The 144179-nt window shown below is 39.1% G+C and overlaps 1 protein-coding gene across 1 annotated transcript; it reads left to right on the top strand.

Annotated features, from left to right (window-relative positions):
• The first annotated feature begins 38711 nt into the window (after positions 1 to 38711).
• LOC139725582 (gonadotropin-releasing hormone II receptor-like) lies at positions 38712 to 128715 on the top strand. The gene is made up of 3 exons (XM_071636673.1): positions 38712 to 39320; positions 99114 to 99315; positions 128207 to 128715. The coding sequence occupies exons 1-3, from the start codon at positions 38712 to 38714 to the stop codon at positions 128713 to 128715; spliced, it is 1320 nt and encodes a 439-aa protein (XP_071492774.1).
• Positions 128716 to 144179: the final 15464 nt, after the last annotated feature.

Here is a 144179-nt window from a genome sequence, read left to right as displayed (position 1 = left end):
ATTGACAATAAAACAATGCTTGAGGTTAATCATAAAACGGTACCTATAATGTATATGTATGTATGTTGTATCATAATGAAAGAAAGAGAAAGTCGAAAGCATACTGCTAGACACTGTCAAAGCCCAGCGTATGCAGTACTCGCAACTACTATAATCAGGCATGGAGTACGTTCGCAGACGTTGGTTTCAGGAGAAATGAAGCTTAAAGACAGTGCTTTTTACTCTAAGAATAGCTTCTCTTTGAGAGTATCAGCGGAAATCAATGAGTAAATCTCACGGAGATCCTTACGACGATTTCTTAGAAACCAGAAAGGACTAACAGGCCGTCCTAATGAGTCAGATTTGCGAGTCACACTCACTCCATCACACACCACTGACCAAACAAGCAAGCTCTCCTTTGAGCGTGGTATAAAGTAAACCCGCCTCAATAAGTGATCCCAACGAGCGAGTACCAGTCTCCACTAGACATAGCGGGCAGCATTGCTATTCGATGAGCAACGACTGACGCAGGTGCTGAAGGAACTGAAGAAAATACACACGCACAAACACACACACAAAAAAAACCCCACAAATACAAACACAAGCAAGTTCACACAAACACACACAAGTGTGTTTAACCGCAAGCTATCAGTTCGGTAATGGCCAGATGGCAGACAATATCGGATCGATCAATGGCGTCTACTGAGTACACGAGAACAAATGTCAATAGATATTAAAAAGGGAAAAAGAAACAACAACAACAACAAAATGCGTACCTGTAGAAATAAGATATCTGTATGGAATATAATAATGATGGGTAATAGATTCATGGTTAATTTTTACTAATGTAATGAATGAATAAAGATAATGCTGACAATATAGAAGGTATCGGCAAAACTAAAAGAAAACTAATGATTATATAGATATCGATAAGAAGTGAATGACACAGCAGAGTGGCAGTAATGGTTTTTGTTGACAGATAGAGAGAGGGTTTGGGAGTTAAAGTTTTTCAAATCACCTTTTTACAGCTTGAGCTATTTAAGGAGGTTGGCTGCTTCGGAAAGGGTGATTGTGAAAATGTTACTTCCCGAAAAATCATTACCGGGAAAAATTGCGTTACCTCGACAGTCTCTACCTTTCTTGATGCTTAGTTGGTAAGTTTGGTATGACTGAGAAAGTGATAATCGGCAAAAAAGGCTGCAGTTGTTTGTGGGAAGGGGAGGGGGAATGGTGACTCTTGATTTCACGACGGGTTGAAGTGGATCGTTTCCTTTTTTGCTATTCGCTTTCGACTATAAATTTCTTAGCAGGTGACAGAGGTGGGCAAACAGGAAAAGTGACAAACAAAATGAGGTAGAAATATAAGATAATCAAGCATTCAGCAGGTAAGTTTAAGTTTCAATAAAAACATATTTTGCATACCATTTAGAGAATTACTGCGCCCTTGCATTGCCATTAAAACAAATCATATACAATGATTATTTCATACCTTTAACACTGGCAACGAAAGCTGATTGATTGATTGATTGATTAATTAATTGATTGATTAATTGATGAATGGGTTGATTGATTAACTCATTCATTGATTCATTCATTCATTGATGAATGGATTGAATGAATGAATGAATGAATGAATGATTGTTTGATTGATTGATTGATTGATGGATGGATGGCTGGATAGATTAATGACTTTATTTTATTTCTGCATTTCATTTTCAGATATTAGTGACACAAAGTCAATAAAACAAAATTTAAGTACTGATTGAATCTTACAGTTGAAACAAATAAAAGATTAACTTAAATGTACGACCTACAAAGTGACGACAAGCAGCTGCTATTTTATGAATTTATAAACTTAAGAATTACACGTGCCTGCCGTTCAAAACATCTTTAAACTCTGTAGATATAAAGTGTGATTTAAAGCAGTCCAACCCCGTAAGACTTTTCCGTCCGTGTTTTTCCTGATTGGAGCATCAATTTTCCCGGATTCAATAGCACAAATGAAAGGGTAGCGTCCTCTATGGCATATTTCCGTTACAGAAATGAGACCAACCAAACCGATACAGTATGAACGTTTCTGTTTTTGTTTTTGATAATAATTGAGCGCTTGCTGGTCGTGAGTCGTCAATTTTTGGCGCAAGTGTGGATTCGAATTAAGTATTGACTAGGAGGATATACGAGATTGAATTTCGTGAGTAACTTCATTAGGTCATAAAGAGATTCTCCTCGGGGGCGAAAGATCGTTTCGACCTGACACCCTTTTAACGCGTGACTTCCTCTCCCTGCGGCCCGCTTTCTGTAGTCACGTTCAATTGTTCATGTAGTTGCCAGGTTCTCTATCATTATGTCCATATACGCACTCTAAAGTAATTTATAATTTTCACACATTATTCAATTTCAAAAAGCTATCAGTTTACCTGAGGTAAAACATACCATTGTGCTGCAAATGTTGACGATATTATCATTCATATATCCACTATAGGGGCCCACTGATGTTTAGTTTTAGTCGCAAATCATATATCGTAGAAATATCTATATATTTTAGAAACTTGTTCATAATCACCATGACAATTGTAATATAAATTGATAAAAATTGCAAATACTATGTGATGAAGTGCCTCTTTTTGTTTGGTACTTATTTACATAAATACGCTTAATAAACATGCGAGCTCTGCACGTTGTACCCATGAGAAACATTCACAAAACAGAGTTTTTGTTAGGTTAGTGTTTAATAGCATGAGGAGTCGTTTCTTTCAAATACCCTTAATCTTGAATTCCTCCGGGGTATCAATGATAGCCCTGGTATGGTGAACGTTCCAAAAGAAAAAGAAAAAGGGGGCAAATTACGCCCTCTCCTCCATTTGCTCCTCACCCTCAGAGAAAGATGAAGGAAACCGGAGCGCCATTCAATACCGGAACTGAAAACCGATCCGGATGCTTTAGAATCAGAGGGAAAGGCGGTAAAAGTGTAATTGCCCCGTTGGATGATTGAAAACAAGACTGAAAGTGAAACGTACTGGATTGACTGACGATGAAATTTGCCCCTTTGGAGTGCGAGAAACGTGACCGCAGGTAGGCGAAGACCCATGGCTTACTACGTCACCACGGACTGAAAAAAAACACCAACCCGAAACAAATCCAAAATGTCAAATTCTTTAACATCTATATAGGCGTGAATGAGTAATTCTGAATGGTAGTTATTTAGAATTAAGCATGTTGTGTGAATCCTTGAATCCTTCCTTTAAAAAGATTCAATTAATAGGGCAGAAAAATGTCAATCAGCTGAAATTCGATGGGTGTTCTAAGTATTCTTTAATCATCTTTAATGTAATCCCCAAGTTTTTTATTCGAATCATGCAAAAGCTGCACTGAAGTACTGTGAGAAAAGAACATTATGGAATTATCTTAGCACGTCCCCCCCCCCCAAAAAAAAAAAAACACTGAAAGAAAAGTACTTGAGGTATTTCAGAACTCATTATTCAAAACTAATCATTGGGAGTGTCAACATTCTATAGTTTGCCCAAGTGATCTTTGACCATATAATAAAGGGGATTACTTTCCGATTAGTTAATCAGTAACCGGACCACTCCACGTTCGTCCCCAACACTGCAGAGTGGCCCTTTTATTTGGTAAAGAAAAAATTATGGTATCGAATGGATGGAGGGGCAGGTGAAAATCCTAGCTTAAAGGCATAATTTACCACTTGCAGAAGAAACCAAAACCAGGCATTAGTGCTTTAAGATAGTTCTAAAATGTGAGTTAGGTATAGAAACAACCACTGTAAAAATTTGAATCCGTATAATTGATGTTTAAGTATTGTTAAATACACAAAATGTGAACAATAGTTATAATTAAAATGTTTCCAGACTAAACCGTACTACAGTTACGGTTTAATGAGATAATTTAGTGTATCATATGACAATGCTGTTGCGACATAAATTATCAATGCGAGAATTATGTGAGATATATTGGCCCAAGCAAAACTAAGCAAACAAAGACGAGAAATAATGTCAGGTATATGCCCCAAAATATAAATTTCTATTCTGAAATTTCTAAGATAGTGGTATATAATAGTATAATGAAATGAAGCTGGTGTCTTTAGTGTGGCTCGTTTGGCATGGATTTCAAGGAATAGAACATGGGCATGGCTGGACATCCTGAAGAGATGACGTCTCTCTCGGGTGTAATAATTAGAGTCACTTAGCAGCATTGTCAATTGTTTCTGCAAATAGCGATATTGTGACACCTTGACCTAAATAAAGAATTTGGAAAAGCGTATTTGAATGTCCCTCACAAATACGTCTATTCTCCCCTTGTACTACTAAGAAGGCAAACAAGCGTAGTTTTCACCCATCTGTACTTTGAAACAATATTGCTGATTACAATGTGCTACTATATTACCTGCATTGCATTCAACAGTCATGTACTCTTATACCTGCGCATATAGATTTTGGTTGGTGTATTATCTACATGTCATTGAGTAATCCACGTTTTACAAGCTCTGCTTTTCTGGGGATCACTCTTTTCCACCATCACACATATATTTCCTTTCATGTCGACTTTGTAAAGTATGCATTGTTCATTGTACAAATATATCTGTGATATGTTCTTTCAGATTCATTTTGTACCAGATGTATTTTTTTTTTCTTTTCATGAAACAATATGATTTGTGAAATGTACGGTTTGTATATATGTTTTACCGGTCTATTGGGTCGAAATGAATTGAACTGAATTTTAAATAATTGAAGTCAAACTAATATCAGTAAATGCACACCCGCATGCTATTCCCTGATCAGGTTGACTGAAACAAATAAAAAGTAACCAAACAAATGGTTAATGATAGGAGCACGATCAAAGTCAGATATGAAATTAGAACAATGATACCTGTGTCAAACACTTCCCCAAGTGATACTGTCCTACAAGCTTATAACGTTGTCGGATCAACGAGCCCTCAACATAACGAATCTTCGGAATAACGAACCTTCGGAATAAGCTACTGTATACTGAAGCCAAACATCTATACCCTTCAATATTAATTTGTTTCGTTGCAACTAGTAATTATGGTTATCTGAAGAAAAAAGTAGGCCTACTTTGTTATCTACCAAAAACATGATTAGTTTGAGTATCTTGTTCTTCAGTCCGATTTTAATAAAACTTTCACCATTGCGTCCGTCATGCGCTATTAAGGTTAACAGGATTATGGTGCGAACAATTTTGAGACATGAACCAATAAGACCGACATACATCAATCACGTTATGTTCCTATAGGTATTTCGTTTAAAGTCTAGAACGTTACTTCTGAAAGAAAGTTGAATAGCATTTCGTAGAATCCGGTATATAAAAGATCATCACAAAGTTTTGTACGATTGAAATTGCACAGTGTTTCTCATATGAAAACTTTCAGTAGCAGTCTATTTTGTTATTTGTTTTCGTTGAAGTTAGGGAATCCATAGATTATATTAGGGAGTTGAGTGAATGTTGTTCTCAACAAAAGGAAGGAAGAGACGTTTCCCTTTTCCCGCCTAACATTTTTGTTTGCTTGCTTCTATCGCGGTACTTCCAACTCTCATAGTGTCTTATCAGTGGTACGTGTGGCGATTCTCGACAAACTTTCCCTGCAAAATGTCAGCTTTTCGATTTTGATACGGCGTGCGGCGATGCCGTTCAAATCAGCTCCCGATTGGGGGTCTTTCACGGCGACGGGAAGTTCAAAAGTGCCTTGCGCTTTTGCATTTAAGGATGCCGAAAATCCGCCGCGTATAAAAGCACATGGTATGTGCTGCCGCAATATGAGCTAGTGTACGGTGATTCGTGAAAAAAAAACCCCGACGCTTATTCGTGTCCAGGGAGAGGTGATTTATATCGTCAGCTGATTAAAGTGGCGTAGTGGATGCCTCTGACAAGAAGTCACGAGTGAACATGATGCCGAACAGAGGCACATCACTTACATTTGATACATCATTAATGGTTCCGTTACAAGCCTTGACGGTTTTTTCCCACTTCTTCTGAATAGATATTTTCCGTTAAGTTTGAAGGTTGTATGCATGTTGTTTCCGTCTCAAAGGCTAAGCAAAAGTAAAGCAAGGCATTTAAAAATTTGTATTTCTTGTTATTTTGATCGTCAAATGATTCAAACAGATGGAATAAAAAGCACATTCCGATGAATGTTTATATAAATTTATATATATATTCTTTACTGTAGCTTCGTATAAAATGGCCCGAAACGACAATGTCTGCCTCCATTAGTAGAATATAGTTCGTAAAATCGTTTCTGTAATTTTCATGACGTTTGTTTAATATGCGTGTGTGAGTTTTTAGGTAGTTGATGACAAATTTCTTTCGATATTTTCTCCTTCCTCCCGAAGAAGAGAGATTAAACTTCTCTCTTATTTTTTTTCAACCTTCACGTAAAAGGCGACATTTACCGCCATGAAAGTGATAAATTGGCCTTAAAGAGCCGCCAGTGCCACGTCCTCAAGGCCAATTCATTTTCTGATGTAGAATCAATAATGAATCCTTCAGAATACCGGACATCAGGCACCCTTTGGGAGCGAAGAGAAGTCCGTGTTGAAGTATAGGAGAGAACCAGATGAAGTAGGATTATATTTTGTCACCAAACAGTCATCTATCTACAAGCCTTCCCCCTTTCTATCTGCGCGTTATTTTCTTTTTTATTAAGAATATGGGTGATACTCGGTGATCAAACTGGAACGTGGGGGTAAAATCAGGTCAATTGGAAAAATGAAACCTCTGCATTCACGCATCACATAAGAGCCTCTGCCTAACACTATACTCAGTAGAAGAAGTGAGCAAGAATGAGAGAAAAGTGAAAAACTATCGTTTTACTGTACTGATTCATAGTTTATATCTTCTATCTGAGAAATCCCGAAGAAGTAACCACAAACGTATGGGGGGGGGGGGGTAAAGGGGGGGGGGATTGGATGGGGAATGGCAGGGAACAGCATGTGACAGGGGAAGAAGCCACTAGGGAGACAGGTCATATTTTCCATTGGAAAAAAAAATCATTATGACGTCATAATGAAATCATGGCCCGCTGGGATAAATCCGATGCCTCTTGTCAATCCGATTGTCTATCGGATTATACGCAATAGACAAGTAATTTACAAAGGAAAAGTAAGATGAACTCATTTTCTTGCCCTCGTGATATGCAAATCAACCCGTTAAATATGCATAATTGAATCATACATGATCATGTGATTATTTAAGTATACTGCATCGCGATTTCATTTCAGTTGTATGTGATTTGTTGCGCAGCTTGAAACATTGCTCTCCGTTAGACGAGCAGTCTTTCACGGGTCGATATTGCACGCGCACACAAAATAATGTTCGTCGGTGTTAAAGTGGACCTGGAAAAAAGCTGCGCGCAACGGACATTTTCTTCAACCGAATGGAAACGGAAATGAAGTATTGTCCTGGATTCTCCACTCAAAACTGGCCGGCTGTCTTGTTTGTTGAGGCGGATGCGACTTGATTTACCGCAAACAAGAAGCAAGATCCACATGTGGCATTGGTAAACGAACGCTGCGTCCAAAATATTTCATTTCCCTCCTTGTGGTGAAGGAAACATGTATTCCCATCTAGACCTTTTTTGTTTGTCTGTATGTATGTTTGTATGTAGGGCATATGTATGTATGTTTGTTTGTTTGTTTGTTTGTTTGTTTTGGTATCTCTGTCATCTCACGTGCAGTCAGGAGAAAATTTCTTGATGAAAGCAACGACGGAAGATGTCAAGATATGACGGACTAGGAGAGGTTATACATTTTTATTCATTTTTTATAGTTGTCCACTGGGACGCGACGCACGTTTTATGAGACATCCCTGGATGATAGTGACCTCGACTATCATTGCAGTACACGCTTTGAAATTCGACGGAGATTTCTCAAGGTACCGTATGTCCTTTTGGGAGGTGTCTATTGTGCGCGGGATTGGTAATCCGGGCCAAGGCAATATATGTATGTAAGATTTTGATATGCCGCATGTCTCTCACGAGGTTTTATTACTAATTAAACCCGGTGTGAGATGCTACACATCACACCACGGCGGACATTTACACATGACCCCGTACCGACTGAAACACACACACATACACACACACACACACACACACACACACACACATATATATATATATATATATATAATATATTTATATGTTTTATATATGAAATATGAATATTTATTACATTTCATATTTAATTCATAATCATTAATCGTATATATCATATAAATATACAACACAAGCACACAAACAGACAAATACCTGGATGTATCTATACAAGCTACATATTTACACAGATTAAAGATGAAGAAAATGAAGAAGAGAAAGAGAGAACGAAAAAAAAACTATAGAAAGAAAGAGAGACAGACAGACAGATAGAGCAAGAGAGGGAGGGCGAGAGGAAGGTGGAGGAGGGAGAGAGAGGGGGAGGAAGAGAGCAAGATGGAAGGAGAGGGAAAGAGGATGGACTGGCGAAGCGATGGAGATAAAATTGCCAGCAAAACGAAACTGCGAAATTAACAAACCCTGGCTCTAAAATGTCCAGTAGCACTGTGTGTCGCCCTCAATCACATCTTATATCCCTCATAAAGAATCTTATCGGCATCTTTGAGAACCAAAGGACGAATAGAACGCTCGGTTGCCCGACATATCCTGCCGTTATCTGCCGGCATCTTGATCGTAATATCTCCGCATGTAATGCCGATATTCAACAATTGTTGGGCCCGGTGTCGGAAACGAATAAACCAGCGGCCTGGGTCGCCATTTCAATACATTCCTCCATGGGCTTTCTTTTGTGTTCGCACAGACCCCGAACGCGAATTGATATAGAATACATGTTGGACATGGAGCGCAAGCATGAGCAATAACTCCTGTTGTTGTTGTTGTTGCTGCTGCTGCTTGTAGCATGGGGTACAGCTACATGATATTAGTTTTACGTTGATATACTGCAGAAGCAGAACGCTTTTAGGCTCATAATACAATCGCTTACACCTCAATTCATATCATCTTGTCCGTGTTTTCCTTTAATGATGTTTGATGAACCTCAATAAAAGCGATGATGATGATTACCCATAATTAGTCTAGCAAAGCGAAATTTAGATGGCTTAAACTTTTAGGAGATTATTCGCGCCACATAAACCAAGGAAAGCAAGTCAGTCTTAAAGGATTTAAAGGTAATTAATAAGGAAAAGCAGATCACAAAACCACGATAAAAGACAAAACAAAACAGTTCAGAAGAGATGGCAGTGAAGCTGTGTTCACCTACTACACAAGTAAATGGAGGAGACGAGCTCAATAAAATCCGCGTAACGTAGCGTATGAGGTTAATAACTGTTCTACGCAGACTCTATAGGGAAAGCACATCAGATGTCCATCAGGCTGTTATTACCCTTGGCACGCACACTCCAGAGAGAGAGAAACAAAAATACACAAATAAAATAATTTGCTCAGTGCGAAGCTGGAATGGCTGTCATGGTGTGCCCTGTCCCCGGTTATGAAGCCCACTTCGAAGAATAAAAAATGGATTCACTATCAAGAAAGAAAGAAAGAAAAAAAACTAATAACAGTACGTCTTGAGCTAATGAAAAAAAAATGCTGAACAATTATGGGTATTACAACTATATGACAGTGACCTTTAAAGAAAAAGCCTCTCTAAATTCCTTGTACCTTTACGACTATTACATCAAAATCGATCTTTCAGTACGTTATTGCCCACTTTATTATATCAAACCAATAAAGGAATTAGAAGCACGTCTTGTGGATTTTCTGTAATGCTAGCAATGACCTTTCCTAGCACTATTTAGTAATAGTGAGTAACCATTCCTATTTGAAGACGAATCCAACCTCTTTCGTTCAATCTTGCATGAATATGACAAGAGAAAATGTTTCTTTTACTCCTTTTCTTTGAATTCGTTTTGTTTTGTTTGAAGTTTGTCTTTTTCTATTAACATTGAGCAGTTGATGTAACAACCCTATCCGCTACTAGTATTTTGTTCTATACCCTGCACTTACACGGCGCTGTGTTTATAGTGCCAGCTGAGTGCCTTTACCTGTACCATAAAGTAATGTATTATTATTAATATTATTGTCATTGTCGTTCTTTATCATCATCATTGATCCTTAATCATTATCATTATCATTATCATTATTGTTATTATTATCATTATTATCATTATCATTATCATCATCATCATCATCATTATCATTGACATCATCATCATCATCATCGTCATCATCATCATTATCATCATTACCATTGTTATCAGCAACATCATTATAATCTTTATTTCTCCTGTAATTATCCTCTCTATTATTTTCATTCTTATTTCTATAAAGGCATTCCTATACTTCTGTCCCCGCAGGCTTTCTCCTGGGCAGCAAATCATTGCCAAGATTCCACAACAACCAAATTCTCTCTTCGGAATTAATTGCTGCCAAGTTCCTCATCGCCCCCTTTGCAACGTCGAGCAGATTTCTGTTCATAATTCACATCGTGCTTACTAACCTGTCACAGACAGTTGTATATTGAGCCGTTTTGTGTTTTAATCTTTGGAACTATACCACATGTCCTGATAGCTAAGATGATTTACAAAGCCCGTGGCGTTTTATTGCTACATGGTCAGGTCAAATCTTTCACGCTTTTTAATAGCAGACAAATGGCCCTAAATGATATGTAGAAACGTGGTTCCCAAATTCAAGGAATCATTTTGTAAATGTTTTCGTAAGAACTACTATTAACATGCGTTTTCAAGTGTTTAAACATTTAAACCAGTGGTAACTGTGGTTACTGAAACTACTGTACCGTATATTGAAGGGGGTGGGGTGTATGTCACAATCAAAATCGCTTCGGGTAAAACCACCTCATGCAGAATAACCACGAAGCGTTAATACTCCGTTGACAAGCAACCTCCGTGCATAATTATGTTAGGCGGAAATCGTCTCATTTGTACGCCAATGCGGACACGATTTACCTATTCCGAGACTATATGCCACTACGCTTCGAATGTTTCCAAACTCGAAAGCTAGCACAAAGAAGCAGAGTTTTGTTTTCTACGTCGAAGTTGGCAAGCATCCATCTTATAATGCGGAGTCGCTTTCACAACTGCGCTGGCTATCTAATACAGATTGGCTCTGTAGGCGTGGAGTTTTTCTACGGAAGAATGATGAAACGGCAGCGTTAAAAATCCTTCAATTACATTGTTTCTTTCAGGTCTGCTTATCTATTAACACTTACACTGTTACTAATATTTCATAGTGCATGTTACGTACCATGTGAGCACATGAGAGGTAATCTATGATACAAAAAGTCAGCAGGAATACAGGTATCAAGAATAGTATGAGAGCTGTATAATAAAATTTTACATAAGTTGATTGAGCATTCCGGTCAACATTAAGTCAACATTAGGGTCTGGGGAGGCGGAGAGGGTGTCTAATGAAGTAATATAATTTTCGTATCATTATAAGCAAGCAATCCCTTCCCATTTAAGAGGGAAAAAATTATGTAGCTCCTTCGAGAAATCAAAGAAATGATAGGACAGGACAAAGAATATGTACAGTTGAAAGAAAATAATGGCATAATTATGGGCTACTGAGAGAGATCGCTGAAAAGCGCTGTAATTGCGATGATTGCAAAATGACTTAACATCGCAGTCCGTCACTAGACTCAGCAATCCATCATCTTCCATCTCCATTTTCCCATTTGGTGTGCCCAGTCCCACGTGAAGCCATGCAGTCATGTGCTTTGTATCTGCAGAGTTTGATTGCAAAACGGCTTAAGCGCTATTATCAAACATCTTAAAGTGAATTCATTATCAGAAAGTGCAGATAAAATCCTTTCCAGTACAATCTCATCTGTTATATAACAAGGAATATTGGTTAAGTTATGATTAAATACATCCCCCATCTTCCAGTCATTTCCTTTGTTGTATTAAGGCAGCCTTAATCTCAAGTATCTAAAATTCACAAGAATGTAGTTAAAGCGTTTTGCCATCAAACTCTTCCTATAGTTGAGACATCTTATGAATGTCACAAAGCATTCCACACGACATTTTACATTATTAAGCTGACGTTAATAGTTAGAAGGTAGGCCTATAAGAATGATTACACAGTACCCGCTGCAAAGTACAAGGATGATAATCAGCATGGCGGTCTAGTGGATAAGACGCCTGCCCGGTGATCAGGAGGTCATAGGTTCGAGTCCTGCTAGAGTATGTACGCCCATTATTTCTTTTGTCATGGCTACTACTATAAACACTGATTAATTTAGTGCTTATTCACGTCGATGTAGGGAAATTTGGCAATCAGTTGCAATGAAAGCAACTCGATGGAAAAATTTCACGAATTGAAACAAATATCTTTCTTGCAATTTGGCAGATTTTACTATAGTCCTATACACTGAAGCCAACTTCCAAACTTGGCGTGGAAATGCACTCTAAAGTGCATGTCTATGCATAATACAGATGTAGTGTGTTATTCTGATTGTTGGACAATCAGGTGGTTTTCTTTTTATGCTTTTTGGTTTCTTTTAGGCCTACTCTGCAAGCGTCATGCTCTGTCGAGTAAGATTTCGCGTTGAATATTGATGCCGTTGCGATACACATAACTTTTCTAATCCAGCAGGGACTTTGTCAGAGGGTTGTTCTCTTCTTTATATAAAGCCAATTGCTTTGAATTTGATCAAATGGTATGAATGAGAGAGATTCCGTCGCATAGCTCTGGACTCATCGGTTGCGGCGCGACGCAACACTACACCCCCACTCGAGTCCCCTGCCATCCGACAAGCCACTCTGCGCCCTCGTACGCGGGGTATACGTGTTTGTCTTGTCAGGCTCGTTGAGAGGCATATCGTGCCCCATTAACCGCGCCCTTTCCACCCGCTCCTATCGTCGAGGGTGGTGGAAAAAGGATTGTTAGCGGGTCTCCAACCTGCTCATCGACTTTGCTCAGGTACCGTTTGGAGTTTGGAATGTTTGCTCCCTCCCTCGCTGAAGTTGAGGAAGCGACAAGGAACATTGACTCTGGAAGTGCACTGAAGTACTGCTGCACAGCCTTCGTTTTACGTAGTCCCTCCATCTAACAGCTTCCCTCATTCATTAAGCGTCTCTTTTCTTCTGGGAGAATGCAAACCTAGTCACCCCAACCTTCCGCACGAGATATCGTCACTATCGAAAAGACGAAATTCCACCAAGGAAATGCTCACCTTGTTTATTAAGTAAATGATAAGTACTGAAATTCGTGACAAAATACCGATTTATGAAAAGATTTCTCAACGAAAACTCAAGCAACACTCTCCGCTAAGAACCGTAAAAGTACAAAATGTCAATTAACACAATGGAGAAAAAAAATAATGTAAAGTTTTGTCTAAAAATCAGCAACGGCAATCGCAGCATGAAAGTAGGAAAGAGTAGGAGATGCAGATAAACAGACAGAAAGACAGAGGACAGATAGACAAAGAGGCAGACACACACACACACATACATACATGCATACATACATACATAGAGAGGATGTAAAGAGGGAGCGATGGGAGAGGGTTTCTTTTTTTCCCCCTTCTTAGATAGTAGATTCTGGTAAAATGAAGCCATACATCTGACCATAAAAAGAAAACATATGACAAAAATTGGAGAAGAAGAAAGTGTACTGAAATGTCATGGAAGAGATATACCAAAGCATCGTTCACATCGTCTAAATAACCGTAAATACTCGTCAGATGCTTCGAAGCGTAAACCGTAGTTTGTTGGAGTGGTAAAGACTGATTGTGGTTCAGGCGGTGACATCCTTCATTCCCATGATTAGAGGCCTAACATGACTTCCGTTCCTTCTCCTCGATGCTCCGTCTTTTTCCGCCAGCACCCTCCCGCAAGCTGCAGGTGATGAACCACTGACTTGAACTTTTCCGCCACCACTCGACAGAAACCGAATATGAAGGTCGAATGGTCCCTCGGGACACCCTCGTCCACTTTACAGCCGTCTTCTCTCCCGGGACTTTACGCAGTGCGGCGGGTCCTCGAAATGTCGTTGGGTGTGACGTTCTAGAACAATGGCCCAAACTTTGACGGCACTTTATTCGCGGCCTATAATTCGTTTGCAGGCTGCTGCTATATCTATGTAAACCAAATCTGCGCAATATGATGAGATGAGATGAATTTCCGGTGTCTCGCTGAAATCCCATCCTGCCGTCATTTTCTTTTTGTAAAGATTAGTTGGGAAAACCCCTTTCAATGTTCGATTTTAATTCTCATGAGAGCGGCCTGTCAGTCTGCACCTCCTTAAAAGATTAACTACTTGAAAACAAAATTAGGTCAAAGTGAAAGTTAAAGCGAGTAAGGCAGCAAACAGGCAAAGGGGAGATAAGGTCCCACGCACACTGGACTCTTGTAATAATCTTTTCTGCCAACCCATTCCTGATAAAACAAGCTCGGCTCTCAGATCAGTCAGTTATTCATCAAATGATATCACTCACTGGCCTTTATATGAGCAATCATTTTATGTTATTATTGTAGTGTTTGTATTTATTCTATTCATTTTTAGCTATTGACTCTTGCCACTGTGACAGTGGTCCTTGCACTACTAGTATTGGCCACTTTTTTTTCTGGAAGAAAACGGTCTATACGATGTATCTTGAAATGGAACGATTCTACAAGGTAAAAGTTGCAGAAAGTGTTCTAAGTCCTGGCCCTGGGTTGAATGATTTTGTCAAAGAATGATGGTAGTTTAAAAATGTGAACCTAAAACTACAAGCGGTCTATTATTGGTGTTCATCCAGACATCAAATTCAATACCACTACCACCTTAGCAGCAATGGTTGTCTTCAGGAATACCCTAAACGTACATGGAGATTTAAAGGTCGGGGGTGTTTCATCAACGTTTGTCAACGCTGACAATTTCAGCAAAATCCTTGGTTTTGATTGGCTGAGATGTTCTGGTCACTGACTGTTACTATGGTGATTAAAGTTGTCAGCGCTGACAAACGTTGATGAAACACCCCCTGATGTCGGGAATTCGGACTCTCACACACTTCACGAGCCACACTTCACCGTCTTAGCTAGTGTTTGTAATTTTTCCCATCTCATATGTTCACGTATTTCTCAGTGACATCACTTCTGCTCTATAGGGTTACGAAAATTCGTAGAAAATCCAGTGCCCGATGAGTACTCGCGAATTGATGGGTATAAAATGTATGGTGGTTATTAAGCAAAGTATAGCGAGCGGCCGTAGCTTGGATTGAAATTCCGCTAAAGTGCTGCCCGAAACTGGGACAAACATGCACGATTCCCCGTCGGTATTCCGTTTCTGTCAGCCCTCTCTAGTTCGCAGAGGTTCGGGGACCGACCAAAAATGCCCCTCTGGATACACATTGCGTTCAATATTACCTCCTACCAGCAACTAACATTGACAGACTTGTCTCGTTTTGATTTTTTTTTATTTTGTTGTCAATCGTAACAGCATCAGTTTCTTTCCTGTCAGATTTGGTCCCTGTTTTGATTTGATTAGGCGTTATAATGGCATGTCTTTGTTCTTTGTTATTACATCACATCGTCAGTTGAATAAGTTTACAATATGGTTATAAAAGCAAATGGTGGGCTTACCAACATCTACATTTTCTGATTTGATTTGATTTGACTTGCTGTGGCTTAAACTGGCGAGACTTTCGTCCGTCGGATAAGTTTACAATATGGTTATAACGCAAATGGTGAGCTTACCAACATCTACATTTTCTGATTTGATTTGGCTTGATGTGGCTTAAATAGGCGAGACTTTCATACAATCAAGACGTGGTCGGCGTTACGTAACTATGTAAACTAAAACAATACTGTACTTTAGTATTGCCAAAAATAATGATATCACTATAACAGGCGACTCTTATGAAACTGTTTGTAATATGTTGCTCAACAGTACTGAATTGAGTTTTACTCATAATTTTTGAAAACAGGTTGTGATTGGAAGCAATTTTTCACGGATGTGCTTGCAAATATGAACTTTTCAGACTTGACCGAAAGATCGGTCTGTATCTTGTCGTCGGGAATCTGTTCCGAGGAGACTACGTCTGGCTTCACGGAATCGCCTCCTATCATTACCTATTCAGACCGAAGGCTGTCCTCCATCGAAATACTCGCAGTAACTAGGTTAGATCGCAGAAATGTGTATCCATATCGCAACATCGCAGTTCGCTAGCTGTACGTTGCCATTTAAAATGTACGTACAATACATAAGCCGTGCTCTAATTGGTGGAGGGACAATTCCCGTTGGACGTACATTGAATGTGATTGGCTGATGGATTTATCTGTTGAAGAGCTGTTACGACGCCGTATCGAGAGGCAGGTAATTTTGTCTTTTTTCCAAGAAGATTTCACCCAAATCTTTGATACTTTAAACGCGCATTGTAGTCATGAGATGTTGATTTTACTCTATAAGTTCAAATTTGCCTATCTAGCACTGTGAATTTAGATGCAATTGAGAAGGTTGAGATACATCACCCAATTCTCCATAGCGACAGTGGTTAAGAGTCTCCCTTCAGTGACATATGACTGACTTCCCTCTGTCTACGGAGAAGAGCCGTGTAAGTAAAAAAAAAAAATGATAAAAAAAACCTCTTCCGGACAGACGGATTTTTCTGTCTATTCCGTGATGCGCCTTGAACAAGGCTAATACCAATAAAGAGGTCCGCAGCAAGTTATCGCTCTCAGATCAAGACATGGCTTCCCAATCATGGTCTTTTGCAACATTGTTGTGATGGTTTGGGTGCGATCTGCCAGGAATGGAGCAGAACATTTTGATTGTCATGATGTGGTGATTGGGTCGAGTCGTGACAAATTGGGGGCTTGTCCGGGAGAATGAACAGACAAGCCGTTTTCTTTCGCATGTTCCATGCGGATTGTGGTGAGGATTCTCACGTTTGGTTGTACACGTGTGCTGTAAATACCCAGTGTATAGCGTCGGTGGCTCATGTCGTATCGGGCCTAGTATTGCTTGCATGTAGGTTCTGTTAGGCCTCATGCGTTTTGGTGAGGACTCTCACGTTTGGCTGTACACGTTTGCTTTTAGTATGTAGACAAGTGTATAGCGTCGATGACAGGCTCATGTATTGGGCCTGCATTGTTTGCATGTTGGTTTTGACAGGCCACATGCGTTTTGGTGAAGATTTTCACGTTTGGTTGTGCACATTTATTGTGTATAACATTTATGCTGCGTAGGCTTTGGCAGTCATTGACTGTGTTTGTAGTTTTTAGACTACATTTTGTGTGAAGACCTAGTGCAGATTTTGGTGAGGATCTCACGTTTTGTTGTGCACGTTGTGTATAACATTTATGTTGCATAGGTTTGTGGCAGTCATTGACTGTGTTTGTAGTTGTATAGGCTACATTTTGTGTGAAGGCCTAGTGCAGATTTTGGTGAGGATTCTCACGTTTTGAACGTTTGTCGTTTTTTGCATGAAGGTCTTTTGTAGACCGATTTGGGTGAGGATTCTCACGTTCAGTTGTGTGCGTATATAGTGCATAGCGTGGGTATTGCGCATTTTGCTTGCACGTGTTTTGTAGTCGCAGACGGTCGGTCTAGCGAGTCGTGTGTAGGGCTAGTGCAGTTTGTGAGTGTACGTATGCTGGATGTGTATGTGTGGGGGCTTACGTACACATTGGCTACGGGTCACGCCGAATTTTCTGGAAGGTTAGCCTCGGTTAAAGGCTTTGATATATTTTCCTTGGTAAGGCTAATCTTTTGCACAATCGTGCTATGTGGTCGTTTGTAGTGAGTGTGTATACTCATTCTATGTCTTTAGATCACATGTTAATGTGATGCAGTGGTGTTCTGATTGTATGCCTGATTCGAAGGCTTAGGGATTTTGATGTTTTCTGCTTATCGTAGAAAATTTTTGCCTGTTCTGCGCGTGTGACCGGATTCATGCGTACATGTGTACTCATATGCAGTGCATTTTTTTTTTGTTAAGGCTTTGTAGCTTTGTGAGGATTTGTGACTTCTTGCAAGTTTTGATTTTGATATTCCCACAATGGCTGATGTCGTGCAGAGCTTTGTTGATGAACCCACTCAGGAAGGTTTTAACAACCTGAGGAAGGCAGAACTGGTGGAAGTTGCTCGAATTTTAGAAATCCCGATCAAAACATCGGATCGAAAAGCAGAAATCAAGGACACAATTTCGGAGTTTTTTTTTTACCAATACTGGTATTTGGCCTGCCTCTTTGTCAGAGGATGAAGCAGGGACAGATGATGGTGAAATTATCACACCTTTGGTAACCCCTGCAGAAAGTGAACTGAAGAAAATTGAGATCCAGCTTCGGATGAAGCAGCTTGAAGTCGAAGCAAAGAAAATAGAACTCGAAATCTAGTTAATCGATGCAAAATCGAATGAACCTTCTTCCGGCAGTTCAGCAAAGTCATCAAAATTTGATGCATTAAGGCAATCTCAGTTGGTGCCGAAATTTCGTGAAGACCGGGTAGAAGAGTTTTTCCAGCACTTTGAAAAAGTGGCTGTGAGTTTAGAATGGCCCAAGGAAGTGTGGCCGACATTGATACAGAGCTCGCTGGTAGGGAAGGCCCAAGAGGTCTATGCGTCTCTCACTATCCAAGAATGTTCTGACTATGAGAATTTGAAGAGTTCCGTGTTAAGGGCGTACGAGTTGGTGCCGGAAGCCCACAGGCAATTGTTTCGGAATTATAGGAGAAGGGATGATCAGACATTTGTTAATTTTGTGCAACACAAGCAGACCCATTTTGAACACTGGTTAAGGTCGTCTGGTGTTGATGATTTCCACAAACTGAAAGAGTTGGTATTGTTAGAGGAGGTGAAGAGGTGTGTTCAGCCAGATCAGCGGCAGTACCTGGAGGAAAGGGAAGTGAATGGTGCTAGGAGAGCTGCTGTCCTCCTTGATGAGTATGTGCTTACCCACAAGGGTACTTTCAAACTTTCTTCAAGCAAGAAAGGAGGCCAGGGTGTGCAAAGAAAAGGAGCTGTTGCTCCGAGCATTCCCAAGCCCGATCTTGATCAAAAGCCGAACAAGGCTTGCTTCTATTGCAAGAAGGAAGGACATGTGATGTCAGTTTGCTGGAAGTTGAAGAAGAAGCGAGAAAAAGAGGGGATTAGCAACCCCAAAGCATTGCCAGATGCTTTAGCTATCACTCGCACAGAGCATCTGCCATCGTTTGAACGGGTGGCAGAGAATTACAAACCTTTCATATCTTCAGGGTATGTTAGTTTGACGCCTGATAGTGAGCAGGTTCAGGTTCACATTTTGAGAGATACAGGAGCATCACAGAGTCTCCTGTGTGCAAATACATTGCCATTTTCAGTAGAATCTTCTGTGAATTCAGAAGTGTTTGTGAGGGGAGTTGAAGGTGGGAGTGTCCGAGTGCCTCTTCATAATATCGAATTGAAGAGCGATCTTGTCAGTGGCTCAGTTGTAGTAGGTATTTTGCCTACATTGCCAGTCGAAGGTGTCACCTTATTGCTCGGCAATGATATCGCTGGAGAGAAGGTTTTGCCTCACTTTCTCCCAAGTAAGACACCCGTGGTTGATGAAGCCACAGAGAAATTGGCTCAGGATATGCCTGATGTGTTTCCCTCATGTGCTGTTACCAGGTCAATGGCTCGTGAACTGGAGAAAGAGGAGCAAGAGGATATCTTGGCTGATACTTTGTTCTCTAGACTTGAAGAGTCTAGCAGCGGTGATGATGCACATATGGACCATGGTCAAATGCCGAGATTTCTCGTCAGAGTCTGGTTGAACTGCAGGGCAAAGACCCTGAAATAGTGCGTCTTGCACAGTCACTTGTAATTGAGGATGAGGAAGTGAATGAAACTGTGAAGTTTTACAAGAGGGATGGTATCTTGATGAGGAGGTGGCGCCCTCCTGATGCCACAAGTGATGATGATTTTCGAGATGTTGTAGTAGTGGTACCAAAGATGTACCGGAAGGAGATCATATCTCTTGCCCATGAGCACCATTGGCAGGTCATTTGGGGATCAACAAAACCCAAGAGAAGGTGCTTCGATATTTCTTCTGGCCAGGTTTGCGACATGACGTCGCAGAGTTTTGAGAGTCTTGCCATGTGTGTCAGGTAGTTGGCGAGCCAAACCAGAAGATTCCCCCTGCCCCTTTAAGGCCCATTCCGGCCTTCGAAGAACCATTTAGTCGGGTCATTGTGGATTGTGTCGGTCCTCTTCCAAGGACAAAGTCGGGTAATCAGTATTTGCTGACGATGGTGTGTGCATCTACCCGCTTCCCCGAGGCAATTCCATTACGGACGATTACTGCCAAGAATGTCAGTAAAGCTCTTGTGAAGTTCTTCACAATGGTAGGACTTCCAAAGTGTGTGCAGTCAGACCAAGGGTCTAATTTCACATCAAAAATCTTCCAACAGGTGATGAGTGAGTTAGGTGTAGAATGTAAGAACTCAAGTGCTTACCATCCACAGAGCGAGGGAGCTCTTGAACGCTTTCACCGAACCTTGAAGAATATGATGCGTGTTTACTGCCGTGAGCACGAGAAAGAGTGGGATGAGGGTATTCCTCTCCTCTTGTTTGCAATTCGAGAATCGGTCCATGAATCTCTTGGATTCAGTCCTTTCGAGCTGGTCTTTGGGCACTCAGTTCGTGGTCCCTTGAAGATCTTGCAAGAAAAGATCTTGGTTGAGCCGGAGTCCAACCTATTGGACTATGTGTGTCACTTCAAGGATAGACTTTCTTGTACTCGTGAATTAGCTGCAGGTCATCTGTAGGCAGCTCAGTCTAACATGAAGAGACTGTTTGATCGGAAGGTGAAAGAAAGGCATTTCGAGCCTGGTTCTAAGGTTCTTATGTTGCTCCCTCTTCAAGGAGATGCCTTGAAGGCTAGATATGCAGGACCATATGTGGTTGAGAAAAGGATGAGTGATGTCAATTACGTCATCCTGACACCTGATAGGAGGAAGAGGAGAAGACTCTGTCATGTCAACATGCTAAAGGAGTATGTTGAAAATGTAGAAGAGGCTAAAGAAAAGCCTGTTGCCACAGTTGGAATCGGTTGTGAAGTGGATGGTGAAGACAGTGAGAGTGATGATGTGGAAATTCCGCAGTTGATGTTGAAGAATTCTGAGGTGTTAGCAAATCTATCTGACACATTATCTCATCTTCCAGGAGTAGAGAGAGCTCAGGTGATGGATGTAGTCCATGAGTATGAACACCTCTTCAGTGATGTACCAGGTCGTACTAGTGTGGTGGTGCATGATATTGATGTGGGGGACTCCTCCCCTGTCAAGCAACACCCATCCATTGAAAATGGATGTTCTGAGGAAGGAAGTTCAATACACGCTTGAACATGACCTTATTGAGCCCAGTAGGAGTGGATGGAGTTCTCCCTGTGTGTTGGTTCCAAAGCAGGATGGTTCTTTGCGTTTCTGTACGGATTACAGGTTGCTCAATTCGAAAACAAAGTCAGACTCGTACCCTTTGCCCCGCATCGATGATTGTATTGATCGCGTAGGGAATGCCAAATACGTCAGTAAGTTTGACCTTCTGAAGGCGTACTGGCAGGTTCCCCTCAGTGAAAGAGCGAAAGAACTCTCTGCATTCGTGACTCCTGACGGATTCTTCCAATACAAAGTGATGCCGTTCGGGATGAAGAACGCGCCCGCTACATTCCAGAGACTCATCAACACCGTCACGTCTGGCTTGGTGGGATGCGAGGCGTATCTCGACGACATCATAGTGTACAGCCATACATGGGAGGACCACCTTCTGAGAGTCAGAGCACTGTTTGACCGCTTGACCAGTGCAAACCTTACGGTGAACTTGAGGAAAAGTGAGTTTGCCAGAGCCAGAAAGTCAGAAAGTCGTGTTTCTGGGTCACGTTGTGGGACATGGTTCCGTCAAGCCTGTTGAAACAAAGGTGGAGACGATCCTGAACTTTCCCCGCCCACAGAGTAAGCGAGAGCTGAGACGATTTTGGGGCATGACTGGCTATTATCGGAAGTTCTGCCATAATTTCGCTGATGCTGCAACACCGCTCACCAACATGTTGCGGAAAGACTCGCAGATCGACTGGTCAGATGACTGTCAAGTTGCTTTCAACCGGCTGAAGGCAATGCTAGCGAGTTCTCCGGTTCTTGCAGCGCCAAACTTCGACAAGCAGTTCATTCTTATGGTGGACGCGAGTGACACAGGAGGAGAAGCCCTGATGCAGAAGGACGACAACGGAGTTGACCATCCCGTCGCGTACATGTCCAGAAAATTCAACAAACATCAGCGACGGTACTCCACTGTCGAGAAGGAGACGTTAGCGCTCGTCATGGCTCTTCATCATTTTGACGTGTATTTGAACACTACAAAGTATCCAGTGCTGGTGTACACAGACCACAATCCGCTTGTGTTCCTGTCGCGAATGAGGAACAAAAATGGACGCCTAACCAGATGGGCGCTAGTGCTACAGGAGTACAACCTTGTGATACAGCACGTACGCGGAAAAGACAATGTCATTGCAGACGCTTTGTCCCCTGGATAAGATAGAAGTACGCGTATTTCCACGGATAGGACAAAAGGACACAGATGTGCTTAATGTCCAGAGATAACAGACTGGTGATGACTTGGAAGCACGAACAATACCAGACAAAAGAAATGTGTTTCCATGTTATTGTAAGAGAAGGATATTTCTCATGTGAAAGAAAAAGTGTTCTTGTTTTGAAATGATGACACAAACATTGTGTACACTGTTTTAATTTGTATCCATAATTTGTTCTTGTCTGCATGGAAAAAGCGGCATGTTTTCCAAATTGCCATGATTTTTGCACCAAAACAAGGCAAAATCATTTCCAGTGATATAGCATGAGTTTTGCTATGTTTTATGCTTTATGTGCTGAAGAAAAGGTTTTTCAGTAATACAGCATATTTTGATACAGTGTATAAGGTAGACATTGTATTAATTGGAACTTCAAATTAAGTTGCATTGCTGTTTTCAGAAAGCACACACAAACACAAAAAAAGCTGTTGTTGCATCTCTTCAAATGCTTAATTTGCAAGAGTTTGGAATATTTATGGTATCACAGAGTTGACCAATTATACATGTTTTCCATCGCATAGATTGGGTGAAATTATAAGTATTATACTTTTAATGTTTGATGATTGTGCAAGGTTCATGAGACCATACAGGTATACAGTCATAACCAGGTTATATTCATGTGATATCTTGTTTCAGAAACAGGGAGTATAGCAGGTGTTCACAATTGCATTGTTTTGCTGTACTCTAGTGTACTTATTTTACATGCATTTGTCTTGATGAACAAGGCTTTACAGTAACTTGAGCAGAAATGTCAAGAAATTAGAAATGAACAGATGTTTGTCAGACCAAACAGTTGAGCTGAACACATTGTTATATCAGCTTTTTAACAAAGTTGAGATTGCTACGAATTCACCATGTGAAAATTGGTTACTAAGTAAGTGAATGGAAGATCACTCCTATTATTGGTGACATACACAACAGCAACAAAATGGTGTATGAAGTTCATTATTCAAACTGCATGATTATGTGTATGCAGGTTATTCAGTGATATGTGTAGCGGTTTTTTTTTTTTCAAGCATATGCACATCAAGCTAAGAGAGAAGTTTGATATGTCCATACTTATGGTATATTGTTTCATGATACAAGTACAGTGTATTTTGTTCTGAACCAGCAGCATTTCTTATGACTTCGACTAGGTGTTGAAATGTTTGGCCATTTCATACTCATAAGCATTTCAGGAAAGCTTAAGAGAATACATGCTTCATGATTTGTGACCAAGCAGAAAAAAAAGAAAAGAAAAGAAGGAATGTTGTGGTTGTAAAGTTTTGCGCGTATACGCACATGCTTGTTCCGAGCAGGTAGTGGGTCTATATTTAGACAGTTAGCCTACGCTCAAGAAAGGTTTTGATAAGGCTCACAAGTCTGAGCTTGTTTATGTGAAGAATCCACTCTAGTGTGTGAACACACAACTGTGCATTTTGATGTATTGTGTTTCGGAATATGTTTGTAACGACTGTTTGCAGTTTGACTGGAAAGTTCTTCCATAACTTCCCGTCTTAAGGGGGGAGATGTGATGCGCCTTGAACAAGGCTAATACCAATAAAGAGGTCCGCAGCAAGTTATCGCTCTCAGATCAAGATATGGCTTCCCAATCGTGGTCTTTTGCAACATTGTTGGGATGGTTTGGGTGCGATCTGCCAGGAATGGAGCGGAACATTTTGATTGTCATGATGGTGTGGTGATTGGGTTGAGTCGTGACAATTCTCAGACTAACTTTCAACTGGTCGGGAAATCCCCCTTTAGTGCAAGGAATAAAATGTAGGGGGCGTGAGAAACTATAAGTGCTGACAGCTATAGGAACGATCGAAGGTTTTTGTCGCCGCTCGTGTAGTATTGAGATGATTTCCCTGTTGAGACTTGAGCGGAATTGCCATCAAACCTGTCCATCACTTTTACATGACGCACGAGCGGAAAACATTGCTAGCAAGCACTCCCCAAAAGCGTTATGTACGTCAACTGACGTACAGAAACATACAACGCACACACACACACACACACACACGCACACACAGACACACTCACACACACCACTTTTTAATATTCTTTATTTGAATTTCATTCTATATAACAGGCTCATTTTCACAATGAAAGCAATGTGAACAAAAATAAGGAGCTGTATTCTTCTCACCTGTGCTGCTGAATCACATTCCTTTTTTTAAATGTATTATGATATATATATATATATATATATATATATATATATATATTTCTAAATTATTCCATGCATACAATACTGTTATAAAATTCTGCATAAATCTCAAGAAAGCTATCTTGATCAACTTAATCAGGCCAATCAATATCTGTTTCATTACACAGACACTTGTGCTGTTGAATCACATTTTTTTTTGTGAACGTACTTTTATGCAAATTATTTCTTAGTTATGTATATGTAAATTTCTCCATTTAATCTTAGAAAGAGCTAGCTATCCTGATCAACTTGACGAAATTAATCAATATCTCCTTCATTACATAAACCGCTCACTTCAGAATACAGCATTTCACCAAAATTTGCAGTTATAACGAAATTCATTTTTTTAACCTATCACCCTAGTCTCCATATCGGATTTTGTTAAATATACAAAGAGAATAATCTCATGTTCGTATTCTAAAAACAAACCTTATTCCTTATTCATACACACACTTAACACACACACGCACACGGACACACACGCAAACATGCACACACATTCACAAATCTATTCTACACGAACACGTCCATTATCTGTCCTCTCTGTTTTCTCTCTCTCTTCCACTCTACCTCAGTCTCTCTTGATATAATGATATGATCTACCCTTCTTTATTCTATTCTTCTCTTTCTTTTCTCTCCTAATTCCCCTTCTCTCTTTCCTCACCAAATTTCTTTATTTTCTTCCACCTCCGTAATTTTATGTCTGTCTGTCTGTCTGTCTGTCTGTCTGTCCGTCTCTTCCTCCCTATCTTTAAGATATTTCTTATTTCCTTTTACCTCCGGCTGTCTGGGTCTTTACCTTTCTTTTTCCCCTATCTCTTTCGGCAAGGAGAATCAAACCCTTATAATAGAACGGGCGTTACTCGAAGTGGGTCAGCTTCTTGTTGCCCTTCGAGGAGCGATAATTCGCTTCATCTTTGCGCTCCAGCAATAATTCTTCCCTCTCGCACGAGTTGACGCCCCATGGCATGAAAAAAAAAAAAGAAATGTGCCGTCTTTACCCAGGATTGGGGAAGCAAGTGTTGGAGAAGCAGCTCCAGAGGATAATCAACCGCATTTCAGGTTTCGGAAAGGACACATGATCACAGAAAAAAAAAGGAAGAAGAATGTGTTCGCCAATCTTCACGCATACTTGAACCCAGACGTATAGTTAGGCAAAAATCATTGCTCCATGCTAGTTTAAAAGACACGACACCCCTTACCCCATCCTCCACCCTCCCCCCCCCCCCCCCCCCTCAAAAAAAAAAGAAGAAGTTTCGATAAGATTACGATGCAACGTGCGGGGAGTATACAACTAGCATCCTGGCCATGAACATTTCTAATGTCTCCTGTCCGCTACAGCCTGTGGCTACCCATTACTTCATACACTCGTCTTCATGTAAAACAATAAAAACTTCGTTCTTGTATTTTTCTTAGTTTGATTCACGTTAGGACATAATTATTGTACTCTTTCCAGGTTCTCTTTTCCTGCTAGTGATTTGAACACACCGAAGCCCTCTGTATATCAGCCAACAAAGAGATATAACGGAAGTAATTCTAGTTGAATTAAAAAAAAAAAGATCACAGCCACTCCTGAAATAAGTTCGTTCTAGTGTGACACACAACTGATTGGGATAACGAACGGGACTCTAGGAGCCGGATTTTCACTTTCATAATGATTTTTCGGACCGTTACTTGAATCGTATCTCCAGGAATAGGGAAGTTGATTGGGAGATTTTCTGTATGACAGCATCACGGCAACAAGAAAAAGACGAAAAAGGTCGGAAGATTTTGTTTATGATAATAATCACCGCAACGCTGGAGATAAGTCTAAACACCAGTGTAATCAGTGAAAGAATAAAAGAAATAGACCACAAAGTAAAAGGAAAACAAGAAAGAAGAATAACACTATTTCTATGGCAGTGATGTTTATGCATGGTTGACATGTTACCAGTTGATTTTGATGTCTATAGGTATACTGGCTTTTGTGTATCCATTGTGAGGTCTGCTGTAAGCATGGAAAGACTGGTTGCTGACTGCTCGACAAGTCAAACTTGAATGAGCCATTATGCTGAGAAGTCCATTACTGCAGGGTTGCTGATGGCTTTCCATCAAATAACATGTGATCCCTCTGAAATTATTTACGATATACGAGAGTCATACTTCAACGGTATAACCAAGGAGGTTCGAGAAATGGAGTCACAACAGTCTTATTCGCTTTGATCCCATGCTCGAAGCCGCCACTCAAAAATATTTGAAGTATGTGTCAAACTGGATCTGCCGCTCAGATGTGAAGACAATTGACTCGTGTCTCATTGAATAATCACCAGCCACTTTCCAAGGAAGATATGTCTTTGTGATGGTAATTACTTTTCGCTATGCCTACTTACAAACGATGGGCGGTAGACAATGGTAAAGGCACGGGGATGCGCGAAATAGCGTTAAAACTGAATCTTCAGATCGCTCAGAAAGATGGCGGCTTCAAGCATCGAACATCAAAGGCACAAATGCACCTGTGGAATTCTTTTGTCCATCCATAGAAAACTGACAGCTGATTGAATAATTATAGTCAGTTGTAACTCCATCTCTCGAACCTCCTTGGTATAACGCCATTCTTGTCAGCCTTATCCTCCTGTCGATGTTATTCTTCTTTGAGCAAGGTAGCTGTACATACCTCTCGCTAGCCACTTGTGGTGCTAATCATCTTAGTGCGACTACGTAAAGATAAATTGTCTCCCCCGGGCACGTAGAACGGCTGGGTTGGTATAACTGATACCCACTTATGGCCATATTTTTGGCTTCATAATCAAGTGAGTTCAAGCCCGTGATTGCATTTCATTACGACACTGCCCTGGCATAGCTGCGGACTGCCCCCTTTATTTCCATAACTATGCTGTCCCTCTTGAATATGAGCCTATTCACTTGTGGGATTTATTGATGATGACGGTCTAGATAATCTTGTAAAGGAATTAATCATAAATCTAAGGAATACCCTTAAACTGTAAACTTTTTTCAATAGCTACATCGTAACTAAAAATGCGCATTATATCTGCGCACAGTCTACATGGATGAATTGGATTGTGCTTAAACACTGGTAAATGAAGTTATAAAACAATGCATGCGCCTACATGTTTATTATCTATAACATATTGGAGAGAGAATGGCGAAAAGGAAACGTCTTTTTTTTTCGTAAAAGTAAAGTTGACTCGTTTTTTCCAACCCCTCAAAAAAGAAAGAAAATAAGTAATTAGTAAAATACAGCTATAGTTATCTATTTCTTATCATTACTTAAAGATTTGAACTAGTCCTACTGCAGTTTGTCTGAAGCGATAATGGTTAAAGTAGGACGAATCTTCCGTTGTTGAACGCCTTATCAAAGTGAGCTAAGAGATGATCACAACTGGCTGCAGTCCTGGATTGATTTTCACCGTATTTCATTGAAAGCTATATTACCTTTAGCTACGCGAAAAGTGATTTTCTTTTTCTTAAATTTTTGAGACATAATATTTCTTGCCTTTTCTTCACAACGGATGGAAACACTTATCTTAGTATAGTTGCATCTCAAATGAATCATTTTACGTCTTATATGACAAAGTGAGATGTGTGTCGAGTATTATCCCAGCTTAACTTTGCTATGTTGATTAAGTCTGCGGTCCTCTTGAAACATGCTTAGCAGGCACTTTAAGGAGGGGGAAAGACACTTGGTTTTGATTAAAGGACACTTCAAGGAGCACCGCCAGCCCTCGCATTCTCTCTCTGTCCAGTAAAGCCTGCAATTAAGCCGAGTTAATCAAGTTCTTTCTCTTTCGGCAGGCTTTGTTCGCGATTTATTTTACCAATCTGGGTTGCACGTATACGGCCCCTGGGGTACCTTCCTCTCGTAAATCACGAAGTGATATTACCTTAACGCTAGCCGTGAAAGTTGGACAGATTTACATTTATGTAGCTATGTGTACGTGTGAATATTTAGGAATCTTGGTTCGTCGAATTATAGCGTTAATTCAAAATGAATGCTGAATGTTTGTGCAGAGTTAAGCTCATATATTTTCGCGACTACGTCACTTTCCGGAGACGGCGATGTGGACGGGCATCCATCCACCCACCTGTGGCATTCAGAATGATTCTCTCGGACAATGTGAACAATCGACGCAAAGAGCAGGTAGTGGAAGGGCAATGCAGGGGTGTTGCCTTCCTCTCACCCCCCCCCCCCCTCTCTCTCTCTCTTGATCGTTGCCATGGGTTATGCACGCGCAAAGTAGATAAACACAAAAACACATATTATTATAATTATATATACATATACATATACATCAACGATCATCCTGTTATGGAGGGTTTTGTAAGGTTTTAATTCTGTTGTTAGAGTTCGATCTGTTTTAGTCACTTTATATCTATACTTCTGTCTGCCCATACGTGGTTACATTTTCGTACTTTATTGACATTGGTTTTGACGGAAAAGCATTTAATTACAAGCTCTATTTTTTTTTTTTTAGTTTCCCCTCCATTTTCACCATTGCGCAGTAAAGAGCATATATACGTTTATTTATTTCTTCCTCGACTCATGGTGTTTGTATGATATTTCCACCTATTGAGAATATGTATTTTGATTTTTTTTTTCTCGTGATATGTTTGCACATTAACACTATCTGTTGAAACGAAACGAAACGACAAAAAACAACAGGTCCTACTAACAACAGTTAGGAAGTGAGGAACGTGACTCGCCGGACAATGTTGCTATGAGTTCATTATAAGAGTGTTAATTCGGCAAAGCTTCGCAAAACACCATACTCTCCGGCGCGAGAAGAAGGTGTGTCGGGTATGCTCTGCACATATAATTCGTCCACGCATCGCTTGTACAGTATAGGACCATGCTACCGTCACATATTCGCGCCACTCCGTTTCAGCCCAGCTTCCACCGCACTCGATTGACTGCAAGCTGATATCTCTCTCAAAAACAACACTTACTATACCATCAACAACACTTATCATACCATCTGGATGAACACGAAGACGCAACAAAAACATTTCCCTATAAGACCTGATTGATGTAATTCAATTGTTGTATTAGTAGTGTCTGTTCGATTGGATAACGGTTTTTCTTATGATAAGGAAGGATAGATTTAAAGAAATAAACGAAGAAAATCTACATTATATTACTTCCTTTTTTTCTTTTATTTCGAATGATGTGTATCCTGATCAGATCAGAAAATTTCCACTGGACAGAGTGTTATTATGATAGCGTTCCATCTTCCATTATCTCTACGTTTAAACATTATACTGAATTACCATTATTACAATACTGTGAGGAAAAACATGAATTTATTCTAATAATTTACCCCACAAAAACGATATATATTTTTCAATTTTACTATCTGTTGTTTTCTTCTTTCCACTTTTTTTCCATTGTTATCTGCCTTGCGTGCAAAAATTATGAGGTGTTAGTTATTTGGTTTGTGTGTGTTGTTGTTGTTGCTGTTGTTTTGCAACAGCAACAAAAAAGCTTTTATCTTATTTCATTCGGTGTCATCACACTTTTCTCTCAGGCTTCATTTCATTTCCGTTTTTCTTCCGCTCAGACCAAGTTTGGTTGATTGCAATTGTTTAGAAACATTTTTTATTGGTATAATCATTGGTGAAGTATTTATGCTCTTTACGTAAATAAGTTTGAATTTAAAGTCACACACACATATGAACAAATGCATGAATTCCCTCCAATTTTCTTCGCTCTGTTAGTATTTAGAGCTTCTCAGAAGCACAGCAAAATGTCACATGCTCGAAACGTGGCGAGTTAAACGACATCAATTTGGTAAAAACAGCCTGAAGTTGTACTTGGCGCCTGACTCAAATATTGACGGAGCGAAATTGCAGAAACCTCCTTCGTATTTATATTTGCAGGGGTACATGACTGTGCATCTCTAAGGATTGCATCGATGGAATTAAAAGAAAAAAATATGTGGGATTCTAAACCTTTTTCCGCAAAAAGTGGGATGTTGTTTATCCCTGCTAGGCATTTGTGTTTTGTCCGGTTCTGGATTGTCTGTTTTAAGCTTGTCTAAATAAACACTTTTAACCAATACCACAGAACTTACCCCTTACATTAACTGGAAATTTAGAAGAAGACTTATTACGGAGCCAATTCTGTAAGCATACAAGTACTACGGAAGAAAAGACAATAGTTCAATGCAGAAGACAGAAGAGCCTAATGAGTATAAATTGGCAATTCTAAGAAAAAAGATATGAAAGCGTTCAAAAAGAATGAAAAAGGATGGACGAATACAGTACCACCACCCCTCTAATCAGAAAGACTATAGGTTAGGAAGACACGTCAGACTACCGCAATAATGTTGCTATTTGAGAAAAGTAGTACACAACACAGTCACGTGTATGGATTATAATCTGTTAGTAATTCCTACAAACAAGTGATACGGAACTGGATAAAGTCTGTCAATTTTGTTGTTGTTGTTGTTTGCCAATATGTTCTTTCTCGTGTTGTGAATGTTATCTTTTGTTCTGTTGTTGTGTTGTTTTCTATGCTGTAAACTGATATACGGACTCACTGAAAAACAGACGTGAGGCGGATGGTGCTTTTAAAATGTATTGAAATATTTAATAAAACAAACAAACAAACAAGTTTGTAGAGCCTCTAGAAAGTTCTGAAGACACAAACAGAATTACGAGCAAGAAGGGATTGTCTTCGACGGTTGTATGATTTAAGAATGCTTCATGAATGAATTTATACATAAATATATTCCTCTTTGATATCTTTGACGTAATGATGTTTCTGTGAATATCCTCAAACAGCATAGCCGTATGAACTTTTATCATAATAACTATTGTTATAATTATTATCATCATCTGAATAAACATTGTTTTCATCATCACTATAAAGAATCTTTTGAAAATACGTCCTCAAAAACAAAAACATAACATACTTATCTATGAGTACTATATAGGCCTAGATTTGGCAAATTGTAAACTAGTGTCTAAAAGACATAAATAGGAAAAAGCCAGCTTTTTAAAAAGGGTTCTTAACACATTTGACAGGTCAGCGAGAGTGAAACATTCTCGCTCTTAAACTCACTTCTTCGGCATGATTGCAAATGCTGAGTAGTGACATTTAGTGCCCGGCTTCATGCATGTGATTAAGCGCAACGTACCACAGATGTATATATAACTTTATATCCGTCTTTTGGAGGAAAAAAAACACACATTTCCGATACGACTTTGCGCTGAGATAATCTGTGCACTCCCACGAGAACAAAACTAGGCCACCAAAATCTTGGAAACAAGAATAGGTCACTAGTCTCCCTTTTCTTCATCTGTGCGCAATCGTCTTTTTCGTTTTCTGTTCTTCGTCCGAGGTGTCATAGCCCCCTTCTCCTTCCCAATTACGCAAGAGGCGATTAGACTAAATTATCATAAGTCTCCCAATGACCGTAAAGGAAATTTCAATAGAAAGGAAAAAACAAAAACAAAAACAAACAAACAAACAAACAAACAAAATAAACAAACTTGAAAAAGTGTCATGTCTAAAATTGTGTGCATGCGCAGAGTTCGTTTATTCATCTTAAAGCCTTCAATCAAATTAGAATAAATCAGCTATATACCTAATAAATAAAACTAGACTTCGACAATAAAAATGTCAAAGTATAAATTCTAAGAGCGCAAGATTACTTATGATGCCCTTTCCACCGCCCCGCCCCCCCCCCCCCCCCCCCCCCCCCGCCGGTTGGCGGTCGAACTTGACAGACAATCGTATCTCGTGTAAAGATGTCTGCGCTCAGAAGCTGCTGTCAGACCTGCAGACGCTTAGGGATCAATGGAGTCTTAAGCTGGTCCGTGCTTAGAATGAGCATATATCAGGCCAATATCCGCTCCATCTGTGGAAGAGCATTAAAAACCTCGTGTGTAACGTGCATCGATGCACTTCGCCATGGCCGATGGTTATCGATATGTAGGGCAAAAAAAAATGGAAAGTGAAACTAGATTCTTTTCAGCTTCAATGCACGGGCAGAGTGGAATGTGGCAGACATTAGAAATCCATTTGTTTGTTTGTTTGTATGTCTGTCTGCCTGTCTGTCTGTTTTTTGTTTATTTGTTTGCAGCTGTCTTTCTGTCTGCTTACTATTTTCTTCATTAGATATCCCTAATTAGCGTAGATGGCTCAAGCTCCGTGTAGTGGCGCTCCTTACGAGATATTTACACTGTTATGGCTTCAGTATACCAGGTGTGGGGATGTACTGACCTATATATTGAAGGCAAGGAGCTTGTGTTTGAAGCTCCCTGATTGGAGGCCAGCAATCACCGTAGGGGCTGCTAATTGTAGAGGTGATTAACGGGCACCTCGACGGTGGCTTCCCTTCAGTACCTAACTTCAATATTGTGAAGGAAAATTGGATTGCGTGATGCGTTATCATCAGAAACAACTGAATGCGTTTTTGTGCAGCATAGACACAGTCTAAAAGAGATAAGGACTGCATTCTTCTTTATACAATCTATGCAAATCTATAATTCATACATTCTCATCTTGTGTTCGGCAGTGTGTAGACCGTTCGATAAATCGTAATATCTTAGAAATATGAAATTATTACAAATCATGGGCGTTACATTGCTTGAATTGTTTTTAACATATGAAATTATGAAAACTCGCATAATTATTTATATCGACGCTACTTTAAGACAGATAACTCCAGACATCTTCAAATCTTTTACCCAACACTCATTTTGCAATACAATTACATTTTGATAAAGGGCAAATTTTCGACTATATTGGGCATTCCTGACATTTATAAGTTCCCATGGATATATACTTCATGAATACTTCTGGTAATGCCATTCTTCTGTATTACAATACGAAAATAGTTAAAGATGATAGAAATGTTACGTCCATTGATTCAGCATGACATATATACAATAAAGATAGATAGATAGATAGATAAATAGATAGACAGTAAGATAGATAGATAGATAGTAGATAGATAGGAAGATAGATAGATAGATAGATAGGTAGGTAGGTTTATAGGTAGGTAGGTAGATAGATAGATAGATAGATAGATAGGTAGATAGATGGATAGATAGATAGGTAAGTATATAGATAGAAAGATAGATAGATAGATAGATAGGTCGATATAATCTCAAAACATAGATGTTGATGTCACAGCCATGACACACGCCCAAAAAGGAAGGCGCATTCGTGTCCTCCTATGATTGTATCCTTGTCCTTTTCTGTCGTTTAATTGAACGTGACTTCTATACCTCCTTTTACGTGTTTTAGGAGGCCATGACCGTGACTCTTGCAAAGTCATAAATAAGGAGCGAAATTTAACACAGCAGGAAGGGAGAGCAAGAAGAAGAGGAGAAGGAGGAGGAGGAGGAAGAAGAAGAGGAAGAAGAGGAAGTAGAAGGGAAACACGTAGGAGGAGGAGAGGGGGAGGTGAATGATCTCTGTCAAACTTCAGTGGTTCTCTTTGTCACGTGTTTGTCTTCACTTGAGTATGGATGGATGGAATAGATTTCCAGCTTTCAGCCTTTGTATCCGGTATTTTCCAGTCGAGAATGATATCTTTTTTTCCTTTTCTCTTTTTTTTTTTTGAGGAGGAATTGATATACGACATTTGCGACGAATTGCAAGTCACTGAGAGCACATCGGTCGCGACTGAGAAAGTACAGGTGATGTCAAGATAGTACACATGATTACTTTTACGCCATATGTCGCGTTTTCTGATATCTACGTAAAAAAAAGAAAATTAAGTCGTCTTTCGTCTTCTCCACAGCCCCTCCCGTCCCCCTCCTCCTCCCCCTCTCCGCGTCAAACAATCATCATGAAACCAAACAGAAATTTCATCTTCTGCTGTTTAGATGTTGAGCTACTGCAGGGGGCGAAGTGTTTGCTTCTGCGATTGTATTTAGAGAGCAACTCCCATTGCCTGTTTGGTAAAGCTCAGCTAAGACTGCATGCGCCCACAGAATCTAAACTTCTCTCCCTTTTTTTTCTTGCACTCTGGTAACATTTTTTTCTAGGGCAATTGATGTGAAGAATTACTCGCCCGATTCGATGGAGCTCAAATCAAATGATACAGAATTTGTGCTGTAATTTGACCGATCTTGTTACCCTATCTGTTCCGTTCGGAAATGTATTACTCCTTGTTAGTCTTTGCTTCCCTCGGGTTTTTTTTTCCTATCTCAGTATAGTGTCGCCAGATATTGGCAGTACAATTAAGTTCAAACAAGCTTCAAATGGCTTGACTGATGTCACGAAGACACTATCGGATGAAGCAGTAAACCAGCTTCTCTCGAGTTTCGTTTCGCGTATTCGACCGTCCGTTGCGCCAGTGCTTGACAATCGCTCTCTTTAGTTTATGTCGCAATTTAAGAGCCATGTTTTCGCAGTTGCGCCGGTCAATATTTAACCATTACTCTCCCACAGACGTCAAATTATACAGAGTCTTGTTATTGGATTCTTAACCTTTATTCACCTTTTATGATATTAAACATTTATCAAATTTCTTTTCGTTGTTATCGATTTGATAATTTTGGGTATTAATTTCTTTATGACACAAAATCTCAATTTGTTATATTCTTCTCTTTTTTTTTACTGATATCAATTTTATTTTCTCTCGAAATGCTTCAAGATTTTTCGATCTGTCTCGTTTCAATGATAATACTCAGTGCAGATTGGTGGTAGCTATCTTAAACCCTAACAAGGTTTTGATGATTAGTTTAATAGTAACTTGGATGCAGTGCCATCGTTCCTTCACATTACGAAAGGCGCCAAACGCAAAAAGCATACTTCTTCTCTCTCCCTTTCTCTACCTCTCTGTCTGTCTGTCTGTCTGTCTGTCTGTCTCTCTCTTTCTCTCTTGCTCTTCACGAGCATAGTACTCTGGTTCAAGACAGATGGGTAGTGGAGGGAAATAATCTTGATTTCTTGTATGTGTTTATTTATTTATTATTATTATTATTTTTTAGCAAGACGCTACTTGGGGATTTAAGTTCGGTGCTGGCGCTGGTGTTATCCCCCAAAGAATTGCCTGAAGTCGAGCTCCAGCACCGATTAATGCAACCAATACCGATCACAATTATCGACCCCCCAACACAATAGTGTTATCTTCACACCAGCGCCAAGTGCAGAAAATGATAGACGAAAACGAGTTATTGCGCTTAGTTCCAGTCAAATGTGGAGAAAAAAAAATACAGTCATAAATACTTTGTATTCGAAAATTGGTGTGGGAAAATAATCACAATACCGAAATTTACTTCACATCTCCAAAAGACAACGATCCTAATTTTGCTCCCAGACGAATATTCATGTGGCCAAAGTCTACAGTGCTCGTGTACTTTCCACTCGTGACGAATATGTTGTGATTTGGGACAACGTCTATCCTTGAATGACAATTTGATAAGTCTCAGGGACTAGTGTTAGCCAACAAGGAAAAAAACACTTAAATCGCCAACAATAACAGTAGAGCTCGGGTCAACAGACGACATTCAACACCAGGCCCAACACTAGCTTTGATCAGATCCACGTCTTCATTTTGAGGTCAATCTGCTAACACCCACTGATTTCAAGTTCGGTATTATCAATAGTGCTATAGTGTTGAGAGAGCACTAACACCAGCATCAGCACAGAACTTGGAATCACCCACTATGATATGTCTTTAATACTTCATGAATTAAATTTCTTGATAAATCATGCTTGATAAACTAGAAATGCCAAGGAATTTTTGCTTCATCTAAAATATCTACTTTTCTTTTCATTAAATCTCTTTAATGATTATTCATTCAGTTATAATCTCATTCTATAGTTCCCCTCTGACACATCATTTTGATTCGAGATGTGGAGATGAAAAGGATAGTATGTAAGCAACGGATAGCGATGGATATATTCAAATCAAGATATCCTGGGTAGTGTAGGTATGTGTGTGGATGGGTATTTGTGTCAGGTCGTTTTGTTTGCGTGATTATGAATGATGTATTCTTCTGAGTGTTTGGCTGCTTGACTAAAAAGAAAAATCTAAGTTTGCCTCTGTTTGTTCTATTCTGTGTGTATTTTTGTCTATCTTTGCAGAATGCATGCGAGCAACGAATGTTAAAAATGATAGGCAAACTATTCCTTGGATGTGTTTTTATCACTCTTTGCATAATAAGACAGTAATCTAAATTTGAATGATATGCTACAGATGAAAATTGCTAATCGGTATTCTGTCAAAGTTCTGTTTTATTACATAGCCTATCTCGATTATTCATGTTGTCCCTTCGTCAATAAATGTAGAGGTTTTTTGAGCCCTTTGTGAGCCCACACACCAACCTATAACAAGCCCAAGTTGTTTCACAGACAGAGATTCAAATCTTTCCGAAAATACTCTCGGAAAATACCATAGACAAATTGACTCCGGTGAGACTAAGTTGCATGCCCGGCACAGAAGGAAAATTAATGCAAAAGGATCACGTGACTGTTTATCTGGACATCCCTATTAACCTTTAGACAAGGCACGCGTGCTGTCGCTGCGATTAGCCAGCGCAGCAATGTATGGGTTTATAAACGCTATGACCTTTGTTACAGCATGTTGTGATAATTGATGAATATGAAAGTACGTCATAATAATATATAATCACCTGATTGGAAGGAAAAACATAACAAGTACCCCACGCTATCATAAATATGAGAAATGACTTTTAATTCGTTGTCCACGGTTACCAGTAATGATGCTTATTAATTGTGTAAGAGTTAACATTTCCAAGAGACAGTGATGTTATGGTGGACAGAAAATTACTATAATGATGAAACATATAAGACATTAATTCTCATATTTCCAAACTGACGGATCTTTGCCGAACATTTCATGCACTACCTGCTTTGCTGTTTAAGGTCAGCTGTATGACATGACAGCGTTTTTCTTTCTCAAATGCCCGGGTGCCCTTTGCAAAACGACAAAAGACCAAATAAAACGAAAACAACGAAATTGTTTGCTATTTTTTTTAACTTGTTGCTGCGTGTTTGAAGTGGACTGCGTGTATTTAAACTATGGAAAATGACCATGGATTTTGTTGAAAGTGAAACGAAGCCTCATGGATTTTTAATTTTGTTCTTGTGAATCATGTATGCAAGCTGACATATATTCAGAAAATCGTCTTCCTATTGGCGATCGGCATGTTGTAGAAATTGGTTGCGCAGCGGACGAACCGTTGCAACGTTGCAACGTTGCAACGCGTTGTCACTCAACACAAAACTAAATGGATATGAATCAACAAAACGTTCTCTCGTAAGATATGTTTTAAGGTATATCATGCACTATAAGTTAATCCATTGCAAATGCTGTAACTGGATATGCATGTAACCAGTTTTCTTCGATAAAGATGTGACTCAATATCGCGCACCGAAATGCAGATAAAATAGTATGTCTCTTTATCTTCTGTATCAAGCGAAAGAGCGGGATGAAATAACATTCTAATCATCAACATGTATATGCGAGTACGTTGACTCAAGGAGTTCACAAGATTGAGGTTGCAGAGAGGTTGGGACCATAATGTACGCGAATGTGGCCTCAATTATAGAAATTACGAATACAAAATTGAGTCGCATCATCACCCACTACGTTAGTTGCTGATCTCTCTTGGCCATGAAGACTGAGCGACTTCACTTCCAAGGAAGCGCCGAGTAATGCAGTGGTGCTTTACAAAAAAAAAAAGAAAAAGAAAAAGTGAGGATCGTGAGTGGGGGGAGCACGTGACCACCGCGAACGTCACATTTTGCGGGGCTTTTATAACGCGACGACCAATGGTGGCTTCCAGCACAGTTGTCCGAGCGAGTCGAGCTCGATGTTCGTGATGCGATTGCGACCAACATAGCGAAAGTTATCAAACGGATATAAAGTCTCGTCGGACGCACGCATATAAATGCCAACGCACACGGAGCAGCGAATGATCCAGAGTTTCGTTCTTTCTAGTGATTGCAGTAAGTTAGAAACTAAGGCGTTAGCGACATAAGGAAAACAAATAAAATATGATGCGAGCGACATTGGTGAGCTCTGCTGTGAGTGACTCCACTCTCCTCCATGAGGACTATGGAACTCGGCTAAATGACACCGTTTCCGAAGGGCTTTCAACTCCTACCACTGCCGCAATGAACTTCACTGTGGTGGAATTCTACATCCTGTCGACCTTCCCCTCGTCGACCGCGCTCCCGAAGACGCCCACATTCGAATTGGCCTATCTCATACGAATCATCACCCTCTCGACCATCCTCGCGTTGTCCGTGCCTCTCAACTTCATCGTCCTCTGGACAGTATGGCGACAGCGGCGACGAAAGTCTCGCGTCAACCTACTCGTGCTGCATTTGACTGTCGCCGACCTCCTCATCACCTTCGTGAACATTTCCACCGACGTGATCTGGTTCTGCACGGTGGCCTGGCTGGCGGGGAATACGATGTGCAAGTTGATCATGTTTACGCAAACCTTCGCCATGTACGCCTCCTCCTTCGTTCTCATCGTCATCAGCATCGACCGCTACGCGGCCATCGTTCACCCGCTAAGCGTTCGCGAGGCGGACCGGAGATGTAAAATCATGCTCAGGGTAGCGTGGACCTCGGCAGCTGTGTGCAGTATTCCTCAGGTAATTGTCGCATATCTGTTTTCAGAAAACATCTTTCATTAATCCTGGTAGTTGTATGATGCGATGTTATGTATATACCTTTAATTTCATCTCAATTCTTAATTTTGTATCCGTATCAGCAAAGGAAACCCCCCATAACAAAACAAAAAAGTTTGCAAGAATGGATATCAGATCCGTATATTCTTTTCCCGTGGTCTAGCTGGAACACTTGCTTTTGTTACTATATTTTTTAACAGTGCATGAGTTTTAATAGTTACTTGTTTTAAGGCTGCTGAAGCCCAGTTGGTATAGTATGGATAATGGTATCAGCTATCACATATTGACACATGATGAACTCTTTAATGTGCTCACTATGTGAATCACTAAATATAGCAATCATGTATGTTGGTTTAGATAGCCTTCCCTTTTTCGTGTGATATCAAGAAATGGGCAACCACCACATATTTGGGGAAACCCCATGAATGTCACATCATTTAACAAAAATATCACAGTACTATGAAAAACTGAACATAAATGTTGCAATATTAGTTATTTGTGATGATCAAATTACAAACATCAACTACAATATTCTTCTTCTACTCTTGATTAAAACAATCTGAATACACACTAGAAACTTAATGATTGTCTATACATAGCCATAATACAGATCAATTACACCAACGTCGTATTTTTGTTCGTTACTAATGTTGTGTGAAAAGATAATGCGTTGCTGAGATGTATACACAGGTATACTATTAGGTAACAAGGAACAATTTTCAGCTCTCCCTCTCTCTCCCTCTCCTCTATCCATCCATCCATCCATCCATCTATCTATCTATCTATCTATATCCATCTATCTATCTACCTATCTACCTGTCTGTATCTATCTATCAATCTATCTATCTCTCTATCTATCTGTCTATCTATCTATCAATCTATCTATCTGTCTTTATCTATCTATCTATCTATCTATTTATTTATCTATCTATCTATCTATCTATCCATCCATCTATCTATCTATCTATAACCTGCATCTATCTATCTGTCAATCTATCTGTCAATCTATCTATCTATCTATCTATCTATCTATCTATCTGTCTATCTATCTATCTATCTGTCTATCTATCTATCTATCTATCTATCTATCTATCTATAACCTGCCTCTATCTATCTATCTATTTGTCTGCCTGTCTATCTTTCATGTACTTGAGTCGGACATCATTATCAAACATCAAATATCAAAGATGCAACAGTTACTAATGTTGTGTGAAAAGATAATGCGTTGCTGAGATGTATACACAGGTATACTATTAGGTAACAAGGAACAATTTTCAGCTCTCCCTCTCTCTCCCTCTCCTCTATCCATCCATCCATCCATCCATCTATCTATCTATCTATCTATATCCATCTATCTATCTACCTATCTACCTGTCTGTATCTATCTATCAATCTATCTATCTCTCTATCTATCTGTCTATCTATCTATCAATCTATCTATCTGTCTTTATCTATCTATCTATCTATCTATTTATTTATCTATCTATCTATCTATCTATCCATCCATCTATCTATCTATCTATAACCTGCATCTATCTATCTGTCAATCTATCTGTCAATCTATCTATCTATCTATCTATCTGTCTATCTATCTATCTATCTGTCTATCTATCTATCTATCTATCTATCTATCTATAACCTGCCTCTATCTATCTATCTATTTGTCTGCCTGTCTATCTTTCATGTACTTGAGTCGGACATCATTATCAAACATCAAATATCAAAGATGCAACAGCAACTTAACATGAATTGCAGCTTCCTGCTTGGTGTCCTATTCAAAATGCAAGAACTACATGAAAAACAAACCAATTACCAACGAACGTATTCATTAAAGGAGACCCCCCCCCCCCCCATCAGATGATTGTCAGACTTTTCCGTTTAAACATTTATAAATTTGTTACTAGGTACAGAGTTTCGTATTCTACAGTGATTGATATGACGAATAAAAATGTTTTCAAAATTCATAACAAATCACAGTGAACGAGGATGATGACATGTCGTTTACGTAAGAATGTATGATTGGGCGCTCAGGGAAGCAAAACAAAGGAAGAAATCATGCACACATTCTACACTGGTAGACTTGTTGAGAAAGTGGTATTGTTCGTTATGAAAACGCATTGCTAGATGACTGAAATGTGTGAGCCTCCTATGTCATCATCCTTGGTCAGTGTAGTATGTTGGGTCTTTTTTCAGAGTATTGGTTTTTCAGCTCAAGGAGCACAGTAAATTCCACGAATATGTATATGGCACTATGGATTTATGTACTATTACCTTATAATAAATTTTATCAATTGTGCGTAATGCTCCTTCAATTACTATCATGCCAATGACAACGTATAGTGTTTTTTTCTATTCATTTCACTTGAGGTGTAGAAAAACAAGCATTTCACACATATTGAACGCGTATATCCATACATAAAATCATACACGCACACACGCATACACAAACTCACACCAATCAGTTAAAGCGCTGTTCAAAGTAATTTTTAATACCTAGCGATGCCTAGTTCATCGCTTTGAATAAAGCAACCAAAAATCTTCAAAATGGAATAAATGAAAGAATGCTTTTATTTGTCACATCAAGCCTCTCCAAAATCTTGTCATGCTTGTCATGCCATCATATTGCTTTTTTTCCTTTTACTACTATAAAGCGCCATCAGTTGTGCATAGTTTTTAAACCTGCGCAGATTTGTTCTTGAAAGAAAAACAACAACAACACCACCTACTTTACACAAATTATAATTTGGACTTCTTTTACGACGTCATAGTGACTTAGGATAAACACGTCACATTATGATTACAACTACCAAACAAGTAAAGAACACATAAAAATGACATCAATGAATTTGAACAAAATTATCAAGAAAGTTGCTTTGCGTTGTAAAGCGCAGACAAAAAATCAGATAGATTAAAACAAATGCTTGTAATGTTGCAATGACTCCCAACTCCAATCTGAGAAAATGTTGACTGTACAAGCTCTCTAGGCTAGGATTACAAGGACAAGCAGCGCAGCTTCCAATCGGTACGCATTTACAACATCATTAAAGGGGGCTTGAGGAAGTATGGGGCCCCCTAATTCCGAGCTCGCGGCGGCAGTTCGTCAGTTGCGAGGATCTCAAGTATTCGGCAAAGCACGTACTGGTCCCGCCGCAGAGAACGCCAGACTTCCTGTACAGGTTGAATGTCAGCATCCCCCCCCCCCCCCCGTGTTACGCTTTCTTACTGAATTATGGCTAGTGTTGAAGAAGAATGCCAAGTGTCCCAGCCATGCTACTCCTCAAGGGGGAACCAGCTCTTTTTCCACGCTGGAGAAAAGTATTGCTGAAAAGGTTGTTTTTTATCTTAATATTTCGTTTTGTTTTTATTTTTGTTTTCAATAGAGAGCATCGGGAGATACAATCAATACCTCCATGTGTGGGCGCACCCGCATTCCCGCATCTTTTTCTTTCGCGTGTCCTATTCTGCGGGCAGGGAGGTGGACCACCTCCCTGCTGCCGGTAAGATCAAAGGGAAAAAGCAAGGTTTCGTTCTGCTGATGAAAAATTCAAATTCAATTCCACATAAACATTCCACATTAACTTTATGATAATGGTAACAATGATTTTTTTTTTTTTTACACGGTGGTGTCAAAAAAAATGTGAGAGATCGGTGCAAAATAAAAAAAGAAAATGACTTTTAAGAATACTGAACAACCTAAAACTGAATCTGAAACAAGCCTAAAAACAGCATGATTGCTAGTATCCGGCTTTATTTTTTTCTTACGAGAATCAAGATTCATGAAAAGAGACCCTCTAGTTGTTTCATTAAAATGATGCCACCTTCTTCTTCACATCATCATTTTCTTACCTGGTTATGGCAGACACTTCTAGGTATTTGTGTTACCTGGACAGTCAGTGATTTCGTTATAATCGAGGAGCACCATGCGATTGACACCGGTCGCATCCCCGGGAGATGAACTGCGTCTCAGATCTCAGCTCCGCTATTACTTTGAGATTTGATTTCCGTCGTTCTATGTCAATAGTTGATCGGCGCAAGACCTTACGCGTTCTGAAAACGCCATCTGTCACTGAATCTGCCTGTTTTTTCCCCCATGTTTCCCCTTGGAACGAAAATAAAAATTATTAAAATGACGTGTTTTTACCCGTGTTTTTTTTAACCACACGACCTCTCGGGGAATACACGCATTTTAATAAATGTAGAAAATCAGACAATGCTACGATCAACAAAATCAAATTTTAACATCCGCTTGACCCCAATGGCGCGTTGCCAAGGTGACCGTGATCTTTGTAAGTAATAATTACTTGATAACAATGAATATGACACACCACAGCGAATGGACACAGTCATACGGAAAAAGTTGCCGAATATCATTTTCCTGCTGTCGATACTGTCGATTTTTTCTGTCCATAAATTGTCAAAATGTTACACAATCTCTCTCATCCCTATAAATGGGTAAAAAGGTGAAAAAGTTTCAAAAAGTCTAAAATATGCCATTCTTGAAAATCTGCTGTTAAAGTTTTGTTGCAGTCGAGATTATGACAAGTTATGCAATCAAACGCAAATAGACAATTCAATACGCTGTATCGAATGTTTCAGAAAAAAAAAAACGTGCTCTAGAAATGTGGGCAGAATGTACTTATGATATCAGACTGTTGATTTTTTATGTGATACTTTATCTCTTTTTTTTTAATCGCAATGATTCCTGAATGTTCTCATTTCTGGTCAGATGTAAATGCGTTCAATGTTCTAAACCTCTCAGCGACAGATACACCATGAAAATTCCTTTGCACGTCTTTAAGTCTGGTTCGTCATCCTTCTTGGCCGAGCCTCGCGCATTCATACCAGGGTCGATAACAAATTTCCATCCAAGCCTTATTCCTCACTCTTCATACCTCAGTGGTGTTCATCGCCTCCTCCTCCTCCTCCTTCTTCTCCTCTTCCTCCTCCTCCTCCAAAGCCGTCTCGCATAACTCACGGGCGAGAGGAAGTGGAAAGTAAATGGGAAGGGGGTGTGGAGGGAAAGAATTGATGCAGGTTGCGAGAAATGATGCTATTAGGAGAAAGACGAGGAATCCGTAAGGCATTAGTAATGAGCGTAGAAAATGGCGGATTACGTATGCTGGATATGACACGTGTTGTTGTTTTTGCTGATGTTGCTTTTCGTGGAGGGGCGAGGTGCGTCAGGCAGCAGGGGGAATGGATTAGGTCCGCTGTGCAAAGTCCACAAGAGCCTAATCGTATACAACGGGCAAGTTGGAATAATTTGATCAAGTGACCCCGATGTTTGGCCAGCCGAACATTTCACTTTGAGCGCCTCAGCGAATTACAATTTCCCAACTAGACAAGGTGACCGTCAGAATTCAAGCATTCATTAACGAAAGAACTCCGAACAGATCGATGTAGTCGTTTTTTTTTTTTGTGCCAATTTATACCAGCCTTACAAAGCGTGTGTTTTACCTGACTGTAATAGCCCAACTGAAGAGGCGCTTTCCATCAGCAATTTTTCGCGCGAGCGCGTCTCTCCGCTGTGTTGCAGTCAGTTTTCTTTCGCAGACGACTGGAATCAGATGGTCTATCGTAAGGATTCAGTTTCCTTTGACCGAGATTATCAGGAGAATGAAGAGAATGCAATGTCGCTTTCGAAAGTGGATGGCGAATGTGAAAAATAGATGGGTGTTGCTTGTGGCAATAGCCTTAAAGTTCGTGTGTCACTTTTGCAACCCTAAAAATCCGATCCTTGTCATAAGCTTCTACATTTTAGAGGTAGATAATCATTCTCTCTTTTTCTTTATTAGCCTTGCAGTTAAGATGCATTTTTTTTTTCTGTCTGAGCAGCTGTGAAACATTTGATTAGCCTATTTTGGAACTCTCTTCGGCAGGGCTATCTGAATTAAGCTACTGTTTGCTTTTGAACAATATATACACAAAAAAACAGCCCTTTCCTCAAAATATTTAAACTGGGAACTTTTTTTAATGACGGAAGGGAAAACAATACTATCGAGATTTTTAGGAATTCATTCGGACCCCGGAAAAAATTCCAATCGTTGTTCACAGTAAAAACGGGGAGGGTATTATCCCGAGTGAGTGGGGTTAACTCTCTTTTAACTCTTGATGTATGACTCAGTACTTCATACACAATGTTGGGAGACATTATTCTTCAACCTTCTTTTGTTTTTTCCCTTGAAGTTTGCAAAAGGAGAGTATGACTTTTCGGGTCATCGACCTTGCTTCTGTTTAAAGGCAGTAGTGACGATTTCCTTAAGATAAATAAGTCCTAATGTCTAAATTCATATCAAAATAGAATGTGCCTTGGAGCAAATTTAGATTGGACAAAGAGACGGAACTTTTTAAGATATACATGTATTTTGAGTAAAGTGAAAAAAAAGGAATATTCTGAATACTGGCTGCGCCAGTCTGCTCCCCCCCCCCCCCCCCACACACACACACCCACACACTTTGTATGAACCCTTGCAGTGAGGTGAAAATTGAATCTTTCAGTCATTATGACACAATTCATCTCAAATACAGACATGTGATCACACTAATTTCCCCGCTGTATATAGAGTGTCAGAGGGTGCTGAAGTTTCGTGCTTCTCAGATGAGTTATAACATTTACACATCTACTGAAGATCGAAACAGTTGAATTAAGGGACATTAACCCAGATGCAGAGAAGAGCCCAATAGAGAGCAAGATTGCTAAGACAAAGCGGGGTCTTGGAATTGCTTGTTGCCCTGTCAAAATATCGACAACTACATTGTGTGACTTGCGTCTGTATAATGATCATATTTGATATTATATAATTATACAGGACCTGAAAGGAATAATAAAAGTCGCATTAGAAGCTTTTTATTCGTTCGTTTGTTAAGGTCAGATTCCGGAAAGAATCTAAGCTATCCCATATACATAACTCATGTACTGTTCATATGTCGCCAAAGCAAATGATGTAAAAAAAAAAATAACGAATATGTTGAAATGCTACTTTTCGTCAAAAGGAACATTAAACTTGAGGGTCCATTTCAAGTGCATTAAATCACCCCTGCATTATGCGTGGATTTAAATCAGAACGCCAGGGCTAAAGGAATTATCCGATTAACCTACATACAACTTCGGCACACTAATAAACGACGCTCTGTTCATAATAATGCCAAAGTATCAAAGCTATACTTTTTGGTCATTGCTTCTTTTAGCTTGATCTGCAGCGTTTTCAGGAGCACTTTCATTTAACCCATGGGTGGAAAACAATGAAAATCAACTTGAGTTCTCAAAAAGGGGTCTGGAAAAATGGGGGAGGGGAACTATGATGATTAAGATTATGCTTCGTAACTTCAATGCTTCAATGCAAAAGGAGCAACGCTGCCAGATAGCACCTAAAACTCCAATGCCTTCAGTGAAATCCATTACGAATGCGTCTATTCGTGGATTTTGAAATGCAGCGCCTCACACATACACATGAATACACACACACACACACACACACACACACACACACACACACACACACACGTCAACAACAAATATATTATGTATACATGCATTTGTACGTAAATTAGTTGTAGTTACTATAGCGTCAGTCCATTTGTAGTGCTTCTATGATAAATCAATCTAAAATACAGGGTATTAAATATTCCGATGAAATAAGAATACTAGTAAAACGTAAGAAAACATTCATAATTACGATACTGATATACTGCAAGGTTTATTTTATACTTATCCTATCAACATAACCTGAATACCATTAACCTTGAAAATGGACTTGCATGTAAAAATAATCAGCAAAAGTCTGACTAATGAGAACTAACGATTTAATGCGTAATGATAAGCTTCGTGGGCCAACTGTTAGTATTACACACTTCTAATGACACCCATCCGCCCACACACACAAACACACACACACACACACACACACACACACACACACACACACACTTTTAAGTTTACGCATGAAAAAAAAAACCCAACCACTCTTCTTATTGAAGATCGCCGTGCTGTACTTGTAATGAAAACTTTAGAGGAGGGTCCGGTCTGTGCTCTACACTTGCTTCTACGCACTTTTATTGATGGGAGAAGGAGCTTATTAGAAACGATGTATCAACCTCCAATGAGATATCTCTAACGTCGCCGTTATTGTAGAACACATTTGTCTCACAACTGACTTAATAAAATCACCGATCGATCAAAAACTCAGGCTTTCGAAATCTTCTGTGAGTAGGAAATCCAACATCCTTCCTCGCTTGTGCAACTGAGATCTGTCTCGAAATAATTGTCTCATATAGGAGACATAGTCCAGCTATATTCATTCCCTCCTATTGCTCAACATAACTGTCGCCCCAAAAGTCTAAACAACTTCCCTTTTAATATGTTGGACGATATGGAACACCTGATTTGGCTATTTTTTCGAAAAGCTTTAGAAATCCTTCAATTAGGAGTTGTCTGTCATAATCACCCAAAGTCTGAAACAAAATATATGTTCAAATTTCATCTTTTCTCTGGGAATCTTTCACATATCATTGCAAAAACAAATACTTGGTGGAGATATTTTGTTATCATATCTGACTTTCATGATATAACACATCATGTTCGGTATTTCATGCAGGTCACGATATAGTTCAAGATGTCTAAATGGTGATAGTTGAAATCTGTCACGCCAAGTCGTGTATTTTTCATCGTCTACCTTTTTTTTTTTTACTTCCCAACCAAATACCCTTACGTACCTGGGCCCCATGTGATAGCAAGTCTTGCGAGGATTGCAACTTTCCATAGCAACAGCCAATCAGAACGCTGGATACTTGTCCACACCATGACATTTGCCATTTCAGCAAGAGTGCTATCAAACATCTCTTTATGAAATCAGTGGAAATGAGGGCCTTATCCCATTTGTAGTCATGTGCTTAAACACCTTTTATAGATAGCTTCTCTCTAAAAACGTTTCTTTGCCTTTATAATTTGCCCATTTCATTTAAACTCTCCTTGGAAGGGTCATGAAAGGTACATCAACTTAGACATTTGTCATCACTGATAAATGTTTATCTATCTATATAATTATTTATCTTTACATGTATCAAAGGAGATTGACACCCAAATATATTTATGTGGAATGAGTGATCGGCAGCAACAAGCAGAAGAGCATATCAGTGAAAGTTTGAGGGAAATTGGACAATCCGTGTAAAAAGTTATGCATTCTCAAAGTTTTGTGCCACCATCGCTGGATGAGAAAGCTACAACGATTTATGACGTCACGAATTGACAACGACGTAAAGAAAATATGCAAAGTTTCATTATTTTTGAAAATTATATAATCCCTCAATTTGTTACCCACATAACATGGTGATATTATCCCCCATATTTTCCGAAAAAAGTAATTCCAGTGTTCTTTCATCATGCTAGAAAAGGGAAACTATATTGCATTTTCTTGATATTTTTTGTATCGTTGTGTAAATGTGACGTCACAAAATGTAATAGTCTTCTCATCAAGCAATGGCTGCACCAAAACTTGAAAAGTTCTTAACTTTTCAACGGATTGGCCTATCTTCGTGAAACTTCGCTGATGTGTTTTACTAATATTGTTGTATATCTAAACTAAACGTTTCATGAAGTAAATGGTTAATATAACCATTTGTCAATCAGTGCAATGAAGACAAATCTTTGATAGGTCAACCAAATATCTATCCGGGCTAAACTGGTTCAGTTAGCTCGTGTATTTCAAATTGTTTCTTGACATCTATTCTTTTGGGGCCATGTAGGAGTATCCAAATTATATGTGCTCACTGAAAAAAAAAAAGAATACTAACACATGAACAAAACGTTTCGGAGAGGGTAATACTCACCTGCGAAAATCTTAAACCGAAATTCCAACTAGATATGTCGCTTCGTATGAAAACAGATAAATCGAAAATGTAGATCAGTGATTTTTTTTTTTTTTTTTGGGGGGGGGGGGGGAATAGACACACACGAAAACAGTTCTGAACTGTTAAAAGTTTGGAGGGCAAGACGAATTGGCAACTCTATATGACTAAAAAGTTGACGAGCTCTCCTTTCCATTTGTACACGAAAAATCAATAATTTTTATTTTCTCAAAAAGAAAATTTTCAGATTATATATTCTCGGTATATAACAAGAGTAATACGTTTTACACGTCCTCTACCGCTGATAAGTTCTGTATGTGCAAAAATATTTGAGAAAATGAAAACTAAAATTGTGTGTGCAAAACAATCGGAAAGCTGCCCAACACCTTATTCAGACAGAGTTGACAACTTGTCTCACTCTCTAAACTTAATCATTTTTAAAATTTTTGTTTGCGTGTGTGTGTGTGTGTGTGTGTGTGTGTGTGTGTCTGATTTTTCCTCAAATATCCATTTATCTACTTCTCTGGCTTTCTGTTTTCATACAAAAGCACCATAATATCAGAATGTACTTTCCTTTCTAACATAGAAGCCTTGATTTTCCTGTCATTCCGTTCGCATGAGGTTATTGTCGACATAGACTTCTTTTGTCCTTTTAAGTCCGATGTTTACAAGACATTGAATTTTCACTCGATCAAACCTCCGCCTAAAATGGACATTCTCGAAGAGAAGCTATCTTCTATTTTTTTTTCCCGTGGACCCCTTGAGCTAGGTGCTATGGCAGGATGAAAACACGTTACTGGTCCACGTAAATGTTGCGTTTAATGTCAATTGGCTGAATTGCTTTATACGCGATGTGTTGTCGTTTCGGAGTTCCCAAGTCACCCAGAGTTCGCCGGAGCTTATTTGGCTGTCATGTCACGGTGGGGGACAGTCATTGATTATTGTAAATCTGACCCTGAAGTGTCAATTTTGCGGACTTTTAGTCTTTTGGGCAGGTTTTAAGCAGACTGCAGTACAACGCTCCACTTGATAGTTTGCGTACGATGTAGAGTCTATGGTCACGAGATCGTCGTCTTATCTTTTAGTTGAATTGGGATTGATTCGATCACGGGTACTTCTAAATTGCAGCGCATGACGTTTTTGAGCGATTGCTTCATGATTTTCATATTACTGTAATAATGTGCGCCAAATGTCTATTTAAATCTATAAGCAAGTAATAACTTTTAGGCACAGGTGCATCAGTAAATCGATATTTTTTTTTCTTGCACTCCATCTTCGTATAGACTTCCAACAAAATGAACCAACTTCCGTGAACCTTCTACCTTTTCCAGAGTAATGCAGTTAATCTAGAAATAATCGTTTGGCTGATGTTACAGCTACAATTTGATCACATTAACTTCGAAGCGACGCCAGACGTTCCAGTCATTACGCAAGCCTTCCCCGCGATGTAGATGAGAACACACTGTATTCATTCGTCTACCCGTTCCTTTGAACCCTGGCTTGACGGGTGTCGCGCACTGCCGAACTAATACCCGCAAAATTAAGGTTAAGTCGAGATGAAGGATGCGAGGATTTTTAACCCTTCTTTTCCACTAGAAAAAGTCTCTATGGATGACGCCAAGTGTAAGAGACAGTACTGAATTAGTCTGGCTGAACCCATGTCGTTCTCGATCAGCATTGCTACAGATTATAATCTATCAAGTCTTCGAGGACAGACAACTTGCAGAGATAGAGAGTACAGTGTCCCTCGGCGTGCAGTACATTGAAACATTACATGAGCGTAATCACATGCCAGCCCCCCCCCCCCCCCCACCCCCACATCCACCCGACGTGAAGACGAACGAATCAGGATACAGGAGACGAACATCTTTGCCTGTTAATACGTGTGTATGTGTGTGTTACTTGTTTGTATGTGCGTATGTGTGTGCGCGTGCGTTTGTGTGTGCGTTTATGCATGTATGTGTGTGTGTGTGTATGTGTGTGTTTATGTGCGTTTCCCTTTTTAATCTAGTCGGCATACACTGAAATACGTAAAAAAAATCAACACGCCAAGCCTGACATTCTTCGAATGATATATCGTTTAGAAATCATGTTTAAGTTGATGATTTCGCTACATATTTCAAGCACATCCTGACGAACCTGTCCGTTCTGAATTAACCATTGCCAATATCGATTTATCGCAACAACAACAACAACAACAACAACAACAACAACAACAACAACAACAGTTTGATTGCCCAGGTCGATTGAAAACGTGTTAGCCATGTGTGGAGTGACACCACCACCTCCCCCCCCCCCCCCACACACACACACACTTTGTATACGTGTCCACCATCAATTGTCATCGTTTTGTGAAAAGTACTCTAGCATGAAATACAGACAGTCCCCTCGATGTACTGCCAAAAACAAAATGGAACTATTTAAGTCATGACTGTGACAGTCGGATCCCCAGCTGGCACTGAAAATCTAATTGCAACTACAACCGTTCCGACTCATCAGCCGCTAAAGCTAGCGTGCAATATTAACCGTGTATATCTTAAACAGTTGGAAAGAAATAAAAAATATATATACTTAAGATCACTCAATGCACTTAAAGTTACATTCACGTCGCCATGCTACATACATCAAAATGTAACGCACCCTTACATTTCCGGTTATTAAAATGTTCGATTCCCGTACGGGATAGCAATGTAATGAAAGAAAAAAGAAAGACAATACGCACACACATTCACGTCAGCGGTATTACAACTTAAAAATTCTAACAAACAGGAAGAGTATCGGTAACAAGACAGAAAAAAAATAGTACTTGATATTATCCATCCTGTTTAGTAGGATGAATTAACTGGTTTTGATCGGTCATTGATTCATGGAATCCATTCTTGATAGGTTTGACGGGACAGATATCACGGTTTTTAACTATATAGAGAGGAAGAAAAAACTGATAAACTAATCAGACCTTGACGGCACGCACTGATAGTAACTGCAATAAAGGATCAAATATAGCATTCTCTAATAATACGTAGTAGTCTCCCTTCTCATAACTAATCTGTAATGACACATTAATACTTTAGGGGATTATGGAGTCTATAATGGACAGGAAGAATACATTACAAATAGTCATCGGCGATTTAAGTTAACCCTTTCCCTCGTACTTTTACTGAAGCACAAATTAAACTTTCCCTGCGCGCGAAATGACTTTGTCACGGAACATTGGCACCGAAAAAAACAACAATCAGATGTATACCTTTCAACCAAGTCGATTCGATATGATGGACGAACGATTGCAAACTACGAAGGATGGTCATCGGGAGGAAAGGGGGTGGGGTTAACACGTTTACGTTTCAGCTCATGCTCTAGGGTGTTTCCGGCACATCGTGTTTACAGAAATTTTTAAAACCGTTCTGAAATGTCAGAGATGAGAAATGTCTGTCAGAAAACTTTCATTTGCATCAACATCAGATATGTACGTATGTGTGTGTTTTTAAGTCTGCTGTTAAAGGAAGTTGCCATTGCAGCTTTTTTCTGTGTGATTTGTCAGGATTCCACACCATTTAGATTTCGAATTCACCAAGAACTACTCTGAGTTTAACATGATTCCATGTGCTAATTGTAGCATTGTGTTTTTCGTATTCTTTCTGTTTTACCGCAATGCAGTCTGGGATGGCAGCCAAGATTACCGATAATAGCATGTGATAGCAGTGATTAAAAGAAAAAAAAAATTAGCAAGACAAGAAATAGCTAAAATTGACAACTGCCAAATATAGCTTAATCACTTGAATTTAATAGCCCCTCCCTCCAAAAAGGAGAAATTTGCCCTGAGAACGGACTGAATTCTATCTTGCAACCCTGGTCGCAGCATCTGCTGAAATGCGTGCGGATTATGAAACACTGAGCCGCGAGTTATTCCGCTCCTCCCCCTTTCTGAGTCAGAAAATATATTTAAAAAATCTACACACTCACAAATTTTTGGTGGCGCAGTCGGGCCACAAAAAAAGAGAAAAAATAGCTTCTCTTAAAAAGCCCGATATCTATTTTTCGTGGCCCCGGGCCAACGGGTCACAGAGAATATCGAGCCCTACAATGATATATTTGTATTCGGTTTTCGATTTTGATTCTATTCCTTGGCATACACGGAAAACACAACTTAACACTACATCAGAGTGTTCAGTCAGTTCAATCACCTCTCTGCGCCCCTAGTGGTTACCTTAAAATGAGATGTGGTCACCCAATGTGCGATGGCATTTCGGTTTTCTTTGAACAGAAATAAAGAGAAAAGGAAGAAAAAATAAATGGCGCCACGCCAGCACTGATTTGACACCACGTTGTATTAGTCCTGGGAGTTTAAAGGACAAGTTCACCTTCATAGACATGTGGGTTGAGTGAATGCAGCAATATTAGTAGAACACCTCAGTTAGAGTCTGAGTAAAATCGGATAATCCGTTCGAAAGTTATGAATTTTTGAAGTTTCTGCTCAGTCACGGCTGGACGAAAAGACTACTGTAGCTTGTGATGTCACATGAGTACAACGATATAAAGAAAGAATAAAGAAAATTCAACATATTTCCATTTTTCTCGCGTAACAAAAGAACACTCCACATCTCTCTTTCAGAAGGCATTAGCATTAGCAGTAGCAAGTCGAAGAAATGTGCATTTTATTCAAAAAAATAAAGTTTTGTGAAATTCTCTTTTTATTTTCCTTATATAGTTGTACGCATGTGACGTCATACACTGTAGTAGTCTTCTCTTCCAGCAGTGACTGCGCAGATACTTAAAATATTCGTAACTTTTGAACGGATTGTCCAATTTTCCTCAAACTTTCACTGATGTGTTCTAATATTGCTGCATTCTATCAATCCTTATGTATATGAAGGTGGACTTGTCCTTTAACGAAGCTAACTGAGGCGCACGGAAGACTCTGCTCGCCCTTTAAAAGTGGAGAGTGACAGCTAGGAGTGGGTCGCTCAGCAGCGGGAGACTTCCCTAAGTGGCTCAGAGAAGACTGGGGCTAGTCTTTCCACCCATTCTGTCTTCTGCCAGTGTCTAATTCCTCCAGTTTCTTCATCCTCGTGTCCGCCTAATTGAAGCTGTTATAACGGTATACACCTTCGGGCATAATGCAATTTTCCGCGCCACTCAACAAGGAGGATATTCCAACACTAGCCAAGTCGAATAATGAGACATTGAATACAGCTCCTGCGTGTTAAGTTAACTGATGAATATAATGTGTGTATAATTAATGTGTATATGTGTATGTGATGAATATCTATGTGTGTGCGAGTGTGAGTATGTGCCCTATGTTTGTGCATGGAAGTTAATACACAGCAGGGGCACAGGCCATGACAGTGCACGGAAGGTAGTTTGACAAAACAGGTTGCAGCCGCTCAACGCTGATGGATTAGTCGCATGAGATGGTGTGACGTTAATAGTTGATGTTGTGAGACGGTTAACGCACAAAACACAAACAAAAACAGCAACAAAAAACAACAACAAGAAAAAAAAATCTTCAAGTATTGATGTTGAAAGTGCCCGGATGAGATGGACACCACATCAAACATGCATCTGCCTCCGACGTAGACGTATATTTCATAGTATTACTCTCAAGACCTCCAACGAGTCTGGCGGGGAATAACCGCGTCTGGGGGCGCTAATGTGTTAAAGCTTCCTCTAGCTGTCAGCTAACTCCAGCGGAGGTGCGGCATTGCGTATAATTTCCAAATTCAGCCCTCGGTATTTCCGGCTTTATAGGTAGAAGGGTCAATTTGTGTTTGTATGTGTTGTTGTTGTTGTTGTTGTTGTTGTTGTTGTTGTTGTACTTGTTGTTGCTGCTGTTGTTGCTGCTGCTGCTGTTGTATGTAGAGTTTTGGCCTTTACCATTGAATCACTGAACACTTCCTTCGTTTTCCAGATGAGTCACCTTTTAAATTTATGACTTCATTTTTTTCTACCACATCATCACATTTTGATTAATTAGTTTTTATTGTTGTCATAGTTAGCCGAAGAGCTGCCGAGGTGAATTACTATGATACGGTTTCTCCCTGAGATCTTTTTATTGATATTTCATTAGGTTCACCGACTAATAGGCAGTAAAATTTCGGCTTTCTCTTGTGACGTCTATTTACGAAATGATTTTGCAGGTCCTGATGATATTATATTTTTTGACGGAAACCTGCACTTGCCATTGACAGGGTTCCGTGCAAGCAGATATTAAGTTTCAGTTTCAATTTCAATTCATTTTATTTGTGCACTTGTCAAAAAAAAACAACAACAATCGTAATAGATTAACGACAATCTCAGGGGCGGATCCAGGAATTCCGTAAAGAGGGGGCGCGTTTAAAAAATTAAAGGGGGGGGGCGCACACACCCCTCCCCATTTTTTCTTTTTATTTCTTTTGTTTCAACAAAAAATAAGGGGGGGGGGCGTGCGCCGGTTGCGGTCCTCCCTGGATCCGCCCCTGAATCTAACTATGAAAACGACAAAATCAGAGAAATATGATCTTGATCGTAACATGATATAGGCATACAGGTACGTGAAAGAAATAAGATATGCACTGTACGTGTGAAAGTTCACATATCATTTCGAGGCACAAGTGGAGGAGACCATCCTCAACACGCAGCGTGATTCAAATTTGAACTGAAGCAGTAACGGCAGAAAATAAAACCAAATCACTTCAGCCTCTAGATTTACAACAAGTGCAATAAATGTAATACGTCAAGTTAAACATATACATGATTGATGGCAGAAATCTGAAAGGCGATACCTTCTTTAGGCCAGACTAGTTTGTCTCGTCATCCTAGAAAAGATATGCGGTGTATTATCGATCTGGCTGTTGTATTGCTATTTCCAGCATGGAGCTACAAACGTCATGTCTTTGAAACTGTACTGCGTTTGCAAAGTCTATAGAGGTGGATTTGGAGGGGGACGGGTGTGGGGGCTTTAGAAATTAAAAGATCTTAATCCCATTTTTTTTTGTTTCTTTAAAACATGTGGAAAATTTTAGGTCCCCAAAGTGTACCTGTCTTTGGAGGTGGGTCGAGCAGGGGGAAGTGAGTGTGTGTTTGTTTGTGTGTGTGCGTGTGCGTGCGTGCGTGTGTGTGTGTGTGTGTGTGTGTGTGTGTGTGTGTGTGTGTGTGTGTGTGTGGAGTGCTCGGGTATCCCCCTCCAGCACGAGGGAGCTTTTGCATTTATAAAATTACAATTCCACGATCTGATGCACACTTTTGGTGAATAAAATAAGGTAAATGTTCAATCAAAAATTATAAAGAAAAATGAATATTCACAGGAAAATTTTGAATGGCTAAATTATGGTATCTATCACCTCTTGTTCCGCTGTGTACGAAGCGTGTAGGATCTTTGGTGGAAGATAGCGGCCATCGGCAGCGACAAAGTAATAGGCAGTGAATGGAGTAGTGAACGCATGGTCGCACAGTTAAGATAAAAACAAGGTGTAGATAAGCTGGTATAATCTTGGAAAAGCGATCTCACGCGAAACCAAATTATGGAAACCCGATGATATTTTCCGGCTGTGTATATATATATATATATATAGATATAGATATATAGGACCTAAAGTTTTATCACAGTTTGAATGTGCACAGTCTGGCTTCGTGGCCGTCGGGACATTATTTTCTGTAGTGTTGTAAATATTTTCAAAAGTTTGTTTAATTACTTTTTTTTTCTGGTATGTGGCACTTCTGGAAGCAATGAATGCGAGCCAGTAAGTTAAAGGGGTGGATGTAGTCTTGGTTGAGATGGGGCTTCAGGTTTCCATTTTTTTTTTTTTTTTTTGGTGAGGTTATCAGAAACCTCTTATTAAATATGATGGAGCATACAATTCTAAGAGGAATTCATAGCCAAAAACAAAGAGGTTCTCATAAAAGGTGGGACCAACCTTTCATTAGGATCACTTTGTTTTACTTTGTTTTAGGACATCTCAGTCATTTCAAAAGCGATTGTCATCAAATAAACTTTGAATTCTTCAAAGCATTGTACGCTCTTCAATATTTCATGAGTGGTTTCCAATTATCTCGCAAAAAGTTAAAAGCTGAATCCCCCATCTCAACCAAAACTATATCATTCCTTTCACAACGGACCCGACGGCCCTATCGGGCTAGGAACAACTGTTGCAGCGTTGGGAATCGAACCGGGGAACCTTGTGATCGATGGTCTGTGGTCTTGTACACTGAGCCACAGCACCTCAACAAAAAAAGAAGAAAAAAAAAAGACAAGCAGTACATCTTATAACTTTAATAGAAAATGTCAAGCCGAGACTAAGAAGATTTCATAACCCCGGCACTAAGAATGTAAGACAGATCAAACCAAAGACAGGAAATATCAGGGTAATGTTAAGCCAACTAATACACACTTCGATTGCCCGTTTACTAGGGTATAGAATAGAAAGGGCCATTCTGATATTGTCCCCTGACTTATTTTGAAAATGATGATTCCGAGTGAACTACAACTTCTCAATTATAACCCTAGGTTAGCTGCTTACGACGCATGAACAACAACAACAACAAATGGTTTTCTGGAAAGAAGCAGCAGATATGCGAGATTTGTCAGACCAATTCGTGGATGAGGCCCGGGCAAATTGCTTCATATTGTTTGGAACATCAACAAAAACTTGTTTATGAGCTTGCATCGCCAAACATCACTTATTTGGGAGAACCGTCTGAAATAGATGCCTCCACCCCTTACCCGAATCCAAAATTGTTATCTGCCTTCCAGTTATCCTGGCTGTCTCTCATGTAATAGAAACCAGGTCTCTACGTTTATCATTATGTGATAGCTGCGATTTGTTTCGGGCAAAGACGACACTACAACTTCCCGAAGAGATGGAAACGGCGGCAAGGCGACCACCTCTTAAGAAAGAACAGACGTCATTTACCAGACCAGTAGTATAGAGTCGCCGATAGCTAGTTCGGCTAACATCTGTTTGTACGGAAATCGAGCGTTACGCGCCATCTCCTCATGAACTGCTGGGGCGAAAACAAATGGGATCAGCTTCCTCGCTATTGGCATTGAGCTTTCTGAAAAGAAAAATAAAGAAAGCCAGAAGAAGGCAATTTCAAAAGGTTAGCGAAGACGACGTAGAGACAATTTGCTAGAGCTTCAAGTATTTCGGACTCATATTAGCAATGACAAAGATTAAGCACTGTCTTCAACTTAAAAAAAAATGAGGGCATGGCGATAATAATTTTAAGATAGACACCATATTGTTAGCTTGCAGAACTGTGAACCACGTAATTTGCCCTCCTTGGTGTGTTACTTTTCGCATCTGGAATAGAGTGACTGCTTGAACACAGCGTGTTGTAGACTGTAATCACTTCAAACTTCAAACTTCAAACTTTATTTTCACTCTTTTTCCAACAGAATGTACAAAAAAAAACAATATGATACATTTGGCATGCGAGTCTTTGATAATATACATAGTCAGATAGGGATAACAACATGTTCATGTCTTTATGTGTAGTACAAAAAGAAACATTTATACACTCTGTGAAAAAAAGTGGAGGTACCCACTCAAAAGACTATGCTTGTAACATGTGGGTACCTCTGAGGGAAAAGGGGGAAAGAGGGGAAGTATAGGGGGTGAAAAACTTACAACTACAAAGAGTGCGGGAAACTGGGAAAGTCGGGGAAAAAAAAGAAAGAAAGAAAGAAGAAAAAGAAAGCAAAAGTGTGAAAATAGGGAACAGAAAATGGGGAGAAGAGGAAGAGAGTGAGAAAGAGAGAGAGAAAACCTAACTTATTTTGATGCATACACCACGGGGCGAAGCCCACAGAGACAAATAGCCACGCGTTTTCGAGAGTGAAACAGTGTTGAGCTGCTTTCCAGCGGAACAGACTGTAACCGTGAGGGCACGTGGGGAATACAAAAATACTAAACGCGGTAAAAAATGGTCGATGCCTCAAGAGAACGCTGCCTATGATGAAAGAAGATACATTGCAGAATTATGTTTATTCGGTTGCATTATAAGACTTCAAAAGAAAACTCTTCAATCTCTTTTTAAAAGAAAACAATGATGGTGCATTTTTTATGTCCATGGGAAGGGAGTTCCAGAATCTTGGACCTACATAAATGAAAGTCTGTTGAGCAAGCACGGTTCTTAATAAAGGTAAATGAAATTCATTTGACTGTCTGGTTGGATATCCATGATATGTCCGGTTGCGCATGAACATGGAGTTAAAAATAGACGGAAGACCGTTATTATTATAAGTATACATAAATTGCCCGAGTTGAAACAAAAACAAATCTTTAATTTTCAGAATCTTATTATGAAAAAACAAAGGATCTGTATGAGAATATGGAACGGTGTTACAAATAATGCGAAGAGCCTTCTTTTGTAGCAGTAAAACCCTATCCAATAATATTTGATGAGTGTTTCCCCATACTAAAATTCCATAATTTGAATAGGGTAATATCAAGGATGAATACAATGTAAACAGCGAATGTTGAGGAATAGAAAATTTTAATCTATTAATAACACCTATGTTACGTGAAATTTTCTTACAGACATTTTCGATATGAAATTTCCAGGAGAGTTTATTATCGACTGTGATTCCGAGAAACTTGATATGGGAAACACTTTCTAAAACAGCATCACCAAAACAAATATCCATATTCAAATTATCTAAAGTATTACTAAAAAGCATATATTTAGTTTTTTGGATATTTAAAGACAGCTTATTTGCTCGTATCCACTCACATACTTTTTTTAACTCAGAATTAACTGTCTGCACAAGGGTGTTTGGGTCTTCATGCGAATAAAATACATTTGAATCGTCGGCAAAAAGTATGAAAGATAAAACATCGGAAGAAACACAAAAATCATTAATGTAAACAATAAACAACAGCGGGCCCAACAAACTACCTTGTGGGACGCCACACTTAAATTCTCTCATATCAGAGTTATGATTATTCAAAAAAACATATTGTTTGCGATCAGTTAAATAACTCCTGAACCACTCCAAGGCCTTCCCACGTATACCATAATGAGACAACTTGTATAGTAAAATATCATGATTTATAGTGTCGAAGGCCTTGGAGAAGTCCAGGAAGATACCAATCATATGAGAGTGATTATCTAAAGTATGTGCTACTTTATCAACAAAATTTAACAAGGCGTGACAGGTGCTATGCTTTTCTCGGAACCCAAACTGCGAATTCGTAAAAACACCATACATATTCAAAAAATTCAACGTTCTTTTATATATAATTTTCTCTAAAATCTTGGACAAACAAGATAATAAAGAAATAGGCCTATAATTACTTATATCTAACTTATCTCCATTCTTATATATAGGAATAACTTTAGCTACTTTCATTTGTTCTGGAAACACACCCGTTGACATTGACAAATTAAAGATATGTGCCAGAGGATCCGCAACAGAAGATATAACACCTTTCAAAATCATATTGCTTATGTCATCATAACCTGAACTTTTTTTGTTTTTCAAACCAGATACAATATCAATAACCTCATATCCAGTGGTAGGAGTAAAAAATATTGAATGCGTATTATACTGATTTAAAAAATCAGAAAAATGTTTATTAGTATCAGGAATTTCTTGAGCAATGTTTTCTCCAATTGTTGTAAAATGTGTGTTAAAAATATTTGCTATATCCACAGAATTATCAATAATTTCATCATTATATCTTATTTTCGATATACCAGACTTTTCATTTGATACATTCATTGCTTGTTTTAATACATTCCATGTACTTTTTATATCACATCTATATCTTTCTAATTGCTTATAATAATATTTTTTCTTTTCAATACGTATTATCTTAATAAGGGTATTCTTATACGAGGTATATTTCAATCGTGCTTGTTTAGTTTTTTTCAATTTAAATACATAAAACAATTTATTTTTTCTATTTATCGAACGCAAAATGGACTTCGAAATCCAAGGAAGCTTTGGTGTTGTTTTATAATTCCCTCGTTTATCCTTTCTTTTAGGGATGCAAATATCCAAATGATTATTGAAAATATCCAAAAAATTATTCATAGCCAAATTGATGTCATCAGTATCAAGCACACTATCCCAACTGAGATCATCTAGAGAAGTACAAAATGAAGACAAATTTTCTTGGGTTACCCTACGCCTCAAAGATGGCTGGGATGAACTTTTGCTAATATGGTTAAATTTAAAATGCGTCATTATTGGAAAATGATCAGTGATATCTGATAAAATTATCGACGAATCTGGAAGGGTTATAACATTACTAAATATGTTGTCAATCAAAGTGGCCGACTGACGGGAAACGCGAGTCGGTTTCGAAATAATAGGTAAGAAGGAAGAGGATAAGAATGTCTCAAGAAATTCTCCCGAGATATTATCCGTTGTGTGTTTTAACAAATCAATATTAAAATCACCAAATATGAAGGAATCAGAGTTTATAAATAAAGGGTTAGTAAGCAGCTCAGTGAGATACGATAAAAAATCTTTGTTATTGGAATTAGGAGGTCTGTAAATAATACCTATCACAATTTTTTTACTACCAGGAACAGCAATCTCAATGAAAAGTGACTCAACAATGTCATTCATTTTGCTAAGCTCTTCATGAACAGTGCATTCATAACAATTTGAAACATATAAAGCGACTCCACCACCAAACAAGAGAATTAGATGATTGTTTACTGAGGCAGTTTTCATAAAGGCAGTCCAGGTTTCTACCAAAACTCGACACGCTTATTACAGTACACTTGATATGATTTCTATGCAAATATTCGTGACAGACCGTACTGCCATGTCATAAGTGTAATCTATAGCTCAGGTTCGAAAAAAAAGAATCATAATTTACACTTTGTGCCAATAGACGACATTTGGAAGTGACTTGTCTTTTACATGTGGGTACAATGTCATCTACTGAAAAGAGGAACGAATTTCCTTTTCGATTCATGATGAAATTCATATCATGTCATCAACTTTCATTTTACCGTTGGTCTCAGGGAGGTATATCCCGTTCCAAAAGCGGAAGTGCTCCAATGACATACATTTAACCAGCTTCTCTTGTCTGGTATTAAATGAAATCGTCACCGGGTAACAGTATCTGTTTGACAATGCTGCTAACAGTAATCTGAGGCCGAATCTTTGGTCACGATGAAGTTGTAGGAATCAAAACATCCTTGTTAGACCACTATGGGTAAATAGATATATAACAATGATGTATTCATGGTTCAGACATAATCAAAACTGCTGATTCATCTACTATGAAAAATAAATTGATACAGAGTAAAAATGGGCGTAAGAAATCACAATAAAAAAACGACCCAAGTCCATTACAGAAAAGAATCATTTAACAATTTCCTAATGTTTTTATTTTTTAAGTCAGTGAACCCCATTCATACAAATATAAATGTACAACAGTCACTTGACTGATATCCATCTTTCCGTGAATTCGTAATTAGTCTCTAAAGACGATAGCCAGATTTGGACTTGGATCGTTTTTACATTCAGGTGTATTCGAATATAAGCGCATTACAATGTCATGTCCAGATGGGAAGACAATCGTCATGAAAAGAATATAAGATGGAATGCATAATAATACGTTTAAAGTATTTCCAGAATTTCTACGAGTGCTGACCTGCACATCCCTAAATGCTTGGTTGAATTAACGACAGATATAGTCTCAACCTTAACGTCACAGGTACGCTGACCAAGACCATATGTTTGCTTTGGAAAGGTCATCGCAGAGGTCGCGTAATTAATCCCATAGTCGTCCCCGACCGCCTGACGTTCACTTTCTAACCTATAAAATCAAGCCTTGTCCGCGACGACAAGAGCGCGACTCATCAGCGACGTAATCATGACGTCAAGAGATTTATAAAGTGCCCGCAAGAGCGAGCAAGTCAAATTGGAAGGAAATTCTAGAATTGGTCAAGCAATGGGCTCGGTGTAACGAGTTCTCTCGGAGCACGAAGAGCGTGGATGCCGAGACCTCGATCAAGCGAGCAAACTATAAGGTGGTTAGTTTTAAAGGAATAGAACCATGGTGGTTTATCCAAGACCGATACTGCCATCAAGATGATCGGCCGTGGCATATGCTGTCATCCCTTGTAGCGCACTTACAGACAAACACATGGAAAAATACACATACACACACACACACACGTACACACATACATACATTCATACAAACAGTGACAAAGAGTAATACTAACGCATTTACTTGACGCATCGCACACTTCTACACAAAAACTTTTGATAAAGAATGATGTCTCACAATCAGGCTTGGATGTGGGGGGAAAAGCAATTTGCGCGAATTTCATCTTTTTGATTCAAATAATGAGTACATTGTTCGCAGCTCACCATGCAGTCTCTGTGCATGGGTTTGAATTCCTCGTATTCGATACCGTAGATCGGTAGTCAGGATTACTCTTGTGTCTTGCTAGATATGGCATTTAAGCAGAAAGTTAGCTGACATGTGGATGAGTAGGGTCCATGATGAAAGGGTAGGAGACGACAAATTTGATGACCTAACTCACGGACACAGAGCAGGCAAGCAAACAAACAATACTGCAAACAATACAGTAAACAAATAACAAAAACCTCGACCACATAAGGCACTTATAAAATGAAATCTTATCTATTCCTATTCCATCTTCCCTATTCATTCCATTAGACACACAGTTCAACACTTCTTTTCACCTACATTTCATTTCTCATCCTCCCCCCGAAAAAAAGAATGGCAAGCAACTAAATTTACACGATTTTTTGCCTTCACATACCTTTCGTAGAAAAATATGTAACAACAAAAACGATCCCGATAGACAAGTTGAAGAACAACGTGTCTCATTGGAGGTTCAATGACATTTGCTCCGGCAACAATTGCTCCCACGAAATGATATATTATCTGCAGATTAAGCCAAACATAGTTTTCTACTACAAACATAACCCTAACCCTAATCCTCTCATCAAACTAAACCTAAAACCTCATCACAACCCTAACCCTATGTCCTTGGAGAAAATAAGACCGGAGCAATTGTCGCAGGAGCAAATGTCGTTTCACCCTCCTTGGAGCGGGGGGGGGGGGGGGGGGGGGTGGGGGTGTGCACGGGATGAATGTTGCATTGTGCAGTCGTTAAACTTGATGGAGCACCATTGTTGCTATGGTGACAGCTCATTCCATTCTACCAACATTCACCTTGCAAGCACCGGCCTATTGTTGCCATCATCCCTTCCTCTTGCCAAGAGCTTCGCCAAAGATTACACCATGCTTAAAAGGGCCATTTTAGTGTGGTATCGATGAGTTTAATGTTTGTGGGTGGATTATCAAATTTTGCATTTCTCATATTAGGTAACAGACGACTGTATCAAACGCCAGGATTCTAGCATCGCTCGAAACAGTATCCCCTTCATCCAAGGGTTAACTACAGTAGCTCCTATTTGCAGAGCATCACTTATCCCACGTCTTGAACTGATTAGCAACGTTTTATTACAGATTTAAATGACATATTACGACATATTAGATTACCAATAAGATTTTAGCCGACTTTATTAAACGACGCAGTGAAAAAGACCGGGGTGGCTGCTGCTGCAACTCGGAATAAGCCGTAAGCATTACTGTGTAAAGAAATTGAATCATATCTGTGTCGCTCACGTTCGATAAGACATTCAATATAATGTTTTGAGATGATGACATCCAATGATCCAAATATCAAGTAAGGAATGAGTTACATTGCCATTGGAATATCAGGACCTTTTGAAATGTCTCCCTGTTTTCAGATATCATTTCTGCGTGGGTCTGATTCGAAATGATAATGTTATTTCGAATCACACCCACGCAAAAATAATATCTGAAAACTGGTTTTTAGATATCATATGTATATGATAAACTTATCGATTTTAAAGCAGAAATGTTCTTTTAATATATTGTATTGCAGAACGTTCGCGGAGGGGGGGGGGGGTCATAACTGAGCGTAGAAAAAAAAAACTGTTCTGGTCAGACGAGAAAGTAAAGTGAACATATTAATGACACCAAATAGGATCAGGGAGAGAGAGAGAGAGAGAGAGACCTACCCATCGAATATGACTTTGTCAGAAGGAGTTTTTTTCCACTGCGAAATCATATGCAAACATACACTGTTTTTTTTTAGATGAAATCTGAAATCCACACGTCCTCGATCCTCATCCCCAACGTCCTCATCCCCAAATATTCTTTAGTCGACTCTCACAAAGACATGCAACCATGGCACTGCTACCTTTAAGAATGTAATCCCTCTGTCGTGATCATCGATAGAACTGTGCTATGCTAAAAGAAAAAAAAATGTTTCTTTTACGTGTGGATTTCCCAGCTTTTATATTTCTTCAACATTGATTCGCGACTATTCTCAAGAAATAAAGTGCACTTCATCGTTCCGTTTCACAGGCTATTCCCTTCGTACTTCTAGTCTATGTTCTTCTTGAAATTACCAGCGTTGTGTTTTATGTTATACATGTTCTTCTTTTCTTTTTTTTTCTTCATTAGTTCTTATCAGTGTGTCTCTTTCTACACGGCCTTTTTACATCTCTATCTGTTTGTACGGAGTACATCTCTAGATACCCATATATTTCATTTTCAAATTACTGAAGATGAAAAATGAAAATGGAACATCATTTTGATGAGCAAGTATGATAATGTTCAGAAGCATGCGGAACAGACAGAACCATATAGATTTATCCCTCATTCAGTGAAAATTCCAATTGACACTTTCAAGACGTAGGCTTATGCAAGACCCAACATATTACCGCAGAGAAATAGGTATTCACTTCTTATCCTTGTTGTTATTTTGTTTTTCTCCTATACGTGTCCTTTTGGGTCTCTGCGTGATTTGCATGTGGATGTGAGCTTTTTTTAATACCAGCCAGCTAATACTTCTAAATAAACGCTGTCACTCTATTGACAAAACAACATGTATTTCGTGCATGTTCGAAATGGCCATGTCATATGCCACGAGGTTTATCTGAGACGCGGCAGCATGTTGAAGGGGAAATCCATTCCAAATATAAGTTAATCTGATAAGAAAGAGTAAAATATTACGAGTTCAACGGTATAATTTTGATGGAAATCGGACGAAAAATAAGGAAGTTATGACATTTTTAAGTTTCACTAATTTTTCAGGAAATAGTTCTTGAACGGTGAATATGAATATGCAAATGGCAAAGTGAGCATGTCATCCTCTAACAACTTGCCATATAGTTTGTACAATTTTTTTTGAAATATCCAGTTTTTCATTCAAACGCAATTATGCCCGAGACTCAAATCCTCGTATATCTAGGGGGCGTTTATCAACTCTTTTTCTCGACAGAAACAAGTTTTCCCAGCAGCTTTCAAGGAATTTTTATGAGTTGATAAACGCAAAGCTGTTTTGAAAGCCCTTTCGGAAAGCCTTTTCGAAAGCCGCAAATTTGTGGCTTTCCAAACAGGTTTCCTAAACAGGTTTTCAGAAACCTGTTTGTAAAAGCCTTTTGAAGTTGATAAACGCAAAGCTGTTTTGAAACGGCTTTGTAGTATTGTAGTGCAGTTACGAACAATGCACTTCTCATATGACCTCTTCTCCTCGGGTCGAATTGCGCAATGCAGCTGTGCAGTGACAGGCCAGTTATCGTGTTCGCGAAGAGTTGATAAACACAATTATTTTGGAAGCCGTTTCTAAAGGGCTTTGGAAACGGCTTTTGAAAGCCGTTTAAACAGGGGAAAGTTGATAAACGCAGCCTAACTGATCACTATTCTGAAGTTATTCAACCAGGAATAACATCATGTTTCAGACTTCAATGACAGAAACATTGAATTTTCATCATTGTTTTTTTACACGATCAATGGAAAATTATGAGGTTAAGACATTGTTAGCTCACTCATTTCGATATTTACATCCACTGTACAAGAATTGTTTTGCAGAAATTAGCAAAACTTCAAAATGTCATAACTTCCTTACTTTTCATCCATTTTCATTCAAATTTGTACCGTTGAACTTGTAAGATTTCACTCTTTTTTTTATTAGACCACCTTATATGAAAAAAAAATGGACTGGATTTCACCTTTAATGACCAAAGATGAGCTGTAGCAGAAAACGTCGAAGGGCTTTGTCAAAGTCAAGCAAGCTAAAGGAATGGCTTGGATTTTGTTTTTAATGGGACTCGTGTCACTGTAACCGATTCTTGCATTTCACACAAACTTGGTTGAAGCAGGCATTTCTCTCTCCCTGTGACGAATGTTTCGTGTTCGCAATATACAGAGGAAGAGTCCGATCAGGATCTAAATGCCTGTACCACTTGCACGAACATCCTTTTAGCAGCTTTACTACTCCTTGTTTTAATCCGTCATCTCACTGCTCTCTCTCGGGGCGATCGGATTCCGAACCGCTACCATTAGGGTTCATAAATCAAAAGTTCCTCTCCGGCTAAATCGACAGCGATTGAATTTCTTGATTTCACTTTGCTGCAAATCTAACGCGGTCATAGATCAGTCTACATTTATAGCGGAAGGGTATAAGCTTTTTCTTCTGTTTCTTCTGCTTCATTTTCATCTTCTTCTGTTTGTTTGTTTGTTTGGGTTTTTTTTTTTTTTTTTTTGCATCCCGGTGTTCATTCACCCTAGGGCTGAGTTTGGGACTGTAACATTACTTAGGAAGATCTTTTGCAATAGTCCCCTCGTGATAACATCATGTAACTAAAACTGTACTCGGCTTACTATGAGCGATACTTGTGCATTTTACATGAAAAGTACATAATTCCCTGGACTTGCTATTGACACATGCGAGCAGTGATATTATTCCCCCTGCTTTTTTAGAGACGCAAGTGAAGTGCATTTTCATTTTGCTTTAAAGGGGCTGTACAGTACTGGTTGAGGTGGGGATTCATGTTTTTTTTTTAATATTCCTAAGTGAGATAATGAGAAACCTCTTATGAAATATAAAAGAGCATGTAATTTTAAGAAGGATTCAACGTTTATTTGATAAAAATTGGTTTTCAAGTGGCTGAGATATCAAAAAAAAAGTGATAATGATAAAAGACTACAGGCCACAACTTTATTAGGAGCTCTTTGTTTCACCTTGTTTTTGGATATCTCAGCCACTTCAAAACCGATTTTCATCAAATAAACTTTTGATACCCCTTAGAATTGCATGCTCTTTGACATCTCATAGAGTGGTTTCTGAATATCTTGCAAAACGTTCAAAGCTAAATCCTCACCTCGACCAGAACTGTACACACCCTTTAAGTATGAAAATAATCATACTGAATTCTGTTTATATTTTCTTTATATCGTTGTCCTGCACATCAGACTTCACATTTTAACACTGTTGTAGTCTTCTCAGCCAGCAATGGCGGCACAGAAACTTTAAAAGTTCATAACTTTTGAAGAGATTGTCTGATTTTCCCCAAAGTAACTTTCACTGATATGTTCAAATGATATTGTTGCATTCACTCAATTCACACATAAAATATATTTGGTTGAACTTGTCTTTTAAGGTCAATGTGTAATCTCCTACATGGTTCGCTGCATCCGAACTTTGTCAAACTTGGTGAAAGCATTCCCACAATTTCTACTGCAGGGTTGTTGTTGTTTTTTGTAGTGCTTATTATAATGTTTGGGGCATAATTATGATGATAATAATGTTATTATTAAAGGCAAAGATTCTTGAGAATTCAAAGATTCATGAAATTAAATAATAACGAATAGACGATATGTCAATTTATAAAGATTTGGCAGTGATCTGTCACTCATCGGTCATTCCCATTTTTCATCAGAAGTTGCAAATGGAAGCTGCACAGAAAAAGCATAGGTTATTATATAAAACATCGTGAGTCGTGTTTGATTTTCTTCTCTTTGTTCTGGGCCCCATTATTTAGAAAAGATGTTTCATAGGATAACGACTCTTGCTGGAATGGCAACTCTCCAGAGCAACAGCCAATTATAAAGCTAACTTCTTGTTATTGTACCATGACAATTGCCATTCCAGCAAGAGCTGCTATCATATCAACTCTGTATGAAATAGGGCCCTTTTCATATGTTTATGATACCCCCCTTTACACCTGTCATTTAATTGGCGTATGAAGTCTTTTTTTTTTGTCTTGTACTATATTCCATTGGATTTGGATTTGGGGGTGGGCCAAGGGGTCTCTCTTCATTATGGGACACAAAAGGATTTTTTTCTCTACATTTATGGACCTTGACGGGATGTAGTCGTTTTGGGATATATCCCAGTTTAGATGGTAGGGCACGATCACCACAAAACACATCACTCGCTCTCGGATCAGTCATCATTTATTTCGCGAACGCATCACCACTGAGGCTCATGGAGATGCGTACACGCAACCCTCCTTCTGGTGATTCTATTAAGTTGTATTAGTAATGGGGAGCGACATAATGTCTTCTTTATGATCGGCAGACGTGCCCAAGACAAGCCCCATTTTCGGACATGTCACCTCTCACGTACCCTGTTAATGGCGATTTGTGCGCCCAGTCAAGCACACATGACCAATTAAATTTTTCAGCACTGGTATCAAGGGCATGTTATACGACTAGGTTTAGGCAAACACTCCGGTAGGAGCGCGCGTGATCAAGGGAAATCAGGGTGGAAAAGAACAGGGGGGGGGGGGGAATGTAAGACCCTCCTCAGGGTGATGGCTGTAATCACCTTGTCGGCTTACGAGCGGTTTAACACCAGCAAGAATATGGCACGCTGCGTTTCTAGAAGCAGAAGAACATGAGTTTTGTGGCGTTAATAAACATGAATAGACTAAAATATGCAACTCTATGAACTCAGAAGATTCATTCTGGTGAGCGTGAAAAAAAAAAAACAAGGAAAAAACAAACAAACAAACGAAACTAACCAGCTTGGTTGAAAGCATACATAATCTAGACAAGTTTCGTTGAAAACAAGCATAATATGTCCAGTACCACGACATACGCTAAACTGAAAACAAGCGTAGGCCCAGTCACTTTAGGTTAAGAACAAGCATACGCTTGACTAAAAAACAGTCATAAGCCACACACTCTATTAAAAACAAGCATAAAGAGTTTGTTCGCAAAAACCGATAAGTCCATATTTGCCAAATGGAGATTTTGCGATTAAAGGTCAAGAAAAATAAAGAGAATGATAAGAAAATGTTTGCTTCTTTTGACCATAACTTCAAAAATGTACCTTTATATAAGTCGTGACCAATATATCATTTATAAGGTATTATTTTGTACTTTATGACAGAGACCGTACTTCAAAATCATCAAAAATGGACTTATCAGTTTTTGCGAACAAACTCTTCCCATAATATTATTCCAGTACACTTGATTAAAAACATGCATAAGTGACTCACGTTTGATTGGAAACAAGCATAATTATGACCAATTCGACTTGGGTAAAAGCAGGCTTAAGTCATAATCTTGATTGAACACAAGTATAAGCCAGAAACGCCTGATTGAGAACAAGAATAATCCCATCATAAGCGACATAAGCTTGATTGAAAACAAACGTGGAAGAGCAGTTAGCTTTGATTGACTAAAAGCAAGCATTTGATAGACACGTGATTGAAAACAAGCATAATAAAGACATGTTTCATTGTACCACGTCTATACGCTTGCTTAAAACCAAGCATAAGCAACATACGCTTGACTGAAAACAAGTAAAAGCATGGGAGATAAGGAATGGGAGATAACAATATGCGCTTAGGAAAAGGAAATCAAGAACAAATCCAGTACGCTAGGTTAAAACAGGTATAAACTACGACCTTTACGCTTGATTCTAGTATAAGAAGGGTATGCTTGGTTAGAAACAAACCAAGGACTTTGTTCGGCTGGGTTTTTTGTTTGTTTGTTTGATTTTTTGTTTTAAAGCATCATTCTGGTTAGTTTTGGGTTAAAAGAATAGTAAGCGGTGCGATGGCTCTTTGTTATAAATATAGAAATGTAAGACTTTTAGAGAACTTTAACTTAAAGAATGTGTCTTCAGTTTAGATGAAAGAAGTTCGGCAGTTGTAGATTTTTCTCTAAAAGTTTAACATATTCATATCTATTGAAGATAAATGTCATTAAACCTGAACTTATTTTCACGACCAGATAGTTACCGCAGTTATCCGGTATATTTCGAAATGATTAACGTCATTAAAAAGAAAAAAACAACGCCTGCCAATCAAACATCACTACCATTAGATAAGAGTTCGTCTATCACGTCTGCCCTGACTGTAATTGATCAATGACGTAACAGACATCTAACAGGCTTGAATAGGGATTTTTTTTCTGTATATTGCGAATAGCCGTCAATGCTTATTGAATGACCGCGGGGAGAGAAGACGGGACGATTTTGACTGAGAATGGAAATCAATATCACCTCCAATTTGCCGGTCTTTATACCGTCTTCGGTTAGGCAATTGCGTGTGGAATTCCAGCCAATTATATAGAATGAAGACTTCCATCTTAGATTCACCCATTTATGTGTGGGAGTGTGGTTGAGTTTTGGTGAGTGCGTGTGTGTATGTGTGTGTGCGTCTGTATGTGTGTGTGTGTGTGTGGCATCGCAGCCATTGGTCTTCTAAAGTTTTCACCAATATTCGGAATACTCTTTTGCGAAAAGCCTGGAAGAGTTTAAAGAGAGACAACCAGCAATTCGCAACCTCTCAAAATACCACAGGAGGACAAGGTTTATGCCATGGAACTTTTTGTTTTTTCATTCTGTCGATTCTGTGAGATATATTGCACAATTATTCGAGAAGATATCGTATTTTCACAACGATCATAGTGTACTCATGCAAGGAATAAAAAAACCAGTGTGAACTACTGTTGGAAGCACACACACACACATTCGCACATCGCTACATCCAGTCGAAGCGAAAAATCTTTGACTACTTTTATGACTCCATGGCAACTAATTATATCAAAGAGGTCATTTTCTTTGAAGCAGAAAGAACAAAAAAAATATGAAAACATAAATTTTAGAGGTAATTGACGGGAAATAGCCTACATCAGCTCCAGGGACAAAGTTCAATCTTTGCAAAGGTGTTAAAAGAAACACCACCTGACTTATCCTCCTAGTTTGATTAAGCGATGATTTTGAAGATACATTTTATCCCTATCTCGAAACATGATTGGTTGGACTTATATGACGACACACCCGCATGTTTAATAAAGGCTAATGATTATAGGCTACTGGAATGTAGGTAGATATGAAAAATGTATGACTTGACGCGCCTACATGCTTTAGTTCTGTTAACTGTGAATCTTAGATTTTCCTGTTAGAATCATTGCGGACATCTATCTTGATTGCAGATCGAACAAATAGTGGTTTTCATCAGATATCATCTAACTTTACTCTATTTTATCAAAATAGTTGTACAATTGTGTTGAGCAAGTGCGAGGAATAGCTAATAGAATAGCTATCAAGACAAGATATAAACATTGATATCAATACGTTATTTTGACTAACCCTGCATGGACGATGATGTTAAAAGCCATTGTAAACTTGAGGTTTTTTTGTTGTTGTTTGCATATGTTCAAAACTAAGAGTATGTCTTGGATTTGCAACATCTCCTTTGGATTTATTTATGACCAAAATCATGTGAATGGTCATGTTCTATCCAGGTCTAGCGTTCATCCCTCTTTCTGTTCAGTATGAAAGAACCCTCCCACCCCCCCCCCCCCCAAAAAAGAGAGATAATAATGGTAATAGTAATACGTCAGCATGGAGGTTTATTTTTGGCTGGCGCGTGAAGTCTATCATAGGCTTGCCGTGACCGACGTTTGACCCAGTCAGGATTTTGGGGATATCACATGGTGAAAATTGCTCATCACATACCCAAGTTGACGATACTTTCTTTTTTTTTTTCCTCAGGAACGAGGCAAAGCATGTCAGGTGAGCATCGTGTTTACCGTATACCTTACTATCCCCCCCCAAAAAAAAATGCTTTATGTATGGTAATGAGTTTACAGGAAATACACATCTACGTAATTATATCTTTGATCATCCAAAGGAAAGCTTGAACAATAATTGTCTGTCTCTATAAGTGTATCGCCATTTCGAATACTGAATTTTACTGTACCTATAATACTGTGGATTGGTCGGGAGCCAAATTAAAATACAAATTATGACCACAATTTTGCCGTCTCGAATTTACACGTTGCTGGAGGATTTTCAAAACCATCAGATACAGAGTACAGGAAATGAAAAGTGGCCTATATTTCATATGTGTATTTTTATACCTGTATCAATTTGAGTTAATTTCATTCAATTTGTTATATGTTATTGACATTCAAAGCACGTTAATTGCGTAAGTGAGCGTACAGCAGAATGGCTGCATGTTTACTCTTTTCTGTCTAATTAGGTGTTTTTCTTTAGTACTGTTAATTCAAGAATACTAGCTGCTGGTTTGAAGTGTCCATTACGTAACCAGTGGAAAATTGAAGAAAATCAGCAGGCTGCAGCGAAAGCACTTTAATTCGTTTAAAACCTATCACCTTTGAGATTGATATTGATAAGTCCGAACAGATTCTCAATCATTCAGAATAAAAAGGTATGAACGTTGACAATACCATCTAAACACTGTTTTGTTTTTGTTCAATCAATTAAATTTACCCCTCATTAGGACTATTTGATTTCAGACCACCAGCATCTTTTGCATTTACATCTGTAACAATTCTCACGAAATATAATCATACTTTATTAAAGGTGTTTTGTAAACGCTCCCGTTTGCAAGTTATTTTGTCCCAGTTTTTGTTTTTCCGTTGTTGACTAAATTCCTGTGTTTTTTTTCCAATTCCAAAGGCAGCCAGTCAACATTAAGATAGGAGACTGCATGAAAAGTGCCAAGGATTTGATGTTAATCAGAGGAAGCCCTTTTATTTTTTTTCCAACTCACCTTGCTGTGAAAAGTATGGTATCAGCCTGAAGAACTTGTCCCACTTTCATCACGTTCATCGCCAACTTGAAGTACAGTAACAAACAAAACAAAACAGGGCGATGAGAGCAAAATTTTGACTTGAAGCTAATTTTAGCATCGAGGTCAATTTGAAACCTAATTTTGTAGATGAGTATCCTTCGATTGTCTATGCAATGCAATTCGAACACGTTTTTGTTTAAAGGGTGTGTACAGTTCTGGTGGAGGTGAGGATTTAACGTTTTGCGAGATATTCAGAAACCACTCTATAAGATGTCAAAGAGCATGCAATTCTAGGGGGTATCAAAAGTTTATTTGATGAAAATCGGCTTTGAAATGACTGAGATATCCAAAAACAAGGTGAAGCAAAGAGATCCTAATAAAAGGCGTGGCCTGTAGTCTTTTATTATCATCACTTTTTTTTTGGATATCTCAGCCATTTGAAAACCAATTTTCATCAAGTAAACGTTGAATCCTTCTTAAAATTACATGCTCTTTCATATTTCATGAGAGGTTTCTCATTATCTCACTTAGGAATGTAAAAAACATGAATCCCCACCTCAACCAGTACTGTACAGCCCCTTTAAGCGGTTGCACCAAAGGTGGGGAACCAACATGTGTTTACCTAAAGCACTTTTGATAATGTTGACAAATAAAAAAGTATTGTTCACATAGTTATTAGGATTTGTTGCATTACGCAGTGAAAGTCCCACCTAGTTAATTTAACTTAATGATTACAAGTATTACTTTTATTTTTAAGTCATTTTTTTTTCAGTCAAAGGTAATATTATCATGATCTGGTCTCAATTCATGATGTAGAAGATGTATTGAAATTCAAATTGATAGCATGATATTGTTTTTTAACAATATATCTACTTTCTGTTAAAAAGGGGCACTACGCTTATATTATGTTTATGTATTTACTCAAATGCAGTATGGTTACAAATATACTTGTGCCTCTCCTCAAATGTATCAAACATATCATCACATTATCGCATAAATTGGGTGGTTTGTATCCTGTAACAGAGTCTTAAATAGCATCAGGATAGCAAAGAAAAGACAATTCCCAGCGAAGTCATTAAAAAAAATCGACCAAATTTGGACAAACTTATGTCAGCAATTGATTGTTTCTAATGACATGGAAATGTTTTGTAAAAGCAATATAATATGGGAAGAAACAAATTTAACAAAAGGAGGTCTAATTTTGCAGCATAAAAATAAACAACAATTTGAATTTCGTTGCAACTGATTGACAAATTGCCCTACATCGACGTAAATAAGCAATGAATTGATCAGTGTTTTTAGTAGTAGCCATGATAAAAAAGAAACATGGGCGTACAATACCGTACATACTCGAGCAGGATTCGAATCTACGACCTCCTGATCTCCGGACAGGCGTCATTTCCACTAGACCACCGAGCTTCCTCCCGACAGCAACTGTTAGTTCTAATCCTTATAGCATGCAGCGGGTACTGCGTAATTATTCAAATTCATGATATTCTTCCGTCGAGATGTTTTCATTGCAACTGATTGACAAATTGCCCTACATCGACGTAAGAGGTCGTAGATTCGAATCCTGCTCGAGTATGCCAGCCCATGATTTTTTTTTATATCATGGCTACTACTAAAAACACTGATCAATTCAGTGCTTATTTACGTCGATGTAGGGCAATTTGTCAATCAGTTGCAATAAAACATCTCGACGGAAGAATTTCATGAATTTGAATTTGAATTTTGCCTGCAAAATGTAGTTTCTGATTGATCTTATTTCTTGATATCTCCATATCCATACATGTCCATAGGTATTAGTTTGTTTGTTTGTTTGATTGTTTTTGGGGGAGGAGTTTGGGGTTCTAGCCATTTCTTTCTCATTTAATTACAAAATTGAATGAAGAGAGGATGACTTTTATAATCGAGCAGTCGGAAAATAATCAAAGGAAAACACGATTTCGCTTATATTCTTTTGCGCTAACATCGAAGGCCTACTTCAATTTTGTACCATGATTTACAAGTGGTAACTCTACATGCATGTTTTATTATCGTTCGTCTTTCAATGTACAGAACAAGGCAGATTTTTTTTTTCAATTACAGGCAGAATTTTGTCTGTGTGTGTGTTCTCGTCAGTGTATATGTCTGTTTGTTTGTTTGTTTGGACGAGGTTAGAGTGGATATCATTAGCTTATTCGACCCCTGTTGAATCTCGCATAACTATAGTAAGCTTTTCTTTCTGAATTAGAATTCATGCGCAATGGTGCGAACTATAATTGTATACATGTTCTCACTTTCAAACATTCACCTTTCTCTGTGTCATTTACACCTACACACACACACACACACACACACACACACACACACACACACACACACACATATATATATATATATATATATATATATTATATATATATATATATATTTAGTGTGATGATGCTGATATTCCTACCGCACGCCTCTGTCATCTTAAGTGAAATTATAGTTGAGACAATGTAGATAACAGAAGATGCCGCATGAAACCGGCAGAGTTGTGAAGCTTTCGACCGTGGTCTTCCTCAGCTTTAATGTCTGCTAAGCAGACGTTTGCGTTGCCTGGATGTCCAGGACAGCCACAAGACATCCAGGCAACGGAAACGTCTGCTTAGCAGATATTAAAGCTGAGGAAGACCACGGTCGAAAGCTTCACAACTCTGCCGGTTTCATGCGACATCTTCTGTTATCTACATTGTCTCAACTATATATATATTTATATATAGAAGTATTGGAACAAGTTCACTCGGTTGACAACAGGTTCATCCGTATAAGTATGTCTAAAGCTCTTCCTTTCAGGATATCGAGCACTCTTCATAGAAGGATAGAATCACCAAATATCTATATATATATGATTATGTATATACACATGTGACATAGATAACTTTTAGCATACTCAATTGGAAACGAAAACCAGTGGTCTTAATTACTGTATTCATTGAGAGATCACAACCATTCATTGCGTCATTCATTGACTTCACTGTATTATTACAGGTAATGTATTACCTCATCAAGCGTTAATTCTTTCAGTCGTTTGCAAAAACATGCTGTCTCAATGCATACAGGCAAGTACGAACAATCACACGAAAAGAAATAAAGTACTTCGGCTTATATGTCTCACTGTGAAGTGCGAAGGAAGCGATGGACAGTGACAAACGGTTCTAATGTAAATATTATTAATATTCACATTTGTAAGACAAATTGAACTTGCACTTTCAATCGTCTGACAATCAGTCCGTGGATTACATGTGGCTTGTACTGATAATGCGATTATCAGTGGAAACATGAATTAAGGTGTCATTCCTTTTAAACGTTTAATTCTTGCATTAAGCCTGAATGAGCACAGAAAAAGTAATAGAAAGGGTAAAATAGGGTAAGATATTCTAATATAGCACATGCACCTGGTTATCGCATATAAATTTATGCTTGAATATGTGTGCATGTGTATGATCTCCATTTATGCATCGGTGCAGAGAGGTGACTCCTCCCTGATTTGTTTGTTTGTTTGTTTGTGTGTTTTTTTTTTGCATTCCACTGGAGCAGCTTCTTGTATGGCATGGTGTATGCACGTCTCATTACGCCATGTCATCGCCAATCTCAGAGTTACAGGCTGCTGTGCTACCACTTGGTACAGCCTGTCTTTTTCGTGGACTTTCAAATCCATGCCGTTGTTAAATACAAAGCTAAAATCTCACGAGACTGGACGACTTGCTTCTAATTATTTCCAAACTCATTCACTCATAGGGAGATATGGATGCGTACAGTTCTTTTTTTTTACCATCCCCGTACAATACAATACACATAATCATGAGAAATAAATCGAAGCGGAGAAATGCTCGCAATCACATGAAGACGAACTTATTCCAAGCAAATTCAGCAAATACGCACACTGTGCAGCACTTGCATTTTCGCTTATTACAGCAAAACAGACAAAACTGGACCAATGAGACTCATACATGTACATTGATTATTGATTATAGCCATTATAAAATCTACCATGAACACTTCTCAACTGTTGTTCTCCCCCCCCCCCCCCCCCCACCCATGTTGTCTGCCGATGAAACCTATCAATTGATAGAGAGCAATTCGGCATTTGCTTATAAATGGACAAGGCTGTAGCTCGATATGGAAGTGGTATTGAATACGTTGAGTCATGCGAAAAAATAAACAAAATAGAGTAACCTTCGGCGCTCTGCTGTCAGAGTCTAGGAAGTCTTCATGGTATGATAAGGGTGGTTTTTCCCTGAACTGTTATGATACTATCAGACGATGGTCAGTTACCCTCGAGAATAGCCATTAAAATATCATCTTACTTGAGATAAACAAAGTTCGACCGTATGTCTCTCCCCAGAAAAAGAAATACAATCGGACCTTCCGCAATAATTGTGTAAAAGTAGTGAATCAATCCAAAATCAATTTTAAGGAACAAAACTATAACTATTACCCCCATCTTTATACACGATAAAGGAAATATCATCCAATTTGACTTTGTGGTAATGAAGAGAAAGGGGATCTTTGTATGAGAGCATGTCAGGAATACCTTCCTTCCAAGTTGTATGCAATGACTGTGTTCATAATTCCAAGATCAGCCATCTTCTCCGGACATAACAATGGGATCGGAGATCTTACTATGGACAGGTTGGGGTGTCTGAAATCTATTGTACCTGTACCACCCACTTTGTATTATGCCGAATTATATAGGCGTTTGGTTGGGATTACATTCTATACCCCATGGCGCTCTTCCTGTGGCCTTTTGGTGGGTTTGGCTGCTGCCTTTTCAGTCATAATCTCGCAGCCCTTTTGATCATTTTGTAGCAGCCCTTTCCACTCTTGGATCGAGCTTTCCCAATCGTTTGGCTCTAGCCTTCTCGATCACTATCTATTGGCTGCAGTCTCTGACTGTCCAAACTTCATACATGACTTCAATGAAAACAGCTGCTAATATTCTTTCTTCCTGGATTTAAAGAAAACACTGATTGAAATCATTTCCGCGACATTACACCTGTCGTTTGGAAACTTGGGAGTTTATCACATCGAAGCATGACGGGGAATAAAAAAGTTAGACAGTGGGAAAGATTTCGAGAGATACTAATTATAAAAAGTCATAGAGCGATCATGGAGGAGAAAAAAAAATAATCATGGAATCTTAGATCATACAAAACTATACACAGGGCTACAATGCATACCTAATGAGAGACAAACCGCCAGTAAATACACACACACACACATACACACACACACACACACACACATGGTACATATATGTATATTATATATATATGTATATATTTAACAAAAACAGCTTGATGTCATTGAGATTGCAGTATGCATATCAATATCAATGCATATGGACGTTCAACTAATTACTTTTTAATAGTATAAATGACAAACAAGTCAGCTCTTACACAAACAAACACACACAAACACACACACGCAACATATGCACACACCTGTCCCTCAGGAAGAAAGATGTTTTGGAAAGTTTGTATTCTATTGCCGTCATTCTTTCCGCGACCATTTTGGTGTATGTGTTCTTCACATGCAATTCATGCGTGTTTGTTTGTTTGTTTGTTTGTTTGTTTGTTTGTTTGTTTGTTTTGTTTTTTGTTTTTTACATTTTAATACATCAGCGACGTAATATTTTCCGGCCTTTCGCAGGCCTGTGATTATCAAATATACCTGCAACGAATTTGATCTTCGGGGCTATCTAGAGTTTATACCTGTCATTCGTCATTCCGAGGAGAAGAAACTTTTTTCGGGTATTTATTGAGCTTACTTCTATAATAAATAGAGGTTGTGAACTAATATGCATGTTGCTGGAAATGCACCACGGAGCTGACCAATCACGCAGTTTCAGCCTCCGTTGCTATCACAACAAAGGTTTGTTTTGGGAAAGATAATGGGTGATGATTGATTCACGGTGCCCGTCGCGGAAGTGTCCATCTTCTCCGGACATAACAATGGGATCGGGGATCTCACTATGGACAGGTCGGGGTGTCTGAAATCTATTTCCTGTACCACCAACTGTGTATACGCCGAATTCTATAGGCGTTTTGTTGGCATTACATTCTCTTCCCCTTGGCGCTCTTCCCGCGGCCCTTTGGTGGGTTTGGCTGCGGCCTTTTCAGTCATAATCTCGCAGCCCTTTTGATCATTTTCCAGCAGCCCTTTGCACTCTTGGATCGAGCTTTCCCAATCGTTTGGTGGCAGACTTCTCTATCACTATCTTTTGGCTGTAGTCTCTGACTGCCCAAAATATGTTCACATAGGACTTCGATGAAAACAGCTGCTAATATATTCTTTCTTCCTAGATAAACGTTTGAATGACTAACTAACTAAATGAATATGTTAATGAATAGTTTAATAAATAAATAGATAAATGAATGAATAAATGAATAAATATATAAGTACATTGAATAAATGAATGAATAAATAAAGAGATTAATAAATTATTTAATACTTGACATGTCCAATTTAACAGTCTTTAATAGTCACCCAATATACATCAGTTCGCTAGCTGACCGAAAGAGTCGGATTCAAATTTTAGGAGATACCATGCATGCAGCAGCAAAAACAAGCAAACAAACAAACAAACAAAACAATATATATATATATATATATATATATATATATATATATATATATATATACTATATACCGGTAGTATAACCTGGTTTCCATGTGTAAATGTTTACAAGGTGAAATTAGTGTCTTCATCCATCACGTCTCATGCATGTATGTTGTTGTTGTTCATTTTCTACACTAGTAGTATATCTTTATACTTTTGTAATGATTTCGTACATAATTTTACACAAAGTACAGCCGCTTTGCCATATAACAGTATAAAAGAGCGATAAAAAGAAAACGACAGGTAACCGCGTTCTATGGTGTGTATCAATACATGCGTGCGTGATGTGGCTGTGGATGTTTAAACTGCCGTGTTGATATTCAAGGTCGAATGATAGTTCGACAGCTGGTATGGACTTGAAATTGCTTTTTGACATTGGGTGTTTTAAAACGCGTATGATTGACTTTGGTGTTGTTCAAAGGAAATACTGATTGAAATAATTTCAGCGTCATGATACTGTAGCTTGGAGTCTTGAGAATTATTGATGTAGAAGCATGACGGTGGGAAAAAATACGATGTGGATCAAGACGACATTTATTTCAGTATTCATAGTCTACATAGATTCACTGCAAGGCTGCAGGAGAAGAGGAGAGATTTTTGTTTTTGGAATGACTCACTCCAAAAAAAAGAAGGCACACACACACACACACACACACACACACACAAACACACAAAAAAAACTTGCAACTCCATAGATCAAGATGATGGGGAAGAATGTACAAACCTGTATATGACACAACACAGTAACTAAAAGTCACGAAAATGTTGGATAGAATGCGTATGTTTTGTGTATATTTTGCTTTTATAAAGTTGTTGAGTTTCCCGGTTGTCAGAGTGGACTGAAGTCGTAGAATAGGTGGACACCATGAGATTATTAAACAGGTTTTCTGTTCCGAGGTGTTATTCATATCCTAACGGAGAGGGCGCTATATTGCTAAAACGAAACGTACGCACTCTAACGCCCAGATTTTGTGAATGGTCGGCTCCTTGAAAAAAGCGCCGCACGGGCCAAGTGCTAAAAGCGCCGCGAAGCGGGCTTTTGAATGGGAGGATTTAAAAGAACGCGGCGAAACAATAGAAGACCGCTGAGCGGGAGCGCCGCTGTTTTCCTGGAGCGTGTAATCTGCCAAGGCGCCTAACGCTAATGATTATAGGCTACTGGAATGTAGGTAGATATGAAAAATGTATGACTTGACGCGCCTACATGCTTTAGTTCTGTTAACTGTGAATCTTAGATTTTCCTGTTAGAATCATTGCGGACATCTATCTTGATTGCAGATCGAACAAATAGTGGTTTTCATCAGATATCATCTAACTTTACTCTATTTTATCAAAATAGTTGTACAATTGTGTTGAGCAAGTGCGAGGAATAGCTAATAGAATAGCTATCAAGACAAGATATAAACATTGATATCAATACGTTATTTTGACTAACCCTGCATGGACGATGATGTTAAAAGCCATTGTAAACTTGAGGGTTTTTTGTTGTTGTTTGCATATGTTCAAAACTAAGAGTATGTCTTGGATTTGCAACATCTCCTTTGGATTTATTTATGACCAAAATCATGTGAATGGTCATGTTCTATCCAGGTCTAGCGTTCATCCCTCTTTCTGTTCAGTATGAAAGAACCCTCCCACCCCCCCCCCCCCCAAAAAAAAGAGAGATAATAATGGTAATAGTAATACGTCAGCATGGAGGTTTATTTTTGGCTGGCGCGTGAAGTCTATCATAGGCTTGCCGTGACCGACGTTTGACCCAGTCAGGATTTTGGGGATATCACATGGTGAAAATTGCTCATCACATACCCAAGTTGACGATACTTTCTTTTTTTTTCCTCAGGAACGAGGCAAAGCATGTCAGGTGAGCATCATGTTTACCGTATACCCTACTATCCCCCCCCAAAAAAAAATGCTTTATGTATGGTAATGAGTTTACAGGAAATACACATCTACGTAATTATATCTTTGATCATCCAAAGGAAAGCTTGAACAATAATTATCTGTCTCTATAAGTGTATCGCCATTTCGAATACTGAATTTTACTGTACCTACTGTGGATTGGTCGGGAGCCAAATTAAAATACAAATTATGACCACAATTTTGCCGTCTCGAATTTACACGTTGCTGGAGGATTTTCAAAACCATCAGATACAGAGTACAGGAAATGAAAAGTGGCCTATATTTCATATGTGTATTTTTATACCTGTATCAATTTGAGTTAATTTCATTCAATTTGTTATATGTTATTGACATTCAAAGCACGTTAATTGCGTAAGTGAGCGTATAGCAGAATGGCTGCATGTTTACTCTTTTCTGTCTAATTAGGTGTTTTTCTTTAGTACTGTTAATTCAAGAATACTAGCTGCTGGTTTGAAGTGTCCATTACGTAACCAGTGGAAAATTGAAGAAAATCAGCAGGCTGCAGCGAAAGCACTTTAATTCGTTTAAAAGCTATCACCTTTCAGATTGATATTGATAAGTCCGAACAGATTCTCAATCATTCAGAATAAAAAGGTATGAACGTTGACAATACCATCTAAACACTATTTTGTTTTTGTTCAATCAATTAAATTTACCCCTCATTAGGACTATTTGATTTCAGACCACCAGCATCTTTTGCATTTACATCTGTAACAATTCTCACGAAATATAATCATACTTTATTAAAGGTGTTTTGTAAACGCTCCCGTTTGCAAGTTATTTTGTCCCAGTTTTTGTTTTTCCGTTGTTGACTAAATTCCTGTGTTTTTTTTCCAATTCCAAAGGCAGCCAGTCAACATTAAGATAGGAGACTGCATGAAAAGTGCCAAGGATTTGATGTTAATCAGAGGAAGCCCTTTTATTTTTTTTCCAACTCACCTTGCTGTGAAAAGTATGGTATCAGCCTGAAGAACTTGTCCCACTTTCATCACGTTCATCGCCAACTTGAAGTACAGTAACAAACAAAACAAAACAGGGCGATGAGAGCAAAATTTTGACTTGAAGCTAATTTTAGCATCGAGGTCAATTTGAAACCTAATTTTGTAGATGAGTATCCTTCGATTGTCTATGCAATGCAATTCGAACACGTTTTTGTTTAAAGGGTGTGTACAGTTCTGGTGGAGGTGAGGATTTAACGTTTTGCGAGATATTCAGAAACCACTCTATAAGATGTCAAAGAGCATGCAATTCTAGGGGGTATCAAAAGTTTATTTGATGAAAATCGGCTTTGAAATGACTGAGATATCCAAAAACAAGGTGAAACAAAGAGATCCTAATAAAAGGCGTGGCCTGTAGTCTTTTATTATCATCACTTTTTTTTGGATATCTCAGCCATTTGAAAACCAATTTTCATCAAGTAAACGTTGAATCCTTCTTAAAATTACATGCTCTTTCATATTTCATGAGAGGTTTCTCATTATCTCACTTAGGAATGTAAAAAACATGAATCCCCACCTCAACCAGTACTGTACAGCCCCTTTAAGCGGTTGCACCAAAGGTGGGGAACCAACATGTGTTTACCTAAAGCACTTTTGATAATGTTGACAAATAAAAAAGTATTGTTCACATAGTTATTAGGATTTGTTGCATTACGCAGTGAAAGTCCCACCTAGTTAATTTAACTTAATGATTACAAGTATTACTTTTATTTTTAAGTCATTTTTTTCAGTCAAAGGTAATATTATCATGATCTGGTCTCATTTCATGATGTAGAAGATGTATTGAAATTCAAATTGATAGCATGATATTGTTTTTTAACAATATATCTACTTTCTGTTAAAAAGGGGTACTACGCTTATATTATGTTTATGTATTTACTCAAATGCAGTATGGTTACAAATATACTTGTGCCTCTCCTCAAATGTATCAAACATATCATCACATTATCGCATAAATTGGGTGGTTTGTATCCTGTAACAGAGTCTTAAATAGCATCAGGATAGCAAAGAAAAGACAATTCCCAGCGAAGTCATTAAAAAAAATCGACCAAATTTGGACAAACTTATGTCAGCAATTGATTGTTTCTAATGACATGGAAATGTTTTGTAAAAGCAATATAATATGGGAAGAAACAAATTTAACAAAAGGAGGTCTAATTTTGCAGCATAAAAATAAACAACAATTTGAATTTCGTTGCAACTGATTGACAAATTGCCCTACATCGACGTAAATAAGCAATGAATTGATCAGTGTTTTTAGTAGTAGCCATGATAAAAAAGAAACATGGGCGTACAATACCGTACATACTCGAGCAGGATTCGAATCTACGACCTCCTGATCTCCGGACAGGCGTCATTTCCACTAGACCACCGAGCTTCCTCCCGACAGCAACTGTTAGTTCTAATCCTTATAGCATGCAGCGGGTACTGCGTAATTATTCAAATTCATGATATTCTTCCGTCGAGATGTTTTCATTGCAACTGATTGACAAATTGCCCTACATCGACGTAAGAGGTCGTAGATTCGAATCCTGCTCGAGTATGCCAGCCCATGATTTTTTTTTATATCATGGCTACTACTAAAAACACTGATCAATTCAGTGCTTATTTACGTCGATGTAGGGCAATTTGTCAATCAGTGGCAATAAAACATCTCGACGGAAGAATTTCATGAATTTGAATTTGAATTTTGCCTGCAAAATGTAGTTTCTGATTGATCTTATTTCTTGATATCTCCATATCCATACATGTCCATAGGTATTAGTTTGTTTGTTTGTTTGATTGTTTTTGGGGGAGGAGTTTGGGGTTCTAGCCATTTCTTTCTCATTTAATTACAAAATTGAATGAAGAGAGGATGACTTTTATAATCGAGCAGTCGGAAAATAATCAAAGGAAAACACGATTTCGCTTATATTCTTTTGCGCTAACATCGAAGGCCTACTTCAATTTTGTACCATGATTTACAAGTGGTAACTCTACATGCATGTTTTATTATCGTTCGTCTTTCAATGTACAGAACAAGGCAGATTTTTTTTTTTTTCAATTACAGGCAGAATTTTGTCTGTGTGTGTGTTCTCGTCAGTGTATATGTCTGTTTGTTTGTTTGTTTGGACGAGGTTAGAGTGGATATCATTAGCTTATTCGACCCCTGTTGAATCTCGCATAACTATAGTAAGCTTTTCTTTCTGAATTAGAATTCATGCGCAATGGTGCGAACTATAATTGTATACATGTTCTTACTTTCAAACATTCACCTTTCTCTGTGTCATTTACACCTACACACACACACACACACACACACACACACACACACACACACACACACACACACATATATATATATATATATATATATATATATATATATTATATATATATATATTTAGTGTGATGATGCTGATATTCCTACCGCACGCCTCTGTCATCTTAAGTGAAATTATAGTTGAGACAATGTAGATAACAGAAGATGCCGCATGAAACCGGCAGAGTTGTGAAGCTTTCGACCGTGGTCTTCCTCAGCTTTAATGTCTGCTAAGCAGACGTTTGCGTTGCCTGGATGTCCAGGACAGCCACAAGACATCCAGGCAACGGAAACGTCTGCTTAGCAGATATTAAAGCTGAGGAAGACCACGGTCGAAAGCTTCACAACTCTGCCGGTTTCATGCGACATCTTCTGTTATCTACATTGTCTCAACTATATATATATTTATATATAGAAGTATTGGAACAAGTTCACTCGGTTGACAACAGGTTCATCCGTATAAGTATGTCTAAAGCTCTTCCTTTCAGGATATCGAGCACTCTTCATAGAAGGATAGAATCACCAAATATCTATATATATATATGATTATGTATATACACATGTGACATAGATAACTTTTAGCATACTCAATTGGAAACGAAAACCAGTGGTCTTAATTACTGTATTCATTGAGAGATCACAACCATTCATTGCGTCATTCATTGACTTCACTGTATTATTACAGGTAATGTATTACCTCATCAAGCGTTAATTCTTTCAGTCGTTTGCAAAAACATGCTGTCTCAATGCATACAGGCAAGTACGAACAATCACACGAAAAGAAATAAAGTACTTCGGCTTATATGTCTCACTGTGAAGTGCGAAGGAAGCGATGGACAGTGACAAACGGTTCTAATGTAAATATTATTAATATTCACATTTGTAAGACAAATTGAACTTGCACTTTCAATCGTCTGACCATCAGTCCGTGGATTACATGTGGCTTGTACTGATAATGCGATTATCAGTGGAAACATGAATTAAGGTGTCATTCCTTTTAAACGTTTAATTCTTGCATTAAGCCTGAATGAGCACAGAAAAAGTAATAGAAAGGGTAAAATAGGGTAAGATATTCTAATATAGCACATGCACCTGGTTATCGCATATAAATTTATGCTTGAATATGTGTGCATGTGTATGATCTCCATTTATGCATCGGTGCAGAGAGGTGACTCCTCCCTGATTTGTTTGTTTGTTTGTGTGTTTTTTTTTGCATTCCACTGGAGCAGCTTCTTGTATGGCATGGTGTATGCACGTCTCATTACGCCATGTCATCGCCAATCTCAGAGTTACAGGCTGCTGTGCTACCACTTGGTACAGCCTGTCTTTTTCGTGGACTTTCAAATCCATGCCGTTGTTAAATACAAGGGCTAAAATCTCACGAGACTGGACGACTTGCTTCTAATTATTTCCAAACTCATTCACTCATAGGGAGATATGGATGCGTACAGTTCTTTTTTTTACCATCCCCGTACAATACAATACACATAATCATGAGAAATAAATCGAAGCGGAGAAATGCTCGCAATCACATGAAGACGAACTTATTCCAAGCAAATTCAGCAAATACGCACACTGTGCAGCACTTGCATTTTCGCTTATTACAGCAAAACAGACAAAACTGGACCAATGAGACTCATACATGTACATTGATTATTGATTATAGCCATTATAAAATCTACCATGAACACTTCTCAACTGTTGTTCTCCCCCCCCCCCCCCCCACCCATGTTGTCTGCCGATGAAACCTATCAATTGATAGAGAGCAATTCGGCATTTGCTTATAAATGGACAAGGCTGTAGCTCGATATGGAAGTGGTATTGAATACGTTGAGTCATGCGAAAAAATAAACAAAATAGAGTAACCTTCGGCGCTCTGCTGTCAGAGTCTAGGAAGTCTTCATGGTATGATAAGGGTGGTTTTTCCCTGAACTGTTATGATACTATCAGACGATGGTCAGTTACCCTCGAGAATAGCCATTAAAATATCATCTTACTTGAGATAAACAAAGTTCGACCGTATGTCTCTCCCCAGAAAAAGAAATACAATCGGACCTTCCGCAATAATTGTGTAAAAGTAGTGAATCAATCCAAAATCAATTTTAAGGAACAAAACTATAACTATTACCCCCATCTTTATACACGATAAAGGAAATATCATCCAATTTGACTTTGTGGTAATGAAGAGAAAGGGGATCTTTGTATGAGAGCATGTCAGGAATACCTTCCTTCCAAGTTGTATGCAATGACTGTGTTCATAATTCCAAGATCAGCCATCTTCTCCGGACATAACAATGGGATCGGAGATCTTACTATGGACAGGTTGGGGTGTCTGAAATCTATTGTACCTGTACCACCCACTTTGTATTATGCCGAATTATATAGGCGTTTGGTTGGGATTACATTCTATACCCCATGGCGCTCTTCCTGTGGCCTTTTGGTGGGTTTGGCTGCTGCCTTTTCAGTCATAATCTCGCAGCCCTTTTGATCATTTTGTAGCAGCCCTTTCCACTCTTGGATCGAGCTTTCCCAATCGTTTGGCTCTAGCCTTCTCGATCACTATCTATTGGCTGCAGTCTCTGACTGTCCAAACTTCATACATGACTTCAATGAAAACAGCTGCTAATATTCTTTCTTCCTGGATTTAAAGAAAACACTGATTGAAATCATTTCCGCGACATTACACCTGTCGTTTGGAAACTTGGGAGTTTATCACATCGAAGCATGACGGGGAATAAAAAAGTTAGACAGTGGGAAAGATTTCGAGAGATACTAATTATAAAAAGTCATAGAGCGATCATGGAGGAGAAAAAAAAATAATCATGGAATCTTAGATCATACAAAACTATACACAGGGCTACAATGCATACCTAATGAGAGACAAACCGCCAGTAAATACACACACACACACACACACACACACACACACACACATGGTACATATATGTATATTATATATATATGTATATATTTAACAAAAACAGCTTGATGTCATTGAGATTGCAGTATGCATATCAATATCAATGCATATGGACGTTCAACTAATTACTTTTTAATAGTATAAATGACAAACAAGTCAGCTCTTACACAAACAAACACACACAAACACACACACGCAACATATGCACACACCTGTCCCTCAGGAAGAAAGATGTTTTGGAAAGTTTGTATTCTATTGCCGTCATTCTTTCCGCGACCATTTTGGTGTATGTGTTCTTCACATGCAATTCATGCGTGTTTGTTTGTTTGTTTGTTTGTTTGTTTGTTTGTTTGTTTGTTTTGTTTTTTGTTTTTTACATTTTAATACATCAGCGACGTAATATTTTCCGGCCTTTCGCAGGCCTGTGATTATCAAATATACCTGCAACGAATTTGATCTTCGGGGCTATCTAGAGTTTATACCTGTCATTCGTCATTCCGAGGAGAAGAAACTTTTTTCGGGTATTTATTGAGCTTACTTCTATAATAAATAGAGGTTGTGAACTAATATGCATGTTGCTGGAAATGCACCACGGAGCTGACCAATCACGCAGTTTCAGCCTCCGTTGCTATCACAACAAAGGTTTGTTTTGGGAAAGATAATGGGTGATGATTGATTCACGGTGCCCGTCGCGGAAGTGTCCATCTTCTCCGGACATAACAATGGGATCGGGGATCTCACTATGGACAGGTCGGGGTGTCTGAAATCTATTTCCTGTACCACCAACTCTGTATACGCCGAATTCTATAGGCGTTTTGTTGGCATTACATTCTCTTCCCCTTGGCGCTCTTCCCGCGGCCCTTTGGTGGGTTTGGCTGCGGCCTTTTCAGTCATAATCTCGCAGCCCTTTTGATCATTTTCCAGCAGCCCTTTGCACTCTTGGATCGAGCTTTCCCAATCGTTTGGCGGCAGACTTCTCTATCACTATCTTTTGGCTGTAGTCTCTGACTGCCCAAAATATGTTCACATAGGACTTCGATGAAAACAGCTGCTAATATATTCTTTCTTCCTAGATAAACGTTTGAATGACTAACTAACTAAATGAATATGTTAATGAATAGTTTAATAAATAAATAGATAAATGAATGAATAAATGAATAAATATATAAGTACATTGAATAAATGAATGAATAAATAAAGAGATTAATAAATTATTTAATACTTGACATGTCCAATTTAACAGTCTTTAATAGTCACCCAATATACATCAGTTCGCTAGCTGACCGAAAGAGTCGGATTCAAATTTTAGGAGATACCATGCATGCAGCAGCAAAAACAAGCAAACAAACAAACAAACAAAACAATATATATATATATATATATATATATATATATATATATATACTATATACCGGTAGTATAACCTGGTTTCCATGTGTAAATGTTTACAAGGTGAAATTAGTGTCTTCATCCATCACGTCTCATGCATGTATGTTGTTGTTGTTGTTCATTTTCTACACTAGTAGTATATCTTTATACTTTTGTAATGATTTCGTACATAATTTTACACAAAGTACAGCCGCTTTGCCATATAACAGTATAAAAGAGCGATAAAAAGAAAACGACAGGTAACCGCGTTCTATGGTGTGTATCAATACATGCGTGCGTGATGTGGCTGTGGATGTTTAAACTGCCGTGTTGATATTCAAGGTCGAATGATAGTTCGACAGCTGGTATGGACTTGAAATTGCTTTTTGACATTGGGTGTTTTAAAACGCGTATGATTGACTTTGGTGTTGTTCAAAGGAAATACTGATTGAAATAATTTCAGCGTCATGATACTGTAGCTTGGAGTCTTGAGAATTATTGATGTAGAAGCATGACGGTGGGAAAAAATACGATGTGGATCAAGACGACATTTATTTCAGTATTCATAGTCTACATAGATTCACTGCAAGGCTGCAGGAGAAGAGGAGAGATTTTTGTTTTTGGAATGACTCACTCCAAAAAAAAAGAAGGCACACACACACACACACACACACACACACAAAAACACACACACAAAACTTGCAACTCCATAGATCAAGATGATGGGGAAGAATGTACAAACCTGTATATGACACAACACAGTAACTAAAAGTCACGAAAATGTTGGATAGAATGCGTATGTTTTGTGTATATTTTGCTTTTATAAAGTTGTTGAGTTTCCCGGTTGTCAGAGTGGACTGAAGTCGTAGAATAGGTGGACACCATGAGATTATTAAACAGGTTTTCTGTTCCGAGGTGTTATTCATATCCTAACGGAGAGGGCGCTATATTGCTAAAACGAAACGTACGCACTCTGCCGCCCAGATTTTGTGAATGGTCGGCTCCTTGAAAAAAGCGCCGCACGGGCCAAGTGCTAAAAGCGCCGCGAAGCGGGCTTTTGAATGGGAGGATTTAAAAGAACGCGGCGAAACAATAGAAGACCGCTGAGCGGGAGCGCCGCTGTTTTCCTGGAGCGTGTAATCTGCCAAGGCGCCTAACGCTAATGATTATAGGCTACTGGAATGTAGGTAGATATGAAAAATGTATGACTTGACGCGCCTACATGCTTTAGTTCTGTTAACTGTGAATCTTAGATTTTCCTGTTAGAATCATTGCGGACAACTATCTTGATTGCAGATCGAACAAATAGTGGTTTTCATCAGATATCATCTAACTTTACTCTATTTTATCAAAATAGTTGTACAATTGTGTTGAGCAAGTGCGAGGAATAGCTAATAGAATAGCTATCAAGACAAGATATAAACATTGATATCAATTCGTTATTTTGACTAACCCTGCATGGACGATGATGTTAAAAGCCATTGTAAACTTGAGGGTTTTTTTGTTGTTGTTTGCATATGTTCAAAACTAAGAGTATGTCTTGGATTTGCAACATCTCCTTTGGATTTATTTATGACCAAAATCATGTGAATGGTCTATGTTCATCCCTCTTTCTGTTCAGTATGAAAGAACTCTCCCACCCCCCCCCCTAAAAAAAAAAGAAAGAGAGATAATAATGGTAATAGTAATACGTTAGCATGGAGGTTTATTTTTGGCTGGCGCGTGAAGTCTATCATAGGCTTGCCGTGACCGACGTTTGACCCAGTCAGGATTTTGGGGATATCACATGGTGAAAATTGCTCATCACATACCCAAGTTGACGATACTTTCTTTTTTTTCCTCAGGAACGAGGCAAAGCATGTCAGGTGAGCATCATGTTTACCGTATACCCTACTATCCCCCCCCCCAAAAAAAATGCTTTATGTATGGTAATGAGTTTACAGGAAATACACATCTACGTAATTATATCTTTGATCATCCAAAGGAAAGCTTGAACAACAATTGTCTGTCTCTATAATTGTATCGCCATTTCGAATACTGATTTTTACTGTACCTACTGTGGATTGGTCGGGAGCCAAATTAAAATACAAATTATGACCACAATTTTGCCGTCTCGAATTTACACGTTGCTGGAGGATTTTCAAAACCATCAGATACAGAGTACAGGAAATGAAAAGTGGCCTATATTTCATATGTGTATTTTTATACCTGTATCAATTTGAGTTAATTTCATTCAATTTGTTATATGTTATTGACATTCAAAGCACGTTAATTGCGTAAGTGAGCGTATAGCAGAATGGCTGCATGTTTACTCTTTTCTGTCTAATCAGGTGTTTTTCTTTAGTACTGTTAATTCAAGAATACTAGCTGCTGGTTTGAAGTGTCCATTACGTAACCAGTGGAAAATTGAAGAAAATCAGCAGGCTGCAGCGAAAGCACTTTAATTCGTTTAAAACCTATCACCTTTCAGATTGATATTGATAAGTCCGAACAAATTCTCAATCATTCAGAATAAAAGGTATGAACGTTGACAATACCATCTAAACACTATTTTGTTTTTGTTCAATCAATTAAATTTACCCCTCATTAGGACTGTTTGATTTCAGACCACCAGCATCTTTTGCATTTACATCTGTAACAATTCTCACGAAATATAATCATACTTTATTAAAGGTGTTTTGTAAACGCTCCCGTTTGCAAGTTATTTTGTCCCAGTTTTTGTTTTTCCGTTGTTGACTAAATTCCTGTGTTTTTTTCCAATTCCAAAGGCAGCCAGTCAACATTAAGATAGGAGACTGCATGAAAAGTGCCAAGGATTTGATGTTAATCAGAGGAAGCCCTTTTATTTTTTTTTCCAACTCACCTTGCTGTGAAAAGTATGGTATCAGCCTGAAGAACTTGTCCCACTTTCATCACGTTCATCGCCAACTTGAAGTACAGTAACAAACAAAACAAAACAGGGCGATGAGAGCAAAATTTTGACTTGAAGCTAATTTTAGCATCGAGGTCAATTTGAAACCTAATTTTGTAGATGAGTATCCTTCGATTGTCTATGCAATGCAATTCGAACACGTTTTTGTTTAAAGGGTGTGTACAGTTCTGGTGGAGGTGAGGATTTAACGTTTTGCGAGATATTCAGAAACCACTCTATGAGATGTCAAAGAGCATGCAATTCTAGGGGGTATCAAAAGTTTATTTGATGAAAATCGGCTTTGAAATGACTGAGATATCCAAAAACAAGGTGAAACAAAGAGATCCTAATAAAAGGCGTGGCCTGTAGTCTTTTATTATCATCACTTTTTTGGGATATCTCAGCCATTTGAAAACCAATTTTCATCAAGTAAACGTTGAATCCTTCTTAAAATTACATGCTCTTTCATATTTCATGAGAGGTTTCTCATTATCTCACTTAGGAATGTAAAAAACATGAATCCCCACCTCAACCAGTACTGTACAGCCCCTTTAAGCGGTTGCACCAAAGGTGGGGAACCAACATGTGTTTACCTAAAGCACTTTTGATAATGTTGACAAATAAAAAAGTATTGTTCACATAGTTATTAGGATTTGTTGTATTACGCAGTGAAAGTCCCACATAGTTAATTTAACTTAATGATTACAAGTATTACTTTTATTTTTAAGTCATTTTTTTCAGTCAAAGGTAATATTATCATGATCTGGTCTCAATTCATGATGTAGAAGATGTATTGAAATTCAAATTGATAGCATGATATTGTTTTTTAACAATATATCTACTTTCTGTTAAAAAGGGGCACTACGCTTATATTATGTTTATGTATTTACTCAAATGCAGTATGGTTACAAATATACTTGTGCCTCTCCTCAAATGTATCAAACATATCATCACATTATCGCATAAATTGGGTGGTTTGTATCCTGTAATAGAGTCTTAAATAGCATCAGGATAGCAAAGAAAAGACAATTCCCAGCGAAGTCATAAAAAAAAATCGACCAAATTTGGACAAACTTATCTCAGCAATTGATTGTTTCTAATGACATGGAAATGTTTTGTAAAAGCAATATAATATGGGAAGAAACAAATTTAACAAAAGGAGGTCTAATTTTGCAGCATAAAAATAAACAACAATTTGAATTTCGTTGCAACTGATTGACAAATTGCCCTACATCGACGTAAATAAGCAATGAATTGATCAGTGTTTTTAGTAGTAGCCATGATAAAAAAGAAACATGGGCGTACAATACCGTACATACTCGAGCAGGATTCGAATCTACGACCTCCTGATCTCCGGACAGGCGTCATTTCCACTAGACCACCGAGCTTCCTCCCGACAGCAACTGTTAGTTCTAATCCTTATAGCATGCAGCGGGTACTGCGTAATTATTCAAATTCATGATATTCTTCCGTCGAGATGTTTTCATTGCAACTGATTGACAAATTGCCCTACATCGACGTAAGAGGTCGTAGATTCGAATCCTGCTCGAGTATGCCAGCCCATGATTTTTTTTTATATCATGGCTACTACTAAAAACACTGATCAATTCAGTGCTTATTTACGTCGATGTAGGGCAATTTGTCAATCAGTTGCAATAAAACATCTCGACGGAAGAATTTCATGAATTTGAATTTGAATTTTGCCTGCAAAATGTAGTTTCTGATTGATCTTATTTCTTGATATCTCCATATCCATACATGTCCATAGGTATTAGTTTGTTTGTTTGTTTGATTGTTTTTGGGGGAGGAGTTTGGGGTTCTAGCCATTTTTTTCTCATTTAATTACAAAATTGAATGAAGAGAGGATGACTTTTATAATCGAGCAGTCGGAAAATAATCAAAGGAAAACACGATTTCGCTTATATTCTTTTGCGCTAACAACGGCAGAATTTTCCTCGTTGCCCCATTTTATTCCATACTATAGGGCTGTGATTGATTTCATTCCTTTGTGATGTTATTTTTTTTATTATCTTTTACTGAATAATACCAGCAATACAAAAATGGAGATTTTTTTTTTTAACGTGAAAGTCCTTGAACTGTAACAAATTTCGAAGAGTTTTTTTTTTTTTTAATTATGCTGTTTTCGGATGAAATTTTTAAAAGGTTACTATTAAAGTACTTTTTTCTGTTTGTTTGTTTGCATTTTGCTTGTTTGTCGTTGTTGTGTTTGTTGTTGTTGTTGTTGTTGTTGTTGTTGTTGTTGTTGTTGTTGTTGTTGGTTTGCATTTTCACCAGATGGTTGTCTAATGGAAATGAACCCCTTTCATTCGACTTGATCAAATCATGTCATCGTCGATCACGATGATGTAGGCGACGTAGTGATAGTGAGGGTGAACAAACTTTTTACCCCCTCTGTCCTTTCCTTGAATTTTTGTTGGAAAAATCGAGGAATCCCATTTGCAGGGTCAGCAGCTAGAGACGGGCGTGCGTGAAGAATACATCTAAGGGTGGCGCCTAGTGATTCTAATAGCCCTCGTCTGCGTCTGTCGACCAAAAATGGACGCGCGCATTCTTGAACCCAGGATTAGGTTGGGGCGTAATTATGCAAAGTGGGGTGAATGACATAGTGTCACCAACATAGACTCATACATATTCCATTGCTCGAGGAGCCAAGGGTGACGAATGAGGCAGAGTTCACGTAGTAAAGTCCCTAAGAACACACACACACAAAAAAGAAGAAAACCCCGTCTTTTACAAATCCTCGGCATGCGTCGCTTAATTGTTGACGTCTATGGTGCATGGGGCAGTACACCAACAAGGCGTCGTGCCCACGTCTGTGATCATACGTGTTTGGATGGTAAGTGGTTTTGAAAACCCGTCGCTAGATATTATTCATTTTGGCAAATATACAATGTACATCATGCGCTGCACTGATGCTGCTTTGTTATGCTAAGAGCGTGGCGAACTTCTGGCTCAACTGCTAGAGTATCGCGGGAGAATCTCGGGTTGATGTGCTACTGTAATAGATGAGCGATGTGGTCTCTAAAGCCTTCTTATAACTGACATCAGATGTGACGTGCCAGCTTTTATACAACTTTCTATTGCTGCTACGACACTACTACTTCACTGTCATGGAGTACTAAATTGTTTTGAATTTGGAAGGTATTCATATTTGTTATATTCTGTTTGGATTACTTAAATAGGTATATATGCGTATATTTATCATCAATTGAATAATCTATTAATTTATTCATTTCAGACATTCTGTCCCACATGCGTATTTACTGCAGACGTATATAGAATCGTAATCTAAGGTATTTTACATATTTTTCAGCTCTTCAGTTTTAGTTGATTTTATTTTTCCTCTTATACAAACAAAAACCCAACGTAATAGACTTCATTAAACTTAATATAAACATGACAAAATCAGAGGTATCTAATCTTAGTCATAACATAATATAGACATATATGTAACTACATGAAAGAACTATCGTATACGTGTGAACATTTACATATTTGAAGGTATAAGTACTAACTTAAAGCATCTGCCAAACTAAATTAGCCTCTCAGATAGAAAGTCAATTGAGTCATGTCTCATTGCATAATGACCTTGTCTCTATGATAGCAAAAAAAAAATGATAGTCGTCATCCATACTTACAATAAATGAGAGATAATGTTGAAGACACGGGGGATGCGTGGATAGAAATTGCCGAAGATTGGTGAAATATTGATGAAAATTACTGGATTGGCCATATGTCTGGACACTAATCTAACACATGGCTTTATAAAGAACTATGAAGAATATGCCAAATCTGTTTTATCTCTTGGAATTAGTGATAAAACCAGCTGTCATGAAGGGTACAATCATTTGACAATATTAAACTCTTTCACAACATAATAAATGATTTATACTTTTGCACATATTTCTTGACGAGATTGTCTTTTTCCTATGTGAAATATCATTTTATTTGATGAACAAACCAGCAAAATAAACCCGACATTTTGTTACAGTTGAAAAAGAACCTTTCAGATTGCTCAGAAAGACGGCGGCTTCAAACCCTGATCATCAAAGATATAATGCACCTGTGTGGAATTCATACAGCTGATTGGATAAGACCAGCTATACTAGTGTCACTGGAGTGTCACTCAGTATTGTAACGTCCCCGGCACCCGAAATTTCCATTTTGAAAAAGCACCTTGGTCGTAGACCTGGCTTGCTGTCAATACGAAAACATGACGAGTGGCGGATCCGGGTGGGGTCGTCTCGGCACGCCCCCTCTTTTTTTCTCGAGAAAGCAAAATAAATTAAAAAATAATGAAAGGCGATGCGTGCGCCCCCTTTGATTTTTGCACCAGAAAATTGCGCTAACGAAACGGAAAAATTGCTCGCTGAAGTGTTTTTGGTTTGTTTTATTTTGTTTTGTTTTTTGTTTGTCAGCCGATGAAACCCGGAAGTGGCAACACAAATATGTTTTGCGCGCACCCCCCCCCCCCCTTTACGGGATTCGTGGATCCGCCCCTGATGACCCAGCATATGTATGTGTGTGGGTGCGTGTATGTGTGTGCGTGTGTGTGTGTGCATGTTGTTTTCGTTGTTGCTGCTGTTGCTGCTGTTGTTGTTGCTGTTGTTGTTAACTATTTTGCACTACTCTTTTTTTTTTTTGGCACAATATTGTAATACTGCGATTTCAACAGAAAAATGCACAATGTTTACTTTCAAAACAACCCGAAAATCCATCAGCCAATCAAGAAGTCATTATTTTTTAGCAAGGCTGAAATCCTCCGCAAAGAAACATAAAAAACACGTGTCCTTGCAAAACACAAAAGAAATGGCGTTTGTGCTAAAGTGTCCTAGCTTCTACTTATGAAGAAAAAAAAATAATTGTGGAACGTGAATTTCGGTATATCTTTAAAAAGGTTTAGATTTGGCCTGCTAATTCATTTATAGGCTAACAACGAGTCGTGGGTTCGTTTTATGGCGTTAGCAGCACGCATTTTACTAATGAAGAATATTTAACACATTGAATCCTGAGGTACCTTCGGGTACAGAAATCATTATCTCTTTCTTATCATAAATTGACAACTGTGAAGTTAAATGCATATGTGACATCAAAGAACAATTAGATGGAAGTGGTTAAGGTCATCAAATCTGCACAAATTCTTAAAATGTACATTTAAAAAAGTCAATTTGAGACGGACATTGTCATGATCTTCATGGATCCATAATCCAAATTTAGTATAATTCAGCTTCTTTTGATAATTCAACAGCTAAAATAAACAGTGCTATATGACCACAATAAAGAACTCAAATAAAACAACAATTTCACTCTACTTTATGATACTCCGTGTAATGAACATGATGAATGTAAAAAGAGATAAGATGAAGCTACAGTGCATAACGCCATAGAAATGAAGTGTCTTTGTCTAGATTTGTTAAAACAACTAATGAAAAGTGATCAGAGCAAGTCTCAACGCGTCCAACCCTTCATCCAATGGTGAGGATCTGAACATGATATTGTTTAAAATAACATGGATATGATTTCCCTGTCATTTAAAAAGAAAATATCAAATACTGAGAATATTGTGTTTCTTCATTTTAAAATCACGTCCTTTTCAATATGCTGTTAGATATCATACAGCATTTCTTTGCTATGTATTTTTTGACTGAAAGAGAAATTTTGAATCCCCTCGTTGACTACAGTATGTAAATCTCGTGTGTGATTACAGGAGAATGCTAAAAGCATTGTATTTGTCCCGAGTCTAGACCTGTTCGTGCAGAAACTAGTTCGAGGTAACTACAAACCAGCAATTCAGACACTGATAGATAAAATGGACGTATGTTACACAATTATACTCTTTGCGATATGCTGTGGATACTGCGGTAATATGTCGGGTGAAGTATATAATAGTTCTCCACTATATATCCTAACTCATAATGGCTTTTATTTTATACCCGCGTATGTTTGTTTCGTTTTGATTTTTGTTCCACCAGTTAGTGGTCCACGAACTGATGTCGCCGGACTTCAACCCTACGTTCTACCAGTGCGTGGACTACGGATTCAAGACCAAGTACTTCAAGCTATGGTGGATGTACCACATCTTTGTCACTCTCATCATGTACGTCGTTCCCTTGGCAACCATTTTCGCCTGCTACTCAGCCATTGTCTGTAAAATCTGCAGGAGGACCAAAGCACGTAAGTAAACCTAGACTTTAATGGTTTGTCAACGCTGGACAACATCTCATGAGTAAATGCTTATTCCTAGAATGTCGCTGTTATTCCCTCCTCCCTCCCCCCCCCCCATGTCTGTTTTGATAACTCAGATGGGTTTCGCAATTATAGTGAGAATCCACTCCGTATAATAAAGGCTGATAATGTACCGCCGTAAACTCGAATCTCTCTCCCTATTTCTATATTTGTGTAGCGTAGCCGGGGAGCGGTCCAAGAGCCTTAATTCTTGTCTTCAGGTATAATGTGTACTATGTGTGGCAGCACATCAGCACCTTATTCATATAGCTCTCATATGCAGCGTACATGTATCTCATACACCACGTCTATATACGTGCATTCGGACTCACTAGGCGCATTAGAAACCCAGGCATATCATTCTCCCAATCAACCATACAGCAACCCATCCACAGGGTCTAGTACCAAAGACTACCAGTTGCAAGAAGGAGGCTGGTGTTGAAACGACAGTCCGAAATACGGTTCAGTGCAGCATTGCTATATTGTAGTTCCTGCTGTTACAACCGATGGTTTTCTCTCTGCTAAGCTCTGTTACACTGGCCTAGTGGTTCCCCATTAATTTTATAGTTATTCCTAAACAGAGAGAGAGTGCTGTGGACCCGCACTTACCCCCCAACCCAACTGAAAAGTTGTGCAGTGAGCTCGCGGTATTTATACCCTCTCGAGCCAGGGTCACGTGACCAATCCTGTCTTATTAACCCATCATGTATCAAAATGTATTGGAGTACTATACAAGCCTGCTTCTATGGATTAATATTATCTGGGCCGTTTTCCCTAGGGCTTCTGGCCTTTTTCCCTACTTTGGACATCATTAACCTTGGTTTCTGTACAGGGTGTATCACAAACCTATAGGGTGTTCCAAAACCTTCTATACAATTTCTCCATTGGAAATGCACGGGGGCAAACTCTATGGGATTTTTACACATGTTCAGAAATTAAGGGCATGAGCCGCATATTTTAAAGGTGCTCTATCGCATTTTCGCCACACTACCCCCTCCTTAAAATGAAACCTACTCCTGGAGGTTGGTGTGGAATGTTTTGTCATTACTCCCTCCATTATCAACTGTATTAAAAATCAAACATATCAAATTATATTCCCACTGTTATCTGGTACTTCCCCTATGAGCTTTTGGTTGTCAACAGAGCTTGCAGATTACAAACTTGGAAATGTATTTACAAAGTGTACATATATACATCCTGAATCATGGAGTTTGAATTTTGGTGGGGCATTTCTCCCCATTCCCAGGCCGAAATGTTAGGACATAGTTGGGTTTTCCTGTAATTTGTTTCTTCTACCAATTTCTCATTGATCTAAACCGGGAACAAAATCAAACTTTTCCAAACAATATAATTTGGGACCTCCATGATTCGGGCTTACAGGTTCAAAACAATCCAATTCGACAGTTAGACTTATGTCTATACTTTCTTCGTCTTCTTCTCTTCTTCTCTTCTTCATCTTCTTCGAGAACTTCAAGTTCTTCTATGTTTCACTACAAGGCATTATCTGGAACGGTCTTAGATTTTCTTCATTAATTCTTCTCAAACGGGCACGGTAGTCACCGGGGTTTGTGTGGTCGATCATCCTCAGCTGCAAAACCAGTGTGTGTATCGTTGATCATCCTCTGCTGCATTTCCCAGGTTTGTGTCGTTGGTTCTCAGCAGCTAGCCAGGACGTGGGGCTAGCTTCGTTTTATAAATCAGTCCAAAATGTCTTTTTTTTTTTCAATTCTATTCATTCTTATTCTAACCAAAATTTGCCAAAATAAATCAGGATACAATTTGGGGTTGGATGAGTGTGGACCAGTGTCTGTATGTTAAACCACACACAGTGAAAGGTGCTACCACTCCTCATCCGAATTTGGACATAATACCACTACGTATTAACGACGGAGGACGATCACTGCCACTCGCACATTAGTCTAGTCCATCAGACCCGTACCGCTTTGGTTTCCTTCTTGGGCGGAGGAATAATCGACATTCGTCTTCGCTTGTAGGAGTTTGTTTCTCGTGTGTTTGCTTCCTGGCCGGTTTTGCCGGGATTCTCTCTCTGAAAAGTCGCAGCCTGTCTCGATGTACAATTTTTGGCTTCCCTGCTGGTTCCTTCTTTACTCGATAGGTTACATCGCTCAACTTGTCGAGTACTTTATACGGACCAAGCCAATTTTGTCTCAGTTTTGGGGAAAGCCCCTTCTTTGTTGCTGTGTTGATTAGCCAAACTGCATCACTCCTTTTCAATGGATTGGATACCGCCCTTCTGTCGTACGTTGCTTTCTGGCGAGTGCTGCTCCCTCGTATGTTTTCTCTCGCCAGGTCGTGTACTTTCCTCATTTTCGTTTCCAGCGTGTATGCATAGTTGGTTTCTTCTTCAGTGTCTGTGCTTGTATTGGGTAGTAGAACATCAATTGGGAGTTTCACACTTCTTCCCAGCATCATTTCACATGGTGAGAATTTAGTAGTGTCATGAATTGATGTCCGGTAGGCCATCATCACGTATGGGAGCCATTCGTCCCAGTCTCTTTGGTCAGGCGCTACGACTTTTGAGAGCATTGCCTGGAGTGTCCTGTTAAATCGCTCGACCATCCCATCTGATTGAGGGTGAAAGGGTGTGGTGCGTGTCTTGTCTATATCCAGTAGTCGACAAACTTCTTTGAAGAGGTTTGACTCGAAATTTCTTCCCTGGTCGGTATGGATTTCCACTGGTATACCAAACCTACAAACGAACTCTTCTACCAGCACTTTTGCTACTGTCTCTGCTGTTTGATTGGGGATTGGGAAAGCTTCTGTCCACTTTGTGAAGTAGTCAGCTACTACCATAATGTATTTATTCCCGTTCCTTGACGTAGGAAGTGGTCCCATGATGTCGATAGCTATTCTCTCCATTGGCTTTCCGACATTGTACTGTCTCATTTTGGCTTGTCTGCGTTGAGATACCTTCTTTGCTCCTCCGCAGATTTGGCATGAGTTACACCACTCCTCCACATCTCTCCGGTAACCGTACCAGTAAAATCTCTCTTTCACTCTCTGCCCTGTTCGTGTGATTCCAGTATGACCTGTCATTCTGTGATCGTGGAGCTGTTTTAATGCTTCTGCCTTTAGATTTTCAGGCACAACGAGCTGCCAGATTATTTGACTGCCATCTTCACTCTCCCATCTACGGTAGAGAAGACCATTCCTCAGATGCAACCTGTCCCATTGCATCCAATATGCTTTGAGTTCTGGTCCTTCCAGTGACACTTCTTCCCACGGTGGTCGATAATCTGCCTGTTTCCAAGCCATAACCTTCCGAAGACACCTGTCTTCTTGTTGAGCATCGGCCACATGCCCAACTCTCCAGCTCCCTATACCAGAGCAATTATCCGGTCTGTCCTGAGCGTCCCCAGGCTGACCCGACTGTATCCCCACACTGTGAACCCGGACATCAGTCCCATGAGCTTCCTGCTCATCTTCCGAAGCAAAGTCCTTCGCCTCTTTCTGCTCACAATGCTTACAGTCCACGCATGGTCTACGTGAAAGCCCATCAGCGTTCCCATGCGAATTTCCTGCTCTATGCTGGATCCGAAAGTTATAAGTACCGAGGAGTTCAAGCCATCGTGCTACTTGCCCCTCCGGGTTTTTAAACCCCATCAACCACCGCAGTGCCCCATGATCAGTACGTATCAGGAATTCTGCTCCATAGATGTAAGGGTGAAAGTGTTTCACTCCCTGAACGAGTGCCAACAACTCCTTCCTAGTCACACAATACTGCCTTTCTGCTTTATTCAAGGCACGGCTGAAGTAAGCTACAACACGTTCCTGGCCATCTTGTACTTGTGAGAGTACTGCGCCGATTCCGTCATTGCTTGCGTCTGTGTCAATGATGAAGGGATCATCATCACGTGGGAATGCGAGGATAGGTGACGATGTTAGGGCGCGCCTGAGTGTCTCGAAAGCTTGCTCGCAGTCTTGCGTCCATCTGAACGGAGCGCCTTTCTCCGTTAACTTGTGCAGGGGTCTTGCAATGCGTGCAAAGTCTTTCACAAAGCGCCGGTAGTAAGAACAAAAACCGAGGAAACTTCTGACTTCCTTCACTGTTTTTGGTCTCGGCCACTCATTCACTGCAGTAATTTTGCTTGGGTCCGTTGCTATGCCATGTTCAGAAATGATATGCCCGAGGAATGGGACTTGGTGCCTGAAGAGAACACATTTCGAGGGGGATAGTTTCAAATGAGCATCACGCAGTCGTTGAAATACCTCCGTGAGTCGCTCTAGCTGTTGTTCAAATGTCTTTCCGAACACAATGATATCGTCTAAGTACACCAAACATGTCTGCCACTGTAGACCATGTAGTACTTGCTCCATCAATCGTTCGAACGTTGCCGGTGCATTGCAGAGTCCGAAAGGCATTACTTTGAATTGGAATAGCCCTCCCTCAGTTGCGAATGCGGTCTTTTCCTTGTCATGCTCATCCATTTCAATTTGCCAATAGCCACTAGACAGATCTAAAGTCGAGAACCATTTTGTTCCTCCGAGTCTATCGAGCGAGTCATCTATTCGTGGAAGCGGGTAGCTGTCTTTCTTGGTTATGTCGTTGAGTTTGCGATAGTCTACACAGAATCTAGTTGATCCGTCTTTCTTTTTGACGAGCACCACTGGCGACGACCATGGGCTAGAGGAAGGCTCTATTATTTCTTCCTTTAGCATTGCGGAGACTTGTTCTTTTGCATCCTCCCTCTTGTTAATGGGCAGGCGCCTTGCGTGTTGTCGGATAGGTTCAGATTTTTCTGTGTTTATTGTGTGTTTCACAATTCCAGTTCTGCCTATATCGTTTTTGCCAGTGGAGAAGATGTCTTGGTAATTGTGTAGTAATGAGGCCACTGCATCCCGTTGACTAGCATTGAGTGTTTCTGTACTTGCTTCCAGCAATTCCTTCAGATATTCAGGGACATTCTCGCCTGTGCTGTCCATACTTGTTCTGATGGACTCCTCTGTAGTCTCGTCATTGGCTAGCACCTCATCTACTTCCTGACATGTTGCTACCCTAGTGTTCTTGTATATCGTCTGTGTCTCTTCAGCGACGTTTGCTATCCTTATTGGGACTGTGTCTCTGCCTGTGCCTATTAGTACTCTAGCCACTAGTAGTGGGTATTTCTCCATGAATTTCTCATTCGGCTCCATAATCATACCATTCGGTAATGTGGTTGGTACCCCATCTAGTCTCCCTGGGACAACGATCTCTTCTCCTGCCTTAATGCATATTGTCTCTGTTAAACGCACTGTGTAGACGGTTGGGTAGTCATGCTGCTCTGCATCAATAATTTCATCTCCAACCCGAACCATATTCTGACTTGGTTCAATCGTACATTTGCAAAGCTTTAACAGATCCATCCCGATTATTGCTTGTGGCTCTATGTCAGCTATCCAAATGTCATGACGCAGGGTGACATTTCCAATTTTGATGCTCATTTTGCCCTTCCCTTGTATTGGTTTGGTTTCACCATCTGCCATGGTCATGTCTACATCAGTCCACTGTAATTCAGGCTTTTGATTTGGTTCGAATTTCTCAAACGCCCTTGTACTTAGTATTGTTGCATTTGCTCCTGTGTCTACCAAAGAGTGGATTTCTTGCCCATTGAATTTTACAGGTATAATGATGCCGTCTGTTTCTCCACTGCAAAAGCGCGTAAACACTGTATGGGGCCGTGAGCTATCTACTGCCGGTCCCCGACCCCTGGACTCGGCTGGGCTGAGTTTCCCTGACTACTTTCTGCAGTTCCACCGTGTTGTGCATGCATTCTACCTCCGGGGCTCTGGTTCTTACAGTCTTTCTGCAAATGCCCAAGTCTTCCACATTTCCAGCATCTCTGCGGACCAGATGAACGCCCGCCCATTTGTGTGGACTCAGAATCTCTGTGGAAGCCGGTCTTTTTCGTCACCCCTGCCTTTGACAGCTCTGCCATAACTGCAGCTACAATTTTCTCCACTGCATCCGAAGAAATGACTGCTCCATCATCTTTTACACTGCCCATCTTATTCCCAACGTTAACGTTACGGACCTGTTTCCTTTGTGGGAAATTTCGCCTACGCTCTGCTATTTGGAAAGCCTCAACTTCTACAGCAGCCCCAATAGCCTCCGTAAGTGAAGTAGGATGAGCGTTATACACTCCAAATCGGATATCGGGGTCCTGAATCGCATCTATGAAATGGTCTTTAGCTAGAACATCTTGCAGCTCCGCCTTTGCTGTGGGATACGCCCTCCTAGTAAGGCGCCGCACCGCTTGCCCTAGCTCAGGTAAGGATTCATCCTTCCCCCTCCTCCTGTTTCTTAATTCTACCCGATGCATCTCGGTTTGGTTTTCGGGTTGAAACCTAGCCTTTAGGGCAGCCTCCAGTGACTTGAAATCGTGCCTTTTCTCTGATTCGAGATCGCTCAAGACGGCTCGAGCATCTCCCCTCAAACTGGCAGCTAGCTGCATTGATTTGGTCTTGTAACCCCATCCATTCATTTCTGCAATAACATCAAACTGGACTGCAAAATCATCCCAAGCTGACGATCCGTCATAAGTGGGAGCCTTAGCTGTGTTACTGCGTTTGGTTTTGGGAGCTTTGTTCTGCTTTAAAAGCCTGCCTAGCATTGTTGCTAAATCCTCATTTTCCTCCCTGTCAGATACATCTGTTTCCGATGAGTCTCTGGCTTCATTACCCTCATCTTGCCTGCCTTGTGGTTGAAAAATAATTTCATCGCTTCCCATGCCTGGACTGCCAACTAGATTCTCCATTGTGATAGTATGGGCTCGTATCACTGGATCTTGGGATTTCAAAACGCTTTTCTCAACGTATATCCCTGTATACTACAATTGCCTGTTTCAAAATCTTCCCAAAATCCCACCGCTGCCACCAATTTTTGTAGCGTAGCCGGGGAGCGGTCCAAGAGCCTTAATTCTTGTCTTCAGGTATAATGTGTACTATGTGTGGCAGCACATCAGCACCTTATTCATATAGCTCTCATATGCAGCGTACATGTATCTCATACACCACGTCTATATACGTGCATTCGGACTCACTAGGCGCATTAGAAACCCAGGCATATCATTCTCCCAATCAACCATACAGCAACCCATCCACAGGGTCTAGTACCAAAGACTACCAGTTGCAAGAAGGAGGCTGGTGTTGAAACGACAGTCCGAAATACGGTTCAGTGCAGCATTGCTATATTGTAGTTCCTGCTGTTACAACCGATGGTTTTCTCTCTGCTAAGCTCTGTTACACTGGCCTAGTGGTTCCCCATTAATTTTATAGTTATTCCTAAACAGAGAGAGAGTGCTGTGGACCCGCACTTACCCCCCAACCCAACTGAAAAGTTGTGCAGTGAGCTCGCGGTATTTATACCCTCTCGAGCCAGGGTCACGTGACCAATCCTGTCTTATTAACCCATCATGTATCAAAATGTATTGGAGTACTATACAAGCCTGCTTCTATGGATTAATATTATCTGGGCCGTTTTCCCTAGGGCTTCTGGCCTTTTTCCCTACTTTGGACATCATTAACCTTGGTTTCTGTACAGGGTGTATCACAAACCTATAGGGTGTTCCAAAACCTTCTATACAATTTCTCCATTGGAAATGCACGGGGGCAAACTCTATGGGATTTTTACACATGTTCAGAAATTAAGGGCATGAGCCGCATATTTTAAAGGTGCTCTATCGCATTTTCGCCACACTTGTCTCCCTCTCCCTCTCTCGCTCCCCTGTCTCTTTCTCTCTTTATCACAAACATGTTGGTTTTCCACAATTCTACTCGAATGTCTATTGTCTCCTCTTTGCGAGACTCACCCCGCTCATTCCTTCAGGCAGTACCATCAACTGGACATCCACGGCAAAGACCTTTCCCGCCATAATCTTGAAGTGTTAGTTTTTTAACGCATTTGGGCTTCCCAAAAACACTTTCCTTGTGGCTCACTTCTTTAGTAAATGGAATCACCATCTTCCATCATGAGCAGACCCTGGCACCAGAGGGTGATGTACAGTCGTCGAGTTGTCGTCCTGCCCTGTTGGAAAGAACACAGTGTCCCAGGAGTGTGTTCACAATGTGTTCACATAGTTGACTATGTGAAAAAGTGTGAAGATGATTTCACACTGTGGTGTGTGTGTGTGTGTGTGTGTGCGTGCGTGTGTGTGTGTGTGTGTTTTCCACAGAGTTAACAATGTTCTGTTTCACGTCGTGAATTGATGATGACAATTGACAATGCGTTCGCAATGTTAAAACGCTCGAATTTGACAGTGTGAAGAGCTTTCACACTGTGTTCACAATGCGTTCACACTGTGTTTTACATTGTGCTTCACATTGTGGGAGACTGTGTTCTTTCCAGTAGGGTGGAGATATAACTTTCCCTGTAAGAGTCGCTAACTTTTTGTTGAATGGTATTGGTGGCGGGGAAAATCAACGTCGCATTACCTAGCCACCATGGCCGTGAGTGATAGTACAGACAACTATTGTTCTTTACCTTTAATGACGTGGGATGGGGTATTCTCATGGTCGGACATCCGGGTATTTTGCGTGTCACGGGGTCATGGATAGCGGTGGAGTGAAAACAAACAGGCGCGTGAGCCTGGAGTGGTAACGCTGTACGTGTTTTCTGCCGGGGCGCCCCGCGAGGATAGCGCTAGCGCAAGCTGTACTACTGTAGCTGTGCGGGCGGCAGGATTAGGCCCTAGGCCTACCCTAAATTAGGCCCTACCCTAAGCCTACTACAGTACTAACGTTACGCCTGTAGACCTACCTGAAGTTTCTATGAGGTACTAAGTAAGCGTAGATATCGGGGTAGGGCCTACTCAAAGAGGTTCTACTGCACATCTGGCCATTTTGTCGGGTCGTTGATCCAGAGTCCTGCCGCGATTTCATACGGGCACAGGTCCAGTCCGACTGCCTTCAACTTGGCAAAATACCGGGACCGATCGATCGATCGACAGGATCCAGATTTTTAGAATATTGCTGGCAAGACATGGTGCATATATCTCATGAATGGTGGCACAAATGACAAAATGAATAATGAAAAACAGTCCCCATGTCTGCGTAGAGTTGCACATAAATTATACGCGTCGCACATGCACAGCATGTAGTATGCGCATTATGCAGGCTTAGCGCGTGCAAGCTGTTTGTTTTCACTCCAGTCAACCGGAAGTGACGTGTAACCGACCGCAAGAATAGGGAAAGACTAATAGATCGCTACTAATAGGTGTTCCATGAAGCCGTTTCGCAGTTTTATTTTTCATGAAATCACTTTCGAGTGCATGTAGTCGCATTATAATGATTTTATAAATGTGAACTTGAGAACGGGAGTGGGCCCAGCTAACCTCTATTTTTCGTAATCAAATTTGGCAACTGTTCTAGAGTCATTACATAGAGATACTGTATGTGTCCTGAACATGTTAAGTGCGTTGCATCTCCGCTTTTCTTCAGTGATGTAATGCTCCTGTTTGCTGATATACTGCCGTGAATGTCGTCTGAGATCGGTTCCATGGTATTTGCTCCTGGGACAATTGCTCCCATGAAATATCCGCACGCTAAGCCAAACATAAATTCTACCCACAAGCATAACCCTAACCCTAACCCTTATCCTTATATCAAGCTAAACCTAAAAGCCTATCACAATCCTAACCCTAACCCCAAGTCCTTGGGGAGAATAAGAAGGGAGCAAATGTCACAGGAGCAAAATATGTCGTGTCACCTCTGAGATCACTCTTTTTATTTTGATTTTAAAGCTAAATCAACAAACAAACTGCGCGCGAATTTCGTATAACAATTTATGCTCAGTCAAGGGGAAGGTGCATTCCGAAGTCTTTTGTTAATACATGTAATACTAGTAATTAAGTAATGATTGACAGATGATGTTGTTGACAGAATCTTGGTTTGGATTTGTGTGTGTGCGTGTGCGTGTGTGTGTGTGTGTGTGCGTGTGTGTGTGTGTGTGTGAGGGTGTGTGTGTGTGTGTGTGCGTGTGTGTGTGTGTGTGTGTGTGTGTGTGTGTGTGTGCGTATCAAAGTAATCTGAAGGAATATAGAAAGAATAGCATTATAGAAAGAATATCATTATGCAAAAGGAGATTTCGGCTTCTACCAACCTTTACTGACTTGCTGGCTAGGACTAGGACTTCTCTAGACCAGGTGGATTGCACCGTTTCTCTGACCTTGGCCTGAAGAAGTCCACAGGAGTGGACGAAAGCTAGCCAGCAAGTCACTAAAGGTTGGTAGAAGCCTAAATCTCCTATTGTACGATCTCCCCAACTGATGAAGGCTTTCTGCAATATCATTATTATATGACACATATCTAGATATTCATTTGACCACATGGGTGATGTTGAGGGTATTACAAATCAACACGAGTCAACATGCATTAGCATTGCTTCAGGTCCTTTAAAGTTATGGCATTATGCTGCTGCTATCTCTGTACTTTTCTTTTGTTACACCTGCCTGACGATCATGTTGTTTTGTTTTGTTTTGTTTATTTGTTTATTTGTTTGTTTTATGTTGTTTTTGGGGGTATCTTAATTTTGTTTTTGATATCGGGGTTCTTGACGTACTTATTTGTGATCGTTATTCACGTCTGTTAGGCGAGACGTAACTGTGTGAAGAATAGAAAAACTATGCAATGTGGCATCTCAGTGTTGTTTTTGTTTAAAAAAAAAATCACCCATGGTTTCATTGCACTTTGTTCTACGAAAAAAAAAAACACATTGCGTGACCCACGGGCTCTCCTAAAGTTCTCTTTGAAAATCTAAATTGCCTGCCTTTAAACTCTGCGAGAACTCTCTGCTATACCTATTTGTCATCATCAAAGCTAGCTCTTGGCCCGCCAATAAGGCGCCTTAATAGGGCTATGCCACACCGATAGACTTGATGAAAACATATTTGACACGGAGATCGATACCAAACCCGCACATGAGGGGAAAATTTAGAATAGCGATATTCATCCCCTGCGGCTGACTACCATATTGCATCAGATTGCAACCCTCAGGCGGTTTGTGGGGGCAGATTTCTATATCTATTTTTGTGGACATTGCAGCAACGTTTGGAATGTCAAAGCATTTTATGAAATCGACATTTTACGGTAACATAGAAATGCTTGTATAAACGTTTTCTCGTACACTCAACATTTTCCTTTCATGTGACCAAATGCAGGCTGTATGATGACTGTGTATTCTTTTCCATTTGCTAATCATCATCTATACACTGTGGCTCCTTTAACATTGAAAATTTTAACTCTAAATATACATGCAATGTACAACTGAATTCATGGAAACCATCCACACGCTTTAAGGCGCGCAGGTGAAAGAAAATAAAAAGTAAGAAGTGAAAAAGCAGGTGTGGAAATGTCAAAAATAGAAATGTTGAAAGTATAAATTAATGCAAGTGGTAAAAAGATGGGCAAGATCAGTGTTTACTATGTCAGAATTAAATAATCTGTGCTAGAGCTATTTTAGGAGACACATTGAAAATCCATCAGTTTTATCTCTGGCAGTGATTACCTATGACATCTTCTCCTTAGGGTATCTACACTTCGTACAAATTTTCTTCTTACATTCTTACCTCAAAATATTTTGCCTCTAGCATTTGTACTTCTGACATTTTCATTTCGGACATTTCTACGACGGACATTACATGACCCAAGGACTCACTGTAGCCTGCACAGCCATGAAGTGTTAAGTGCGGCCTTTGCTCCGAGGTAGACATGCCTCCATATGTTAAACTTTACTTGCATTATATACATACTTAACCTTTATTCCGTCGGAATGAGTCAGATATAATCACAGATCTTGGGAAAAAATTTAATATCAGCTTTTAGACTGATTGGTTACGCAGCAGAATCGAAAGTTCTTTGCCCACTGAAATAAGTGATCTAAAATCATTTTTTTTTAAATAGATATAGGTGTGTCACGTAATGGAAATGGGCCAAGAAGTTTGAAAAATATAGTGAATTGCGTTGACACCACACAACGAGAGTATTTGAATACCTTTTTAGCTTTAAAAAATGCTTCTATGGTCAGAATTTGCTTAAAGAATTAAAGCTATTGCTGAGTGTATTGAAACGTCTTTATAGGATTTCCACTGTATATTTCGATTTGCTTAATGGCGAAAAGGAATAAACAAGCGTCAGACAAATAAAATAAAAAAATCGCTGACTTCACTCTATTCAATGCTTCCTGACTAACTTAGATATTGAGGATTCTTAGAAATTTACGAAAATCGGAAATCCATATTGCGGGTCAATAGTACGTATAGTTCAGGCCTGTGTCGACAATAGTGTTTGACGGGTGATTTTTCGCGCATTTTGCGCGGCAAAGTAATAATAGAAAGATTCGCACTATTTGAATAATTGATTTGACCTCCATAGCAGGAACAAAACTCATTGAGCCATCAACGACAGAAATAGTAAGTTGGACAGATCTGCAAATTAGAAAAAAAAACAAAGAGAAACCAACAACACTCTAATGCAATTTGAACCTTTTTTTTTTTTGCAGATGCAGTTAACAGGTGGTAAATCAGCCTCTTTTCGTGGTACCAGTATACTTGAATAGCCACATCAAACTTACATTAAGGAATATCTTTTGGCTAAAGGAAATAAAAAGAAATATTGTGGCTGAGAACAAAGTTAAAATGTATTTTGACATTCAACTTCTTGTAAGAGTAAGGTGAAAAAAATGTCACTTTGTTCAAACTTCATTCCATCTCCAAAATTTGCTACGTTTTTGAGAAAGCTACATAGTTTGCCAGACGCTGGTTGCAATTGAGCATGTCATTTGTATTCAAGTGCGTTCGCTTCGCGCATTCCTGGTCTGTGATTGAAAAGGGTCCCTGTGTTGATTAGTTCTCATGGATAGCCTCGGGGCACTTTGCCAGTTGTTTATATTTCAGGTTATGATATCCTCAATTTTGTTATTATGTTTCAGGGATTGTTTGCAGAAATAAAGCAATTACTCTCCTATCTGGATCAATCACTGGAAATGCCACCACACGTATGAGTACCACCATCACACGTAACAGTAATCGATCATCGCGTTGAGGGAAACATACCGATATGTTCAAAATTTCCCTCATATTTTACTATACATTGAAGATAGGATATATAGCCGGCGTGAATGGCTAACAAATGAGGTAAGAGTGGTAACACAATGTAGATGCTGACATTCATAGTATATGATCAAGTGGCTAGTTGGGGCGTGGTTTCCCCACCCCCCCCCCCCCCAAGAAAATACATAATCACCTAGAATAATCTGAAGAACTGTGAGTACAAACCTACTACAGCCAGGGATTTTTGCCGAACTCTGCCGCCTCCCCCACCCCCACCCCCCAAAAAATAGATAATCGAGAAATTAGACAAACAAATGCTACACTCAATCAATTTGTCACAAAGTTACAACAAATGCTGGCCCTGCATTAAAGTGATATTTACTATAGTGCTCCATGAGCTAGAATGTTTTTCATAATTTTTCAGATGGTCTCATTATTTTCTGAAGGGAAGTACTGAAAGAAAGTGGGACGGAATTCGAGGAATTTTAACATGCGTTAAGCAACTTCTTGGTATAGTTGATGCTCCTATGATTCAACATCAAGCCCCTTTACAGTATCTCCTATTTGTGGCGTCTCGAAAATGGCTGTCTCGTGATTGTGAGGTCGTTGACGTGATGCGCCTGATTTCTCTTCTTTGCGAAACATCACTAATGTCCTTTTTCTTCCAGGAAGAAACATCTTTCGATTCGATTCTTTTTCATATATCACTGGAAAATCATTCTATCTTTTCTTAAGGGATGAAGGAGTCAATAGCCTTGTTTCTGTAATTAAACAACAAACAATGCTCATCATATTTGGACTTTCTTGGATTGGGATTGCTAAGGAAATCACGTTATGTCAAATGACATCAAATGAGATTAAATGGCGCGGTTATTCAGCAGATCGCCCTGATATTTTCTCTGCAATATTGTACTAGCAGCCACCCCCTCCCCCCATCAACCAAGTTAACGCTCTGCTAAGTTAACAATGCCAATGGATTCACACATCTCAGTTAACCGGCAGCCATTACCTTCGTTATAAAGTACGTACACATTTCCCTTTTCTGTTTAACGGACCTTATTTCATTCTATCGAACCGTCTGAATATAGAGCCTTGTTATCCGCGTTAACAAACATTCTGAAAAACGTATTTCGCAGTATCAGCACAGTTCGGATAAGCAGCTACTGCAACAGCACAACGCACAGAAGAACGACAGACAAAACAGAAATGATGGTATCTTTGATCAGTATGATGATTATTTCATTTCAATTCAATTCAATTCAAATCAATTCAATTCAATTCAATGATAGATATGATAATAACCTTTATAATCATAATAAAAAATAATACGAATAACAAATACAAAGTATAGTAATAACAATTTTGATAAACCTTTGAGGAACACGCCATTTTGACTATCGCGATCCTTATGAAACTATCATTATCTTAACCATGATGCATTACTTTATTTCACCTTATCTGTCGCATTATCAGTACACCGTCTATCACCTTTCAGCATTAGGGTGGCATCTGAATTTAGAAAAGACGAAGAATCAGCAAACCAACTGCTCTTGCTGTTGTTATTTGTTGACATTTCAAGGGAGAAAGAAGTGAATTTTGGTATTTCTACTGAAATCATGTAGTGGCCAAGGTGCGATTTCCAAACTTGTTGAGTCGACGATTTAGAATTAAGCCCATGTTTGTTACAAGGTACACAAGTAATATACATACATAATGTACTCCTCGGCGCCTCAAAATTTTCTCAATCCTCCAGGCTGTGAGGATTGGAACTGTGAATGATATAAGATTACTCATCACGGTACGAATATGAAATGCGATAATTCTCTGTGACCAATAATGCGTAGGCTTACATTGATGTGATGAAGCTATTTATAGCGGGGTCCATTAGAATGCATTGATATGATATCACAAAATAACGTTTCAAATCTTGGTCGTGGTGGTGACTGGTGAATTGCTTTGGATCTATACATTATGACGTCGAGGTCTATGACCAGAATAATTCGACAGCCAGCACGTTCAGGTGGAGATGTCAACTACATTTTGATAGGAAACGAGAATACATGCCATGCACGTTTTGTTTTGGTTTCTTTCTTCGTTTAACAATTCACTTAAAGGTTCAAATGAATACACAGTTAATCCCGAAATGCACTTATTCTGCCCTTCAGAATTAGATTAGGATTCAAACGTAAAGCGCTTGATTAGATTCGTCTACTAGTGGCGGCACGTAGGCATCAGCATTTACACCACTACAGACTGGACCTCCTACAAAATGCTGTGACCTGCCTACATTCGATGATATACACACCACACATGAAACACATACTGTCGAGAAAGAACTGGAAATGTGTCCTCATGTATTTTCTGACATGTGCATACATTATCGAGTGATTATTTTCAATAAGGATTGAGGTATAATTCATGATCAGCACGAAGAAGTATGTTCCGCTCACACACAAGGAAATTCACACATCCAGCGCAATAAAACAAAACAAAATACCTGTAGAACATTTGCCTGTCGATTACTGATATTATTATCAATTTAATGTTTATGTTGTTTCTTTTCCGTGGGTGTTTGAACTTCGTGTGTGAACGGAACATAGTAATTCGCGCTGACTTTGCAAATATTGTCGTGGGCAGGACGAGGAGAAAAAGAGGAATACGCTGTGTACATTCAAAATTTGTGGAGCTAATTACAGTTCACATAATTATACTGTTTCATGGGAGATAATAATGTGTCCTAGACTTGTGAAAAGAAGATTCATATAATTCCAACAAAAAACATTGTGCCTTTTTTAGCAAATTTGAACGTACACAGCGCATTCCTGTTTTTTTTTCCTTCATTTTTCTTCATCCTGCCCGCAACAATAATAGCAAAGTCACCGTAAAGAACTATGTTCCGTTCACACACAAAACAGGAAACTCACACACCTCACGAATAGATCATACATGGATTGACAGAAACAACAAATTGATAATAACAGGAATTACGACAAGCCAAAGCTGCATTCGGTTTTGTTTTATTGTCCACGATCAGCCCGACGATGTGTGAATTTCCTTTGTTGTGTGTGAGCGAAAAAGAGTAATGCATATACTGATCATGAACTAACCTCTGTTATTATTTAAAATAATAACTCGATAATGTATGCACAATAGTCATGTCAGAAAAATATCTGTGGAAAAGTTTCCAGTTCTTTCTCGACAGTATTTTGCAATTACACGCCTGTTTCATGCGTGGTGTGTTATATGACTGAATGTAGGCAGGTCATAACATTCGTAGGGGGTCCAGTCTGCAGTGGTGTAAATGGTGATCCCTACGTGCCGCCACTAGTAGACGAATTTAATCAAGCGCTTTACGTTTGAATCCTAATCTAATTCTGAAGGGCAGAATAAGTGCGTTTCGGGATTAACAGTGTATTCATTTGAATCCTTTAGTGAAATGTTAGACGGGGAAAAAACTGATATACATTCTCGTTTCATATAAAGAAAAATAAAATGTAGTTGATATGTCCAACTGAACGTACTTGTTGTCGAATTATTCTGGTCATGTATAACTCGACGTTATAATATATCGTTTAATTTCAACCCACCAGTTACCACAGTATTAGTATAAAGTGACAGGCATTATCAAGAACTCTGCGTGTCAGTGTGTAGCCCATTAGCATACTATATGTGACCATGACCATGCATCACAAAACCAACAAAAAGTTGCACAGCCTGATTTTACGTGAGGACACAAAACAGGTGAAATGGGTCAACCTATACTCAATCTTGAGTTTTTCATATTTCCTGAAAGAGCGATTCTCGTTCTACATTATTCTAATTTTTGGGATCATAAAACAAATGGGAAATTGTGTTTTCAGCAGTTTTTCTAGAACACCTTTTTTTTTTGTAGAATAGTGTGATAAGGTATGTCTTTATTAGAGGCCCCTTTTCTTTTCTTAAAAATCCTTTACCCACTCCTCACTTTCAGCTCTAATAGCTTTTGAAAGAATGATACAAATGCTTTGAAATTTAACACTACTCATGGATAGCACGTGTTAATAGAGCATGCTTAATTTCAGCTTGATCTAATAATCCCTTCATTGTTGCTGCTACAGTGTTTTACATCCTGTTTTTGTCTCATTCATTGCACAGGTAGCATGGATGAGTAAGATTAAGCGCTCGAATAGACCCGACACTTCAGAGCCTCTTTTCTCAGTACACACTTTTCCAGCGTGTGTGCTTTCTTTCCAATATGTAGATAGGTTAGGAGAGTCCATTTGACTTGAGTTAAACATTATTTTAAAGTTTTAAGTCTGCTCTTTTAGAATCTGCCCTTAAGTAAAAAAAAATCCATGTTTGGCGGCTTTTCATTGGGTTTGAGATGCAGGGTCACATGTGAAATCTGCAGTTAACAGTGTGGTAAGGTAAAAACTCCCCTTACTTTTTACTACTTACTTTTTTACTACTTTTTACTACTCTTTACTACTCTTCGTGTAGTACTACTGTGAGTATTTCTATGTTACAGCCCATACGCTTCATGAGTCCTTATCAATGCAGCATTTCATCATGATTTCGTATACATTTTATATTATCGTCATAGAAAATACTCTCACAATATATCTACATTTCTAAGTGCTCGTAATTACCAGTGCAATGTCCGCAACATGAACTATAAATTTCACAATGTTCTGATTTAAACATTTTGTCTCAAATATTTTTAGTAGTTTCCTTCACAAGTACGCATATTTTATACTGTTTTATTAGTGTTTGTAGGACCCTATGCTATGGCCATATCATGTGCAGTGAAGCAATTATTAGTATACCCGTGACTTAACGCCAAAATTTCTTCGTCTTTTTCCATTTCAAGCATTATATACCAGTCATATTTTCAGTATAATCAGACGACCATGACGACTTATTAACATTATTTTGTAATATCATATCAATGCATAATTCTAATAGAGTCCTCTGTAGATCCATTTCATTACACCTACATATTATTGGTCACAGAAAACTATCACATTTCATAGTTATACCATAATGAGTAACCTGATATCATTCGATATTCGATGTATTGAGTTCGATGTAGGGCTATTGGGGGCCCACAAGCTTGTCTTTTACGTGGGTCTCTCCTTTTCCAATATCACAATTATTTTGTACAGTGTTCCGTTGTATATGCGTGCGTCTGCCATTTGTACTGCCAGGGTGCAGCATGTCGACTCCCCCCCCCCCCCCCCTGTTGTATGTTATACAGCCTATGTATATGCACATACATGTATCTTGTTATACATTGTACGTCTTGCTTCCTTTTAATCTGTATCGATAATAAAAATATGTTATTGGCAATAGAATCTAATATGAATTGAAATCATTCATCGTTCCGATCGATCATCACAGCCAGGAGGATCTGGAGGAATGGGGGGGGGGTGTGCCGAGGGAAGCATGTTTATACTACTCCTACCCCTTCCTTTCTTTTCGTAAAATTGTCCCTTTTATATTCTTGAAGGGCTTTTGTCGCGAAGTGAATTTTTGTCTCTGACATGCCGGAATTCCAGCCATACTTTTTTTTTTCTTTTGGCAGCATCACCTCATTGTGAGAGATTAATACGTGGTGACGTGCATCACTGCCTTCCTTGGAGGAGGAAAGAGTGATGGTGTGACCCTAACTACTACTGGAGTCGCTATCACTATAACCTTCCTCTACGGTTTCTGATACGTCAAAAAGGGAGCACCTTGGCCTTGTGACGAACTAGCGTTGTAATGAGGAAACAGCCGCCAGGCCAGTGCAGCAAGATGCCGGTACATCGATCACCGGCGTTTAACGACGAAAATATCACTCACCATGAGATTTATGTGCGTGCCCTGCCCTTGTTTTCCGTCCATAGTACACGTCCAACGGAATACCACAGCAGTTTACGACGGGGGGGGGGGGGGGGGGGGGGGGGAGTTCGTGGTATCATGGCCCTTTTTTGTTCAAACGAAAGTTTAGCTCCGGTAATCCTTATTATCTAAAGACCCCTTACCCTCCCTCATTTTCTGAACAACAGACGGAGAAAGCACATCGACAATATAGAAACACGTTCGGGGGATAACATTAGGAATTTTCACTGAATGTGCACAGACATTCTCTTGTGCAACCCTTCTTGAGAACAAAGAGGCAAAAATTGCGCGTTTCCTTTCGGTAGTTGATAATATATCTCGAGTCACAAAAAGCGTCAACATGAAGGTGTCGTAATTCATAATATGGCTTTTTTTTTCAATTCAATCAGTGATACGAGGATAACGCATTGTCGTACTCTCAAAGATAAAGATTTAGACTCTACGCTCTTACCTCGCGCGTAATCCACCTGAACCTCAACAACACGTCGGAAGGGCCAATGACTATTAGTGTCACAAGACGCATAATAATGCACTATTTTGCGACAGACGATATGTTGATGGACGAAGGGATTTACCGAAGCAGAGCTAGGAGGCTTTTTACTTCTTGATGATATTTCGCATCAATCTACGCATTTTTTCTTCTTTTGGCTAAGCTTAGATCCCATCGGATGGTTCAATATATAACTGAAAACACAACAAATTTCATTTAACCCCTTGGCTCCCATACTCACACACAATCACACTGGAGTGAAATACCACACTATTTTCAGATAAGAAGAGTTATATTAGAAGATAAAAATGTTCCTATCGAACGGGAAAGATTTTGCATTTTCAATTCATAATGTCATCTATATGTTAACAAACTACAACCGACTCATTTCTCACAAAAAGTCATAATCGCGAAGCTGTTACTACTTTACAACAATCAATACAATTTTTTTCTTGTTTTTATTTCACTTCATAAAGGGCAAGAAGTGAAGATTTGTGGCGGGTATGTCGGAAACTTGTGAGCTGATGACATCAGGTCATCTCATTCACTTTGCATTTGCATTTTTTCCCCAGTGTTTCCGTTTAGTAAGAATAGGTGCAAATATATCACTCCATAATTTCCTACATTCACGTCCGATAATAATCACAGCAACCTCACCATTCCTTTCGTAAAATCAGTCTGCAGATTCAATTCAGCTTTAAGATGGAGTAGCATTTCACTTTCGCGCCATCTTTGTTAAGGTAAAAATCGGACAGGATTGGAATTGCTGGCAAAAAGAGGGCAATTACCTTTAGGGGATGGTGGTGGTGGTGGTTGGGGGGGGGGGGGGGGGGGTTGAGAGCAGTCAGAACGCGCGTGCCGGGGGATGCGTACCAGATGAGTTAATGACGAGCTATGGATGCTTTCCGTCAACTTCTAATCTACCGCATCAATCTTTGTAATGACGATGAGTGGATTAGTTCACACCGTGTGGGGGAAAAGAGTCGACACGCTGCGTCCCTGGCACTACAAATGGCAGACGCACCTCATTTCGCACAAAGACTGATAAATCGACGCATCGGATTCATAATGCATGGGCAGCGCTTACATTGTCGTTTTGGGAGAACGTCCTAACGGACCACCTTGCGCACTATGGTAATCGGAGATCCTTTGCCAATGTGACAGTCCATTATCGACCTCATTTTCAACACTGAATCATAATTTGATGCAAACAGGGAAAAGAAGAAATTGCATCAAATGACTGGAGAATCATATAAACCTTTGATTTGCGTAAACGTTTCTATGCTAGGGACTTTTGACAGTGTGTACAATGCCATAGGGTTTTCATATTATGTTATGTCATATTTAACACTTGAGCTTCAAAAATTACCAAGAATCAATAATGAAAGTTATTTGAACGAGACAAATTTGATGTTTACACTCTTACGATAGCGAAACTTCAAAAAGTTTGTTACCCTGTCACCAAAATGATATTGTCTCTGAATAGCATTTAGCCCTTTAAGCACATTCAACCCCTTTATTCTTTGGAAAAGAACATGATGGCTACAAATACCCAATAAAACCAGTGAGTCAATGCCTCCGAAGAATCTGGTTGGGCGTTGGGCAAGGACTATGGAGATTTTTGAGTCCCGTATTGAAAGGATTAAGTAAATTTCCACGTTGGGATTCACCATGAGGAAAAAAAAAACTCTTTAAAAAAACTCCCAAAATTCATCATCTGTGCAGGAGCGTGTTTTGTTTTTGTTTGTTTGTTTTTTCCAGATTCTATGCCAGCGAGTCGACAGCGCGGAGACATGGTGCATAAATTGATCAGCTACTAGTCTAGATTCTGGACTACTTTATGATATTACAGCTTTCCCCGTTGTCAAAACACGACACGTATACTACCTGTTTCAAACGTTGTCAAGGCACATTTCCTAGAATCAGTCCATCCGACGTGTTCGAGAAATTAACATCACACCACTTGACGCACGTAGAGCATGTCGCGCTATCGGTGCGAGAAAAAAAATAAACAAACCTATCAAGGATCTGGTCTAGAGCTTTACGAAGATACTATATGAAACACACTGGCCTTGATAGTATTAATGTTAACTGGTCATAATTTATATCTTATAGCATAACATGTCAGTTTACAATAGCTCTTATGATATCAGATATTTTTTTCCCAATCCCTTTGTTTTTGTTTAGTTGTGTTGTGTTTTGTGTTGTGTTTGTTTGTTTGTGTTTGTGTTTTTTTTATTTGGGCTTGTCAAAGGCTTACTTTTCATGTCATACTGGTATATTATTTGCTCGATGGTAATAGGTTGTACTGTATGTATAGGAGACATTAGGATTGTCGAAATTATTTGGTCCTGTTGTGCTTCAGGGACGTATCGCCTTTAATCATATATATATATATTTTTTTTTCTAAGTTGATTCCTGAAATTGGTCTTACATTCGGTCTTGTTCATTCGACGGACAGTTCCAGTACATTTACTTAGATATTAGGCCTATTTCACCTCACATTGAAATACAGTCTGATCTCTCCTATCCGGCCTCCCTTTATCCGGATCTCACTATTATCCGGACGCAATCTCACCGTGATTTTTTCCAATCCAATACTCACAGGAAAAGGGAGGATTTCCTACTAAAAAAAAATTCTTACACAAACTCACATGGTTTACATGTTATTCCCAACATAAGTAACATACATTTACATCAAATTATTATCCAAATAACATGCATTCATACATTCACTACTCTAAATCAACGCAAGATTATGGACAAAAGACTTTTTCATTAAATCAGGGCACGGTACAAGCGATCGTTCATCGAACAAATTATCAGAGAATTTTGAGCGCAAACCAGGTGACGAGAACGTGACATGTTCATGCAAAGTTGATGCATGTGCATGTAGCTACCATCGGGATACATGAGGCAGCTGCGTGTTTTAAACATTGAGTCTCCCATATCCGGTCAAATCCCTTATCCGGATGAGCACCGGCCCCGACATGTCCGGATAGGAGAGGTCGGACTGTAAATACGTAACAAAGTATACAATAGATTAGAACTGGACATTGTGTCTACATAATAATGGTCTACATAAAAGACTATCTTAACAAGATGTGAACTAATTATGGGGGAACCGCTAAAAAAAAGCAGAGCTTGTAACTCCGGATACCAGGGAAGAGAAAAACAGCGGAAATCCTTTGCAAAGGAGATCGGACACAAAGTAAATACGAACCGCATATCTAAAAGGAAAAACAGCAAAGAAAAAAAAAGAGAAATAGAAGGAGGAGATGCAAAAGAAAAGATAAAGCAAGTATACATGCAGAAATAACGTCATGTTCTTCATGTGTCGTGGACATGGAAAGTATGGGCATGAGCTCATAAAGACACAGATCCGAAAAACAAAAACAAAAGCCCAAAATATCACTTTGTGCAGTCGTGTGTTTGGTTTCCGTTTTGCCAGGAGGACTGCAATTGAATTCTACGAAAGGAAAAAAATGCAAGCCTTGACAATCCATTACAACGGACCTCGACGCTGCTTCAACACTTGCTAACAACATGTACATCTTTGTCAGCATTATCCAGAAAAGAAAAAAAGAACGCGTGTATCATGACACTGGACCGGGGATTCGATTATCTTAAAAAGAAAAGAGAAATCTTTAATGTCAAAACATGTTGAAACGTTATCCAAAGAGCAGGTAGAAATCCAATGTGTCGTCAACAACTTTAATACTATGCTTTATTAAGCACCTCGGGTCAATATCGTACATCTTACATCTTCTATCTCACCTTCAAGAAATTCCTATCTGCAGAAAATGCTGCAATAAGTAATATATGAAATATGGGATTTTCTTTTTACAGATCATTTAAGATTTTACGTAAGTTGATGAATCATAATAAGCTGGAATGAAGACGTATGTAACGGTCTCAACACATTTTGGCTGAAAACAATGAAATTGATTGCGAATCAAAGTTAAGGTTTTTTTTGTTTTTGTTTTGTTTTTGTTTTTGTTTTTGCCTAAAAGTAGCAGCACAGCACTGAGAAAGCCAGATAATGTCGTGTTTATTTTTAAACATGTATTGCAATGCTCAAGTTTACAAAGTTCTGAGTGGAACCGATATAGTTAAAGTGAAAATGCAAATGCAAACGTGAACTTTCGTCAAAGTATGTTCGTCTTATTTCAATCACTGTTAACTAATCGTAAAAAGCTTGGATATGAGGATGTAGCAAAAGGCTTACACAAAACTGCAAATATTGTAGCTTAAACTCTATGATTTAGTATACTGAAAATAGAACAGTGCCTCCCAACGTATTTGATATTTGAAAAGAGAATATAAGTGACAAATTATTGCAATAGGCAGTTTAGCCTGATTGGCGCTGGCAAATTGCAGACAGGCTGTTTACTTCCTGCTGTGGTGCCGCGAATGTTCACCACTCGTCACATCACCGGCAAGACTATGTTGCGACAATTATCTCCACGTTCAAGGAAACATTTATTTTACTCAACATATGGTTATCAAAGATGAACAAAAGGAAAATACGGTGGAAGGACGTTGCCTCCTTCAAAGTCGTATCTTGCTCTCTCGCGGTCGCATTCTCGACAGGTAGCTAACTATCACTACGGGAAAGCTACGTCCGTTATTTATAGCTCGACGGAAATTGCACAGCATTGATTTTGCGAGGAGCGCTCAATCACGTTTATGGCTCATTTTTTCCGATGTTCTTCTGGCCGCATCCTCCGTGCTCCGCATGTCAGTGTAGGAGATGCTTTTGGCCTTCCTACAGGGTGTCAGGAAAATACAAGGTCTGCACTGGCATACGAAATACAAAAAGAAATCAATTCAAGCTCTAGAGCAGAACTGATGAGACGCACAACCCAATCAGCGTCGTCATTAAACTCAAATCAACTCAAGAGACAAACAATGGACATTTCGTAGAAGAAAAACAGCCTTGAAAATAAAAACAGTGGAATTTTGGATTTAAGTAAACCCTTTTACGCCGTTCAATGTGACCGGCTTGTTAGTTTGTCTTCTCGTAAATTGGATACTTTGTACAATCGTTCGAGATTCCCTTCACCAAAAAAACAAAAAACAAGAACAAAACAAAAACAAAATGCCGAAAGTACGCCCAGATTCATCGCTTCATTTTCCAAAGCATGAAGGCGACCCTAAGCGATCATTTGGCAGTTTTGATTTGTCGTAGAAAAGGAAGCACACAGCCGAACACAAGGAGGAAACCCAATATCTTTCGTGTTCAAAACTTGTGACACTTTCAACTATTTTTAGCCTGAATCCGATAGCCGCCTGCCGTACATGCCGTATTATCTTTCATATGCTTCTAGCTCAGGGAGCGGGAATAAAAATATTTCCACTCTTTTGATTTCTTTTTTTTTTTCTCCCACGTACCGGCGGGATATGCTTCGTAAATGAATTCATCGTTGCCTTGAGATCAAAGAAATCAAAATTTTCCTTGGGCATAAAATCTTGGTCGGGATGGATGAATGAAGTGTGACTGACTATATCATTTCCAACTCCCTCAAAGTTATTGTAGATTCCAATCAATATGATTTCCGTCGTTGGATATGGACACGTGGGACGCAAAAACTCCCTCGATCGGAGCATCCATTTTCTTCTGTGCATGCAAAATGTATTCAGAATCATTATTCATTTCATTCAGAACGTGAAAAAAGGCCATGGGAAAGTAAGAATTAATTTGAGTTGTGCATTCCCGTAACAAGTTTGCGGTAAAGGTGCTCTTAGAAAAGTCATTTGAGAGTACATTGACCTTAGTATGCCTTCGAGAACCAGATGGGTCATGTAAAATGCCTGTGGAGTTAATATTTTGTTTGTTTGTTTGTTTGTTTGTTTGTTTGTTTGTTTGTTTGTTTGTTTGTTTGTTTGTATTTTTGTATTTTTAAGTCTCAGGGATGGGTAATTACTGAATGTTAGCCCGCATTATCAGACACAGCGACCTCTGGACCTATCGACCATGAAAGATGTTATTGCACTGACACACGCAACTCATTCCATTCAGGCTTTGTGAATGATAACGGGTGCGTATAGCTCAAAGGTATCGTTTGGGGGAGATCTGACTCCGCAGCATAGAAATATAAGAATACAGTATGTATATCTATTTGCGTATACCCTGGTTATAAGACATCGGACTCAGACTAAACATCAGCTAGTCTAAAAAAAAATCACAGAATCAGGACAACTTTAGAGGAAATGTAAATAGCTACCTCCGGTGTGACAAAAAATATTCCAATCAAATTCATTCAACTGAGAATCTTGGTGCGTGTGTGTGTGTATTTCTTCTTTTGTTTTTGCCTTTTTTTTGGGGGGGGGGGAGATTGGGTTAAGAGTGACCTACATCTAGTTCAAGCTATCGATTTAGCACTGGGGCCCCATTGCCAAATTTTTGGGTCTTCTTTTCGGACAAACTCATTCACAGTGAAATCTCGTTAACGTAATATCGTTAAAAAAGTTCTCTGAGCCACGTTTTGGGGGCTTGTTAACGGAATACTACTCTTGACAAGGGATTGTTATAACATACTAAAAAGCAGCCATAGTAGGCTTTATGCACATTATAGTGTGTAACCGGTATAGGAAACCCCCAAACATAAACGCAGTGAGAGAAGTAACGTTAAAGTTAATCAATAGGCAGAACATTGTTTCAGACTATAATGAGTGGGGGGGGGGGGGGGGGGCGTTGCGTTCAGACGAGTTTGAGCAAAGTTATTTCCGAGAAACTCCCTGTTTTGTGTCATATATCATTTATGACTTCTGTCAGAATTTTCATCACTTTACACCATGTCATGTTCAAACCAGCACAATGACAATAATCGTACTCGGCGGAATCAAATGATTTCACTTCCAAAATATAGAGAAAAAAAAATCCAAGAAAATACACGCACTTTACAGATATGCGTGGCAGAGCGTTGTACAGACTATGACTGCAATTCAATTTTTGCCTCTTCATTCCCCAAATTCTGTGAAACGTAATATTGAGCATGTGTCATTAGGAACACGTGATGTCTCAATGGAGGAACATGGTATATCATGTAAGTGTCAAGTGCGAATGCGTTTGCCTTGCGTTTTGTGACCGCTGGATTAAAAAAAAAAAATGGATTCTTTCAATGTCGTGTCACAGTGTATCAAGTTTACCGCCCTCGCTGTGGGATGCGGAAAATCTGATGAAAGAGAGAGAGAGGGGTTAAGTTCTTCCGCGGATCAATTGCAACCGCCATCCTCTGCACAAAATATGCCTATCGCTGGCGACGGAAACCATTTCTTGCATAACCGTTCACCAGGGAAATCAACTTTTATCCCGACTTGAGCAGGTGGGAGACACTCACACCGATTTACTGGGAAAAAAAAAGATAAAAACCTCCACGTTTCCTGCATTTCGGTACAGCTGATGCATCAGTGGGTAGGACTAAGTGTCAGCATTAAAGTCGTTGCTCAATGCCGTACTATACTCGACCAGATAAAGACAATGTCAATAGGCAGAGATAGATTAGCGAAGCGAAGAAAAGTATGCAGTCCGTGTCTACTGCGAACTCCTGACAGCACTGCGATGTACTGTTTGTGCTGACTTATTCCTGTATTTGCGTGTGCGTGCGTGTGTATATTGTGTGTATGTCGTTCCTGAGAGAAGGGACATTATACACAAATGATTTCCGATAACGTGACTACGCATAGCCACAGCAAGATATCCCGCATTTAAGACTTATTCCCTTATTCCCTTATCCCCTGTTAGACTAAAATGTCATAAATCACACAGCTAGGGAAATTACCCAAAAGGACGGTCGTGTGGACATTACTCTCGCTGTCTTCTCTTACCAGTTACAACTTCTATGGTTTTCCACGGTTTTTTTTCTCAGGGTTTATAAAAGATGTTACAATGATGTCACTTTGAGTACAATAAATGACCCTCTTCTGTTCTGAAAAGACGGAAAGATTCCAACTTTTAAGACGGGTTTTACATTATGAAATTTGGATGTGAGCTGCTGGGAATATCAAGCTTTACAGTTTGTAAAACCAATATCCTGTATTTCCTTCAAGTGAAGTCTCATGCGGTATATGATTATTTTTCATAATCATTATGTCTGAAATGAATTATACAAAGAATTCAAAGCTTCAAATATGAAGACAAATTACTGCTTCTACCTCGAGATGGGGAGAATTAACGTCCAAACTCTCATTGACTTCATGAAGGAAACTACATGTAGAAATTTCCAATTACAGGAAAATTAAATTCGAGGTTTGCAAGTGCATCTGTTTGCACTGTTTTATTTGTTCTTTATTATTGTGGAAAAAAAAGAAGAGGAAAGTACGTATTGTTATCACCACTATAGCAATGGGACTACCAAGGAGTCTACTTGTTCTTATTACCGTATGATATACTAATACCAATACTACTGCTGCTGCTGCTGCTACTTCAACTACAACTACTGCTATTATCTCTTATGATAATAATAATAAAAATTGTACTTCTACTTCTACTACTACTTCAGCTACTATTAACTTTTTTTTCAAATTTTATTTTCCCAATTCACATGCTGCTTCATATACCAAATACATGCAAAATAATGAATAGTACATTATGGGAAAAAAAAACATATATAAAAAAAATTATGGTATAAGAGCTTGCCATTTGCTCACATGAAAATCTAGACGATTCTTTTTCATAGCTATGATGCGTTCTGTATTTTCCAAATGCTTCAAAGAAAACAGAAACGGACTTAGAGTTGGAATGATATTTTTGATTTTACAAGAAAATATAAAATATTTTGCATAATAGATAATTGTATTCACGAAATGTCCCCTTTCAACATGCAAAGTTCCAAAACAGATTTCTTCAGCTACTATTAACTTGATTATAAATGGAGGGACGGGTTGTCGTTCATCAACAAGGATACTGTACACCCTTACATAATACAAACAGTTGTCCGTAGTGCTGGTCTTGTCAGCCTTTTTCGTCTCCTCTCACTCCCCACCCCACCCCCACTACCCTATATCCCTCCAACGAGTACGCGCATGAAAGAATGAGTGGTATGTGTGTTTATGAAGGAGACAGTAAGGGCACAGTGACTGCTGTACACTCTACCAACGAGTGCGGGTTTGTGTGTTGTTTTATTGGAATCTGTAAGCGTAGATTGAATGTTACTGAATAATACATCTGTGCACGTGTGCATTATTATTCATTTATTGTATGTGTTTGAGTTGGCGTGTTTTTAAACGTCTTGAGAATGTCCTTGTGATATTATTGTTTGTTGATATCATAATGGAAGGGAAATGTGGAAATGCAATTAAATACATAATCATTATCATATAATTATGTGCATAAATGTCTAATTATGACATAATTTGATTACATTCCCACGGAACGTAATATCATTCAATCAAATCGTTTCTATTTTAGAATTAATGAACTCTCTCTCTCTTCTCGTTCCAGTAGTAAATTGGAATAAGAAGCCAGGAAAAACGACGCTCCGTCTCGCGGGGAATGATGGGATACCACGAGCTCGGATGAGAGCCTTCCGGCTGACGGCGGCCATCGTCGGCGGGTTCGTGGTGTGCTGGAGTCCCTACTACGTCGTGTCCACATGGTACCACGTCGACCACGGCTGGCAGGAGAAGACGTCGCCGCCCAACCCACAGTGGCTGTTTGATTTCCTCATCGCTCTCGGATATCTGAACACGTGTGTGGACCCCGTCCTCTACGGTATCTTCACGACCAAGCTGGCGCGCGACGTAAGCCGCTGCTGGCGATCGTCCAAGCCCATCAACAGAGGGCGCATGAGGCTTACCAGTCGGCGCTCAACATCGTCATCGAACAACAACCCGGTGACAGCTGGGTCGTCGGTACGATTCGGGATGACCACGGTGAACGTGCCCACCGAGGAAAGACATTCGGTCCACTTTACTATAACGCATGAAGAAACGAAAACTGAAATCAACTGAGACAGAATGAGTCGTCTTAATGAACAGGAAATTCTGTACTTGATACAATAGAACAGTTTACATTGGTCACTCTATGAAAGCCAAGTCACTCTTGGAATGCCTCCCAGAAATGGTCACGTGACAAATCATTTTAAACATGTTTTCTAATGACAATAATTATGCCCCAGTATACGCATTATACTAACTCATGACAATTTTCCAGAAGCTTTTATACTAAAGTTTGTTCCACAATATCGAGTGTATGGTAAATGATCCCGATGACATTTCATTTTTTTTTTTCTGAACGAATAAACAGAGAGAGATAGGGAAAGTGTTCCTGGGCTGTCATTGATGATTATGGCACTTTACCACTATTATCTTTATAGTCATGGGGTTTAATTCATGATCGGCCGATGGATACGTGAGGACCATCTAGCTTCCATCACCCCTCCACCCCCCCCCCTTCCTTGCTTCTGCCGTGTCGTAGCTGCATAGTGAAGAAAAGTCACCGTGGATCCTTCATCCACTCGGTAAAAAAAAAGTGTCATCGCGTAATAATGTATTAGCCGGTGTTTGAACCTATACATCTTTGGTCTCAGACCACAAGTTTTTCCACAAGGACTCCAGGTTGAAAAAAAAAAGAAATGTAAAGAGATTAAAGCAAACTCAAAATGACGCAAGCCCTTGGTGAAGTTCTCACAATGCAAACGTAAAAATGCACTGGACACGGCGAGATACATAGTCACTATTCTGTGTTCAAATTATTCGATGTTTAGGTTGTGGTGCACGACACTAAGCAACTTGTGATAACGGATGCACGTCACGAGACCGACACCCACGAGTTAAACAGCCCACGAGTCATACAGCCCACGAGTCATATAGCTCACGAGTCATACAGCCCATGAGTTATACAGCTCACGGGTCATACAGCCCATTAGTTCGACACTAAGCTAACAAGGCCCACGAGACCGACACATTAAGACCCGTGTTGTATCTGTCGAACTCGTGGGCTTTATTTGCCACGTGTCGAAATCATGGGCTGTATGACTCGTGAGCTGAATGACTCATGGACCTGTTTTCAATGTCGAACTCGTGGGCTGTATAACTCGTGGGTGTCGGTCTAGTGGGATGACCCCGTGATAACACCATTTTCGTTTCGGCAGTCATGTGCATCCACCACGTTCTCCTATATTGGTCATTCCCCCTGTAAGATGATGCTGTTTACGACTGTTATAAACATGTTTGGAAGTTGCTTAATTGCCACAAGTAGCACGTAGTTTACTTCCGTCTCCTGTTTTGAGAGTATTGCGTTTCTCGAAAGACAACTAATTTTAACACGAGGCGAACGTAAATGCACAAAAGAGTGGGTTTTGTTTTTGCTTAAATTTCTAATTCTCGCTGGAGCTCTTCATAACAACTATATTCGGTTTATTTTGGATTGTTTGGGGGGTTTTCTTCTCATGGCATCTGATGCATCTTTATCCATGACGCAAACTACACTGAGGATGCCTCTTATAAATTGTGTCGTACTAAAGTGTTTCCGTTCTATTTTTTTTGAGGGGGAATCTTGATAATAGAAAATGGCGGATTTTATCGTCGATTACTGTAATTTTTATACTTCCAGGGCATTTTGTTTGTTCAAGGTTAAAAATATACCGTATCAAGATCATTGTGTTCTAATGGACGTAACGTTGAGTCTATTTTCATGTTACATGTATTAAAAATAGAGTAAAAAGGAATAGATACAAAAAGAAATGCAGAAGTAAAGATCTGCCCATCTGAAAGCAAGAAATGTAACTCATTAGGATTTCTATCTTGACAATTAAGGCGTTCCACGCCTCAACAGTGCTTGAGAATGCTTGCTTCAACAAAAGTTGCAAGGTCATCGTTCATAAACTCCCTGGTAATAATTTCCAAGAAAAAAAAACACAGTGAACTATGAAGAGTTGCTTTGGATTAAGAGGATCTTAAATAAAATAGGGTTAATTGTCCCCCGCCCAATAAAAGAACCTAAAGCAATAGCACAAACAAAACTAACGATTTCTTTTATTTTTTCAGATAGGCTGGTCTGGTACTATGAGTGTTGTTCGGTTTTAAGCGAAAGCGCACTATACGTTAACTATCCATATCGTCAGACACATAATACACACTCAAAAGAAGCAAAGCAAAAAAAAAAAAAAAGATTCATGGAGCGATAACATCCTTAAGAGCAACAATGTTAGAGAGGAGAAGTTGTTCAAACAGTTTTTTTAAATTGCATTGTATTCATTTGTCAGTATTTGCGACTTGTGGGCGCCCTGATAAAAGAGTTCCTGTTTATGCCCTGGGCTAGTTTTATATGCACGCTGGACAGTTACCACATGTGTCTAGCTTTTGCTCAATGCTTGAAGTAAAACATGGATTTATGTTACAATTAATCAAACAGATATAACTTCAAATCAGTGATCTGTTACAGTTCGCCTTCAAAGACTTCCTCTTCCGGTAGGAATGAGGTAATTATTAAATATTTAATAATAATGTAAACATTGTTCAAGAAATTTTAGTTTCATGATGATGGATTGTGATATGCTATAATCTCGGAGGGGGATTATAACTATTCAATTCGGTTCGAGTTAGTTAAGGTATCTGCGGACCACCTTGTTGTTCATTCCGAAAGAAGCCTGTAAATGACAATACCTACAGAGCATATGCATAGCGATATTTGACTGTAACATTCGGTTGGAAGACACGATTATTGGGTTGGGATCGGTAAAGGGCAGAACGGACCAATCAGATGTTTGTATACCACAGAAGAATGGAAAAAAAAAAACGGAAAGAAGCATGGCAAGTCTACTAGTCTAATTTAATCGCCTTCAGAGTATGCTACGTCAACCGTCAATTTAGAAGAAAATAAAAAGAACCTGGCAGAAACCTGGCAGAGAACACTTTACATGAATCAAGTGCGGTTCCTGCTTGTTTTTTATAACATCACCCATTTCTTTAGATGGTGTTTGGTATAGGACCTACTGAGTAGATGATCATGGCCCACTGACTGATCTGAATTTATTCTACCTTTTTCAATTCCTAGTAACTATTTTCCCCTTGAGAATACTTATAACAGAGAGAGGGAACGGTTTTTGCAACATATGGAAAAATTTAATGTTTTACGCAATCATGCTTGTCAAACTGATCATGTCAAACTGGTTTAAAACTAGGATTGCGTCTTGCTTATCCTCCTCTTTTCCCCCTTCATTCCCTTTGATCTCTTTTTTGATCTCGCCAATCACCAAAGGTGAAACATTTTCACCCCATCTCCCCCCCCCCAAAAAAAAAAAAAAACCTGGTCTACTTCCCTCCTCCTCAACCCCCTCATCCTCCTCTTGCGCTTCATCCTCCTTCTCACATCCTCCTGTTCTTCTTCATCCTCCTCAACTCATCTCCGCCCCTCCGCCCCCTCCGCCCCCTCCGCCCCCTCCTCTTCCACTGCGCTCCTCCCCCTTTTTATCCTCCCCCTGCTCCCCCTTTTCTACTTCCCCACCCATCCCCCGCCTCCTAAACCCTCTCATGACATCCACTTTCATCAGCGTTTGCCTTCTGACATGATTGGTCACTGATTTCTTACTGAGAAAGCAGAATAAATTACTCCCTAGCTCTCCTCCGTGAGGCTTGCTAATTTGTTAACCGCATCAAAGCTTGGCACTCGGGCTTTCTTCAAGTGTGTTTACATTACCCTTCTCTCGACTGCAGCCAAATTGTGTCGTGCTTGCATCATCTGCTGCTCTTTAAAATCGCAGACTTCCTGAAATCCTTAATGATATCTTGGGCGTGTTTCATCCCTTCCAAGTTCCAGGCGGGCAGATCTTGAGGCACGCTACCTGACCTGAATCATACATATCTCACACCTCCTTTCTTGAAGTATGTATCAACCTAAACGCAGCATGATTACAATAATTTGCAAAGATGCGTCGAAAACACGCGCAGATTGGAATGGCAGGAATCTTAATAATAAGAGCAATTGAGGTACTGTTAAAACCTGATTTTTGATCATAATTGAGCGCACACTTGAAATTGAAGACAATGGATGAAAATGAGGAAAATACAACAGATGGCCGGAGGGGGGAGGGGAAGGGGACACACCCTAAGATTTTGGATACTTAATTGTCAAGGAGTTTATAAGTGCCAGGAAGTTGTCGAGTGACTTACGACCTCCCTCACCGATATATCAAAACTTGAGGGTAGAACACTCTGTAAAGTCCTGACAGGGGAAAAAAAATCAAAATTTGTTGTGTCATACGGGTTTGTCAAAGTGCTCCGACAATACATACCTACAACTTTGAATTAAAAAAGAAATCCGTCTCGAGTCGGTGGTCGTTGTGTTATAGAATTGCATGGTGTATGAAAATTCATTGCATTGATTGTGCTGGAATCATTCCAGTCTTATAGCCGTGTATCATTTGCAATTTGTCAACATGAAAAAGTTTCGCCATTGTAAGAGGACAATTGCATATGCTACCCAAGGACAAATATAAGTAACTGTTTTCCATTGAGAGACCTATGTTTAACTGGCCAATTACACTGCATTTGAAATTGTGGTAACGCAGGAATTCACTTACAAAATAATGCAGATATTTCCGTTTGGAAGAACATAATACATTTGACATGAATTAAAGAACGCTTTGGAATCCATTTTATGTTTAATATACAGAGAAGTTTTGTTTGCATCGGCCGTTGAATTCCATTTCTCGTGGGGGAATGTAGGTGAGTTTACACAGACGTACATTCACACAAACACACACACACATACATGTGAGCACATGCACACATTAACGTCGTTCATGTACGTTGGAGTCAATGTCTGTTCATGTGAGAAGGAAAAAAAAGAATCATCAGGGCTATGAGCAGTGGTTACGTCTGAAGACGACGATATTGTTTTATAAAATAATGAAAATTGTACTACAAAGGTTATTGTATATTCTACCAAAACAAAACAGAACAAAATAAATCATTGACTCACCTAAAGAATGAAGAAGTGTGTACTTTTGAATCATTACGTTTATGTTTTGTCTATCTTAAAACATGTATTCACTTGTACTGCCTTTATGGTTAAAGGATGATCTTCTGAGAAGACTTTTAATATAAAGCATCCTAGCTGTCTACGGAGTGATACGTGAGCTGTATGTATTGTTTGAAAGACCGTCCGAGAGATTCAGGCTAAATCTGGGTAGGAAAAGAAAACACGCAAACTGAAACGTGAGAAGAAAAACAGGCGTATAGGAGGAGTAACATAATACGCGGAAAAGAGTCGGGATGACCACGTCAGTATATGACTTGTGATAGAAACAAGCCCAAAACTCAGCTCTACATAAATAGAGAGTTAAGAGGAGGAAAGAGAAAAAAAAAACAGACTACACAAAGGAACAGAAAGAGAAATATGAGGAGAAAAAAAAGATAGCAAAGAGGAAAAGAGGAGAATACATAAAGTAGATATCACAGGAGACAGAAAGGGAGAGAGATTAACCAGCTGAAGACCAATTCCGAGTATACTCGGGCAGGTGTCAACTGGAATGGCAGGTTAAAACGAAATCTGCTCGGCATCAACGGGTTAAGAAATACGAGTAGGGGATAGAGCGGAGAAGACGAATAGAACGTGGTATTACTGGAAAGACAGAGTTATTGGGAGGGATGGGAATATAGAGAAACACATACACACACACACACACACACACACACACACACACACACACACACACACACACATACATACATATACACACAGCCACACACACAGAGGGGGAGATCTAAAGAAGAGGAAGGGCCAAAATATAAAATCACAAAGAAGGGCGGGAAAAGGATCGAGTGCTCTCGAGATACTACAGACACGTCCTTCCCACGCAAGAACTGTTTCCTAAGCTGATCTGAGATGCCCTCTTAACTGATCAGTGGTAAGGGTGAAACAGCTAGTAACATGCAATTTGGTCCATGAGTCTGTAGATCGTGCACTTGATGAGGAAAAATAAATGTTAGTAACGCGGACGAGCGTAGAGGACAAGTAGGTCCCGTCAACGAACTTAAAGGGATGGTATAGTTTTTGAGAGATGGGGTTTCAGATTTTTAACTTTTTTGTGAGATAACAAGGAGCCACTCATGAAATATGAAAGAACATACTATTCTAGGAGGAATTCAAGATTTATTTGCTGAAAATCGGTTTTGAATTGGCAGAGATATCCAATAACAAAGGAAAATAAAATGGTTCGTATAAAAGGTTGGTTCCACCATCTTATTTGGACTATTTTTTTTTTAATATCTCAGCAATTTCAAAATCGATTTTCATCAAATAATTTTGAAATCCTCTACGATGCTCTTTCATATTTTATAAGTAATTTCCAATTATCTCACACAAGAGAAATAGAGAGAGAAAAAAAATAAATACAAACCCGAAGCGCCATACCAACCAAAAATATACCATCCCCTTTAGAAAAGACTTGCTATCACGTCACGGGTTCAGAAAGCTTCAAAGCCTAACGACAGTCAGAGAGAGAGAAAAAACATACACACACTCACAATTCCTGTTTCACTCGCATCATTTTGTGCAGAGACTCTCCGAAGAGTGAGTTTATCCTGCAAGTAGTGACATCACACTGGTTCAAGAACCTCTTGTACAAACCACTATGATCAGGTTACCATGGCTACCTATGAAATGGTGGCTGAAAGGCGCCATAAGAAATGTAGCATCCAGTGACCCTTCAGCGACACATGTGGACTGAAGTGGATATTCTTGACTTAACGAGGAAATCCATCCCAAAAATAGATAAACTCTCAAAAAAAGATTTGAAAAACTCTCTACTCCTTATCCAAAAATGGCAAATATTGGATAAGAACTAAGGAAAATGTGACATTTTTAAATTTCAAAATTTTTTCGGCAAACATTCTTGACCAGTCCTCATGAATATTCAAATGAGCGATTTGATGATGTCATACCCTCACAATTTTCCATGTATGTTACAGATAAAATTTAGGGGGGAAATTATTCTTGCCTCGTAAAGTTAAAAACATATTCCCATGCCAAGATATATTTGGGTTACCATTTGTCCCATTTTATTCTGGGTGGGTTTAGGCAAGTTTTAAATCTGTAAGGCTCAAATATGAGATTTTGTCATCTAAGTATGTAAAATGAATAAAAAGATGAAATGTTGTTATACATGGAATAGCCTATACACACGCAAAGATCCATTTTCTCTCATTTTTCTATCATTTTCAATCCATTTTCTACACCCAGATATACGCACAGGATACACACACAAAGATACACGCAATTCCTGTACAGATACTTACTTGCACACACACACACACACACACACACACACACACACACACACACACACACACACACACACGCACACACACACAGATGTATACAAACAGATTCACACAAATACAGACAGATACAAACAGATACACACCGACACACAGATTACACCACTATGCGGAAGTGCGATGATTTGATCCATATAATTACATGTATATTGGTACTGAGATGGTTGAGCGAAAGAGTGCCACTGGGTAACATCTTCGCATGGGTGAGTACATGTGTGGTTTTTGAGGGTCCCGTGGCGTGCTTCCTGTAGGCTCTGCAAGTATCAAGATCTGTGTTTTGGATTTGTCTATAACCCTTTGGCGTTTTCGCGGTTGTTGGAGCAGCCACACTTTGAGGTACTCTGGAAAGGGAAAATGGACGAGGCTCGAGGCTCAGGACTTTCAAACTGAGGTTCTGAGTTCGAATCCTATCAGGTGTTTGCGTCCCTGGACAAGAAGACAATGTGTTTACATACGCACCTTGCTTTCCATCATTTAAAGGGCGGTACGACAAGTTAAAGTAAAAATCAATACAGGTACGTTAATAAAATATCGTTCTGCCGTGATCTGCCAGCAAATTTTGAACTTCAAATACCCTGGCTATCTCAGTTAAAAAAAGAACAAAAAGTAATATCACGACTGTGCTGATAGTACATAAGCATTTCCATAGCTTATTAGTTTTAAAAAGATAATTCAATAAATGGAAATACAACGTAAGTTACATTCTACTAATGATTGTCTGTATTCTCTTATTAGTATCGTGGGTTTCGAGCGAAAATAGTGTGTCGAAGAAGTGTTATTCATGGGAGAATCACCAGTTTATTTGAATCGGAAAATCATGCCTTGATAAAGCGAGTATTCATTCATGAACAATATTCTAATGAGCACATATGAGTTCATCATGTCAACAGTGTTTGTGTGAGGTTGGCATTAGATCTTGAACCTCAAGTAAGAGACGGACAATTTGAGCCTTGCGTTGTTTGTAGTGTATAAAAGGTATACAAAATCATTGGAACGCTCTGATTGTGGTTTTTAGCTGGTTAATTCTCTTTGATGTAGCTATTATTGTCGGCACTTGATCCGGACAATAAAGGGTTTGGTCTTCACACGCAAGTCTATTTTCACGTCATCCTACATGTGATTGTGCTGTTGGACACTGTTCTCTCTAGATGTTAGAGAAAGCGGCTGGCAAGGAAAGACTAGGCTACACGGGTTGTTGAGCACTGTCCTCTCTGGAATTTTAGAGAAAGCGGCTGGTAAAAAAAAAAAAAGAAAGACTAGACCTCTTGGGGATCATTCAAGCAGAACACCCAGAGTCAATATAAGAGATGCAACCCCCGGATGCATAAACCCCGGATAATATAAACCCATACATATATATCATTATGAATTAATATAATATGCGTAGTAATATATATATATATATATATATATATATATATATATATATATATATATATATATTATTGCGCATTTATACAATATTAAACCAACATATATATATCGCTATGAAGTTATATATTATTATGAATCATATAACATGAATCCATATATACATTATTATGAATATCATTATGAATTTATATGAAATTATATACAGTTACGAATTTATGAACCCAACACATATATCGCTTTATCCCTCATTTCATCTAACAAACCACCCATCCTCATTAACAACACATGATTTTATATAAGAATACGCATATTGTGGGGAAAATTATCAGTAGGTAGATTCCCATTAAATACAACAATAGAATAGAATAGAATAGAATAGATGGTCGGGCGGAATTCTCCCTGTTGATCGCTGTGAGTGGACGTGCAGCACAAGATCCTCGCGCAACTGCGCATCACGCACACATACACACTACATAGTCATCACCACCACCATCACCATCATCATTACCACGATCCCGCTCGAAACCGACAGGGGCGCTACTGCAGAAAGTGCGTGCCATTACAATCACCACCATCCACACTCACGCCCAGCAACATACACCACCACCTTAATTCCCATCAAAACGGCAGGACGAGATCGAAAGCGTATAATAACCCGCAAAGCCCGAACAAGTACAGCAGACACCTATCACTCGATATTTCACTTTTCATAATAGATTATGAGACATTCACTGTACATTCTTCTCCAATAATAAATTTTATCAATATTTTTAACAGATAGAGGAAAAAAGGAAGAAAATGAAGAAAAAAGCCCAAGTTTTCCTTATTTCCCTCCTCATTATTTACTGTACATTCTTCTCCAATAACAAATCTTATTAACATTTTTAACAGATAAAGAAAAAAGGAAGAAAATTAAGAAAAAAGCCCTAGTTTTTCCTTATTTCCCTCCATCCGAACCTTGATGATTCCACTCTTGCAACTTTGAGGATTTTGAGATATGTAAAGTGGCGGCAAAAATCAAAAATTTCCAAATGAATGGCAAAAATTGTGATTTTCATTGATTCAGGAAGTTGAATCCAGGATGAAAAACTATGCTTCTTACTGTCTTTCTTTACATGCTCGCAACAACAGTATTCTATAAACAGTACGATATCTCAGTAATATATGTGCCATAGAATGTTTTCACTCGTACAGAAAAGATGGAAATTAATAGCTTCTGTAAGAGATGAATGTCTGACACTTAATCTAAAAAGACGTGAAAATTGCTTTTTTTAATGACCTCCAATGACTCACGAGATGTGACTAGCCTATAATGTACAGTGTAGTTAAATTGTTTGACGTGTCAAAAAAGTTGGCTTCATATCACTTACGACTTTAGAAACAGATCTTTATTTTGAAAAATCCCCCGCGGAAAAATTCCTGCGTATGACAACGCATGTACGCTATTTTCCTACGCGAGGGTACAATAGCCATTACTTCGCCTTCCACCCCCCCCCCCCTTACCTAATTTTGCCGCCACTGGTTGCAGCACACGAGACGAGTTTCAACACTTAAATCAAAAAGTTACACAATTGACACTAGCCGAAACACAGTAACTTTTATCATCTTGGAAGCCATGTTGGCCGCTAACTTTAACCACGCTTGTATGTTGGTGTTTTTTTTTGTTGGCATTTCAAGATAGTGCGTATGTGTGTGTGTGTGTGTGTGTGTGTGTGTGTGTGTGTGTGTGTGTGTGTGTGTGTGTGTGTGTGTGTGTGCGTGTGTGTGTGTGTGTGTTCGTGTCGACAAAAAAAATGTGTATTCGTGTGTGTGTGTGTGTGTGTGTGTGTGTGTGTGTAGCGAAGGGAGGGGTGAGAAAGGACAGAAAGGACCAAACGAGACGAGAGTCTTGATATAAACAAGCCAACAATAATAAAAACAAGCCAACAATAATAAAAACAAACCCTTGCAATAGTTCCGATAAACTGTGAACAAAAGGAAGTAAATGCAGCGACGCCTACACGTAGAACCACCGAAATGAAAATAACAACAGCGAAACAAACGTTGTTGGTATTGTAAAAAGACTGGTGAATTTGCTGAGGAGACAAAGGACACTAACCAGGGCTGAAGGGCTGGACAATGGGAAATGTAAGATATAAACCATAAAAGCAATGTATGAAATGGCGTATTTCTCCAAAAAGGATTCGGCGACACATATTGCAAATAAAACCAGGTCATTTCATATTAACTTGGTGCGTGAAATGTCGAACACGCTCAACCAATGCAGAGTTATGATGATAGAAATCGAAGAAAGTCACCTTTGGTAGGTTCTCCTGGTTATACGTATTGCAAATGGAAGCATATTCCTTCAGACTCACGGCACCCATGGCCATCAAACCGTGCATAAATCCAAACAACATCGTGTTATTATTTTTCTTTTTTACTGCAGACCGCAGCGTTGAACGTATGAAATGGATTACGACTAAATCCGCCATTTTGTATCTTGGCGTCGGACTGTCCACGTTAGGTGCCGTCGACGAGCAGACGACCGATAGGTCCTCGTGCCAATATCCTGACCATTTCGAGCTGATATTACGGCTTGTGCTGGAGGTGTTTTATCTATCAAGTCCAGAACACTTTTATTGAAATCGTTTGTTGTTTCAGCCGGTGAATGAAGCAATGGTTATTTGGAATATTTGAAATATGAATTCGAAAAGGAGAGAGAGAGAGAGAGATGGAGAATAAAAGGTCGTGACCCATGTATTTCGGTGAATCACCTTTTATTATGACGTCAAACCAACGAGCCTGCTGGGACTTCTTTGGTCGTTTTACTTTCCTTTCTTCTTCTCTCTTTGTTTGTGATACCACCTGTATACAGAACTGCGGCCTGCCACCACCAAGATTGTTTTACTGATATTCCAAGACACATGAGAGAATCTAAAGTAAATCTTCTTAAACCATAAGTTGGACTTACTTCATCTTGGAGCAGTGGCGGATCCAGGACGAGGTGCACAATTAGGCGCCCCCACCCCTTTAGTTTTTGTTTCCTTGTTTTAATGAAAAAAAAACAATGAAAGGGGGCGTGCGCCCCTTATTTTTTGTTCTTTTTTTAAAAGAAATCATCCTTGTCAGATTGTAGTGGCATCAGAAAATTGCGCTTAAGCTTTTTTTTTTTCTCTCTTTTTTTGCTTGTCAGTAATGAAACCCGGAAGTGGCACGAGAAAATACCTGCTAAGGCCTTTTGTTTCTTGCTTGACAGCTGATTAAACCCGGAAGTGGCACCCAAAATATAAACTGCTTTGCGCTCCCCTCCCCCTTTACGGAATTCCTCGATCCGGATTAACAGTCATGTAGAGTGACTGGGGAAGAGCCTCCCAGCTGTGACAAGTTTCGGTGACTCTTCGCGCAGTTGATTTATTTCGTCCCCAGGACAGACATGGCGATGAAGATTGATTTTCATAAATTCGATTGTTTAACACGGTTTGGAATACTGTAAATTATGATAATAATGCTGACAATGAGGATGGCTTAGTGAAATAATGAACTTTAGGTGCTATGAATAACATAAGTGAGACGAAAACTTATTTTATGTGGGTTTTTGTTTTGCTTCGTTTGTTTTTGATTGATTTGTGTGGTGTTTTTTTTTAATTGTTGGCTTTTTATATTGCTTAGGGGGTATACTAGTAAAACATCACATTTTTTTAAATATCATATTGCGGTGCTCTGGCTATAAGATCTATAATGATAATGTCAACAACCATCATCAATTAGTTTGATTGACGAAAATATATAATAGGCTCCATATACTTTTTCACACTCTCGCTCGAATGAAGTAAGCTATTCATGTATAATGATTATAACATCAACCCATTCAATACGAGATGCACAAATTGTCATAAACTTTGTACAGGATACGTGAAGATCCGGTAAGCAATTCGCTTAATCGTTGGGAAAACAAAAGGCGCGTTGATATTGATAGCATGGGAGGAAGAAGGATGGCATCAAAAAAAAAAAAGAAATAAGCAGTCTGCTCAGGCACAATTTGACGGGAAACTTGATAATGTTATTTTTACCATGCCTACTCTCCAAAAATAACAAACATCGACAACGTATAGGATAGATGTTTACAGCGACTATCTACAGCCGACTTGTCGCTGCGTTTTCCTGACTCCCAGACTACCACGTTTTGTCGGTAGAGGGAGCCACACACATTCTGGGAGTTGTCTGATCTCTGTAACAGGCGAATGAGCTTTTTTTTTGTCTTTGTTTTGTTTTGTTTTGTTGTTTGTGTGTTTTTTGGATCTAGAGATAAATCGCTTGAATTTCAGATATTAGAAGACGTTGGAGGCCTTGAGATGTCTGAAAGCTCTGAACCTCACTGACGTTAGGAGAGTATGCAAGCAAAATCAATGCATTTCCCTCCACAGGGAAATTCATCTACAGAGTTAGAGGATACCTGGGGGGCATTTCATGAAGCGTTTTGTCAAATATTTTTTTTCCGACAAACTGTTATAAGCTACTGAAATCCGTGCATGTGATTGGTTGAGAGCAAAGTTTGTATGACAAATTTGTCCTACAAAACGCTTCGTGAAAAATCCCCCTGGACTTCATGCTGAACATTACAGCAAGTCAAACAGCGCCATCTGCCGTTGAGTTAATGCCAATAACAATGATCGGTTTAACATTGTCGTGTTGTCCTGGATACAATACGCGTCCAATGAGCAGAACATTACACGGTCGTACCAAAATACTGAAATAAATCCGGCATGAATATACACAAAATATTACTGCAGTTAAATAAAATGAGAATTAAATGTAACAAACCGAATAAGATGTAAGCTTTGTCCCCGAAATGAAAACACTTAGACGTGGTTGAAGTGGGTTGGCTCTTCTACACACTGCGCATCATTCGTAGGCTACACACACTTTCCTTTATTCGGATGGAGAGAGTCGGCATTCGTTTCTGCATAAATGCCCGAAGTCCCACCCCCTCCCCCCTTCCCAGACACTGCAATACTGAATAAACTAAGTTGGTTTACTTCGACACCAACAACACGAATCTTTCGTGTGATCGGAGATTATCATTATTTGAACTAATGCTTTCATCATTTATTGTTGTTGTTATTGTTGTTATCATATCGATCATCATCATTATCATTATCATTATTATCTTAACATTTATCATTGTAATTTCTATCACGCGCTTACATTTGAGAACATTTTGAAGGGAAATGCCGTTCCATTTTCAAGTTAACTTCAGTAAATAGAATTCACCTAGAAAAAAAAAAACAGGAAAAACCGCGGATGTCGACTTCAAATCGACATCAGGAGGATAAGTGGAAAGTAGCATGAACTGATGAGAAGACCGTAAAGAAGGAGACATGCAGGGAGAAAAGCTTTTAAGGTGGTGAAAGAAAAAAAGAAGACTCCAGGTTGGGAACAAGTTCCTGCGCATTTTTCACGAACTGTTTTGACGTTAAAATTTCTCGAATAAAAACACCTGATTAGATTAGCTTACTGAAACTAAGATAGCCATCCCTATCGGAATGTCTGACTAATAATTCAGCTAAAATGCTGTCTCATTTTCCATGTTGCTTTCAACAGTTTCAAGCAATGTAGGTTATCCTCCAGGATTATTAAACACTCTGACGTGAACTCGAATTTAGAACTGTCTTTTTTTATTCTTCTTCTTTATATCGGCTTTCAATCTTAAATACTTTTGTGCGATAGTCTGCTGCCGGTTTAATCTCTTGAGACAAAATTGGGGGCATGACGAGAAAGTTATATCTTTCCATTTTCTCTGTCATTAGTTACTTGGCCTCCTTTTCGGAGCGAAACTGTAACGTTTAAATAATAGATTACAAACAAGATGCAGGTCATCTTTTTTCTCTCTCTCCCTCTCTAGAGGGAGGTTAGGGCACAAGCGTGCATAATTGATAAAACACTTCTCAGCACATGATGTATATGTAACACTTCTCGAACACAATACATCACGAACATGGCGTCTCTGATTATATTGTTTCTACTTCTTCTTCTTCTTCTTCTTCTTCTTCTTCTTCTTCTTCTTCTTCTTCTTCTTCTTCTTCTTCTTCTTCTTCTTCGTTTTCCTCTGCTTCTGCTTCTTCTTTTTCTTCGTCTTTGTCTATGATTAGGTTTTTTTTTTGTCCAGATATTCCTGCATCTATCCTCAACACATTTTGGCTTTCGTAAGAAATTAACAGTTTGGGGAAAGAAAACGATTGAAAACAACAAGAAAACCGGGGCAAAGATTTTTTTAAGCTTATAGCTCTTTCTTTCCCAAATTCCACCCACAAGTCATCCTTTCGGTTTTACTCGTATCAGAACGTTGCATGCGGATGATTATGCTTTCAATTTGATTATGAATCTAATGTTAATATCCGCATGGAATTGAAAAGAATATAATCATATTAAAATGATATAAGAATACGACATTTGAAACCTGCACAACTGATGCGTATTAATAATGTAAACAATGTACCCTGGATATAGAATCAGAGTCAGTCCATCTTTGATATGATGATTTGATATGAGAAGAATTCAGTGACTGACTGATTGAATCCCCAAACCAATTAAGATATGATAGAGAAAGACTTGACGAAGGAATATTCCGATTATGATTTTTTTCTGAGATACGCTGTCCATCGCATAGATGGTGTGATAGAACAAGCACGGAGTCAGTGTGCATGTGCTATGGAATCTAGAGCCTAATAGATACATTGCTCATAATTCAAGTTCATGAGGCATGTATTGTGTTTTCA

The sequence above is a fragment of the Diadema antillarum genome, unplaced genomic scaffold, assembly GCF_040938485.1.
Source record: "Diadema antillarum isolate AM-2024a unplaced genomic scaffold, OU_Dant_1.0 seq00000050_RagTag, whole genome shotgun sequence".
In the NCBI taxonomy this organism is placed as follows: domain Eukaryota; kingdom Metazoa; phylum Echinodermata; class Echinoidea; order Diadematoida; family Diadematidae; genus Diadema; species Diadema antillarum.
This window is presented reverse-complemented; position numbering and strand designations above follow the sequence as displayed.

Bases quoted from the DNA above. Each gene is read 5' to 3' on its own strand.
- LOC139725582 (XM_071636673.1), top strand. From the start codon at position 38,712: ATGATGCGAGCGACATTGGTGAGCTCTGCTGTGAGTGACTCCACTCTC. The intron at 39,321-99,113 runs GTAATTGTCGCA...TTGTTCCACCAG, and splicing joins CTGTGTGCAGTATTCCTCAG to TTAGTGGTCCACGAACTGAT. The intron at 99,316-128,206 runs GTAAGTAAACCT...TTCTCGTTCCAG, and splicing joins CTGCAGGAGGACCAAAGCAC to TAGTAAATTGGAATAAGAAG.